This window comes from Carassius gibelio, chromosome A6, assembly GCF_023724105.1.
Source record: "Carassius gibelio isolate Cgi1373 ecotype wild population from Czech Republic chromosome A6, carGib1.2-hapl.c, whole genome shotgun sequence".
Taxonomy (NCBI): Eukaryota; Metazoa; Chordata; class Actinopteri; order Cypriniformes; family Cyprinidae; genus Carassius; species Carassius gibelio.
Window position 1 is genome coordinate 3,260,234 of NC_068376.1, and position 144,179 is coordinate 3,404,412.

Sequence of the window (144,179 nt, forward strand, 5' to 3'; positions counted from 1 at the left end):
TTTCTTTGGGATTGTTTTTTGACTACTACAGGAAAACCATTTAAATGACCTAAAATGTCCAGGTTTTGTCCTTGTTTTCCAATTAGCGTTCTCTCCACAGTCCTCCTCATACATTACATGTGTGGTTTTATCTGCATTAATTTAACTGTTCTCTAGATCCCGCCGATTATGCACAATTCCTGCACGCTATTGGTCAAACTTTTCACTCAAAACCTTCAGCAAGTATAAAAACAATGGGAAAACAAAGCCAAAACATGGACATTTTAAGCTATTTAGAAACCCTGGAAAAATTTGAAGTATTGTCACCCTAGAAGAAACAAAGCATATTCAGAAGATGCAATAAATGTATGATAATATTTAATTTGTCACAGTTTGAAAGCTCTATAAGGAAAAGTTTGCACTCTGTTTCTCGACAAAGCAGCATAAGTGAACAGAAACACATCGATTATAGCTGAGGAAAAGAAACTTGTGATGTTGCACACGTATGTGAAAACACTTTCTTCAGCCGTACGGTGGCCTGAGGGCGCCATTTGAGATTGAGTGTCATTCCACAAGAAAAGCTCGGAGGAGATGAGAAGCGTGGAAAACAGTTTACCTGAGACTCCCAGCTGTGTGTGTGTGTGTGTGTGTGGTGTAACATAACAATACGCAAAAACATGTTACAGTATATGTGTGCATTGATGAGTCTAGGTTCATACACATAATATTTGAATATCTCAGTAATAATTGAGCATTTCGCCTCAGCATGTCTGGATTCATCTGGCTGTCTCGTGGTCCTGATTGAACCGCCTCAGGACTGTTAAACACAGAAACCAGATCTCTGTTATATGCTTCTGTTGCTTTTGACAGTTATTTGAGGATCAGCTCCGCACCTCCGGGTGTAAACCAATGCCGTTCTCAGCTCTGAATCCCAGAGAAATCAGTCACCTCGCCCTGAAATACTCCTCGGAAGAGCAGCTGCGAGGTATGGAAGATCGTTAAAAACACACGGACAGTGATTGGTGTTAAACGTGTGTGATGCTGCTCCGTGCTCGTCTTTCTGTCTCTTGTATGACAGAGACGAATGGCTCGGATGGTTTGTTTGTGGGGGAGTGAGTGTGTGTTTGGAGAAGACTGAAGTGATGTCTTGGCAAGCAGGAGATAAGTGTTAATAAGCAACCAAAGCTAGTGTGTGTGTCATTCAGAACGATGAAAATATAGCCTATAAACATTTGGACATCTTAGAAGTCTCTTTTGCTCCCCAATGCTGCATTTATGCACTCAAAAATACAGTAAAAACACTTATGTCACATGATCTTCCAAAAATTTGATGAGCTTTTACCAGTTTCCTCTAAATACTGTATAGAGTTTGATTGGACACCCAATCTTTTTCAAACACTAATTCAGGAAAGAATCAATGAGTGAGTCATTGAATCTCTCACTCAACCTAGTGATTCAAAAATGCTTGAAAGTCTACTTAGACAGGAAGAAACCAGATATAAAGCAACAACGTTTTATGTGTCATTTAGGGCTCAGTAAATCTGAAAAAGCTGACGGAAGTGAAAAACGCTCAATATTACGACAGTCCAGGATGAATAGAAACATGTCCCAAACCTTGTCAAATTCAGTGATTAGAAGCCAAATGATGTCCTGAGATGGATGAGCTCCATGATGTTCCCTCAGCTGTGTGCTCGTTCTCGTGATGCTAAACATCTGTGGATTTGTGTGTTGAAGTGGCACAAACAAACAAGTAGCTGCAGATTTTACAAAGCTGCAAAAAAAATGGTGGCAAAAAACATTTTGTGCATAATTTACATCCTTCAGTTTGTGGGATTTCATAGTTTTGGTATAATACTTTTATTCTAAAATAAGAAAAATAGTCTGCTGCTGTACATTTGGACCCTTTATTTGTCCAGGGTCACAAACAAACACACATAAACACTTTGCACACTTGTCAACGTGAGCTGAAGATGCTAAGCAATGTCGAACTGATCGCAGAGCAACTGCAAACATCATTTAGGAGATCTGATCCTAAAAACAACCTCAAGTTCAAATGTGTTCAGACAATCAACCATCAAATCAAATCCTAAATGAAAAACCTTTTACCAAAAACACTGCTGTTATTGAAGGTAAAAGGTCATATTTCACTCAGATAAATTAAGATCAGAGTCATGTTATATTGAATCATCTTAGCTTTTTTTAAATGTAGCTTTCCAATGTTCATCTGTAGGAACTGACCTCCTGGTTTGATTCCTGATATTAGTCTCTGTATATGGACAGGATTTGACTGAGGCCTGTGCATTTCTACATTGTGTAATTCACAGATCACGTTATAAACGTCCAGTTATTATTGAAACCACAAAATCCGCTTTGCTTGGCACAGTTTCAGTATTCAATTATGCAAGTTGGCATTTTATGGCTTGAGAGAGGTTAAGGAATTGTGATTGTCATTGCTGTGATCAGCTATTCCTGCTTTCAGATCTTCTTTAACAACATGTACTTTTTTATTTCAGCTTTCTATATGAGCCATCAATTGTCAATGGACTAGTCTGAACAGGACTTGATTGAACACAAAATTATAAGCACCAGAGAATAGCAAAATATCTAAGTGAATCATCAGCAGAACCACTGAACGTGTCCTCCTTTTGCATGACTTTAGCTGGTTTTAATTGGCCTTCAAATCAGAAAAAGATCTTTTAATCAGTGAAAATGAGACGGGATCTGAGGGAAAAAGCTCAGAAATGTTCATTTGTTTCAAAGCATCAGCTGTCTTCTGTTCTGCTGTCATGGTCTGGCGTACTAGAAGAGGGATTCAAATTAAGTTAAAATGGTGTCATATTCAATAATGAGGACTGATTCATCCAATTAGAATGAATTCATAATGTTTCTCAAGTGCTAGTAATTGTTTCACTTTGGGTTTATGGACGTAAAGACTTCATGTGAACAAAAACTGTGGCTTTACACAGGAAAAAACTAAACTCAATGGGAAAACCCATCTTCTGCTTGACAACATTGTGGCATGGCATGGGACACAACAGCAGTCATTCTGAGAAACCAGTCGTTTAAAGGAAAAGCAAAACTCATTCTCCTTCCAGATATCGTTAATATAAGACTCCACCATCAAAATACTAACCATAAACAATACAACTGTAGATATGTTACTCAAGAATACAAGAGTTTGAAACAAAACCTCACACTATGACTCCAAAAATAGACTTAGGATGAACTTAATATGGACAGCTGTGATCCGAATCCCTGTAACCCGAGAGGAGGATGTTGTCTCCTCAGCTGAGATGATGGAATTAGATGTGATTATAGAGTCTCAAAGGAAGCATCATAGATTTACCTTCAGTGACTGAGGTTTTGTCTCAGACAACATAACAGCGATTCAGCAAGAACTGCATGTGTATGGAAATTTATAAGGTCTTTTATAAGGTATAAGGCAATTATATGGTTAAACAAGTGCCTTGGACACTTTAACAAGCTCAGCTCCAGCCATAACGCAAAGACCGTAAACCTTAAATTGTCCAAGGTCAGAGCCAAAATAGTCAATTCAAATTCCAGTGAGACAAAGAGGCCGAATGTAATCTGAAACCAAGAACGCAAGCACAACTACACTCAAACCAGAAAAGAAGGCTTCATATTGCAGTGCTTCCATGACTTCACGGTGCATAAGAGACAAATGCAAAGTATTTAACAGGTGAAATCACAAGAAACAGGTGTGTGGAAAACAGAAGAAACATTTTCATGTTTGTAGATCAGTGGATAAACACAAGGATCAGCAGTTAAAGGTCCAGTGTGACTGGTTGGTCAAGTGGGAATGTTTTTGTTGCTTTGAATACGATGGGTTTTGAGTTGCATTCCATGCTATTATACCCTTTTTATTTTAATTAACCAAAATCGCCCTGTATGTGAGTCTATGTATATCTGGAATTAGCATTTTGTTTGTGAACAGATAGAATGCATAGGCCTTAATATAAAACAATACAGGCCTATATTATAGCATGAATCTGAGTGCTGTGTGAGAAAACACTGCTATTGCTGTCTGCAATGAACACTCGGCACAACATTAATTCCAGTGCTGGATGACCAGTCACTGAATCAAAAACTAGAAGAACTGAAGATGCTTTCTCTGTATTAGATTTATCCCTGCCTTGAGCGGTTTCAGAGTGGTGGGGGAAAAAATCAGCCATTGCAACTAAATGACGCTTGTGCCTCCGGTGGTGTGTGGATGTCTATATGACACCTGTGCAGAAAACAAAGTTGTTAATCTCCTTATGTCTGCAGTCTTTAAGTTGTGGAATGTGGTGGATGGTTGTACTGACATGGTCTGGTGTGTGTGTGTGTGTGTGTGTTTTAATAGCTTGTCTAATCTCATCCCAGCAGGGTTTCCAATCCTTGCCATGTGGCTGTGCCTCTAACAGGATTCAGAAGAACAGAGGGTCAACACTTTATTGGGTGATGACCAGTCAGTGAGTGCATGCATGCTCAGGTAAATTATAGTACAGAATAACTTCTTGGTGCAGTTATGTTGCACTTGTTGTCAAGTGACCCGAATAAATAAATTCACACAGTATATTAATGTTGTTTTATTACATGATTATCAAATATGAGCACCATTAACAGAGCCAGATGCTATCCAGATCTGTCCTGTAAACTAAGACATGTCATCAAGTGATTTAGTACAAACACTTTGATGTGGTTTGGCGTGAGTCCTTTTTATATTTTCTTTTTGAAAAGACATGAAAGAAAGACATTAATCATATGAAATGCAATATCAGAGTATCTATCAAGATCTGGCTTTGTTGCAGCTCTAGCCTTTTGTAGTATAATGATTTGTTTGTTTTCTGTGAATTGTTTATATTGACAAATACTTATATTTCCATGTTTGCTTGCATTCACACAATGTTTGTGATGTCGATGTGCATGCGTGCATGTGAGTGATGTCGCCACCAGCGGATCAATCGACTCTGTGGCCTGAGAGAGCTTTTGTTCTGTATTACAGTAATCACATGCTCACACAAACACCCAAGTCTGTACTTAACTCCATTACATTATCGTTATAGGGATCATTTCACAGATGTTTCATGCACAAGTGAGTGAGTTTCCTGTGGTTTTATGCCACTGATAATACAAATGGATCCGATTGATTGCTGATTGAAAACAAAAATGCTATGGCTCTGAATTTTTGAGAAATGTAACTTATAATAATTATTCTGTGTTGTCTTATACTGTGTTGTGTTTAATGTCGGGATCAATTCTCTACAATTTCCTCCAAAGTGCAAACTGATTTGGCCATTAAACTTCAGCTTTACAGGGTTTATAGTGTCATGGCTTTACACGCCGCGAGGTGGCGCTCTCGAGCAGCGTCCGGGCACGCCTCGCACCTCGCGCGTGATTGATCGTTTCCAGCCCAGCCAGTCCTCGCGCTGTTCAAACCGAGGCTGCTCGCGTTGGGAACACCGACACGCATTCCACTCGCGCCACGGAACGGGATATTTCGGCGAGTTTGGGAATTTAACTATGACTAGGACATGCCATCCAAGGATCATTCGAACGTGTAAGTGCTATAAACGAATTACGTGGACTGTCTACGTTAACATAGATAGAAATGTGAATAGAAATCTTAATGGCAGTAGTTTTGTAAAGCAGGATTGTGTATCCCAGTGCTGCGTTGAAACGAGATTCGTGTAGTGTGTAATTTAAACACTGCTTTGGTGTTCAAGTGTGGAAACCAGCATTTGGCTTTTACACTACCCGAGAACCACGGATTATTCCTTACGAAACTTTAAGAACCTAGCTTTCGGATTTTGAGTATTGATCACATTTGGATATTGTGTAGTGTATATAGCTACGCTTAGATCTCTGGTTTACTGGAACCGGGTTAGTTAGTTGGGAATGTGTTTTCACACAGTCCTTTTACAAAAACGTATCCTGGAATGAAAGACTTGGAAACTGTTACCGATTACATTTCCTTGAGCTCGGCTGAATTGGCAGCGCTATAACGTATCGGTTTGGTTTACTTGATCCGGTTTGTATGCTTTCCAAACAAGTTAAACAAACCCGTGTAGTGGTAGACCGTGTTGTGTCAAAATTTCGATTCCAGAGAACAACAACAAGCGGGATGGTGAGGGATTGTTCTGGTAGGGTTAGGTTAGTGAGAAGAAGAAGAAACTGACTTTCCATTTGCGTTTTGAGCAATTCGCACGTAAATAGAGACCTGGACGTTTCACTCCGAATTGAAAATGGTATCGGAAGTATGTGTTGTTAAAGGGGTTATTTTTAAACTAACGTCACCCCTCCTGTTTCTCCATCCATCTCTCTAAAAGACAACATCATCTGAGAGGACGACATGTTGCTTTTGGTCAAAATCGATAGGCTCTAATTGATTTATAAATTATTAGTCACGGTGTGTAGTGTTAAAAGGGCGTTAACGGCAGAACTGGTTATGGAAGCGGTGCATCTGAAGGTTCTGCCGGTCCGTGGGTGTGTATAAGCACCTACATAGGCTACTATTCATTTAGTTGGTCTTTAATGGATCTGTGATCCTGTGCAGAGCATGAAAACCATATAAACCATTTGCTAGAAGTTGACAGACGTGTTCTGCCCCAACATGACCATTGAGCTCGCGCAGGCTTTTTAATGATCTTTGACAGGTGGGTTTTGGTTACTGATGGTCCTTCAGCGTTTAAGAAATAGACCCTAGTAAAACGATTGGTCTCGACATCTCAGACGACTATTCATGGTCCCTGTCTTTCCCATTGTTATCACGACGTGACGGACATTCAGATGGAAATTGGGAATGTGTTTCCTCAGGCGTGAGAGAATCGTTTGTTTAGACTCCAACGGGGATAATCTCACGGGTTGCCGGTGAAAAACGACTTCGGGCCCTGTGGGTCAGTTTCAGAGTTAGAGACATCTCCCTCTTTTGGACGTGTGCAGCCTATTATAAATATATTTCACGTCTGTGTAACGTTAGCCAAACCACTGAACGGTAAAGTTGACTTTATTACCTCACAATTAAGAGTCCTGGATCCTTGTGTGTCAAACAATTTCGATTCGTCAAAGAACTTTTAAGCTTGCTATAATTTCGATTCCTTAAATGTTTAATAAGGACTTTTTTTAAACGTACTATCACGTTGAAACCCTGTTTGTTAGCATTTATCATAACAAGATGGAGTTTGAGGTCTCTTAGACCCAACACAGGCTAACTTGATGTAGTGTCGAGCAAACTTTACCTCAGAATTAAGACCCGTGACCCTACGAAGTGTGTTTTTACCGTGAAAATCCGTAATCGAGATTGGTGCCGGGAGCGTTGTTGATGTGTGGAGTTTGAAATGTGAACTAGCCCGCGTGCTGCTGTAGAGCGGCGGATGTGCGCATGCGCGCAGGCTTACTCACTGGTGCGACTGGTTTTACTCGGACTCACAGCCAAACTAATGACCAAGATTAGCTTCTTTACCAAAATAATTTATCTCGGATAGACAAAAATGATTGGAAATAAATTGCATGAGCGGGAGAAATAATCACGGAGCGAAAGATACAAGCGCAGCAGTAATGGGCACAATAGGAGATAATTAGGCTATTGTTTTTTTTTTTATATAGATTATTATGAGTGGAGTTGTAAGTGAATTTGGACAAATTAAATATTAATAATCGTGCATGGAAGATAGATAAAATCCTGGCAAAATTGCTGCTATAATATGTATTGCAGGTTACTGTACTGTACTATTGTCCATGGTATGTACATGGATAATACAGTGCTACTTGTCGAAAGTCTCATGGCTGGACCATGGTATTTTTGGTTTGTTAGTGTCTGGTGTTTAACTTTGAGAGTGTCCTCTTTGTATATTTTGAGCTCTTCGTGTGTTGTCCTCGTCCCAGGCTGCAGCATGAGAGCTCATAATTGTGGCCTATAGCTCACCCTCTGTTTGACTTCTATTTATAATCTCTCTCTGCATTCTCTGCCATTCTCTCTCTCTGTCCCTCACTCTGTACTGGGTAAATGCTTGTGTGCCGCTCTGAAATCCATAACACAAGGGTTTCAAGCCCCATAACCCGACTGAAAGCAGTCTCTTGGGCTCCTTATGATCTATTGGTCTCTTACATTTTAAGTTGTGTTAGTGAGTTATGAAAATATCGTCTGTGATCAGAAGATGTTACTCCAGAGACATATCACAGCTCTCAAGCAAATCAAAGTGAACTATAGCCGTTAAATTACAGGCCATGGACACTATTATGAGCTCTGCACATCAACAAACAGTTAGTGAAGTAGACAGTTCACATATTTAAAAACAACAACAACATATTTAAGTGTTGGTTTCTCTAGCTGCATTTTTAAAATTAGCATATTGTGATTAAGCTGTTAACCTGGTAAAACCAACTCAGAAACTTAGAAATGCAGGACGACTTATTCCTTTAAAAAACAAACTGATTTTACATACATGTAAGGTGATCTGTTTTTCCTCATTCATATCACATTCTCTTTCTCTCTCTCGCTCTCATTTTCTTACTTGTCCTAAGGCCAGTGGTGATAGTAAAAAGCATTTAAAAGGCCTGGCTGTTACTCTGTTTGTTAAAGAGAAAGCAGCAAGAGGTCTTCACACACAGACACTGTTAACTCTTTCCAACCTTCAGACAGTCACTGCACAGTTTGACCTGCTATGACATCACATGACACTTTCTCTTGCATCCATACTAGTGATATACCGATAAATTGGACGATTTGCCCATTTCTAGACCTTCAACATGATAACTTGAGCTGATAAGATAATAACTTTACCCACTTGGCTTTATCCACTATACTTGTTGTTAATGGATACTGGCCAATTCTGTATTTCAAATATTTTAATGAATTTTGAGTGCATGCATGTTTTATCCTGTTGCAATAATTTGTGTTTGTGGCTTACATCACATACATAGGCCTATTGCCTTTTAATTTGACATTGGCCACCTCATTATGTAGTATTTATCAAACCACATTGGTCAACCACAAGTCAACACATCATACTGGAGACTGATATCATGCTTCAGAATGCAGACATGCTCCACAAACTTCAGTAAGACAGCAGTCATAAACATTCATTTTGACCTTTGCAGTTTAGCATTCGGCCTGTTTTTGTATTTTACGCATACCTTTTGTGTTCTGTTGGTATGTGGCTTTTCTTTTGAAGTGCATTGGTGTTACTTTTTAAAGAGCTTTAAATCAAGAATGTCACAGCGCTGAAGTTCAGTAGCCATGACCAAATCTGATCCAGAGCGAGAAAAGCAAGCATTTAAATGTGTCTTTAATTAGAAAATTTTATCACCTTTGGTAAAACTCAGCAATGGAAACTAGTTTTCGGTGGGATGTGGTTTTTCTTTGGATGGCATGTGAACACGTTGAGTTGGTGGTTATACATTATTAATATCCAGCTTTTCCAGGTTTTATTTTCATTTGCTAGACTTAACTTTTTCAAAGGGCCTCCCTTCTCTCTCTCTCTCTCTCTCTCTCTCATGTGTGACATCTGTTATGTGGAATGAGTTTTTCTCAGGAATGGCTAACAAAACCATCCTGATTATACTTGAATGTATATAGATGATGTGAACACATCTGTTGCTTCATACAGAAGCTTGTTGCCCTTTGCACATTTAAAGAGACTCACAGTTTTGTGTTTGTAATGTTGTGGACTTAGTTGCACAGTTTGCTCAGCTAATCGTAGAGTAGGTGCGTCAGTGTCCAGATCATCCTTCTGTAATTCTCTTCTTGCACAATCTTATGCTATTCAAGAGTTGATCCTTAAAGTCCATGTAAACCAATATTAAATGTGACTCCAGTGTATTATCGAGACATGATTTCAAGCCCACTCAAAAAAGTCCTAAAAGTTTTAATGGTTTAACTCCACAATTCAGTACTGCATTGTTCACAGTATTTGTAACAAATACACACGACAGTATTATGTTTTCAGCAATACTTTTCTAACATTTATAATGTGTAATCTGAATTGCCTTTATGCAGACCAGTTTCAGAAGAATTATATGATATGCATTGTGTCGGTTTTGCACGGAAAATAAAAAAATACAGTTTGAACTGTCGTTAGCGTGATGTGGGAAGCAGCTAGCTGCCACTTTCCCACTGCTTAACCTCCTCTCATGCTCTTTTTTTTGCAATTTCATTGGCTGATTGCTGCTGTCTTGCTTGTGTTTGATAGTGTGCACATCTGTAGCAATGAGCTGGCTGCAATTTGGGGTTTTTGTTGCAGACTTAAAACTGAAGTGTGTGACTTTGCCACTAAATGAAATTGCTAAATAATGACTGTTTCAAACACAGTCTCACTGCAAACTCACGGCGTTGGTTGAGTCAGGCTGGATGGGCGTCTCAAACACATTGATGGCGCCACAGTGTTTACGCTTTTTCAGTGAAAACAAATCAAATCGTTTACTTCAAATTGTCTCTCTTAAGTTGAACATTTTACACACTTCAGCTTTAAAACATGAAAGGGCTTTTGTTGTATGGCGTTGGCTAGTCTTTACAGCTTCGTGTGAAGCACATGCTGTCTTAAACGAATACCTTTTGGTCTCAAGTGTGTTTGAACGGCACAAATGACACGAGTCTGTCCTGTCAGAGAATGACGAGTGAGCAGAATCTGATCTTCGGGTGTGAATCTGGAGCACGGCGTGGGCTCATGTCGGTGTTGTTTAGACAGAAGCTGAAGTATTGTAGAGGAGTTTACGGTTGTGTGAGTCATGGAGATAGTATGTGACTCAGACAGGAAATGGTCATACATCTATACGGCTGATACTACATGTTTTTCTCTCTCTCTGTCAACTTGACTTCTCCCATCACTCCCACTCGCTCTGCTTTTTCTCCCCTTTCCTCTGGGTGTTTTCTTCTACGCTCCTTGCATTGCTCATCTCCTGTGTTTGTCAGTGTTTGGATGTGTTTCTGGTAAATGGATGTGGTCCAGCCCCGAACTGAGATTTGTTTTCCTGTGAATGCAGTCAGTGGCTAAAGCAGCATTCAGGAGGACTGGCATCTACTCCGTGTTTTCTGATTGTTTTTACAGTGCAGTGCTTTTTCTAGATCAGGGCAGGGGTTCCCAGCCACGTTCCTGGAGATTTCGTAGATCTTAGCTTATGCATCTTATGCTTGTGAGTGAAAAATGCTTCTTGTTGTTGTGGTTGATAATTTTGGTAAGGTTCACTGAAAAACTCAGATCGATGAGGCCTACGACCAGTCAGTTTCAAAACCTGTGCTAACTGAAAGCAAGCAAGCTGCCAAAACACTGAATCTGGTATTTGGCAATGATATAGCATATTGAGACAATTACAAGCAATTGTTTTATTGGTTATTTTAGACCAGACACTCCAAAAATGTGCAGGAAAAATCCTAAAAAAGTGAAAAAAAAAAAAATCCATATTGTTTTGGGAAGTTGTGTGAGCAAATTCAGTGAGTTTTAATCTGATGTGATGACATTAACTAGCATTTTCGGGGGAAAAAGACAATCCTCTCTTAATAAAAAAATGACATGAGTGTTAAAGATGCTTCAGGGTAAATTCAGGGTCTTGGAGCAGAACCAGTTGAAAACCGCTGCACTAAAAGCACTTTCAGATTCACAGTCGCAGCTCTGTTATCATCTGTGGTTTCACACAGCGATGCTGCATTGCATTCTCTGCATGTTGCACACACACGCACACACACACACACACACACACACACACACACACACACACATTTCTCTTCCGTTAGTATTGTGTGCTTTTCTCCTCCTGCAGTTAACTGCACAGCCGTTTAAATAATTCAGCATCTTAAGCTCAGCTTGTAAATAATGCGAGCCCACATATAGCACTGCAGCAAACTCCATTTAATTAAATACAACTCAGTGCATTCATAATTTCCAAAAGCCTCTTTAATGCAAATGTTTCAGTTGTAAATGACACATGTACACACACCATAGTTTTAATTATAACGTGCTCTAGTGACAGCTAATGAGATTTATTTCCTTCAGTGAGTTATGGCATTGCTCAAACAGTGTTCTTCCCATGAGCCAATGCGTCTATGTTTGTCTTGCACTAAGTAGTTGTATATCTAGTGCTGTTTTATTACAGGGCTTGCACTATATTCGGATTCCCCTTTGTTTCAGCAATTAATTCAGTCCCGACCGCTCTGCAGTAACTCACCCGCAAATGTAAATTCTGTCGTCTTTTAGTCATTCGCCATTTTGTTTTCTTTTTCCAAGAAATACAAAAGGAGATTTTAGGCAGATTGTTTGAGCTTCTGTTATTCCTACGAGGAAAGTTTGCAGCCGAGCGCCAAAAAACATCATTACAGTAGCACATATTATACTGTACTATATGTTTTTTGCCTTAAACCTGCAAATGCATAAAATATTAACACAATTCCACTATTGCTTCCTTGCATGCATGTGACAGTGAGGCCTGAAAGGAGCACTAAGGATTATATATGCATGCAAATTAGTGCATTAAGGTTTGCATAAGGTTTTGTCTGTAGTTTGGTCTAGTGTGTTTGTGTATGCGACGCTTTCTCTGTATTTGTTTAGAGGTTAACTGTTAACAGCTCTGTTCGTCGCAGAAATAACATTCCAAATGGCAAATGCATGGAGAGATTAGATGAAATATGGTATTTTATATGGCGGCATAAGGCTGTTGTGTGCGTTGATTGTGTAATCTGTAAATTCTTTACCGTGTTAATGTTGTCATTTCACACTTCACTGCATCTTTTAAGGAGCCTGATTTCACATCACTAACATTCCAGCGGCGTGAGATGATGAAACAGCTGTTTGCGTGTTATTACAGCATAATGTTTTCATTTCAGATCGCGGTTATGGTGTGTAAAGATATATATATATATATATATAAAAAACATGGAATAAGACCTACACTTGGACAACCCTAACAATTGCCTGCTTTATAAATGAAAGGTTGTGTATTGCATTTGATTAATTTTCTTTTTATGTGGAACTTGATAGGCATAATCCGACTGGTACGGTTACGCAAATTAGTAAATCTGATATCAATGCGAAAATGGTGCTATGTGACGCATCAAGACTAGCCTAAATATTCGTAATCAATAAATCTGTCGAAACACCCACTTGTGGTCCATTTTAAAGTTACCCTCGTAAAAAGAGAGGTTTTATTGACTTCATTGGTTCTTTTTACTTCTGTGGAAACTTTACATTCCACAAAAGGGTCTTTATAGTGTTAAAAGGTTCTTAATTATTAATATTCGTCATGCTAAGATTTTTTTCTTTTTTAAAGGGATAGTTCACCCAAAAATTACTATAGTCATTTACGTACCCTCAATAAACCAAACATTTGGTCATCTTATGTGTTCAACAGAGGAAATACATTTTGGGAACACCATGAGGGTTGGTAAATTACATTATTTATTTATTTATTTGGGGGGGTGAACTGTCCTTTTAATAACTGTTCTCTAAATGTTTTTTGGAAGACCCAAACCACCTTTTCAAATCTTTATTTATTTAAAAAAAAAAAATTAATGCATGCTCTTGGATTTTTACCATTTTTGCCCAATATATATCATGCATTAAACCGTGCTCTCCACAGGTTTACACACATCTACATCACACATAGCATCACGCCACAGTGTGTTTCCATGGCTCTGCTCAGAGATGTGTGAGTGTCCATCAGGAATGCGGTGTCACCACATGAACACGCCGCCCCTGACCCCTTCAACAGCCCAGCATTCATCCATCTCCCTGCCTCTCATTCTCTCGCTCTTACTCTTTGTCTTCGCTGCTTTTGTGTTTGCTAAAGGCCCAGAGAGTCACTGGTGATGAGGCAGCGGAGCACGGTTTCTCTCTCGGGGTCGAATGTTAATCCCACGCGAGCCGCTGATGCAAATGAACGGAGGTCGAACAACAACAACGACAACGGTGTTAATTTGTTAGCTGTATGAGAGGCTGTTCATCTTGTCAAAGAAATTCATGGAAATGTATCGGTTATTATGGTTTTTGTAAGAAGTGGGATGTTGGTGCATAGTTGCTCATCGCATTTGAAATACATATCCGTTTTTTTAGATGCACAGTTTTGGTTTAAAACAGTTGGGAGAAGTTTTATTTTAAACGCTTTAATCAGGACACGTGTGTTGTGTAAGATGTGTATGTCTAAGATTTTACATCCCACCTTTATTGTGATTGAAAACATCCTTTAGCATTTCTTTGGGTTATTAAAAGGCTGTGATATTAATAGCGTAAATATTTCCCATCCAAACAACCTTGGTTTGTCAGCAGAAAAGTTGATTCAGAAGTGCAGGAAGTAAATACAATTGAAACAACAACAACAACAAAAAAGGATTATGACGACAGACTTTCCTATCTTTAGGGTGAAATGCACTGAATCATTCACAATAATACTAGAAACATCTAGCCTATTAAAAGAAGAAACATTAGTGGATTTATTACATGGGAGAGTTGATGTAAATGCATTTTTATAATGTGTATATAAAAGACTTTTTAAACTGCTCTAGACACGCAGGTCACGACGGTAGCGCTCTCATGAAGTGTGTGTTGTAGAAATAGATGATAACAGTGGATTTGATTGGTCACGGTTGAGTTGTGTGCTCTCCCGATCACTGAGTCATCACATTTCATTCAGCATATCACACATAAAGAATGTGATTTAGTGAATGAGAGGTTCAGGAAGTTTTTCCACCCTGTTGTTTTCTCTCACTCTGGTCCTGGAGCGTTTCTCACGGCCGGGGAATGTGGTACACCTGGTCGGATGATCTGATGTGGGCTTGTCCGCCTGGTTACTCCCTCCGGCTCTCATCGGACGGGTTTCTGGCTGGCGTTTGGCTCGGTTTGGTTTGATTCTCCCGGGGCGCTTGGCTCGGCGAGTGGATGAACGGGTCGTGCCAGCCAGACGGAAACAAAGAAGCAGGCCAGATCTGTCAGTCACTGGCGGCTGCTCTACAAACACACACACACACACACACACCCACAGAAACACGGCCGTGTGGAGAGCTGCATGGGAAACTGCTCCAGCTGCCGTTCTGCTGGGTGTTTCCATAGAGTCAGAGCAGCTTATTAATGATTCTGCAGTTTCGTAGTAGTCCGAATAGTGTTTAAAGATGATGTGCACAAGTGAAACTTCATTTTCAGTTTGTTTTAAATATAGTTAGAATATGGAGGAAAAAACAACTTGGTATTATTCAGAGACTCAAGTTGCAATTTGGTGCAGATGCCGATATTTATATGGACAAGAAGTGATGCAATTCTGATGCTTTTAATGTAAAGCAATGAGATCTTTATAACAGTACAGCAGATACTCACATAAAATACGTCTTTGTTAGATTATAATAAATGCTTAGTTTGATTAAAACATACAATGCAATGCAATGATGATCGAGAGATGAATTAATAAACGTTCCTCAAAAGCCTGATGATCTTGTTTGAGACACACTAGGATAATCAAGTAAAACTAAACCGCTTCAGTCCGGTAAGCGTTTATATGAAAAGTTATTCTTACTCTGATAACACAAGGCTTGGAGGAGATTGCATGCAACAGGTTTTTCTGCAAACCTTTGAACAAGACGTTTGCATATCAAATATGATGCAGCAGGTTTTACGGGGTTAACTGTGCTTGTATAGCTGCATCTCTTTTTCCCAGGGTTGTGCTAATGCAGTTTCTTTGTATTGGTTGCATGAGTTTTTTATGATCGCAGTGTGCAGCCAATCACACCACAACCGGCCTGATTTCACCGCTGGGGGTTTCGATGAGAAATCAGCGTCTTGATTGCGCTGGCGTCACACAGATGATTGCAGGAGACACCGAGAGCGTCCTGTGCACACGTCATACCCGGGACGCTTTCCTTCTGTCTGTGCTTCTAGAGGAAGCTACAGAATAAATGCATCTGATTGAATAATATCAGCACGGAGGAGAGGAAAAGCTCCAAATCCTCAAAAGACATTCCGATACAAACGACCAAGTGGAGAACCGTGTTCAACAAAAATGTTATATGCATGATCCAATCAAATTCTGATGGATGAAAGAAATCAAGTCCGGCTCTGTTGTTTCTTGCTCTTTCTTGAGGTTAAATGAGTTGAATGTCATTTCGTGTTGTGTTTGTATGTGGTGTCAGATCTAAGGTGAGTTTGTTTCGTAGCACTAGAGCATTTATTTGATTGTCGTCGTGGTGAGATCAGATTTGATGTGTCTGATGTGGACAAATACAGTGTGTTTTAGAGACTAGTTAAGACAATTATTGAACTGAAGTCGAGCTCTTGTCAGTAGTGGTTATAAGATTACTATACACTGCTCAGAGTATATGTTATACTGCCTTAATCAGCATGTAGCCTCAAGTTATTCTCTTGGAGATGATCTTCAGACAGAAATCATTCTGATACGCTGATTTGCTGCTCAAGAAACTTTTCTGATTATTATCAATGTTGAAAACATTATAAACGTCTTTACTGTCAGTTCTGCATCCTTCTGAATAATAAAGTTTAATAATGACAGCTTATGTCATTACGTACTACGTTTTTGTACAAGAAAATAAAGCTTTTTTCAAAAATGATAGCTGTATATACTGGGGGAAAATATTGTTTCCTGAAATCGCTTTAATGTAGTTAGTGAGATTTTGTTAGGTTATGCATAGTTAACTTTTTTTTTTTTTTTTTTTTTGCATGGCCTGTGGTTTGAAAAAACACCGTCCTCACGATTAAATCTCTCTCATCTTCAGTGTATCCCCGAGCCCTGTGTGTTTGCACATGTTACCTGTATCTTATGTAAATATTGAGAACTGAGAGGTTCGAACCACACACTGATGTGATGCATGCAAATAAAAACTGCTCAAACTCTCAAGGTGAAAGTGTGTGTGTGTGTGTGTGTGTTGTAGCGGTGAAGTCGAGCTGGTCTGTCCGGTTGAGTCACTGTTAGAGGTTTCTTGAGCGGTTAGGTTATTATGACAGATGCTACTTTTGTTTCTCTGTGCTGTGGTTTGAAGTTTGTTTGAAACCTCATGGATCTGTGGCACACACACACTCGTTCTCATGGCCATGCTGTCTATGGAAGTCAATGGCTACCAGCAACTATTTGGTTACAAACATTCTTCAAAATATCTTCTGCGTTCAACAGAAGAAAGAAACTCATTCAGGTTTGAAACAACTTGAGGGTGAGTGAATGATGACCGTTTTTGGGTGAACTATCCCTTTAATGCTGCAGTGCATTTTCATACACGTTTGGAGCATGTTCTTCAAGAGAACTGTGAGGGACTGTGTGTTCATAATAACAGCAATTTAATATCTTGTAAACGTCTCGATCTTCATTTTCCTCAATTAAAGTCGTAAGCGTCTAATTGTGTGACATCATCACCTTTCCCTGAAGTTGCAGTCAGCACCTGTTTTATACAGAACACACACTCACCATCTCTCTCTCGCTCTCTTTCTGTGTGCAATGGCGCAAATCTGCAATTCAATTTGCAACAGTTTAATTTGTGTTTAAGATGCAAATGTAGCCTTTCCGATAATGAGAATGCTAAACAGAGAGAAAGTGTGCTCACACACTCATTCATTAGCTCACAGTGTCAGCACACACACACACACACACACACACACTCATGCACGAAAATTAGACGCAGAATAGAATTATCTATCTGTAAAGGTCACAAAACGAGAGTAGAGGTGGGAAGAAAATAAATGGGATGGAGAATTTCACTCTTTGACTGTTTTAAAGACCACTAATCCTAAGAGACCGACAAGATACGCAACCGAAAGAGAGACGGGAAACAAAATAGGAAATAAATGAACGTGTGTCTATTGCATTTTATATAAAGCGATATTTTATATACAATATAAATAAAATATTACAAATACAAAAAGTTAAGAAAAATTAAACTTTTTTTTTTTTTTTCAATTTCAGTGTGCATTTAAAATACATGCACTGTAAGTAATTTAATCAAATTAAGCTTGAAATCACAAATATGACTTATTTTTAAGGCTTTGTAAACTAATAATAGCAGTAAAGTATAAAATAGTGTACTGTTATTCTTTTTTAATAGTTATATAGTATTAATAGTATAGTTAAAATTGAATATATACTAACATGTATTTTCTGTGAAATTTTAAATAATTAAAAATATATTAAATATAATATATATAAAAAAAAATATATAAAAGATAATCATTTTAAGTTTTGCTTTATAAATTTAAGTGAATGCTTAAAACACATACAATAAATCATTTAATCACACAATTATTTATTTATGTCTTCCTTTAAGGCTTTGTAAGCTATTATTGCAGCATAGTGTAACTAGGACTATGCATCCTTTTTTTATAGTTATATTGATTTGTAGTACAGTTATATGCTTGTTTTCTAGTAGATTAAGCATTGCACACGCAGAGATTGCAGAGGTTTTTCACCTGTTCATCATGCATCTGATTTCATTTGGAGAGCACATGTAATGCACTACTGCACCAGGAAAAAAAACAATCCATCCGCTTCTGAAATTCACTTAATTTGCATAACACCATGTGACTGGAATTTAAAGAGCACCCTAATAACTCATTGCAAAACATGGCAGTGGATGTGATGTAATAAAGGCGATAGACAGGTGAGCGAATGCAGCATTGAGCCTGTTTTACTACTTTGTCATTCATTCCCTGTGTGTCATGAATATTCATGCATGCAAATGTTCATGCGTGTGTTATTAACATCATGTAATGACTGTGAGATCGACTGCTCAGATGTGCGTCTCCTCTCAGATCACACCTCGGTCTCGTTCTGCTGTTGTGGGAGATGACACTGTCTGATTTAAAGAGCGTGCACAGTTTTATCTTGTTTTATCTGTACTGTACTGAATCTTATGCTTTACTGACCTGAAAGACAGACATGTTGCTGCTTCACTCGTTTTCTTCGGTTCTTCTCGTTTCCTCTGGAATGTTAACTGGCTGAACCCTCACAAGTCGTCGGTGCAGGGGATTCTGGGTAATGGTCTCGTAATCCCAATAGCTAGGTGATGTAATGGAAGGGTTTTGGTCATCTTGGTCTGTTTTGAAGTAACTTGAGACAAAACGTTCAGGTTTTCTCCTTCATGGTCTCCAGTTGGATGATTTTAATGAGTGAGAGCACATCTCTACATGCTTTCGATTCACACTCCTAGACGAATCACTCTGCTGTGAAGGATTGGCATGAAGTCACAGTATTAAATAAAGGCTGAGGGATGTTCAAGAGACACGCTTTCATAGCTTCATGTCTGTTGAGCAAAACAGTCCGAGGTTGAAGGTCATACTTAATATACTTTATATTAATGATATAAATACTTAAGCGCTTTCCACTACCATGAATCACTGCAAATGACATAATAAAAGTCCTATGCTCTCAAATTACTTCTGTTTTTGTATATTCATATATTTTGCAGTTGCAACACATGGAAATATAATGTATAAATATATTAAAATAAAACTGATATAATATGAATTTTCATTGTCATTCACAGTGCATCATGGGATTGTAGTTTTTTCACTAATTAAGGCCTTTAAATTCACAGTTTTGTTATTTTCTCAGATTTTTTAATTTATTTATTTTTTGGCTGTTTCCTTTGCAGAGTCTGTAATGTTGTGGCTTATAACTTTCGAAATACTTTTTTATTTGTGATCCTTACATTCATTTTTACTTTATTTATGCATTTAGCAGACACTTTTATCCAAAGCGACTTAGTGCATTCAGGCTTACTTTTTTTACCTACTTGCATTACATTTTTACATTTTTCATTTTTACATGCAATCACAAAATGTTGCTACTTTGTTGCTGTTTCTATGGTATTCTGACTGGTTTCAGTCTCATTCAAACATTGTTAGATCAGATAATGGGCTCCTATAATCATTTTTATTCTAAATGTGTGGTAGATGTCATGAGTGCAGTGAACTGGACAGGTTTCCGGAAGCTCAAAGCTGCATGCAGGGGCAGGGCTGGCGATCAGGGTGTGTGTGATGGGGGTTTAACTCCTCTATGGTGTGTAAAGAGGGTTAAACGATGGGGGAAGTGTAAACAACATCTGTTTAGCCCCCCACCTTCCTTCAGTTCCTGACTAAGTACTGGTAATACTACAGTAAAACAGTGTCACATGCTTTTAGATTCTAAATCTACATTCATTGTTTGAAGAAAATAATTTTTTGATTTGTTTTAGTGTAATACTTTGGGGTATTATTGTGTAAATGTTATGCATACAGATAATAAATGTTGGATGCATGGATATATTCACCCCCCCCCCCCCTCTTCAGTGTCGTATCTGTACTGCTGGATAAACACATCAGTTCAGTTTTGCATGCGTTCGTTTGTCTGCAGCTTTATTGACTGTTTAATTAGTGGGATAATGAGCTGTGAAATGACCGTGCCATCGCTGACTGGGCCACTTCCTGTGCACTCATGTTTTCCTTCCTGTCCAGTTTAAAAGTTCAGTTCAAATATCAGTACATAAGAAGTTAAAAGTGATTCGCCCAAATATTATATATTAGAAGCGATTTAAAATTTCATCAGAAATCAGAAAGTGCCTTCCAGTTCAAATAATCTTATCTTTGAATAAACCTTGTGTAAAAGTGTCTTAAGGCATTTAAAAATTAGTCAATATTGCTGTAGCTATAAACGTTAAACCGTTTTCGCTCAAAAATAGAAAGTATATTTCACAAGCAACCAGCAAAGCATTCAATTAAATGTGAAATTTTGACATAATAGTATTTTCAGGTGAAATACTCAAAAGCATTTTTACAGTGTGGAAAGTCTTGTCGAGCACATTGCATTGTGGGATTGAGTATCTGTAATTGTTTTTGCAGCACATCATTTGAGTGGGCATATTGTGCACATAATGCTTATTGTACTTTCTTTTAAAAAAAGTATGCCATAGTTTGCCATACAGTTTCTGTTTTTTCAGTATATTGCTTTTGTGTGTGCGTTTTAATCCAGTGCTGTTTGGGAGTGTATTCTGTGTGTATTTGCGCTCCATCTGAGAGGCGGGTGCTGTAATTGATATGCCACAAGTAATAAATCAGCCGGCCGCCTGCCACCACTCGCTATTGTCTGAGGAGATGGGTTTAGAGGTCTGTCCGCAGTGTGTGGACGTGAATTTATGCTGTTTTCTGAAGCAGAGGAGCTGTGAGACGACTCGCAGAGTAACGTGTCCTCGGGCTGCTCTGGGAAAAATAGAGAATGAATTGACTTCCATATTAACTGTGTCTCATGTTCCTTACGCTGAGATATACTCCAGCGCTTGTTTCGTTGGTGTGAGGTGGTTTCTAAGGATGAATCTCACAAAACCTGTCAGGAACGTTTCTTGCTCGAAGCATTTTTTGCTTAAAGATAATAATGTTTTTAAAACTATTGCAGGCATTGTATTGCATTTCCTTGATACTGTGGTTGTTTTAAATAACAATTGAATATGATTTAAAAAAAGTGTGATGTGTTTGCACAGTAGTCTGTCTGTGGTTTGAGGAAGTGTGTGAGTGGCTCATTTGACAGAAGTAGAATCTGATGCCAGTGATAATATTGAGATGGACTGAGATGCGTGACATAAATAACAACACCTTAGATAACTGCAGATTGCATGGACATATATATATAATATTCAGCGGCTGTTTCACTCATTTGGCGCTTGTGGATTCATTGATTGGTGTCATTTAAGCAGTTTCTGATCGTCTGAAGAGCAGGTACTCATGAGAAATTGGCAAATCTAAAAGTGGAAGATGAGAACACAAGATGAAAGAAAGCCTTCAGGGATGTTAGACAAGAGTTTCTTTCATCTCTTGATGAGATTGATAATTCTGCTCAGTTGTCAGTACTTTCTGAGGCGTTTAGGGAGACATTCTTTCATTTATATTTTCACATTCATTCGTTTCAATGCTCTTATCTCTAAACTCGCTACAGATACTTGTGTGTTGACCGTTTTAACAGTTTCACTGCCATGTAGCTTTTGGAGGACACCCTTTTCACTCAAAATACTCACATTTCACTGCTGGTTATACATATACTCTATATAATCGTGTATGTGATGAATAAAAAATCTTGAAGGGCACATAGTGTACTTTGGTTTGTTATATATGGTCGACTCTCGTACAGGTTTCTGTCTTAATCATTCTTTATTTTGTGCACATGCATACACAAATATTACATGTGTTAATGCAACAGGCATAAAAAATAGCCTAATTTGATACCATAGTAAAGTGATGGTAATGGCATGGTACTGAATGGTTAAATTAATGTACTTTTGTAGTATTGCAAATAATACCACGGTACTACCATGGCATGGGTTACACTGGCAATGTTTGTAAGGGTTCCCATACTATATGGAAAAATAACACCACAATTCAAAGTTTCTATATAAAATATGAAAACAGCTTATCTCTGAAATGGAATGGTTTTAGTCGGTCGGTCCTCTGCTGATAGACAGAGGAATATTTTCCCTTTTCCGGTCTATTTTCACGCATGTTACTGGAGCTCTATGGAATGACGCTACTTCCCATCATCCCGTCCTTGGGGAATGATCGACAGATAAGAAGGGCCTCAATCACCCGAACAGGAAAAAAGCAATGGAGATAAGAAATGGGCAAAGAAAAGGAGAGAGAAAGGAAAACATTCTTCCTATTTTCCCTCTGCTCTATCTCCCCTTTTTATTTCTTTTATCTTTAATCGTTTTCGCTTGCCTCTGGCTCTCTCCTGTTGCTGAGATTTTCCTGTTTTTGTAGTTCTGGCACCCATTTTTTTCCCAGTGGAAATGGTGAAGGTGAACGTGTTTTTACCAACAATTAAGTAGATAGTAATTTTTATCAGGTGATTTATCCAAAACAACTACAGGTATATTTCCTTCTTGAGCAACATGAGGTTAGGTTTCAACCATAGACTGTATAACATGGGCGCAGTGTCTGTGATGTCATCCGTAGTTTTCTGAAGAGCATTTTTAAAGCCCAAAGTGGGTGGAGCTGGTTGCTGAAACCACGCCCACCCAGCTCTATGGGATGCTCCCCTTTGGAGCCAGCATCTAGTGGCCAGTGGATAAATAGCAGATTAAGTCACTTCCGTGTTGGTTTCAAGTGAGAGAATAAAAGGTTGCCACTTGGTTTCAAAGCCGCCCTTTTGAGTCACCAGTAGGGCTGTGCGATTAATCAAAATCGAAATAAAATCGCGATATGAGTGTGCGCAATTTCTAAATCACTTTATAGCACAGTTTTCCGCAGCCCCGGCCTCCCGCGGTATGTTATCTGAACCAATCAGGATGCAGCGCACCTAAGTGGAGCGCGAGAACAGAGCAGACTGGGCATATGCCTATCTCCATGTTCACACACACTGTCTGTGATGCGTAGCCTTTTTTTTTCCCGGGCCCATGTTAACAGAACAGAACGTTTACACTGCACGCGGTAAAAGATGAGAACAGAAAAGGTTATAAATAGAAAGGTGCGAAAAGATTTAATATCTTGCGCATGAGCACAGAGAGAGTTGTGAGTGCACAGGACACCGGTTGAGTGAGAGGAGACACATTGTAAGGCAGCGTGTATCTGAGCCTTATACAGTCTATGATCTGAGCACGCGCGTCTGGTTTTGTTAACAGAGCAAAGGAAATCTCTCCCCTGTGTGCGAGCGGATAGATTCACGCTCGGGCATGATTTTAATGTGCTTTCGCCTTACAAAAATGCGCTCTCATGGCTGCTTCTGAACCGCGTACACGTAAATTACTGTATACGCACTGCAGATGTACGTGTGAACCTTGTGCAATAAATATATTGGGGAAAACATAACACCTGAGGCACCGCTACAGTGAGCTTTATGACCAATGCATGGCAAAAAAAAAAAAAAAAACATGCTTGGACACGGGTTTTATTTTATTTTTTTTTATAAAAAAATTTACAGACATACGTCTAGATTTTGTTTGACATCTTTACTTAGTGCTTATTTTGACTTAAGTCTTTGTTTCAAATTTATACTGAATGCATTTATGACTCTAAAGCATGCCTGTGTGTGCCAAAAATGTGATTAAAATCGAAATCGCAAAATTGATCAAAAAATCATGATAGGTTTTTATTGTCCATATCGCACAGCCTTAGTCACCAGTCCAGATTTTTATTTACTGTAGTATTAGTTCTGGGTTTGTTGATATGTTGACTTTAAATGGCAAATCACATCAAATCTTAATACATTTTTGAGTAACCCTGAAGACCTTGATTAGCTTGTGCAGTTATCTTTTGATTAGGTCAGTAGCCATCCAGAGGCAGATTTGAGGAACCTTGGTCTAAACTTATTGCCCAGTTACTATTAATAATTTATATTTTGAGCACAGTTTACTGGATTGTCACCACTTTGGATTATTAAGCCTAACCATGGTGTAAAGCTATAAATTATTCTTCATAATGCATTGTTGTGGAACTCTTCTTGGCTTTATAGTGCAATCTGTGTTCTCAGGCCCGTGAATTTGAAAATGACAAGAGATATAAATCATTTCAAGATGACTGAAACGGCACAATATCATTTTCTGTTTCATTTTCTGAAACGGAACAATATCATTTTCTTGCCCCTGTAAAGTTCAGAACAACTTCAAGCGTTTCAGACCTTAAAGACTTACTTTAGGCTTGCTCATTTCAGGGCTCTTTTAAAGGTGCACTGTTATGTACTTGCATACTTCATCTACACAAAGCTGCTGTCAGATGCTTTGTGATGATGGATGACTTATGCCCATATTGAAGCAGGACTAACTCTATAGCTGCGGTCTTGCTTAGTGAAGAGTTTGTACACAATGTGTCTCCAATCCATCTTCACCCTCAGAGCTATCAGTCTAAGTAATTAAAAGCTGACACGGTTCACCTCATTTGACCACACGATTCTAAATGATTTGTGGCAAAATGAAAGATATCGTCTTAACTCTCTTTCCTCACTGTTTGACTTTGATAAATGATGCATAATGAATTGGATATGTTCCATTTGCACTCATAATATGTTTTTTGCCCTGCAGGAGCCCAGGACGAGGAATTGAGGTGGATGTTAAAGTGGATGACTATTGTGTGAGAAAGCAAGGAACCGTTCAATCAATAAAGCCTGTGTTGAGTCCCTTTCTTGTTTGCTGAGTTCGTTTAAAAGTCCCTGATTGAAGACGAAGTGTGGACCACCATATTCTTCACTTGCAAGGACCAGGGCAGATATGTGGCCTCAGCAGGGGCCACAATGCTTTATTAGCCCAAGGACTGTGGTGCTCTTTGGGCTGCTGTCTATCTGCACATTCCCCCACCTTTCTGGAGGATCCCAAGATCCATTTAGGTCCTTCTTGCCTCCCGACTTGGGTCTAACGCATTTAGCCATCCATAACAAGACAGGGGATGTGTACGTTGGTGCGGAAAACTGGATCTACAAGCTTTCTAGCAACTTGACCAAGTTGAGGAGTCATATGACAGGTCCTGTAAAGGACAACGAGAAATGCTATCCACCCCCAGATGTACAGGTATGCCCCCATGACCTTGCCCCAAACAGTAATGTGAACAAGCTGCTGCTTATAGACTATGCCCAAAACCGACTCATTGCTTGTGGAAGCACCTCGCAAGGCATCTGTCAGTTTCTACGACTGGATGATCTTTTCAAGCTTGGCGAGCCACACCACCGTAAGGAACACTACCTCTCTAGCGTAGTCGAGTCGGGAACCATGTCTGGGGTCATCATCTCTGAGGGTCAAATCAGCAAGCTTTTCATTGGAACTCCAATCGATGGAAAATCAGAGTACTTCCCAACTCTTTCGAGCCGTAAGTTGATGGCCAATGAGGAGGATGCGGACATGTTTAGCTTTGTCCACCAGGACGAGTTTGTCTCCTCCCAGCTGAAGATACCTTCGGATACGCTGTCCAAATTCCCGACATTTGACATCTACTACATATACAGCTTTCGCAGTGAACAGTTTGTGTACTACTTGACCTTGCAGTTGGATACCCAACTAACTTCTCCTGATGCCAGTGGGGAACAGTTTTTCACCTCTAAGATTGTCCGACTCTGTATCGATGATCCCAGGTTCTACTCCTACGTTGAGTTCCCAATCGGATGCACCAAAGATGGCGTAGAGTACCGACTGATCCAGGACGCCTACTTGGCCAAACCCGGAAGGCAACTTGCAAACTCTTTGGGCATATCCGAGCAAGAGGACATATTGTTTACAGTCTTCTCCCAAGGCCAGAAGAACCGGGCCAAACCCCCAAAAGAGTCAGCACTTTGTTTGTTCACATTAACTAGAATAAAGGAGAAGATAAAGGAAAGGATTCAGTCGTGCTATAGAGGAGAAGGCAGGCTGTCTTTGCCCTGGCTACTCAACAAGGAGCTACCATGCATTAACTCGGTAAGTCCACTCTCTGATAGCAGGCCATTAAGACACACTGCATGGCTACATTGATTGATTTTTAGGGTTGGATGAATAGGGGTGCATCAGTAATGTCCCCTGCCAGAGTTCAACTTCTGTTATCTTGGAGCAAAGGGTGATTGGGATTAGAGTGGAGTGGAGTTAAGTTGTAGATCAGACTAGGGTTGTGAGGGTGGGACAGCTGGGAGTGTTAAGGAGTGGCTTAGTAAAGTCCACTAGATGAGTCTCTATTCATTCTGTTGGGGACCGCAAATTTGAGGGCGGCCCTCATTAAGACTACTTACAACTATTGTCAAGAACCTGAAGACCTAGATGATTACCTTATGTCTAACTGTGTCTAATAGTCTAACGTTATTTAAATTGTTGTAGAATATAAATATCACAAGCACTCTTCCTGTCACCCACCTCCTGTTTCTTTTTGCGTCCATTCTCTCTCGTTGTCTTTCTCCCAAGTGCTTCCATTATTCAGTCAGACAGGAACATCATTAGGGGAGTTGAGTAAATTTCATGAGTTACTCTCTCGCTCATGCTTTCTAATTCGTTTAGCAAGGCTTGATCCCATCTTCTCTGCCATCAGAGTCCGTTGGGACCAGGGCTTGCTTTTCGTCCTCTAGTTCGCTTGCTCTTAATCTATCTCTCCTCATTCGTCTCTGTTCGTCTCACTCGCTCTGTCTTTATTGGGGCTTTCAGTGGCAAAGAATGGCTTTCATTTAACCAAGCACTCAGAGATTAAGATCCCCATTTTTATTTTTCTGACTCATTCCAAATTGGTTCGATCTTTGGTCTTTCTTTATATTCAGAGTCTATCAATAGAGCTCTAAGCGAGTGGAATAATAGAGAATGAAATACCCTTTTTTGAAGCAAAACAGATGAATGTGTGATGCCTAAATACTTAGGCTCTTCACACTGTGCTTACTACTGGCTTAGTGCATTTTTAAATCCTTGCTTATGGACATTTTTAATCCTGGTTATCCCTGGTCTTTACACAAGTTTCCCCAAATTCCAGTCCAAAAATTCTACAGTTTAAAATCATTAAGGAAGATCCTTAATGAGGGTTGACTAGTCATCCAAATAACTAGTCAATTAGTGATTCGGTGGCAATTATAATGCTGCTTTTAAATTGAGGTTTATTTCACAATTGTAGCAGGGACAATTCTTGAATTGTTACATAAAAACAACTCAACAAAACTTATTTAGCCTTGAATGGTTGAATGCAGAGTTAGTTTCATCCTGTGAGTCAAAATGCTCAGGTTTCATTGAAGTTCATCCAAGATTCACATGGAAACGTGTTATGCTAGATACTTGGAGCCTTTGTCATTTCAACTTCAAAAAGCACTTTAAGATTTTTTTCAGAGGTTATGCTAGTTTTGAATAACTGTTAGAAAAGGTTTCTTATTGTTGCAGTTTATATTGAAATCAAAGTGTCTGCCATGGTGTAATAGATAAATCATGTTTAAAAATATTGTTTCATTTTCTGTAATCTTTATCAGATTCAAATTCGCTTAATTTTTCAAACCACAACACAAACATTTTGACACATTGTTTGGCTTCGTAATAAGCATTAAAGGAATAGTTCACAAATAAAATCTAAATTCTCACATTTATTGACCTGAAGATGCATGTCAAATGAGTTTGCAGTGACATAATGGTGAGTAAATGATTACACTTTTTAGTTTTCAAACTATTCCTTTTGATTATCCTTGTTAAATTTAGCGGTGGTTGTTGTTGTTGGCGTGCTGCTTGACGTCAGTGATTAAGCACACCGCTAATTAACTTCTTTAGTGCTGCATGTCTGACAGAAGCGCCCCACCTGTAACAGGTTCTTACTCACAAGGATATAAATGAGCCGTTTAAATCGCATCCAAAACTGAATCCTGAAAATCTGGTGCTGCTTAAATGATTAATGTCGATCAGGCAGCATGCTTATTATAACTTGTTTAATGCAAGAAATCTAAACACAGTTCATACAGTCATGTGTCTCTCTCCATCTCGCTCTCCCTGTGGAATGTGGTGTGTTTGGTTTCGCCTCTGCCCTGGGCAGACACATAATCATCAGTCTGAAAACATCTCGCACACACACTCACGAACGTCTATTGTTGTGTGGTTATGTGTGTGTTGGTATGTCCTTCTGCAACCTGTTTAGTCCTGCATTCGTTTTCACTTCACTAGTAAAGTGTGAATGTGTGTTTGTGTGTGTGAGAGAATGTAATTACTTTAGCACACACACTTTTGAGTGAATGCAATGCTCATCTTGTCTGTGTGACCCATGAGGATTGAGAGAATACTGCATCACATCAGACATCTGTCGAGTATGAAATAGGAGTGGGACCGGAGCTCAGATCCAAAATTCATCATAGGTGCTCACTACTTTATATCTTTACAAAAAGGCAATCCTGAAATGCATTGCATCATGCTTAGTGGGGGAAAAAAACTGGGATTTTACAGGGATTGCATTTATGCTCATAGACAAAAGTCTGACTAGACAAGATATTTAAATAAGCTCGGCGCATGATGGCATAAAGATGTTGAATTAAATTGCGTCTGATGTTTTCAAAATGATAATTCCCCCAGCCGAGCTTTGAGTGTGTGTATGAGTGTCTTACTGCTTGACATCAGGTTTTTTTTAAGCTCACAGGAGAAAAAGCGAATTTGCTAAGTGAATTGATGCTCATCTGACTGCTTCCTTTTTCTTTTCTTCTCTTTTCTTTCTTATTGCTGTGAGCTAGAGACTCTTCTGGATGGATTAAGACACAAAGAAAAACAAAGAGTAAAGGGGAGGTGAAGAGAGAAAGACAGAGAGAAAGAAAGGTTATTGATGTATGCCTGGGCGGTTTTAGAGGACACACACACTTACACACACACAGGTTTATTTAACCTTCTGAATGATCACATACCACAGACTGTTGTTTATATATAAAGCAAAGACTAACCTAAACTCTGATCCTAAAAGAAAATTTCAAAACCCTTAGTTTGACTCGTTTTTTTACCTTTTAGGATTGTCACTATTGGGAGGTCTTGTCAGATTTAGCACAGTTCAGGAGTTTTCTTTTCCAAGGTACAGCTGTAAAGTGTGGCTAGCTGGCCAAAAATATTTTGCCCTTTTAAACTTTTTTCTTAACTTAAGTGATGTTGATCAAAAGTCTTTCAAAATATGTGGTGGATAATGAGTGGAATTTTGTGATTGGACGGCATTCATGTTCTGTTCTTTCACTGGAGTTGGGCACTGATGCCATCAGCGAGTAACTTCCTGTACACTGGCAAGAAAACCGAACGGGATTCTGGAAGTAAACAATCCATTGAGAATCTCTGTGTATATAAATTTAAATAAATAAATAAATACATTTATGCATTTAGCAACTTTTATCCAAAGCGACTTACAGTGCATTCAGGCTATCAATTTTTACATATCATGTGTTCCTGGGGAATCGAACCCCCAACCTTGCGCTTGCTTGCTTGCTAGCACAGTGCTCTACCAGTTGAGCTACAGGAACATTATATTGATAATGATTTATAATGAGCTGTCAGGTGAAGTAATAAATGCTTCTGTAGACCCCCCCCCCCCCAAAAAAAAATAACGGATATGATCAGTAAGTCGTGGCAACTTAGGGTTCACATTTCTTTATCTAGTCAAAATGAGCAATTTCAACCTTTTTTTTTTCTAAGATATTACAATTCAAACGAGTCAGTTTAATAAAAGGTAAAAATACTTCTATATCCAAGTTGATAATACTTAAGAACTTAAGTTCTACGCATTTGTTCAAATGTTTCAGGTCAGTACTTTTATTCAACAAGGAGATTTTAAGTTGATAAAAAGTAAATACTTTTTTGTAAATACAAAAAAAAATGACTGTAAATACATTTCTAATGTTACAAAATATGTTTCAAACAAATGCTGTTCTGTTCATTTTCAAAGTTATTTTGAACTTTCTATTCATCAAAGAATCCTGGAAAATAAAATGTATTACAGTTTCCGCAAAAATGTGCAGCAGCACAACTGTTTTAAACATTGATAATAATCAGAAATGTTTCTTGAGCAGTAAATCATCATATTTTCATGATTTCTGAAGATGATGTGACACTGAAGACTGGAGGAATGATGCTAAAAATGTAGCTTTGATCACAGGTATAAATTAAATTTTAGGAGATATTCACCTAGAAAACAGCTGTTTTAAGTTATAATAATATTACACATTTTTTGTACTGTATTTGTAATTAAATGCCTTGGAGAGCAGAAAAAGACTTCTTTCAAAAACATAAAATCTTATACATCACTTATCTAACAGATGTCCTCACATCCCCTTTCCAGAGTTTCCTGCAATACAGTGACCTTGCGTTTCCGTTTTGTCATCCATGTCAAAAATAACCATACAGCTGTCTACCGCTGATAGTTTTTAGGAAAACCCACCCTGACAGTCCGTCTGACCAAGCCACTGATCTTTAGGAGCAGTCTCTTTTCTAACTCTGCCTCTGTTTGTCTCTTCCAGCCTCTCCAGATCGATGATAAATTCTGCGGGCAGGATTTTAACCAGCCTCTAGGGGGCACCAGCACCATCGAGGGCATCCCGCTCTTCATAGACAAAGACGACGGAATGACTTCGGTAGCTGCTTACGATTACCGCGGAAACACGGTGGTTTTTGCAGGAACACGCAACGGCCGGTTGAAGAAGGTAAGTGTCGTAGAGTCGCACATTTTATGTTTCTCTGATACTTTGCATGCATTATTGGTATATTGCAGGGTTTTATTTTATTTTTATTTTTTTATTAGAAACCTCTTTGTTTGTTTGACTTAGCAGATTATTAAAAGCTATAGTTGAAGAGGTTTAAAAAGCAAATTTTTTTAAATATATATATATTTGTTATGTTGGGAATTGTTGGGTTATGAGAAGTTGAAACCATCAACCTATCAGTTAAACTGACAAATCTGTTAAAGGAAACCTCAAAATGAATGCCGTTTAGTTTCTTAGTGCATGTCTGACTTATTTCCACATTATTCCAAAAAGAGTATTGGTTTCATTTTTCATTCCAATGAAGTTGCTCTGCTTCTTCAGAATTAATGGAAACCATCAACCAACTAGTTAAAGTGTCAAAATAGTTTCCTAATGCATGTTCTTAATGTGCTTATATTCTGAAAGATTTATCAAATTGCTCTGCTTCTGAAACAGCTTTCCTATTCATCTGATATCACTTAGCAGTGAACTGTTGGTTAAAGTCAACAATGGCAAATGCTATTTTAACGTTGCCTTTAAAACTAAAGCTCGTCATTATCCATTGAAGAATGCTGATTGGATTCAGCTGTTGTGTTTGGGACTGTAAGTAGATATTAAATGGTGTAGATGTTTACTGCAGACATTTGGAGATGATTGAGACGTTGCGTTATGGTTTTCAATGTTTAAAGTTGATAGCCTTCTTTGTTATGACACAGACATTGCATTGTTGCATTGTGGAAAGTGGTTTTCAGATCTCACATTATGTTTTCTTGTTCCCGTATTGTGGTAGACCGATATATCAGTGATATTAGACATTTGGCGTCTTGTGATTATCAGCATTGTCTGATAATATGGTATACATTTCAAAACAGCTGGAGACATTTCTATAGTGTTTTAGATGCTAGAGGACCTGTGTGCATTGGCTCGGGTTTTCAAATATTAGTTTGGCATCATGGCTCATTTTTGTGGTTTTCAGGTGTGAAATGTGCTGCATGCATCAAGTGTGTGTGTGTGTGTGTGTGTGTGTGTGTGTGTGTGTGTGTGTCGGAGGCTCGCAGAAGTGGAAGGACTCAATAAAGCATCACATGATGGATTCACTGAGATGTGAAATGGAGGACAGACTCTGTCCATCCCTGAGAGATGGACTGAAGATGAGAATGAAATATCCAGCAGCTTAATGTTATGTATGACAGTCAGCCACAGAAAAACTCTTCTTTCACTGTGTCTTCAGTCACACAAACAATCTTTCACTTTTGTTGTTTTCAGGTTCGTCTGTTTGAAGTATTTAGGACGCTTTTCACATTTATGATTTTGGTGTGAACACAAATCAGTTTTGCATCAGAGTTTGCTTTAATTGGTTGGCATGAAAGTGGTTTTCAGATCTTGAGCATTTTCACAATCCCTTATGCTTCTAAATTTTCAATGCTGAAGTAATCCATTTATTGTAAATGTGCCGTATTTCAGATTCGAACACTGCTGAAGAACTAGAGGAATAACGGTGTAGTAAATCATAAAACTATTTGCAATACAAACAAGAGTGCTTACATGCTGCATATAACAGGCTACTTTTGTAGAGCCAAAATAACTGGAAGAAAACTTCAAGATGCTTGTACTCCTCGTACAATAAAATAAATAGTTGACCGATATATCGGCCGATAATTGGCATTTTTTTAATCGTTTATTATTATTATTTTTTGTCTTCAATTGGATTCATTTAAAAAAAAAAGTAAATATTATGTAAATGAAATAAACATTTATTTGCAGCAACTGTTAATCTTTAATGATATCATATATCGGCTATTCAGAAAACCTATATCGGTTGACCACTACACTTATATATACTCTTAACTGCTTGTTTTCTTACACATTGCCTTCGGAAATCGCCTCATATTTGTTGCATCTCTTGCAATTCATCCAGGATACTTTTTTTTTTTCTTGGCCTTTTGAAATAAGAGTTTAGTTTACTTTTAAGTGGTCAACAGGATCTTACTGTAGTTCCAACCATGCATAAAGTGACAAGATATTAAATGCAATTTCTTCCTCCTTGAGAGATTCTTTACGTATGGACAAGTCATTTCTTTAACTCCACATAATTGAAAATGAAACATCAACATTTGGTAAAATAATTTTAGTTTTAGCTGGTGGTTGCTGGCGAGTGTGAGGCGATGCTGAAGCTGGATTAGTCCCGCTGGGCACGAGGAACTCGTCTTGAGCTCATCCCGTCTGGGTTTAATGCGCTAGACGATGCATTCTGGTCAAATCGACAACAGATGGACGAGCCAACTGAGCCGAGCACACAGTAAAGTCGGCCAGCCCCCCTCACCCCCTTCGGTTTACTAATGTTGTTAATTATGGCTCCATACAAACTGCTGCGGATTCCTCCTTTGAGCTTTTCTGGTCTTGACTCTTGAGTGTCAGTAGCAGGTGTTTGTGTCTCCTTTTTTACCACACACCCTGATTTCAGTGTCAACTGTAAAGTAAAACGGATACAAGCAATGATTTTGATGCATATTGTGTCATCAGACGCTAATCCTGAGGGTTGACTTGAGCTTTGCTGTTTTTAGAAGGTAAACTCCCTGTAAGCTTAGGATTGATCTACTGACCCACTGACCTCTTGAACTCCATGACCTCAACAGATGACAGTTTATAGAGTCACTTGATCTCTCTCTCTCTCTCTCTCTCTCTCTCGCTCTCTCTCAATCACTCTTTCTAATAATATTTTATTTTATACGTAACATCTACATATAGTCATTAAAACTGTGTCAGAGAAAAAACTAAAAAATCTAATTCATTTATTTAAATTTAAGATTTAATTAATTATTGGCTTTTATCCCACAGACCCACTGCAGTTCTTGCATTAAGCTCAGTTTGGGGAAACGCTGGATTAATGTTATTTTTAATTCATTTTTTGATGATATAAACAATTAATTTAACTTCTTTCTCTTTGCTTTTTTATATCAATATAGTACGTTTAATGGCAAGTTTAAAACAAGTTAGATAAAACGTAATCTAAAAAGTAGTCAGAATATGTCAGTTAAATACATTTAACACTTAATGCTGAAGTTGAGTTTTTACTCCATGCATGAATGATTCCTTACATTTTTTTAAAACTTTTGTTCAGCTGTAGCTCAAACAGTAGAGCATGCCGCTTGCAACACCAAGGTCATGGGTTCAATTCCCAGGGAATGCATAAACTGGATAAAAGCATCCTCCAAATGCATAAAAGAAAGTGTAAAATGCATCAAAATGAAATGACTGGGTACTAGTAATAGTGACACTTGACTTAATAAAAGAGTAAAAACAGACAATTATAATAAAAGAGAGATGAGTGATGCATTCTGGGAATACACTGGGTTGTTGGATCAAAGCTCACGCACACAGAGGAATGCTGTATCATCGCTTCTCTTACATGCAGTTCAAAGTGTTGGCTGTGATTGGAGCTGCGGAGGTTAATTACACACGTGTGTGTGCACATAGCGGCGCTGCTGGGTCTTGTGTGTTGTGCTGAGCTCGACATGTCTGTAATTAGCAGCTCCGCATGAGATCTGCCTGAGAACACACACACACACACACACTGATTCACTCTGGTGCGCTTGCCTTTGAATGATTATTGATTATAACTCTGATTCATCCGTGTAGATTAGACGGTGACAGATTATTACAGATGGCACTGTGTACGGTTCGACAGTCAGCATCTGTTCGTCTGCTGTTCTGCAGTGTGTTGTGGATGGTGTGTGTGTGTGTTGGGCGTTTGGTTTCATTTGTGATACACTACCATTCTAGTCAGAAAGATTTTTTATTTTGAAGAAATGTATACTTTAATTCAGTAAGGATGCATTCAGTTCATCAAAAGTGACGGTCAAATCAAGACATTTATAATGTTACATCATATTTCAGATTCAAATAAATGCTGTTCTTTTTGAACTTTTTTGTTCATCTGTGAATCCTGAAAAATAAAGTGCATCACTGTTTCCACAAAAATATTGCTCCGCACAACTGTTTTCAACATTGATAATAATCAGAAATGTTTCTCGAGCAGTAAATCGTCATATTGTTTCATGATTTCTGAAGATCATGTGACTCTGAAGACTGGAGGAATGATGCTGAAAATACAGAAATAAGTTAGTTTTACAGATATTCACATAAGTTATTTAAACATTGTGTAATATTACTGCTTTTACTGTATTTTTGGCTAGCAGTAGAGAATTACAGGTTTATGTAACATTTAAGCAACGCTTACTTTAACTCTAAAACATAATTGTAGTGAATTAAATATATATATATATATATATATATATATATATATTTTTTTTTTTTTTTTTGACTAATTGATGTTTCAAATGTCATAAGTTGAAATGTCAGTGTGATTTGAATGGCTTTTATCTGACTAATATTGTAAAAGATTTAAGCCATGATGACCTGTGATAGAAGCACGGTGTTCTTTGAGTATCTAATTGAAACTCTGAAGAGAAATGGTATGGTTTTTATTCCTCTTAGCATTAAATGACCAGGAGTATTCAGTTTCAGTATTGATTGAGTATCGTAAGTGCAAGTTCACCAAAATAATACTTAAGTGTAGTAATGAAGTACAATTACTGCAGTACTGGATCTCTGACAGCTGTCAGGTTCATTGTGCTCTGCCGATTATGTTTCGTGATGTAGGATGTAAATTCAATTACAGTCTTTTCATTCATTCACAGCATCATCTCCTCCAGTACTGATGGTGTTCATGCACACACACACACACACACACACACACACACACACACACACACACACACACACACACACACACACACACACACACACACACACACACACACACACACACTCGATCAGTGTAGTTTGTTGTGACTCCATTCATGTGATGCTGATTGTAATTATAGGGCTATGTTTAAGCTGTTTTTTGTGTTATTTTAGCATTATTTATATCCCATTATTTATATACTATTTATTAATATATTGAATTAGTTTTTTAATTTTAAATTTTTATTTAAATTTGTCATTTTATGTGCTTTTGTAATTTATTTTAATTCAGCTTTAGTGATGTTAGTACTTTAGTGCAACTTTCTTATTTAAAGTCTAATTTATTATTTAATTTATTACTTGGGTACGTTCTAATTTTCTCAAGTTTTTTTATTAGATAATTTTCAATTGATTTTACTATATTTAAATTAAGAAAAACAATATTTTAATATTTTAGTTAACAATAAAATGAGCAGGAACATATTTTGTTCATTACACACACACACACACACACGCACATACATTCAGACATGAGATGAGCACAAAGACACATCTCTCAGTGTGTGTGTGTGTGTGTGTGTGTGTGTGTGTGTGTGTGTGTTGGGGTGTTTCAGTTTTGGAATCAAACAGGATGAGAGTCAGACTAACCACACACACTTTCCACTTTGACTTTTAAATCTATTCAGTAGTTCTGTGTGTGGTCAGAGACTGAGACCGGACAGGACAGCTGAGTTATGGAGAGAGAAAGCTTGTCATCTTTTCAGATGTGCTGAAATATTAATGAGATGCTGCTCTGAGGGATGGCCTCTGAGAACTTTAACAACACACACACATCCCATAGGTGTAATGGTTTTTATTCTGTAGAAACTGTATATTCTATGTCCCTTTACCAACCCTACACCTAACCCTAACCCTCACAGGAAACTTTGTGCATTTTTACTTTCTCAAAAAAACTCACTCTGTAAAAAACTGTATGATTTATAAGCTTTTTAAAAAATGGGGACATGGGTTATGTCCTCATAGGTCACCCTCTTCCTGATATGACACAAAAACAAGAGCACACACACACACACACACACTCTCAGATGAAGCTTGAGGTGTTTTTGTGCTGTAGGTGAGAAATCTAACAATAACTGCAGCTTGTGTGACTTCCTGTCTGAGTAGATCACATGATCTTCAGCAGTGAGACATGTTCTTTAATCTGAGGTTTGTTCACCGATGGTTTTGGAGGTGTGTAAAGCCAATATAAAATCAAAATAGACTTTTTTTGCTTTCTTAATTCATGTTGCTGCTATTATTGTGATTTATTCATCCATTACGTTATTATAAACAAAATGTTACGTTTTTTTTTAAGTTTTTTATTGCACTATTTTTTATTTCATGCACAAAATCATGGATTCCTTGTCGGCTGATCTCCTTTGAATTTAAGTCCACACTGGGATTCATATTTGTCAGTAACTAATAGTAGTTAATTTATTAACATTCTTATATTTTCACATGACATACAGGTAATCCAGTCAAATATTTAATTCATAAATTTTTATTTGGACTTTTCTGTTTGTTGTTTCTTTTGTAATTTTTGATTTTAATTTTACATTTATTTTGATTTAATTAAATTACTAGATTTCCATCAACTTACAAACATTTGCATGTTTGTGGTTTTCCGATGTTGGTTAATAATCACATGATGTTCAGGTAAACAAATATAATGTTTTGTTGTTTTTTTAAATAAGGCAATATATTTTACATTCTTATTTTAAAATTATTCATTTGTATAATTTATCTATTTTTCATGAACGCAAAAACCCCTGCAGTTAATAAATAATAAATGCATTAATAAATAATGTTTTTACACCGCTCTCTGTAATACTTGATTCTGATTGGTCCGCTTCAGCAGTTAAATACTTCTCAATAATGACCCATGTTCAGAGCTATTTCTGAATAGTTTCCCATGCAACTTTGTATAACGTGAATGCACATGCAGGAAACTGATGTGCTCGGGTTTTGTGCAAGTAAAATAATAAAATAATGTCACATCCACATATTTATTCATATCTTTTTTTTCTGGCAGCACTATAACATTTAAACTTGTGTTCTTTGTGTCGAGTCAAAATGTCCATCTTTGCATCTTCACACATCTGTACATCAGGTGTTTCTGTGTTTCTTCATCATTGTGTTTCTATGATAGCCTTCTTCAGTTGTGTTCAGTCTCTTCAGGTGAAAACACACACACACACACACAGAAACACACCTGTCTCGGTTTAATAGTGCACTCTTCATGTAAAGATTTTGCCAGCTGTTCTGACATTAATCTGTGTGTGTGTGTGTGTGTGTGTGTTATGGTGTTTCTCTGAGGTGTGTGTTATTGTAATAGTGTCAGAATGAAGCGATGCAGTGACTGCATCTTTACCAGCTAGTTCATTAGCTGTGTGTGTGTGTGTGTGTGTGTGTGTGTGTGTGTGTGTGGAAACTGTGGTTTAGTAGGAAAATGCCGCAGCAGCAAAGCGGCTTTGTTTTTGACGGTGTGTGTGTGTGTGTGTCTCATGGGGCAGATATCGCTGCAGTCACACTCAGTTCTGTCTGAACACAGATGCTTGTTAAAGAGTTGTTTTATATGTGAAGCTCATGTGAATGATAACACACTGAACTGACTGAGATCATAATGAATGCATCTCGTCCTGCAAAGGGTTTACGTTTCAGGATTAACCTTCATTAAATATTAATGCATGAGTGTGTGTGTGTGTGTGTGTGTGTTACTGAGCTCCACCTCAGACCAATCAATATCTGAACCACAGTCTCAGGTTCACTTTCCAGTCTTTATATCTGTGTGCTTCTACCATGATCAATAGGTGCTACACAACATTTCACTTTTAGAAGTGGCACTGAAACACCTCAGTGTTTAGTAGATCATCTGTTGCTATGCATGTGTTATAATGTGTAGTTATTCTGTGGGATTCCCAGGGTACTGTGGATGGTTGTTGTTGATATAGCTGATATTTTCTGGATTGTATTAATATATGAGCTCCAACAGCTTCAAACGCACCTGATGATATTTTCGAGTCAGGATGAAAAGTGTTGAGGATGTGGAGCTGCTGGTTCAGATGAAGCGCTCTCATGAAGTCCATTGAGAGTCTCTCTGTGTTTGAGAGCGCTGTACATCACGTGAAGGACTGTAGAAGCACTCGACGTGTTCAAACATTGTGCGTGGGGCTCATTTCTCTGGCGTGAGTGTTCAGGAGGAGCCATTCTCTGAATGTTAAATCCATAGTTTGATTCGAGAGCCGCTTCTTCACTGGGAGCCCAACAGAGCCGTACATCACGGCCAAAAGAGCCATCTGACTGAGCGCAGCGGTCGAGGCCACCCGAGAAGAGTTCAGTCAGGGAGAAAAGAGGATTTACTCTGTGTGTGTGTGTGTGTGTGTGTGTGTGTGTGTGTCTCGTTTGGGCCTGATTGTTCATCTCGCCATGTCTGAGGAGTGACAGATCCACTGTGTGCCAGCGCTAACTTCACTGATGTTTAAAGTGAAGATTTATACCAAAAGTTTGCAGGTACATCTTGAGAAAGGTTGTTTTAGTTGCTGTATTTGACGAAGGTGTAAATAAATGCAGTGTTGAGGAGAAAAACGCAGTGCTGCAATCAGTCGCTGGTGTCTGGGTGGGTTTGTATTTCTCCGAGGATGCCAAGAGTAATAGAGAAGAACAGTAATTTGATGTGGAGTTTTTACAGCAGCTGTTTAAGGGGAAAAACACAGATGTTTTGATTTGGATGTGATTGAAACCGTGAAGATAGATTTGAAATAATAAAATTACTAAAACTAAAGCTGAAATGAAACTAAATGGAAGCTACATAGAAAAGCTATTTTGTACCACAAATGCAATTTGTGTGTATGGCAAAAACAACAAAATGACTAAAATGTAAAATGAAATTAAAATAAAAGTGGCAATAAATACTACAATGGTATATGAACAGTAGAATAACACTGGTTTAGTCCCATCAAAATAGATTACTTTCCCTCTTATTATTACTCATATATATAGGAAAAACAAGACATTTTGAGGAAACTTCTCACAGTTCTTGTTCACACAGTGTGTGTGTGTGTGTGTGTGTGTGTGTGTTAGAGAGACGGGTCCCTCAAACACACTCTTGACTTCTGTCATAATTACTGTGTGTGTGTGTGTGTGTGGCTCTCTTGGTAGCGTGCGTGTATTGTTTAGTTGGCTAATAACTGCAGATGGAGTGTGTGTGTGTGTGTGTGTGTGTGTGTGTGTGTGTGTGTGTGCCAGATTTTCAATTGCTCTGCTCTTAGCTGAAAAGGCTTGTAATAGTTTGTGGCCCTCCATCAGTTGAGGTCAAACCCTCAGCGGCGTCGAACACGTGTGTGATTGCTCTGTAGCACACTACAGCACAGCGAATGTAATAAGGATGTCAAATAACAGTCACATGACCTCTTCCTGCTGAATGTCAACATGGAGTCAAAACTGACCCTATAATCCTTGTTTTTCTTTATTTCTACTGAAGAGCAATGTGTAGAGACACTTTTCACCTTCCAATCAGTTCCTGGTGGATAAAATCAAATCACGCTCTGCTGAGGGACGTGGACACATGTTGAGACAAATGCATATGTAAATGAAGCTAAATGAAATCAGCTAGTGGTTTTAGACACTTGACGCCACATTTGACAAAATGTGCTTTTTTAATACAGCTTTGCTGTGTTTGTTTGTAGCGTTGTATAATATGACCCAAATGTTTGTGATTTATATATCAATATGACTTTCGAATATTTTAATTTTAATTTTAATTTTTTATTTTTTATAGTAAAATGTAATAATCATTATATTAATATAGATTATTAAATATTATTTTGTGAAATATAATTACTAAATACAAATATTAAGCTAAATATTTACATTGTAATATTGAACATGTAATATAATTTTTCTCTAAAATAAAAAATAAATATAACTAGAAAAAAACTGTAAAAAAAACCCAAATATTATTAACTATTATTTTATTATGGTTATAATTACTGAATAAAAGTATTAAGCATAATATGTATTTCCATTGTAATATTTCACTGTAAAATTAAAATAAATATAATAAGAAAAATAAAATTAAACAAGCTTCGAGCTGATGTAATCACTGGATCATGATCTGCTCGTGTGTAACTGAACACAGTGCCACACTTCACTATGAAACACACACAGCTATATATATATATTTTTAATTAAACAAATCGCAGCCTTTTCAATTTAATAAATATACTAAGCCATATTGTTATCAGTTTTATTTTGATTAATCGAGCAGTCTCACAAATGCATATGTTTGGTTGGGTTCATTCTGTGTTTAGAGACAGTAACGGTGTCCCAGATCTCTCTCTCTCTCTCTCTGTCTCTCTCTGTCTCTCTCTCTCTCTCTCTCTCTCTCTTTCTCTCTCTCTCTGTCTCTCTCTCTCTCTCTCTCTCTCTCTCTCTCTCTCTCTCTCTCTCTCTCTCTATGTCTGTCTGGAACAATGCTCTCCTGATGCCTCGTGTCTCTCCGGAGAGCAGAGTTCACCAGCAGACTAAACTACAGAGAGCCGGCGGAAAACAAGCGTTTCTGTTGTTCATGAAGCAGACAGGGTTGAGAGGGCCTGTAAACACCCCGAGGAGAGAGACCTCGTCCTCGTCCTCATCCTTGTCCTCATCCTCGTCCTCCTGTGCTGGATTCATGCGTTTGTCTGAGCGTTTCTCTCCCGGAGGAGCACTGAGATCCAATGAACGAGAGGAGATGAGCTGCTACAACATGCTAACAGACATCTCACGACACGTAGATGAGGACGTCTCGCTTTGTGTGTGTCTGTATTGTCTCTGTGTAATGAAGGGAGGCATGTCATCTGCTCTGCTGTAGAGAGAGTGTGTGTGTGTGTGTGTGTGTGTGTGTGTGTGTGTGTGTGGGATGGAGGAGTGTATACATACAACCATCTGCTCTCAAACTGCACAAGCACACATGCTATAAAGGACATGTGGGACTACGGATGCTGTACTTTTTTTTAATACAGGGATTTCCAAACCTTTTTGTTTTAGAGAAATAGTTCACCCAAAAACTATTCTTTGTAAACACGCCATTGTTATTATTTTTTATTATGATTACTGATTTTAATATGGTTACTAAAAAAAACAAAAAAAAATTACACTTGCAAATTCTCTGTAAAATAATATTTTTTTTTAATAAAAGGCAAGTTTATTTATAAAACATGTTTCATGCAAAATAATAATTCAAAGTGATTTACATAAAAATAATTAACCGATGCATAAAAAAAATAAAAGGAAAAATAAATAAAAACCAATTCAAGTTTTAAAGTATGTTTGAAAATATAATAACAATACTACTTTTATATCACAGTACAGCTGTTTTTACCGCACTAATACTTTTCTCTTTTGATGAAATCAGACGGTTTATAAGTGTGTGGAAATAAAATCAAAACTCTCATGTTGTTAGCTTTAAACATGACAAAAAGATGCATCACCATTGAAGCATCGCTACAGTTGTTCACATGACTCATCTGAATTATACTCCAAGTCTTGTGTGCTCGTGTGATGCTTTATGCGAGGAACCAAACCCAGTTTATTCATTATTCACACACTTCTGGACTGCTGTTATGTTTACTGCTTCATGAGTGAAAGATGACAGGATTTCATTTTTGGGTGAACCATCTTTTTTAGTCTTCTGCATGCTGCTGATGCCAAAAATAAGCATGTCCTCATTTGGGCTGTTAATTAGCTAATAGAAACTGTTGCCAGGAGACGGATGTCTTATTAGGAAAGCGCTCTGAATCCCCAGAGGACACAAGATAACACTCGGGTCTGTATTGTATCATATTTACAGTGTGTATATATATCTGCGTGTGTTACCAATGCACTACTGTTGTCTGAGTAATCAATGATTAGTGTGTGTGTTTGTGTGTGTGTGTGTGGTTCAGTAATTGCAGTGTCACTCATCAGTATTTCTGCTGTGTAATTGTCTCGTGTATTATCTGTGATCTCCAGCTAATCGTTTTGATCGATCTGTTCATCGGCCCTGTTTTGACCTTTATTTATATGCATTTATACCGCACAGATTTGTGTAAAAGCAGCTCCGCAGGAAACATAGTTTGTCAGTAATGCGATATGACAATAACAGACAGTGATTTTTCAGCTGAAGTCGGTTCATTGATGATTCGGTGATGTCATCGTCCAGCTCAGTTCAGTTTCAACAGTGTGTGTGTGTGTGTGTGTGTGTGTGTGTGTGTGTGTGTGTGCAGTCAAGCCAACAATGTTTCCTGAAATGAAGCGTCCCCGACTGAGCAAGACAAAGGAGACCGTGGCAAGGAACCAAAACTCCATCAGTGACAGAAATGGAGAGGAAACCTTGAGAGAAACCAGACTCAGTCGGGGGCCAGTTCTCCTCTGGACGGACCAAACCAGCACGATGTGGTTTAATCCCAGTCTGTTCTGCAGCGAGCAGCGCTTAACCATTCAGGAGGGGTTACCATAGCAACCTGTTGGCTCAGACACACACACACACACACACACACACACACTTGCAGTACGTAGCATCTCAAAAACAGTGAGACACGAGAGAGATCACTGTATGTTCCCTACATAGACAGCAACTGAGGTAACTAGCGATTATTTTTATGATGCATCGATTAATCTAACGATTAATTTTTTCAGACCGATTAGATTTCGATTATCTCCCCATTAATTGACTACTAACAATTTATACATGTTGATTTACATATCTGAACGATAATAGATAATTCTATTCTACATCACTCACCGATCAAATAAGGCTTTGACAGCTGTTAAAAAAATAGATCAATGCAGAAAAACCCCTGGATTGGTTATATAACATTGGACAGAATATTGATCCGGCCATCGCGTATATTCAGCGCACATAAAGTAAACGTTTTGCAAACGTTTTTTAGAGAGATAAAAACAGCTCGACGAATCGATGCGCTTATTTTGTGTCGACGTATTTTTTGCGTCGACGTCATCGATGACCTCGACGCGTTGTCCCAGCCCTAATCAGGAGCACATCACTAACGCTTAAAAATGCTGCCTATGTAGGGAGCAAATGCTCCATCAATATTGGTATGATTTAAAATAATTGATTTTCCATTTTTCCAACATTAAAATATTATTTTTCATTTTTTTTTTTTTTTTTTTTTTACAATTTTATGCAGAGCAAATGTGTATGACTTGCCAATTAGGACTTTTAACAGCTCTGTTATATTCTATTCATTCTATTCTATTTTGTTTTATTTTATTTCATTTTTGCAGATCAAATGGCTACATGTGCATGATTTGCCAGTAATGCCCATTATTTACTGTAAGTTCTTAAATTAATTTGACTATAACCGCACTTTTAATTGTATTTTATTGATGAGGATCCTGAGCTGTAAATGTTTTGATGTATTTGAGCTGTTTGTGATGCTGCGGAGCAGAGATTTGAGGAATGCTGAAAGAGGACATGTGCTGAACACTTGTGGAAGTGAATTAACATCTTCCTGTATGTTATGAGCCACTGCTGCTCCTTCCTGTCCCCGTGTGTGTGTGTGTGTGTGTGTGATGTCCTTGCCTCCGAATCCTTTGATCAGATCTCTGCCATCACTTTAACGGCGTTTTATGTGCCAGTGGTTTTCTCTGGAAAACACTCCTTTTCCCAGAACATGAAAGTTCCCATGATTCATTTCTATTGTTTCGATCCGTTCCTCAAGGAAGAGCGGTTTATACACATCACCTCTCTTACAGAACTGTGCTGTTGTGATGGTATCAGATGGTGATCATTTAGTTGCGTCTCTGCTCTTATTTTATAGCCACTTTGTTTACATTCAGTTTCCACATTTTTTAAAGAAGAGCATTGCACATTCATTTAATTTTGTCTTATTAAAAGATCATTTTATTTTAATTTAATTCAAATTTGATTATTTCCTAATTAAGCCATGACATTAATGTAGTACCATCTTAATTGCACATGTAATTTTTGCAAGATTTTAAAATGTTGAGACGGTACTAACCAAGTTTTTAACTTGTTAGATTTGACTCCGATCAGCTGTCTCTTGGCTTCAGAATATATTTTTCATCTAATTAGTGATAAATGAAGCTGTAAGACACAGTGAATGAACCTCTCTGCCTTCATCGAAATGCCGTTCACTTCTCTTTTGACCCCAAGAAACTTCCTTCCAGACACCCCTAGAGCGCTGTTAATTACTCTCTCTCTCTCTCTCTCTCTCTCTCTTTCTCTGTCTCTTTCTCTCTCACACACACACACACACGTGTGGATCGATACACACTTCACTCTTAATTGGCGGTGCTGACGTTGGCTTGTGGTCGCTCTGATGAACCTCTAAACACTCGCTGTGAGTTCAGTCACTGTTCATCGGATTCACTTTCGACACTTGTGCTGCATCCAGGGGTCGATGCCCCTGCTGTTACCGTGGCAACAGGCCAGACCGCAGCTGCAGCATCTGTTTCCCACCTGGTTGCCTGGCGACCACCCAGCTGTCAACACACAGCTGCCACATGCCACAGCTGAGTGTGTGTGTGTGTGTGTGTGTGTGTGTCCTGTTGCTCCACACGTTACTGTAAACTCAGTGTTACTGAGAATTGTGAATTCACTAGTCATTTAGAAATATATATTTATGTGTGTGTAATATGTGTGTGTGTGTGTGTTTGTGTATAAATATATATTAAAAGTTATTTTCTGTGGCCGTGCTGGAGCATTTCCTGAGCGTCAACCACATCAACCCTGAGTGAACCGCATTATGAAAGCAGCTTCACAAGACTGATGATGAGCTCAGATGACAGAGAGAGAAATAAATTCAGTGCTTCTTTTCCAACATGCGCTCGTTCACCGCTGTATTATTTAACTCATGCTAAGTTACGTCTTTATTGGGATCTTGGCGGATTATCTGTGTGACTCCGACTTCACGAGAATAACGATGAGCATAGACAACAGAGAGAGATAATTAAATTCAGCGCTTTTATTTCCAACATGCACTCATTCATGGCTACGTATTAATTCAAGCAAAGTAACGTCTTTGTTGGGACAGGACTTGATGGATTATTTAACATGACTCCGTGAGTTGGTCTCTATTTCTTAGAGCCAAGCTGCATAAACTACATATCAAGCATTTATGTAATGCATCTAATTTATGCATAACTGGCTGTTATTTTAGATAAAGTTTACTAACTACAGCAGATCAAGTACCTGCATGCTGCTGTTGCCGTCTCCGTCTTACCACAAGATGACGGCGTTTATCGGTGAATCCGATATTACAAAACCGATATCCAATTATGATAAAATGCTTAAATATTGGGGAAAATATCGGTAAATTGATATATTTGTTGATCTCTTTTAAAGCCTCCTGATCATTTCAGATGTTGTGTGGATGTGTGTGGGTGTATGCTTTAGTGATTTCAGGGGACAGGAAGTGGAATATGTCATCGTTTAATTACGCCTGGCTTCCTTAAACACTCATTTTAGGCATCGTTGCTTTGGTAATCACCCACGTCTCCCGGAGGAAGACCAGTCCTCTAGTGACTGCAGATTACACTCAGACACACACACAAAGTGTAGTGGTGTAAACACACAATCATGTGTATGTGTGGACCAACAGTTCACACTATATTTAACGCCACTTTCACATAACGCTCACGTCTTTACATCTACACACACTCTCTCTTCCTGTGTTTGTGTTATTTGTGTCTCTGGTATGTGTGTGTGTGTTGTGTGTGTTTATCATGCAGAGGCACAAGACGATGTGGCCTTGTGCATGTGTTTTGGTTTCTCTATCGGTTTGATTAATATTTTGTGAGAGTTTGTGTGCAGCTGAATGTGTGTTATACTTATTAATGCATGTTTAAAGGCAAAAGCATGAAGTCTGGAGTCACCACAAAACATGAAACCGCATCAGCAAGTATCACCGTCCGTGTGAGATCACAGCCGTTAGTATCAGCACATCAGAACCAGTCAAAACCACACCAGAACCAGTTTAAGCCTGAGGTCTGGTGCACTTCTCATGCTTTTATAGCCAAGAGTTTCCCTTTTAAGAGCAGACTGTCTGACCCACAGTTCACCATTTCATGCGACGCTTAGAGCTGTGTTTGTCTGAAGTAGGTCAAGTCTCATGCAGTGTTTATGTTTGTTATCTTCACCCGGTTCAGACTGACACAAAAGGGCCACATCTGCAGAAAAACGGCAAATTGAGCACTTTCGGGTTGAACCCTAAATCACGTAAACCTGGTGTCTAAACACACGACACAGACTCTGCATCTAACAGCATTCATTTAGTACTAGTGATATACGGTTACAGTTTTTGTTAATATTTTATATTCAATTTTAATTATATATTGCATTATAATTTAATGCATTTTCAAATTTTCATTTAAATTAACTTTTGTTTGGCATTTTTGCAATTTAATTTTTAGTCATTTTAGTACTTCAACTTAATTTAAAATGAGAAGTGTTTTCTTTTGCATCTACCAATAAGGTTATTTTAATATTTTTTTTCATTTAATGTTTATTCTCTATCATGAAGTGAAAATGATTTTTATGATTCTAGTTATAGTTGATGATGATAACCCTGTCGTGTTCCCTTGAGTGCACGTCTAGAGCAGATACTGGTGTGTTTCTCATCCGGACTTGTGTTTATTTGACTTCCTGTAGTTCTGGGAAGCACAGATCCGTCAGTGTCACATCTGTGAAAGTGAGCATCATCTGGAAACCATCAGATTCTGATTTATGCATATAAACACATGAAACATGTCACACAGCAGAGTCACATGCATTTGAAATTATAAATATTGCAGGTTTATCTTATCTAGTTTTTGGGACGTATTGTGAACGTGTAAACAAACAAAGTTAGATCTTCCAGAGGAAAGCACATATATTCATTAGACATCTCAGCAACTTTCCTAACAGGACTTGATGGCATTTTTTGGTTTTAAAGAAATCTTGAATTATTGATTAAATCACACATTTTTAATGTATTTGATTAGATTTTGTTTAATGCAACTAATAGTTGCCAAGGTAGCATTTCTCAGTTTAACTTATACTAAAAATTTTATACTCAAGACCCTAACCCATGTACTAAAAAAAAAAAAAACATTTATAAATAAAAATAAATAATTAAATAAGTAAAAACTATATAGATGTATTTAAAAATGAAAATACTGAAACTTTTACTAAAATGAAAAATATGTTTTAGTAAAATAAAAAGAAATAAAAAAAACTATATAGACATTTAAAGAATAAAAAATAAATAAAAAATAATTAAAAATATATAGATTTAAAGAAAAACATTTTTACTAAAATGAAAATGGAAAATACAAAAATAAAAACATTCAGAAAACTATATAGACATTTAAAGAAAAACGAGCGATGCTTTTTCTGAAATGAAAACCGAAAATATACAAATTATAACAAAAAACTATATAAAAAAATCTGATATGTTACTAAAATTAAAATGAAAAAAAAAAAAAAAAACTAAATTAAAAACAAATTATTTAACGTCAAGTGAAAAAACAACCAAAAATATATTTTTTACAAATTAAAATAAAATTGGAAAATCTAAAAATAAAAATTATGAAATATTATGAAAAATATTATGAAACTTTTACTAAAATGAAAATGGAAAATATAAAAATAAAACCAAATTCAAAATATGAATAAAAACGGCTATAGTATGTCAACGATACTAAAATAACACTGGTGTGTTGCAGCATGATGCCAGGCGGCTTGATTTAATATCTTCCCTTCATTGGCTCTGTAATGGCAATAAAACTGGATTGGATGTGTGTATTGCTCATTCATGTATGCTCAGTGTGTGTAAGTGATTTGAGATGAAATGTTGCTATATTAACAGACTCTACAGATACTCTCTCCTCATATCCTGTTAGCTGAAGCGCAGAAGCGTGTGTTCGCAGGAGAGCGATCACCTCGTCACCGTCAGAGACGCCGCTCGGTTAATGCTGCATGTTTACTGAGAGCAATAGAAGAGATGGATGTGTTCAACATGCACGGCCAGATCAGATTTACATTAGTAATATATACTTCCCCCGGGTCTCATTACATTCATACACTCATATATGCACACTGTATCTGAATGAGAAGTCTGTCATCATTCACTTGTGTTTCGAGTGTTTCTAATGTAGATTACAAATAGAGATGTTTGTTGTGAATAACTGAAATCTGTGCTTTAATGTATACTACAGTTCTAAAGTGTGGTATTTTTTCTTTTAAAAGTCTCTTCTGCTCACCAGGGCTGAATGTATTTGAGCAAAAATGCATAGAAAATTGTGAAATATTATTACAATTTCAAACGGCTGTTTTCTGTGTGAATCTGTTTTAAAGGGACACTAAGTAGGAATTACTCCCATCTAGTGGTGAAATTGTATTTTGCATTCAAACTATTTTTGCTCTCCAGCGCCTCGCTTTTTCAAATGCGCGTTGCATCTACGGTAGGCGATATGTACCAAAAAGCTTTGACAGGATGTCTTCTAATAGCACTTCGTCGAGTTTTCCTTCAGGTGAACAGGTGTGTTATTTCAAACAAACTGCAACATGACAACTAACAAACGAATGTTACAGTATGAATTACTGACTGTGGTAAACATGAAATATTGTAATTAGTAGTTATGTCTTCTTTGTTCGTTATATTTTCTGAATTATATGCATTGTTAGATATAAAAAAATATTGTAATATAGATTGTAACACTGACTTACCTGTCGAGAAGAAAACTGGCCACTTCAGCATCTCTTTTGAAATCTTTATCCAGCATTAGCTCTTTCCACCTAGAAAAAGCTTCCCCGACATTAACTCTTGTTTTCTGTAATCTACGGTCACGTTTCCTTTTACGTTCTATTTTTGACTGTTTTGGCGACGATGTTTTCTTCTCCTGTGGCGCGGCATATGTATGGTCCATAATAAGAATGCAATCCAGACTTTTAAACTTGCCGGTGCAGTTTCAAGCGCCTCTCACTGCTCTGCACCTGCGTTTCTGGCTCTGACCGAAAACGCGCTGTGGAAACGCGTTGGCTTAGTACTTTTTGTCCCTCTCTGCTATTATAGTTTTGCAAGATGGCGGAACTACATGGAAGCCTCCGTCGACCTACCCGTCCCATGTATATAAAGATAATAAATTCTTCATTTACGAGGATTAGTTTAAACATTGGCATAGGTATTTGTACACCATTGAGGGCATATTTATGAATAAAAATATTGATTTTAGATAATAAAATACCTAAAAAGTTACTTATTGTCCCTTTAAAGTATAATTTATTTCTGTGATGCTCCGCTGTATTTTCAGCATCATTCCTCCAGTCTTCAGTGTCACATGATCTTCAGAAATCAGAATAATATACTGATTTGCTGCTTAAGAAACATTTCTGATTATTATCAATGTTGAAAACAGTTGTGCTGCATGTGATGAATACAAACTGTGAAGAATAGAAAGTTGCTAATTGGTTCGTTAGCACAGAGTTTGCCTGAATCATAATGATTAATAATGAGAATTCTTTGGCATTTGATGGAGAGCCGGTGATTCCAGATGACCTTTGTGAAGACGTTTGTTTTGAAGTCCTCATGTAAAGCGAGGTGTGTTTCTAAGAGGATTGTGTGTGATTGGTGCAGTAAGCCTGTATGAATGTGCTGTAATACTTCATTGTATGATTCAATTAGCGGCTAATGCATCTAATCCTCCTGTAGTGCTACGGAGAGATGGATTTGATCCGCTCGTGATTCTCTCCTGAGAGACGCAGACTCAGATGATTAGCGTGCGTTTGTTGTCCTGACGCTCTGATGTCATTACTGTAATGATGCTAGTGTTTTCACATGATCCAAGCGTTTGGTCTGGTGTTATGGGATATTAATGAGATGTTAATGATCTTGCTGTGGCTTGTGTTTTGTCAGATTCTGGTTAATTCGGTGAGTCCGTCGCGGCCGGCGCTGCTGTACGAGAGCGTCCCGGTGAGCGAGGGCAGTCCGGTGCTGCGGGACACACTCTTCAGCCCAGACCTGCAGTTCATCTACACACTCACCGACAGACAGGTGAGCACACTGGCTGTTACAACACCAAAAATTATGATTTACAACAATGTATTGCAATTGATGGGGAAAATGTAAAAAAAAAAAAAAAAACCTTAACCTAAAAATAAGATGCATGATTGTTATGCATAACCCATTGTTTCCAACCCATGGTTGTGCTGCACGAAGGGTTTGCAAAAGCTCATCATGCAACCAGAAGTTTTCATGCAACTATTTCACATCAGTGCACACTGAGCAATGATCATGTTCGACAGATGCATCCTGGTGTCACTTAGTGACATTATGTATTTTTATTAATTAAATGCTTTTGTGGGAATCATTTCTCAAATTATGATTTTCTATTAGTTTTAACTGAGCATAACCATGATAAGACATGTTATCGGTTGCTTGCTTTTTTGCTATTTATGCAACTTCTTTCACAGTGAAATCAAGATATCTTTATTCTTAATAAAAGACTTTCTGCTGTATATATATATATATATATATATATATATATATATATATATATATATATATATATATATATATATATATATATATATATATATATAGTTTACACCGGATATACTGTGTTTTTTTTTTTTTTTTGTGTGTATATAAGATGATAGAATTTATATTGTCTTAGCAGATGTTGATTTTGTTTCTATGTTTGTCTCACATTCTGTGAAGTAGTGCTGTCAAATGATTAATCGTGATTATTCGCGTCCAAAATAAAAGTATTTGTTAGCATAAATTATGTGAGTGTTCTGTGTGTATTTATTATATATAAATGCACACACATACAGTATATCTTTTGAAAGTTTTTACATGTCTATAGGCTATCTATATTCATATAATTTATATTATAAATATATTTAATATATAAAAATGACATATTTTTTTAAATGTATACATGCATGTGTGTGTATTTATTTATTTATTTATTTATATATATATATTTATATATATATATATATATATATATATATATATATATATATATATATATATATATATATATATATATATATATATATATATATAAATATACACAGAAAACACATGTTATGCAAACAAAAACTTTTATTTTGGATGCAATTAGTCACAATTAATCGTTTGACAGCACTATTTTTAAAATTTTTATTTTTAAAACGGACTCTGAATTCTGATTGGCTGAGCCACACATACACATTTGCACATCCCCACTTCTGACCAATCATGTGAGTTTGGGGCGGGGCTATCAGTTTAACTGACCAATGAGAGATGGAGGGAGTTTGAAAACTCATTCCTGCTCTTCTGTTGGGTGATGCTAGTAAAGCAGAAATATCACACTCCCACCTTAAATGACTTTTTTAATGATTTTGACATTTTATGTGGTGTTTAAAACCATGATAATGGTGTCTCCCGTGAGAAGAAAATTACCTGTCTCTTTGTTTTCTGTCAGTTTCTATTTTTCCAGTTTCTATTTTTCCAGTTTCTATGCTTTTCTTCACAGGATAATGAAAACGGTGGGCGGAGTTTGAGGCGGCACTCTGCAAAAATTATATTTAAAGCCCTGACAGATAATTTAACTTGACCTCTTGTTCTCCAGTGCTTAATTAAAAAGTGTTTGATCGCCTGTTTCCCGGGCTGAAACCAGATAATAGACACATCTGGATGACACTCGAACAGTTATACAACACTATAAACTCCCTCCTCAGTCACAGCTGCGTAAACCAAGAGGGAAAAACTAACTGTCATCATGGCGATGACATCACAGCTCATTAACATTTGACCGCCTACATTTGCATATCAGAATCTTGAGCGAATTCTAAATGGACGTGAGCTTCCCTGTGCCCTACTCACTGATGAAAATGATTTTGTATTACATTAAAATAAAGACAAATTCAATTAGACGTTTGTATGTGAAGTGGCACGTCAAAACGGCTGTGTGGAAATATGCATGTGGCTGGCGAATCAGATCAGAGTTATTTGCATATAGAAGTCTTAAAGATGCAGTGTAAAAAAGACCTTGTCGGACATTATAAACGGGGAATGAAATAAATGCTAATAGTGTAGATGGGGGCTCTTAATCGGATGATTGTCTTGTATGAAAGAGTTGTGGTTTAATACAGAGGAGCTGTGATGGAGGTTATCACATGGACACACAGGAGTGTGTGTGTGTGTGTGTGTAAGCTTGTGTGTTTTAAAGTCTTAACCTTTTTGTTCTGTCTAATCAAGTCATTGATCATCTGGAGTAAAGTTAATCCCATAATCCTTCATATCAGCAGCGAGTGAATCATCCAGTCTTACTGCAATTAAGAACTTCAGAAGTGTGTGTGTGTGTGTGTGTGTGTGTGTGTGGTTCAGTATTGATCGTGTGTGTGTGTGTGTGTGTGTAGAGTCTGTATTAAAAGCCTCTTGATTGGTTGAGATGTTTTTACTAAAACACACCGACAGTAATGGAAGAGAGAGAGGAGGTTTTCTCTTATTTCTGCTTTAGGAGCAGTTCACACAGAACACGATCTTCTAGTATGTACACACACCAGATGGACTTAGCTTTCACACTAAAAAAATCTTTAAGATGTATGCAATGACTCCTCAAAGTATCTGAAATGCAGGTAAATTCCTTTGTGACGGAACAAACTTCTCCTCCCATAAAGCATTGCGAATTGTAGTTGAATATAAAGTGCTAATACGATGTAACACTATTGATTTTATAGTCATTTTCGATAGATAATAAATATTTGTATTAATATCTATTGCAAAATATACACTGTTTAAAAGTTTGGGATTGGTAAGAGTATTTATTTATTATGTCTCTTCTTGTGGGTGGGTGGGTTTCATGTTACACATGACATCACACACGCATCATCATCGTGTCTCATCTTTGATTGACAGGTGAAGCCTGAGGCTCGGAGTTCTTCCTCATCTCTCAGAATGTGTGTGTTTGTGTTTTACACACTCTATCATCACCTGTTGAAGTGTGTGTCATTTTTCTTGAATTCATTTTGTCTGTTTTAGCTGCAGGCTGCAGAGTAACACGCTGAATATCAGATGAACGGCGCTGGCGGCTGCTCACGAGTCTGTGTGTGTGTGTGTGTGTGTGTGTGTGTGTGTTACATGATGAGTTTCACCATGTTTGAAAATGACAAATTAATTTTGAATGTCTGTCAAACGGTGCGCCTTTATTGCATGTTGATTTTCTTTGCCCTTTTATGCTTTGTTTTTCTCACACACACACACACACACACACACACACACACACACACCTGACCCTGTCATCCTCACCATCTGTTCTTCCTCTCCATTGGTTTTCATCCCTCCATCACTGTTTCTCACTCTGTAAACTGTGTGTGTGTGTGTGTGTGTGTGTTAGGTTGGATTTATAGGCTGGTATTTCCCATCATGCACTCTGAGTTTATATTTGCCTTCAGATGTAACGTGAGACAGTTATTATCATCTGACACACACTCACTGATGAACTTTGTCTCTGTCAGTTGTTTTTCTCTCATACACACTTCATACTTTCAGTTGTTCATTTTCTTTCTCACTTCACTTTTGTGTATTCCTTCATACTTCCACTCATTCTCTTCATTTTTCATACTTTGTTCACACTTGTTCATGTTTTTGTACTTAAATTTTTTCACTCTTTTTTTTTTTTAAATACATTTTAGTTGTTTCTTTTATTTTTTTGTATTGATTTCTGTATACACTTCTGGAAACTTTATTTTGTTCATATATTCTTCTTTATGCTTTTTGTTCATTGTACTTCCATTCATTCTTTTTTTTGTTCTATTTCATACTTTGTTTTCGTTCACACATTTTTGTACTTTCATAGTTTAATTTAACTTATTTCACTCTTTTCAATTTTTTTTCATTCTACTTATTCAAATGTTTTTGTTAATTGTTGCATTTTCTTAGTTTAACCTCTTTATTTCACTCTTTCTTTACTATTTATCTTTCTTTTTTCTAGCATTAAACTTTTTTTCTCTTGTGTCCTACCCTCTTTCCTTCCATCCTTCCATCTCTCTCCTCTGCTTGCTCTTCCTCCTCTCACGCGCACACACACACACACACACACACACACACACACACTTGTTGTTCTGTTTTCAGCAGGAGAGCTTCAGGGTTCCTGTCAATCAAACACTGATCTCTGTGGCATCTGTCAAATGGTTCAGGATGTGTGAAGCAGATTTTGTTCTTTCTCTATGCACACACACACACACGTACACACAGTGTGTGACTGCAGTGTTTCTCTGTGTGTGTGTGTGTGTGTGCAGGTGACGCGTGTGCCGGTGGAGCGCTGCTCTCAGTACAGCAGCTGCTCTGAATGTCTGAGCTCCAGAGACCCTCACTGCGGCTGGTGTGTCCTCCACAACATGTAAGCACACACACACACACACTCAACACACGTCACAGTGGTACAAATATCTACATAGATGCATTTCCTTTCACCAGTCTGAAGTTTACATGTAATTTGACAGACTTGAATAAGTAGACTTTAACTCTTCATTTGTCACCCGGGGCTTGTTTTCCGAGCGTCTGTGTTTTTGCATGTGGTTAACCGTGTGTTTGCACATCGGCCGATCAAACTCTTCCTCAGGCTGCAGAATAAAGACACTGTTGAAGCATTCATTCTGATTCACAGAGACGGGTCGCTGAGGCTCTGATCTCACTCACGAGAGAAACATTAGCAGGATTTCAGCCCAGACCGAGAACTGAACTGTGCTTAAAAGATCATTAAAAGACAAAAAAGACTTCCATCCATAGGCACCGAGATATTCAACATATTCACTATTATACGAAACCTATATAAATGCAATCCCAAGCCTCAAGCATCAAGATGTGTTACATTCCAGTTTCATTATTTTCATGACAATTATGCAAACTATGGTGAATCCCAAATTCTCATGATCAAAATGCAACATCTCAGTTTGTTATATTATTATATTCGATTATTTATTTAGTTTTTTTGCAAAACATAAAAAAAAAACTAGGTCGAAACAAAAAAGAATCTAAATTATTCAAATGATCTAAATGAATGAAGTAATCGAAATAATTCACTTGTGACCCTGCAGCACAAAAGCAGTCTTAAGTCTCTGGGGTATGTTTGTAGAAATAGCCAAAAATGCATTGTATGTGTCAAAATAATAGATTTTTCTTTTACGCCAAGAATCATTAGGATATTAACTAAAGATTATGTTCCATGAAGATATTTTGAACGTTTTCTAACATAAATATATCAAAACTTAATTTTTGATTAGTAATATGCATTGCTAAGAACTTCATTTGGAGATGATTTTCTCAGTATTTTGATGTTTTTGCACTCTCAGACTCCAGATAGTTGTATCTCAGCCAAATATTGTCCTCATAACAAACCAAACATCAATGAATAGATTATTTATCCGGCTTTTAGATGATGTATAACACTCAATTTTGAACATATTATAATCAATATGTCAAAAAATTTGTTGTCTTTTGTTTGGTAAGTACTCAGGTTCATATCTCAGGTTCATATGCTTTTTTGCTTAAAGTTTTCCATTTTTATTTATGATTCATCAGGGAGCTGCTTGAAACTCTGTATTGAAGAATGTTTCTGGAGAAAACGAATGTTTAAGTGAAGTCCTTCACACAGGCTTCCTCCCAGTGTTGATAACATCAGTTTATTAAGACTCTGAACGGCTCGAGGATGGACCTTTGATAGAAATGTAAGTCTGTTCTCTCTGTGTCCTCAGTTGTTCTCGCCGCGATCGCTGTGAGAGAGCCGACGAGCCGCAGAGATTCGCCTCCAGAGAGGAACAGTGTGTGGAGCTCACGGTCCAGCCCAACAACATCTCCGTCACCATGGCCCAAGTCCAGGTGTGTGTGTGTGTGTGTGTGTGTGTGTGTGTGCGCACTATATGGAGCGCTCGCAGACTCACAGCAATATGGAGCAGCAGATGTCATGTAGAGTGTATTTTAAAAACAAGCAGATGAATTATGGGGACGTGGGCCAAGCGTTTTGACTTTGTCTGTGTTCTCCATCGATCTGCCAGCTGGTCCTGCAGGCCCGCAACGTCCCGGATCTTTCCGCAGGGGTGAACTGTTCCTTCGAGGATTACACCGAGAGCGAAGCAACAATACACGGATCACGGATCTTCTGCCTCTCGCCGTCAGCCAAAGAGCTGGTCCCCATCACACGCCAGCAGAGTCAGTGAATCTTAAAGTCTTGAAGAACATCAGTGATCCAGCGCTTGACTGCTTATGTTATATTATACAACACCTTCAGTCTGTTCCACAGATACACTCAGTGGTTTTGTTTTCAGATCATCATTATAACTGTCCTGTAGGGTCTGAGGGATTATTGTGTCCCAAACAGGATTGAGGATTGAGAAGACGCTCTTAATAAGATCAGGTTGCATTAACGAAAAATATTGAAACTAAAAATACTTAATAGTTTTGAAAATAATGTGCATTCAGTCACTGAACACGACGATTTTGACCCTGCATAATTAAAATGCCGTTTGCAATTGTTTTTCATGATTTTTAATTGTCTGAGCAAAAAAAAAATTTTTGTAAAAAAAAAAAAAAAAAGGAAGGAATCATAATAATTGCTTCATTTCAGAGTCTCAAATCTTAGTATGTTAATACAAACACAATATCCTGAAGGTGCCTGGGTAGTGAACAGCAGGGATATTATAGTAAACTTAAACAAAAACCATAAAAGAGCATTTGTCTTATTTGTAATAAAACATTAAATAAAATAAAATCTTGTAAAATAAAACTATATATAAAGTAAAACTATATATAAATCAGTTTTCTGATGCTCTGTGTCCAGTACTTTCCCTTCATCAGTGAAGTACATGCTTATAGTAGAAGCTTATGAATTAGGATGGAGCTGTAGACTTGATTAAACGCTGTAAGTGTTTAGATAGCAGCTTATATCAGCTTTTTCTGCCGTTCTTCATCCAGAAGCAGAGATCTTACTAACCTCTTTTCTCTTTTATTTGTCCCTCTGAAGAAGACACTCATGTGGTGAAGCTGTATCTGAAATCGAGGGAAACGGGGCAGAAGTTCGCCAGTGTGGATTTCACCTTCTACAACTGCAGCATCCACAGATCGTGAGTCTCTCTCTCTCTCTCTCTCTCTCTCTCTCTCTCTCTCTCTCTCTCTCTCTGTGCTCTTCTCGTTTTACCCACAAGCCCCTCACCACTCGGGGGTCATATTTCTGTCGTGCTGATTGACAGTAATTCTCTTGAAAACAGACTGCGGTTCGAGTCCTGCAGATAGTGGGACCCCCAGCTGAACGTCTCAATGAGTTTGTGTGTCATGTGCGCTTCTAAGACGCTCCAGATGGGTCCAGACTCTTTTGGGAGGTCGGTGTGTAGTGTCTTATTGCAGGACAGATGAGCCCAAAGCTGTCTCCTGAGATAGAATACACACACACACACTTCTGAGTAACCGCATCTCAGATACACAATACCTTCACATACACACACACACACACACACACAATCAGCAGTGAGCTTTAAAACTAGGTCACACAGCTCTTTTCTGATAAGACCAGCTTGTGTACTTGAAAAATACACTCTGCATATGAGTATTATCATAATTGGATAATAGTATGCTTTTTTTATTCAGTGCGTCCACATCTCTAAAAGCACAACTGCAATTTAGAGGACTGTATTTGGATAATAAAGTGTTAGTGTGGACTTTGTTGAAGCTGTAGATGATGAAGAGAATTATGTGTGACTTTCACGAAACCGGTCAAGAATATTTCCAGGTCATATTTCCTCTTAAATTTTTTTATTAATTTCTATTTATTTTAATATTTATTTTCTGATATTTTATTCATATATTTAATTTATATTAATATTTATTATTTATTTTTTTCTAATTGAAAAACCTATTTTTATTATATTTTCATAATTTAAAATATAACCTTACCTCAATTTATCGTTCATCACATACAGCTTTTTCTTTAGAATAATATAGATATTTTTTATTATCTATTTTTTATCTATCTATTTTTTATTCTTTATTTATTAATGCAAAAATCTTATTTTCATCTTTATTGCAAATAAGTGATTTAACTCAATGTATGACAGACACTAGTTTTTGTACTACCTCCTTTTTTTAGCAGATTTAAATGACAAAAAAAAAGGAAAATCATTGTTACTTAATGACAGTTGAGAATCATAATCATGAACCAGGAAAATAAAATAAAAGAATGGGGAAAACAAAGTGCTTAATTTTCATAAAAAATAAATAAATCACAGTGCAAAACATCTTAATGGTTTTGAAAGCATGCTTATTTTTTTTTTTACAGTTCCCTTTCTTTTTGAGGAGAAATATGACCTGGCAGCTTTTTTGTGAGATTCATCCAAATGGAGTTTGCCCATGATGAGGGCTATCAGAGGTGTTCGGTGTCCGTTTTGCAGGAGGCTTTAGAACAGCCCAGCATCTTAATGAATGTGAGTGAAGGAAATGACCGTCCCGATGAGAGAGCGAGTGTAAGATTTCCCCTCCTCCAGCGTGTGTGGGGGTTTATGCTGATCGCTGATCAGGGGACGCCCTGAAATCATCGCCCGAGCTCAGCGTGAGGGGCTTAAACCAGAGACCCCTTCAATCAGCCCCACTCCAGACGGGATGGGGATTAAACCCTCTCTTGGGATTTGTGCAAGGGTCAGGGAGAAAAATAAGGTCACATTTATTATCTCCTCACCACTTATTTTAAGAAAGCTCTGCTTTGAGTGAACCAGATTGCATGGTTTAAACTGAATTGGTAATGGGCTGGGGTTAAACATGGAGGAGAAAGATAATGGGGAAAAAGAGTTAGAAATAAACTTGATACTTCATACAGGATAGACAGAACATTTTATAAAATGAGCTGCATGAAAATGAACCAGTGGTGGATGGACGTACGATTTTATGTTTTTATGAAAATTTTCCACTGGAAATGTTTTTGACAGGCATGATTGACTTAAAATACTTTTTTCTCACAATTTTTACTTTATATCTCATAATTCTAGCTTTGTCTCACAACTACAAGTTTATATAAATTATAAGTTTATATCTTATAATTTTTACTTTTTTGCAATTATGAGTTTATACCATAATTCTCACTTTTTTCTCACAATTGTGAGTTTATCTCATAATTCTCACTTTTGTGAGTTTATATCTCATAATTCTCACTTTTCTCACTTTTGAGTTTATACCTCATAATTCTCACTTTTCTCACTATTGTGAGTTTATATCTCATAATTCAGACTTTCTCACAACTGCAAGGTTTATATCTCATAATTCTCACTTTTGTGAGTTTATATCTCATAATTCTCACTTTTGAGAGTTTATATCTCATAATTCTCACTTTTCTCACTATTGTGAGTTTATATCTCATAATTCTCACTTTTCTCACTATTGTGAGTTTATATCTCATAATTCTCATTTTTCTCACTTTTGAGAGTTTATATCTCATAATTCTCACTTTTGAGAGTTTATATCTCATAATTCTCACTTTTCTCACAATTGTGAGTTTATATCTCATAATTCAGACTTTCCCACAACTACAAGGTTTATATCTTATAATTCTCACTGTTGTGAGTTTATATCTCATAATTCTCACTTTTCTCACTTTTGAGAGTTTATATCTCATAATTCTCACTTTTCTCACTTTTGAGAGTTTATATCTCATAATTCTCACTTTTCTCACAATTGTGTTTATATCTCATAATTCAGACTTTCTCACAACTGCAAGGTTTATATCTCATAATTCTCACTTTTGTGAGTTTATATCTCATAATTCTCACTTTTGTGAGTTTATATCTCATAATTCTCACTTTTCTCACTTTTGAGAGTTTGTATCTCATAATTCTCACTTTTCTCACTTTTGAGAGTTTATATCTCATAATTCTCACTTTTCTCACTATTGTGAGTTTATATCTCATAATTCTCACTTTTCTCACTTTTGAGAGTTTATATCTCATAATTCTCACTTTTCTCACTTTTGAGAGTTTATATCTCATAATTCTCACTTTTCTCACTCTTGAGAGTTTGTATCTCATAATTCTTACTTTTTTCTCACAATTGTGAGTTTATATCTCATAATTCAGACTTTCTCACAACTGCAAGGTTTATATCTCATAATTCTCACTTTTCTTACTGTTGTGAGTTTATATCTCATAATTCTCACTTTTGAGAGTTTATCTCATAATTCTCACTTTTCTCACTCTTGAGAGTTTGTATCTCATAATTCTCACTTTTTTCTCACAATTGTGAGTTTATATCTCATAATTCTCACTTTTGAGAGTTTATCTCATAATTCTCACTTTTCTCACTTTTGAGAGTTTATATCTCATAATTCTCACTTTTGAGAGTTTATCTCATAATTCTCACTTTTCTCACTCTTGAGAGTTTGTATCTCATAATTCTCACTTTTTTCTCACAATTGTGAGTTTATATCTCATAATTCAGACTTTCTCACAACTGCAAGGTTTATATCTCATAATTCTCACTTTTGTGAGTTTATATCTCATAATTCTCACTTTTGAGAGTTTGTATCTCATAATTCTCACTTTTGTGAGTTTATATCTTAGAATTCTCACTTTTTTCTCACTAATGCGAGTTTATATCTCATAATTCAGACTTTCTCACAACTGCAAGGTTTATATCTCATAATTCTCACTTTTGAGAGTTTGTATCTCATAATTCTCACTTTTGTGAGTTTATATCTTAGAATTCTCACTTTTTTCTCACTAATGCGAGTTTATATCTCATAATTCAGACTTTCCCACAACTACAAGGTTTATATCTTATAATTCTCACTGTTGTGAGTTTATATCTCATAATTCTCACTTTTCTCACTTTTGAGAGTTTATATCTCATAATTCTCACTTTTCTCACTTTTGAGAGTTTATATCTCATAATTCTCACTTTTCTCACTCTTTAGAGTTTGTATCTAATAATTCTCACTATTGAGAGTTTGTATCTCATAATTCTCACTATTGTGAGTTTATATCTTAGAATTCTCACTTTTTTCTCACTATTGCGAGTTTATATCTCGCTTTTTTCTCAATTGTGAATTTTTATATCTCACAGTCCTGACTTTCTCACAGTTGTTTAAATCTCGCAGTTGTGAAATTATTCTCAGAATTGTGAGTTTATATATCATAATTCTGAATAAATTCTCAATTCTGAAAAAAGTCTGAATTGTAAGATACAAAGTCACTTTTTTTTAGCTTTTTTACAGTACAATTTAGTTTTAGTTTTAGTGCAAGGGAAAAACTAATTTCTTTTAAAGTCTAATCCACAACCAGCACACAACAGTACATCATGATGAACCTGAACGTCTGTCTCTCATGGACTTTTTTTATTCTTTTATCCTGACTAAGGAGTATTGCACTGTGACTTTTTCAGAGAGTCAGTCTGTACTGTCTTTATCTATGTATGTTCTTGCATATCTCAGGCATGTTGTTGTGTTTCACCTGCATCCATTTGTTCTCCATCACGGCCACCCTTTGGATTTATTCCTGCTGATTAGCAGATTATGTGTCTCTGGAGACGCAGCATTAACAAACTGACAAATGGTGCCTCGATGGGGGATCATTACCTACACAAACAAACACACACACACACACACACACACACACACACACACTCCACCACATGTGCTTGTGCTTCCTCACGGGACTCAGAGATGCAACAATTATGCAGCAGAATCCTTTAGCGCTGCTGAATAAAATACTCACAGTGCTTATAAAATTAGACGGCGTGCTGAATGATTTAGTGAGATTTTATAAACTAAAATTGTCCTGTAAATATTTTCTTTTTATTGAATGTAAAGAATATAAATATGACATAATAAATGTTATGCATTTTTTAAAGTATTATGTTATTATATATATATATATATATATATATATATATATATATATATATATATATATATATATATATATAAAATTACAATTGTATATATATTCTACTTTATCTGATAACAATCAAATCCTGTTAAATGTTAAAAACTATTTTATTTTATGTAAAAAAAAAATATATATATTTATGTACCAGATTTCATTAGGCAATGATTTCTCAACTCTGATTGGACAGCTGCTCTCAACGCAACAGCCGATTGGTCAATTACACCCGGTGCTTGAAACCATTATGAGGTCAGAGCTCTTTGTCCTAAAGCATCAATTAATGTCACTGAGTGAACAATTTGCTGGACTTAATGCTGAATAATTGAAAAAAATGACTTTGTTTAGCGGTCCGAAGCGTCCGATGCTTTCAGAGAGTGTCTGTGAGACGCTGCGATCGATTAAAAATGAGCCAGTTCACTAATACTTGTTTGGGTATTTTGAGTTTCTGTCTGTATGTACGGTTCCAGATCAGTCATCTAAAATATTGTGTTTTAGTTAAGAAGACCGCTGCAAATAGTGCACTATTTTTTGGCACATATTTCAGCCTTCTCTCTCTTTTCTTATCTACTCCGCTCATGTTTTAATGGAAAGTCCTCGTGTCTTTTTGATCTCTCTTTTTTTTAAACCGGAGACACCTACTAAAGTGGATCTTTGTGAGGGAATGAGAGATTATTTCTCAGTCTTTGAAGGGCTGAATGAGAGCGTGTGAGGTCAGAGGTGTTTTCTGACTCTGTTATGTGTGGCCTTGATTCTGTGTCTCATCTGTATTTTTCTGTGTCTGTCCAGGTGCTTGTCCTGTGTGAACGGCTCGTTCCCGTGTCACTGGTGTAAATACAGACACTTGTGCACACAGAACGCCAACGACTGCTCCTTCCAGGAGGGACGCGTCAACATGTCAGAGGTAAGAAACATCCTCAAATTAATACACACTGCTTTATTTGAAAGAGGTCTCTTTTTTGCTCACCAATGCATTTATGTGATCAAACATACAGTAAGAAATTGTGAAATATTATTACAATTGAAAATAACTGTTTGCTGTGTGAATATCTGTTAAATTGTAATTTATTTCTGTGATCAAAGCTGATTTTTTTTCAGTGTCGCATGATCTTCAGAAATCATTCTGATATGATGATTTACTGAAACATTTCTGACTATTATCAATGTTGAAAACAGTTGTGCTGCTGAATATCTTTGTGGAAACCGATACATACACCGATACAAGGAAAAGCATTTATTTGAAAAAATCTTTTGTAACATTATAAATGTCTTTACTGGCACTTTTTATCAGTGTGTCCTTGATGAATACAAATATTAATTTCTTTCAAAAAAAAAAAAAAAAAAAAAAAAATATATATATATATATATATATATATATATATATATATATATATATATATAATCTTTGAATTTTTTTAATATACATATGTATTTTTATATTTTTATTAAGGTTTATTTTAGTTGTTTTTCAGTATCTGTTTTATTTTTAAGTTAAGCTAAATTAAAATGAGAATTGTTGCCTTCAGCTAACTGAAAGTGTTTTTTATTAATATTGTTTTTTTTTTTTTGTTTTTTTTTTACTATATTTCGTTTAACATTAATTTTATAGTAACAAAAAGTTTTTTTTTTGTTTTTTTAAGGTTTGTTAACTATAATAACCCAAATGTCCCGTTTACTGTAAAGCATGCTGTGCTATGTAAATGATTCAATTCATCCAATCCGATCTGATGGATAAAATCAAGTCCCCGCCCGTTTTCTCCTCCTTTAATATCCAGTTTGAGTGCATCACATCACAAGGGTCACACAGTGCCAGTGTAATGTGTCCTGATTGGCTGACATTGATTTGTTCTCACTTTCACTGAGTTGACACTGGAAACCTGATGCATCTCGCCGTGTTTATCTCTCGTGTGATCGCTCACACATCCTCCTCCTCAGATTTTCACTCTTGAGAAACTCGATCTGTTGCACTGTTGCGAGTGAGAGGAGTGAGATAAGACGAGAGAGTCGGGTCATCGACGCTCACTCATTGGCTGAGTGTGAGTCCGCTGGGAATCTCCCATAATTCAGTGTTTTAAAAGCCTGTAGGAGAGCAGATGAAACGCGCTGGTTTCCTCTAATAGACTCCAGATGTGTGCGAGGGAGAAAGTGTGAGCCGAATGAGGGGCGTGTGGGAAGGTTCTGGCACTAACGTGGGAGATTACATTATAGATGTGATGCCATGTATTTCACCAGAAGCAGGGAAGAGCTGGAAAATAAAGTACGGGCCTCAGGAAGGAAGGGCGTTTGCGTGTGGAAGCGTGTCTGTGAACCGTGCGAACCGTCCACTGACAGCTTGTGAACATCAGACGAGTCTAAAGAGGCTCTGGAAGGTTCCTCAGCCGATCAGACGGAGTGATTTTATACATATAATAGACCACATTTGAGTCAGAGTTCATGCAGGTTCGTCAGAATAAATATTTTCCTGAAATCTGTTCACTTCCTGTCAATGAAGCATCACTTACTGGCTTTGAAATTATAATAATAATAAAAAAACTTCCTGTGAGATACTTTACCACAGTTTTAATAACACTAGGCAGAGGTTTTATTTAAAAAAAAAAATTATTAATGATTTTAAAATGATCTCACCAGGAAGAAATGAAAGTGGGAAGTGAAACGTTTAGTCATGGGGAAATTTGTTCTGGGGAAATTTGAAAATGATGATTTCTTAGATTCGATGTCATGGAAATGTCAGAATGTTTTGCAAACATTCGTTTTCACTATAACTCAGCTCTAAAATAATTTATTTGGCTTGTGCAAATATATTTGTAATAATTTATAAGAAATCCTAGTGTTAGTTCATTTCATGCAATCTACTGTAATATAATTAATTAGTTGTGATTTGCACTTCTGTTCACCAAGGCTGCATTTATTTAATCAAAATACAGTAAAAAAAAAAGTGAAATATTTTTACAATTTAAAACAGCTGTTTTCTGTGTGAATCTGTGTTAAAGTGTAATGTATTTCTGTGATGCTCCGCTGTATTTTCAGCATCATTCCTCCAGTCTTCAGTGTCACATGATCTTCAGAAATCATTCTGAGATGAGAATTTACTGCTCAAGAAATATTTCCAAAAACAGTTTTTGTGGAAACAGTGATGCATTTTATTTTCAGGATTCACAAAAGAACAGCATTTATTTAAAGTAGAAATCTTTTGTAACATTACAAATGACTTTACTGTCAATTTGGATCCATTCAATGCATCCTTGATGAATAAAAGTATTAATTTCTTAAAAACGTTTGAACAGTATCTTAAACGGTTAAATCAGAATGCACAGCCACTGTAGTTTTTAATGTAATGTGGTTTAATGTAAATCATGTTAACAGTTGTTATTGTGTCTCTGGTGATTTTATGTACCTTCACTCATGCATTGGTCTTCTGCGCTCCTCTGAAGGTCTGTGCCGAGTGTTTGTTCACCAGTGGAGTATAACAGAAAGAGATAGTGATGTGTCTGTTAGAGGCTCTGAGATGGAAAAGACTTGAATCAGTGCGCTTCATCTCTAACACATGATTTGCTCTTACGCTGTCTGTTCTTTCACTGTTCGTGTCCCGACGTGCCGATATTCCTCCTGTAGGATTCCTCCTCATCTTCCCGACTCTCTTGTGAGACGGCGAGTGACAGCCGGTTAAAGTCAGCGTTCTCCAGCAGGAGTTTTATCACATGACTACAGCAATAATTACAGCGCCTGCATTCCAGAGGGACCTTGAGAACGGGTCACATGACCTTTAGCATCACCTCTGACCCCATTACCCACAATTCTCTGCTCCAGCATGCTGATATTCAAACATGTCTGGTTTTTTTGTTTTTTTTCTTCTCTCTGCTGTGTTCCTTTATTCTCAGTTCTTATCTGCCACCGTTTCATCTTTCCATTCTCTCTCTCTCTCTCTCTCTCTCTCTCTCTCTCTCTCTCTCTCTGTGTAATATTCATCTCTGGGATGCATTGGGCAGCTGAAGCACAGATCTAATCCACTTTGAATAATTAAACCAGAGGAGGAGAAGAGAAAGAGAAATGACTTTATCAGAGTGATTACTTCCTGTCCTCTCTTGTCTTCTCTCTCTCTCTTTCTCTCTTTCTTTGTTCTTGTCCGACACCTTTTCACCAGCATGCATTCTCTCACGCTTCCATCGCTTTCACGTTTATATGCATCACTTGTTATTTTTAGCGTGTCAGAGGGTAGCTGTGCTCCCTATGCTGGTGTGCTGCCTACCTAGACAGTATTTTTAGGGCTCATTGGCATCCTGAATATAGGCAGCAGCTCTGTGCTGTCTCGTTAGATAACTCGTTTCTGTTGAATTCTATAGCGGGGTCTCACTGTATCCTTCAAAAGACCCCTAAAAAGACATTCCCAGAATGACCATGACTCATGGAAAATAGTTGGAATCAGTATTATTCTAGTATTATTTATTATCTACGATTGTTTTGAATTAGCTTTTATATTTTTAACATTTTATTTGTTCGTTTTCATAATTTTGGTTTAATTTGTCATTTATATTATTATTTTTTTATATTTCTATTTAGCTTTAGTTTATTTTTATTTCAGTTTTAGAACTTATTTTATTTCAGTTACTTGCCAAGGCAACATTTCTAATTTTTAGGTATTTCATGTGATATTTATTTTATTATTTATTTACTATTATATTATTTTTTCTTTTTTTAAATGACCTTTTATTTTTATATTTTTATATATTCATTTTTAATTTGTTTACTTTTTAATCTTGTTTTGTGAATTTGTCTTTTTTTATATATTTCTATTAAGCTTTAATTTATTATTTCCATTTTAATATAACTTAATTTAATTTCCATTAACTGTCAAGGCAACATTTCTAATTTTCATGTTTCATGTTTTCATGTCATATTTATATTTTATATTAGATTTATTTCAATTACCAAAAATTATTTTAATGGTTTTAGTTAACATTAACAACGCTGATTGATATTGATAAAATAAATAAGTTGTAATGGTACATTTTTGACTCTGCAATTAATTTATTTAAAAAAAAGTTTATTGTTGATGAAGAATTATGAAGAATGACCGTACATATTACAGTAACTATTACTCATTTAAGTGAATTTTGAGACGAGAGGCCTGTGTGACAACTGCATTTGTGAATGTCTTTTCTGTGCCACTGCAAGTAAAACAAAATACTCAAAACATAAGTTCGTTTTCTTGAATTAACACTTTAAACCTTCTTGTCTTAGTTATTTTAAAAAGAGAGAACTAAAGGAGTTCCCCGTTGCATCCATTTATTTCTTCACTGAGCAAACTCACATTTCCAAACTTGTAGACTTAAGTTCCCAAAGGAGCCTGAAAGCAGCACAAATCATCCAAGATAGCAGACAGAGCCTAGAGAAATATTGACTTTCTTCATTTAATATGAAAAAGCAGTTCAGTTGCACCAAATGATTGTGTGTTGTGTGTATTTATGCTTCAATTATCCACTTTTTTTCAGCATAGCAACATGTTGATTTGTTAGTAGAGTCGTGTGTTCACTAGTTCAGTCAGGATGCAGTGTTTGAAGGCTGTTCCCTATGTAGACAGCACTGGTGACTCACTAGGGAACAGATCCTTGACTATAGAGTGTGTGTCGATGGGTGATCACACACTGAAGAGTCTGACATCTAAACGACGTTTGCTTTCCGTTCAATTTAACAGGGAGATATTTAAATGAGGCCATTTAAATTAAATAGATTAAATGTAAACATTTAAATTAGTTCAGCACACACTGACTTGAGATGATCAGTGGCTTTCTGATGGGCTTCTGGAAGTGTTACGGCTCGTTTGCCGTTTATTGCACAATCTGTTTTCTTCAGTGTTGAAAGTGGATTTTATGGCTCTTGTGCTTCGGATCAAATATTAATGTTTTTAATGGTGGGATATATGATATTTTGGGAGCAGGTTTGGCATAGTTAAAGTAAAGCCAGTAGTCTTTGAGCTGCTTCTGCTGCAGTGTTAATACAGTACTTGTGTCACCAAGGCTGCATTTATTTGATCAAAAACTAGTTAAAGTAGTACTTATTAATAGCAAATACAGTAAAAATTTTGAAATGTTATTACAAATCAATATAGGTATTTTCTGTGTGAATATATATTCAAATGTAATTTATTTCTGTGATACAGAGCTGAATTTTCAGCATCATTTCTCCAGTCTTCAGTGTTATTCTAATATACTGATTCGCTAGTCATGAAACATTTCTGATTATCATCAATGTTGAAAACAGTTGATGCATGGAAACCGTGATGCATTTTATTTTTCAGGATTCACGGATGAATAGAAAGTTCAAAAGAAAAGCATTAGTTTGAAAATCACATCTTAACTGTCCCTTTTGATTGATTTAATGCATCCTTGATGAATAAAATATTAAGTTTCTTCTTAAAGCGATCTTACTGACCCCAAACGTTTGAATGGTACTTTATGCCTTTATTATTTTCTTTTACTAAAGGATCTTCAGTTTGGCTGACCATGATGAACGTTGTTTGGCCGTAAAGCTCAAGGTTTCTAAAAATCCTGGCGGAGCATTTCGAACACTTACTCAGCAAACATGCTTCCTCATTGCTCGTCTACTTCTGTAGATCGCTGTGGTTCACAGACTTGTGGGCGGCTGACCGGACACTGCTGTGGTCATGCTTTACACTAAATAAGCAAGAGACAGGAAACCAGCGCTGTTACCAAAAATACAGTCAGATTACAGATCAAATCAGAGTAACATCAGAAGAATCTCCTTGGGTTTGACACCTGGAGGAATCCAGTGATGTCTGCTCTTGGTCTCATCCTCACATCACATCATTTAGCATGAGATCTTATTCTTTCTCTCTCTCTCGCTCTCTCTCAGTTCTCTGAATGTCTTCCCATCAGTAACACTGTTTTTATGGTGTTCATACATGAATGGTTTCATCTGAGCGTTACTGTGGCTGTGGAGTGTGTTTTTCCATCTTTAGTGTTTGTTGATGGGCAGCGCTCCTGTGTGTGTCCAGCTCACACTCTTCAAAGGTTTGGCATCAGAAAGATTAGAAAAAAATAAAATAAAAAAATTATCGATTAAAAACTCAATACATTGATTAAAACTGACAGTAAAGTCATTTATAATGTTACAGAAGATTAAACAATTAATTTTATATGAATAAATACATATTTTATTTATAATAATTTTTGTTAATTATCCATATAAATATACATTTGTGTGTGTGTGTGTGTGTGTGTGTATATATATATATATATATATATATATATATTAGTGCTGTCAAAATTAGAGCGTTAACGCATTCGATTAATTTGAAATATTTAACGCGTTAAAAAAAAATAACGCAATTAACGCGGTTGCAGTTTTTTTTTTATTTCCAGTTGTGGCCTATGTGTGTTCAACGTGCAAAGAAATAAGGATAAGACCAAGGAAGGACTTTTAGACGGAAAGTTTCAGTATAAAACTCTGCCGGATTACTCTTCAGTCTGCCACAAGAAACATTACTCTTCATTTAGTCTGCCACAAGAAACAGCAACATTAAAATCATGAACTCAAATGTCATTGTTAAAAAAAAAAAAAAAAAAAAAACAATGACTGTAACAGTGCGTAAATCAGACCTTTCTGTAACGCTAACGTTAATAAGCTTAAACGAAAATAACGAAATAATTGTGTAGCGGAGTATTTTTTGTACACAGTGCCGCGAACTGTCAATCACTCCTGTGCGCGTGCATCACTCCTCGCAGCTGCAGCAACTTGCGCTCTCTCTCTTCATCAAGCTTTAAAACAAAAAGGGGACAAAAAGATCATATTGTCTTTGTGCATAGGCTTTAGATTAATTAGATAAATGAATATCTAAATTTGTGCCTTGCCGTCTACGGTATTTGTTTAGAACTTAGAAAAAAGATGCTGCAGGCAATGAGCATCCAGCGGGGGCTGCAGGACGACTCAACCTCCGCAGACAGTTTTTAATGTTTATCAGACAATAAATACTCAAGATTTTGCTTTAGTATAACTCACAACGAGTTTCACACACCTTCTCCGGCCACGTTGAGTTGTTGACACTTAACAGTGGGAAAAGCGACACATGCGCTATTCACTTGTATAACTTAAGGGTGAATGGGTAATGTAGTTTCTGCTCTGGGTGGGATGAATTAGGAAGCTTGCATTGTGAAGGGCGCTCTGAAAATCGGCAGTGCAGGTAAAAGATTAAAACCTCTATTAAAACAGATATCCAAATGAGCGTACCGGTACGCTACAAGCACGTTCTGGGCACACGGAGAGGTGGCGGTACGCTCAAGAGCTATATTTGGAAGTGGCGGTACTGAGTACCTGTGCTTACTGGCCCACTTAAAGCACTGGCAATGACTATACTTTGGAATTTTTTTGCAGTCCACTTAGAATTCAACATGGAAATCATTTTTGTTTTTTATTGGCATTGATTGTTTTGAAATTCAAATGGTACTTACATGCCTGTGTTTTTATTTCTGTAATAAATATGGCTTTCAAGCCAACAGTTAATTTGGAGGATATTGATGGTTTATTGCAGGTATGTTGTTTACATGAGAAAATCTGTGTTACAAGTTAAACAAAAATTCCAATAAACAATCATATTTTGAATTTAAATAGTTTCTTTGTCTTGAGTTAACATTAATTATTTACATTTTACATTTACATATCCAAAAAGTTTCAGTCTTTTAATTGCGATTAATCGCAATTAATTGTAAAAAATTGTGTGATTAATTAGTTAATTTTTTTTAATCGATTGACAGCACTAATATATATATATATATATATATATATATATATATATATATATATATATATATATATATATATATATATATATATATATATATATATATATATATATAATTACTTTTTTATACTTATTCATATTTATTAATGTCATGAATAATTCAATATTTTCTTTTATTAAATTTATCAAAAGTAACCGTAAAAACATTTATAATTTTTTCCTATTTCATATAAATTATATTATTTTGAACTTTCTATTCATCAAATGTTAACTTAAAATTTAGTAATGTTTATAAATACAGTCAAGTGATTATATAGCAGTATATATGTTTCATATTTATATGAATACATGCAATATACTATATATATTTATTCATCAAGGATGCATTAATTCAATCAAAAGGGACAGTTAAGACATGATTTCTATTTCAAACAAATGCTTTTCTTTTGAACTTTCTATTCATCTGTGAAACCTGAAAAATAAAATGTATCACCGTTTCCACAAAAATATGTTTTCAACATTGATAATAATTAGAAATGTTTGTTGAGCATCGTTGGTGAGCAGAAGAGACTTCTTTCAGAATCATTAAAATCTCTTTTGAACATCCAGTAATGGTTTTAGACCTTAACTCATGTTTTATCCCTCAAGTGTACACACACACACACACACACACACACACACACACACAGAGACGGAGCAGTGAGGTATTCTGGGATATTCTCCAGATAATGTCAGCGTCCAGCTCGTTTCTCGTTGCTCCACATGTTTCCCATCAGGCTTGTTTGACCCGATGTTAAACATGTCAGCTGTAGACGAGCGATCTCTCGATGTCCTTCCTGTGTTCTGTTGTTTCAGTAAGAATCCTGTCTCTTTCCAGAAGTGTTTGAGTCCGCTGGTGATAACAGATGTCTGTCTGTCTTTCTCAGGACTGTCCTCAGATTCTGCCGTCCACTCAGATCTACATCCCGGTCGGCGTCCCGAAGCCCATCACGCTGTCGGCTCGTAACCTTCCCCAGCCTCAGTCCGGTCAGAGGAACTACGAGTGCATCTTCCACATCCAGGGCGAGACGCAGAGCGTGACGGCGCTGCGCTTCAACAGCTCCAGCATCCAGTGCCAGAGAACCACCGTGAGTTACACACCACCACCACCATCATCATCATCATCATCATCATCTTCATCCAGACAGAAGCACACGGTTTCGGGTTTGGGGTCAGTAGATTCGATCGGGAAGTACAAACTCTTTTTACTAAGGATTCATTGACTTGATCAAAAGTGACAGTAAAAGACATTTACAATGCTAAAAAAACTTCTATTTCAAATAAATGCTGTTCTTTTGAACTTTCTGTTCACCTGTGAACCCTAAAAGTTAACATTTATCACAGTTTCCACAGAAATATTGTGCAGCACAGCTGTTTTCAACATTGATAATAATCAGAAATATTTATTGAGCAGCAAATCAGTATATTAATCAGATCATGTGACACTTATGTAAGTCAATTTCTGCCACATAAAAAAAAAAAAATCATAATTTTGAAAAAAAAAAAAAAAATCTAAATTATGCCACAAAAATATAAAAATGCACTTTTTCATAATTTAGATTTTTATCACATAACCATGATATAGTGTATCATAATTTTGACTAAATTATCATAATTAGGACATTTAATCTTATAGTTATGATTTACCGAAGCATGTTTTTTACTTCATTTTATGCCGCAGAAATAATCGTCCACAGATGACTGGAGTAACAATTCTAGATATTCAGCTTTGCATCACAAGAATACATTACATTTTTACAATATATTCACATAGAAAAAAAAATATTTTAAATAGAAATATTTCCCAATAATAATAATTATTATTTTTTATCAAGTAAAAGCAGCGTTGGTGAGCAGAAAAGACCTTAAAATTTTTTAAAAAAGACGATTTAAAAAATCGTAGGTTTATGCATCAGGATGTTTTGAAAGACTGCATAATGTCCTTTCTATCGCCTCTTGTGGCAGTGCTGATGATGCAAATGTTAATTGTAGTCCAAAACTTTTTTTTAGATGTCATGTGGCATCAACATGTGTTTGCATTCATGCACTTGCATACAGTCACTTAATAATGATGATGTATGATATAATCTACACTTTCATATCAGCAGTGCTGCATTGATTCAGCATGTTATTTTCAGATGAAATTGAATCCCACCATATATCAGATGTCACACATGTACACACACACACACTCCTGATAACACGTGCAGATCAATGCAATGATAATCTCTGGTTAATCCACGTCCTCAGCATGTGCATGTGTGTGATGGGGGTTATTTATCAGGAGTGCATAGATTATAATGAACTAGTGTTACTCCTACACACTGTTGCAAAGATACTTAATAACCAGCGCATTGATCTAATCAGAAGAGCAGCAGATGAGAACAGTATTTCTATCCAGACACACACACACACACACACACACACACACAGTGTCGTATTGTTTAGTTGAAGCAGCACAGATGGTGGAGGATTCGTCCTGCTGTCTGTTAGTGGAAAGCAGTTTGTGTGTGTCCAGATGGGTGTGTGTTTCTGGACTCCCGCTCTTCTCGTTGTCTCAGTTTTGGCTGTGTGTTTCTCTCTGGACGGTTGGGTTGTGTTGTGTTCTTGTGGTTTCCATCTGAAGGCCCTTCTTGCTCTCTAGTGGTCAGAACCGACCCAAAAACTGCATCAGACACAAACACAGTCCTTCCTCGTGGCGTCTGAACGCTGTGATCGTGAGCTGGCGCTCGGATGCTTGGGAAAACCACAGCTGGCAGGAAGTGAGAGGGGCTCATGGGAAATGTGGTTTGAAGGGCTGTCAAGCCAGATGATGACAAATAGGTTTCTGAGATGAGCAATACACACTTGTTTTCAAAATCATGAAAAAATATACCAATTTAAAACAGCTGTTTTCTATGTGAATATATATATATATATATATATAGTCAAATATAATTTATTTCTGTGATGCTCCGCTGTATTTTCAGCATCATTCCTCCAGTCTTCAGTGTCACATGATCTTCAGAAATCAGAATAATATGATGATTTACTGCTCAAGAAACAATTCTGATTATTATCAATGTTGTAAACTGTGATGCTTTTTATTTTTCAGGATTCTTCAAAGTTCAAAAGAACAGAATTATTCAATAGAAAATATTTATAAGTCCTTATTGACTATTTTTGCTGAATAAAACTAGTTATTGTTTTGAAAAATCTTGACCCTGACCCTATTTGGAACATACCTTTATAATAATAATTTTTTATTAATATATTTAAATTTAAATGTAAATTTCTGTATGATAATTATTTTCTCTAATATTTCCTATCAAAATATTTTCTTAATTACAATAGTAATATAACCTCTGGGTTGGATTTACAGATATTATAAAAAAATAGTAATAATAATGAAATGCATGAGTTAACAGTGTCTCTGTGGCTGCATTACACTTGCTCGGTGCTGAAGACACGACTGATGTTCAGTATCAGCACAGACTGGCACTGGCTTTAATTCATCTTCCTTTATGAAGCGCTTTCAGTCTGTGTGTGTGTGTGTGTTTGTGTGTGTGTGTGTGTGTGTGTGTGAGAGAGGTGCAGCAGAGTTCTGATGAGAACCAATTAGAGGAGACACAGATAAAAAATGATGATTAATTACAGTGTGATAGCGACACCGCAGTAATAGATACTACAGTAAAGAAAAATGAAGCAAGAGAGAATGAGGAGAGAGAGAGAGAGAGAGAGAGAGAGAGAGAGAGAGAGAGAGAGAGAGAGAGAGAGAGAGAGAGAGAGAGAGAGAGAGAGAGAGAGAGAGAGAGAGAGAGAGAGAGAGAGAGAGAGAGAGAGAGAGAGAGAGAGAGAGAGAGAGAGAGAGAGACTGTAGCCAGCGGCCGTTCAGGAACAGCAGAGGCTTTAGAAACTCACTGCACCTGATCCTGTGTGTGTGTGTGTGTGTGTGTGTGTGTGTGTGAGGTGTAGCAGATATAGAACTGCTTTAAATCATTTATCACTTAGGAGAAATAAAGTTTACAATTGAATGTGAAGGGACTTGAGAGTAATATTATTTTAGTGATAGTTCTTGTATGAAGAGGAGTCAGAATGATGCATTATTATCTCACTCTTAAGTGAAAATCAAAGAGACATGATTTTACCACAGTTCAGCTCACCACAGCAGAATCAAAGTATTTAATTAATTGCATCATTCTATACATGATTGCTTTTTATCTGTATATATATATCTCACATTTGAATGAACAGCAGATAAATTAGTCTGAATGACGTGAGTTTGATATGAGCGCACACTTGTTTTTTTATATTGATTTGCTTTGGGACAATTGAGACTTTTCTGGAGCAGCAAAGGTCCCAGTTCAGGACACAATAGTCCGGCTCAGAGGAAGGACCAGCTCATTAAACCATCAGCTGAATCACTAAATCAACATCCTTCAGCGTCCCTCACATGCGTCCCACTGCCAAAAACACATGATTACTGCTGTGATTGTGTGCAGATCAGATCAACAACACAAAACAAAGAAACTATGACAAGGATTATTATAGGTTTGAAAGGTTCACTACTTTGTATTGTTTCTTTTTTGGAGTTTGCTTTTTAAGTTCAATCTCAGTTTATTTAGTTTCAGTTCATAAACTTTATTATAAGTTTTAGTTTTATGGGACAGGATGTAATATATATATATATATATCTCAGATAAGCACATCTTGTTTAATTGCATCGATTTTTGTCTTTAATGCTTGCATTTATGCCTTATATCTATTTTGAGCAAGCTTGTTTTTATTCACTTATCAATTTATTTCTTCATGCATTAATACATTTATGTATTTATGTTTGCATTTATTCACTTATTTATTCACATATTTGTTTATGGATATTTGCATTCATGATCTTATTTTTGATTTGTTTAAGCTTGCTTGGTTTTACTCATTCGTGCATTCGTTTATTCATTCATGCCATTAATGCATTTGTTTTTGCATGCTTGCATATATTCACTTATGTATTTATTCGTTTATGAATGCTTGCATTTATGCACCTAAATATTTATTTTTGCATGCTTGCTTTTATTAACTTATTTATTCATTCATGCATGTTTGCATTCATGCATTTACTTATTTATGCATGCTTGCTTTTAATCACTTGTTTATGCATTTATTGATGCATGCGTTTATTGTTTAGCAGCCTCCCAATGTATTTTTCTCTTCTGGTTTTCATCTTTGTAATGGTTTTGGTTAATGATGATAATCTTGATGAGATGCAGAAATAGGAAGCATGTGTTCTCCAGTGTGTGGCTGTGCTCTTTATATAGAACGTATATTAGTAAATTAAATCAAACTCTTTCAGTTATTATCGTTTGATGCAGCTGCTGATCTTACACACTTAAACACATTGTGCTCGTCAGGCTTGCCGTGTCATCTCTCGTTTATTTAATTAGACGAGCGCTCGTCTTCCCACGCCGGTGAGAGGTTAACCGGCTGCTCAAAAGCGTCAGTCTCTCGCCAAAAAAAAATCAATCTAACGTCTGCAGCCTGCGTGGGGAATGAATTACCATCACATACATGTAAGACAGAGCAGCGCTCGTGTTCAGACCATAAATCATTTTTCACTTCCCAGCTAATGAGAGATCAAATCGTTAGTGTCTAGTTAATTATCCGTGGCTCATGAGCGCGAATGCAAATAATGAATGACAGATGAGTGTGTGTTTCATCCTATGGAAAGCATCACTGTTATCATCGCTTATATGCAAGTTAGTGATTTGTGGTATATTTACAGACCAGAATCTCACAGAGGGTGGGTGAGACAGTAACACACACACACACACACACACATGAATATTCCTCCTCTCCTGTAGTTTTTTCATCCGTGACGCAGGTCTGGGACATTGAGACTTCAGCACAGCCAACAAACCTTCTCCTGATTTATTAAATCTATTAAAGAAGTATTTCATCTGTTTAAATGCATTAAGTGCAGGGTAGATTTCTTATGAAGTGCAGTCCTTTACAGATTCCAAAATACATGGCAGAAATTGTGGTTAGTGGTGTAATCCATCACAGTACATATTTTAGGTAATATAATCAGACTACTTTTAGATTACTTTTGACCTCAAGCGTTTATCGGTGTTTAGAATCGTTCAGAACGGTGAACGTGCAAATGCATTTCTTAATTATTGATGTGCTACCTTAAAATCTCAGGAACACTTAGAGTAGATATATAAGAGAAAAAAAAATTTAATCAGTTTGCATGGCCGTGCGTTATATGTAAATAGGATTTCATGTGAATTTGTGCATATGGTAATACACGGTTAACTAACCCACAGAGTGTTAAAAAAATGGAGGAAATCAATACATTATGAATATTTTATTGCTGTTGTCTGAATAGCCATGTACTAAAAAAAGTAGTTAAATACCTAAGTTTTGGGATCTGATGATGTACATGTAATCAGTTATCACACAGCATTAGTTTAACTAAATGTGTTAATGCAAATATTGATTCATGATCTATCATATTTACTTTTGACATCATTACGGATATAAAGTGAGTAACAAATGGTGTATTATTGTATTTTGAAAAAGCACAGCCACACACAGCTGAATCCTCTAGTGTTAGGAGAAGATTGCAGTGATGGTAAAGGAGAGCAGATGTTTGTCTTGGGAAGACGTCCGCTGCAGAACAGACTCACTGAAACTTTAATGAGAGTGAAGGGCGAATGAAAGGACGTGTGTTTTTGGGTTGACCCGTTGTTTTATGAACCCTTGTTAGTGAGCGTCCTTCACTGTGTGCAGTGTACATGCAGCATCCCAGCTCTTGAATACATAATATCATCAAATAAAAGAGTATCTCTTCACGGTCACCTGCAGAGATGCTTTCCATGTTAAAGTAACCGTCTAGCAGCGTGTTAGTGAGTCGAACACAACTGGAATCTAGTTAAATCCGTTCATGTGTTGGATGCTGTTCATCCTCATTTGTTGTGTTGCAGTATAACTACGAAGGAAGTGACATCAGCGATCTTCCCGTCGATCTGTCTGTGGTGTGGAACGGCAACTTCATCATCGACAACCCTCACAACATCCAAGGTAACCATGGCGACCACTGCGGCGCACTGTAGCCGGTAGCCTAGCAACCGCCCCAGGATGCTGCAGCGGAGAGACGCAGCATTCATAAATGTTTTAAAGCATCGTTCGCTTCTGTGAACAGTTTGTGAGCAGGAAAGGCAGATGCAGTGCTGTAATGAATGATTCCTGTCCTTCGGTTTGCAGGCGTGTTGTTGCTCAGGATTCATAATGCTGGCATCATTCTGAACTCATGCTGTCATCCCTTCACAGTCAGATGTGGGATATTTCTACTTCGTATCTCTCCTGACCAGTTTAGGCTTAGAAAAGAGTGTAGAGAGAAGAAGCTTGTCACTTTAATTGATAGAGATGTCTGGGGTTTTCAATCTTTTATATGCCTCTGAAAACAAAATATGATCATCTTTGTGCAAAGCACCCATAAATCTTCAATTTAAAGGCCAACAATATTGTCTCTTTTATAAAGACCCAAATTATACTATAAAATATGTTTAGGTTCTGTTCATTTGTTTTTACATTTGATTTACTCATTTTAGGACTTTAATGTTAAATGCTTCTTTATTTTAATCTTTATTTGTTATTTATTTTTTATCTTTTTTTCTTGCTTATTTATTTTAATATAATATTTTTTTATTCGTTTATTTATTCATTTACTTATTTATATATTTAATCTAATTTTAATTGATATATTAATTTCTTTAAAGCAAATATTTATTTATCTGCTTGCTTGTTTTAATCTATTATTATTTTATTTATTTCTAAAAATCTGTCTTTGTATTTTTATCTATATTTATATTACTCTAGTTTTTTCTAATATTATTTATTATCCTTGGAATGTATTTATGTATGTATTTGGAATCCGTTCGACTGTGTGTCACTGAAGATCTGAGTGTCCTGTTGAACGGGGTTCAGCCTGAGTTTTAGATGATCTCTCTTGGTCTCCGCAGCGCACCTGTACAAGTGTTCTGCGCTGCGGGAGAGCTGTGGTTTGTGTCTGAAGGCCGACCCCAGCTTCGAGTGCGGCTGGTGTGTTCAGGACAGGAAGTGCTCTCTGAAGCAGGAGTGTGCTCCGGAGGAACAGACCTGGATGCACACGAGCGCCGGGAACAGCCGCTGCACGCACCCGCGCATCACCAGAGTGAGTGACTGCACACCACAGCTCAAAGAGGAACTCCAAACACCTTTAAGAAGAGTTTTAATTTGATGTTGTCTACAGTTGATTTCCTTTTTCAGTTTTTACTTGTTTCTATAAATAAACGCTAAATTATAACTTTGATTTCAAGCTTGTACAGAGACCTACTTATACATCTATTGTCAACAAAACAGAAGTTTTAAGCTCTCCTTGTGGTTTCCACCATAAAAGCTAATAAATTATTATTATTGATTCATTTTTAATTTATAGTACACCATTAGTATTACAATACTGTTTTTTTAATGTAAATATTTGTATTCTTTTGAATAGTAGTAAATATTTTTTAGTAGTAATATTTAAATTGTATTTTATTACAATTTTAAAAATTAAATAAAAAATGATTATTGCAATAGTAATGTTTATTCAAATTATTTATTAATTTAATTTAATATTTATTATTATTATTATTATTATTATTATTTAGTCATATTTAATGGAGGGAAAACTGGTTTTTCTTCTTTCCACATGACAAACTCTTGATATCATGTCAGGTTTTGTCAGTTTTTTGTTCCTCTCTCTCTTCTGCGCTGTTACATTGAGTTCTAAGTTCGGAATATTAACTTTTAAAACATTGTACTAAATTTACATTTAAATTCATGCTAAATTTACATCCCCTCGTGTTAATTAAACTCCCTCTTTGTTCTCCTCGTTCGATGTCTCTCCGTGCGGCGCCGCTGTCGTCTTTTACTCATTAGATTAGGAGGTAATTTAATTTGGAGAAGAATGAATTTATCACATTGATTATTAGCACACCGAGAGCCATCTGTTCAGAAGATGTTCACCTTTTCTCTGTTCCTCTGCTTTACTCTCTCTCTAGATGTGCTTTTCTATTTTCATTCATCTATCTGTAAAAATATGTGAATGTTAAATGAAAGCAGTTCCTCTGAAACCAGTTACACGCTCCTGTTTGCTTCTGTGCTTCGGTCTCGATGGCCGCGGATGCTCTCGCTTCTGATGCTTTCCTTCATTTCTATGTCTCTGTAAATTGTTTTCGAGGTATAGTTCATGCAAAAACGTGTAATTCCTGTATCTGTGGTGGTCTAGTTGTCTCCTGAGACCGGCCCGAGGCAGGGAGGAACCAGACTGACCATCAGTGGAGAGAATCTGGGCCTTCAGTTCAGAGACATCCAGAACGGAGTGAGGATCGGGAAAGTGTCCTGTCAGCCCATCGAGGAGGAATACATCAGCGCTGAGCAGTGAGTCTCTCACACAGTTACCTCTGAAGGACTTTAGAAGCATGAATAATGAATAAAAAGTTATTCATAATTATTTACATATTTTATTTACATTTCTATTTTTAAGTCTAATATTTATTAATTATTTTTATTTTGTTTCAGTCTAACTTAAATTATTTTTTATGTTTTTATTTTTTATTTATTTACCTTAAATGTAATTCTTTTTTTTTAAACACTTTTTCCATGGACCCTAGGTTGAACTGCCTTGGACTGTGAAATATATTTTTATTTACACACACACACACACACACACACACACACACACACACACACACACACACATTTGACATTTGAAATAAATTAGTCTGTGTGTAATGAATACATAAACCAGTTTCACTTTTTGAATGGAATTAGTGAAATCAACTTTTTGATGATATTCTAATTATATGACCAGCACCTGTATGTCAAATAACAAATAGTCTAAAAATGAATTTACTCGTAAAATCTAGATTTATTCGGATAAAATATCGTACAGTTTATGGTTTTGTGGTTTATCTGTCTAGGTCATCAGTGCATCTTTAACTCTGTGACAGTAAATCACTGTTTCTCATTTCCTACTGTTTCAATGATGCGTGAAGCTCTTCATCCATTCTGAGTCTCTCTCTCTCTCTCTCTCTCTCTCAGGATCGTGTGTCGATTGGCCGATGCCACAGGTTACCGTGTGCAGGAGGCTCAGGTGGAGGTGTGTGTGCGAGACTGTCTGCCGGAGTACAGGGCCGTGTCTCCAAAAGCCTTCACGTTTGTGGTGAGTGTCACTGTCAAACAGTGTGATCTGTGATGTCATCTCTGTGTGACGTCATTATAAACTGTGTGTGTGTCCAGTCTCCGTACTTCACACGCGTGCTGCCGTCATACGGACCCATTTCCGGAGGAACCAGGATCACTATTCAGGGCAGCCATCTGAACTCGGGCAGCGCCGTCTCCATCAAGATCGGACTCAACACCTGCCGCTTTGAGAGGTGAGCACTCGCAGAGAAGATACTGTTAATTCAATCAGTCAACACTGGAGCTTCTTCAAAACTAATAAAGGCAGAGGGAGGCTTTAACCTGCAGGGTTTTGTTCTTCTAGATGCATCCCTCAGTGCAGTTAATGTTCATTCAATCGAAAGCTATTAAAAGTTATTTTTGGTCATTTAAGTTAAGCTGAAGTTAAATAAAATAGTCAAACATAAACTTAATTTTTTTTTTTTTTTTTAAATGTTGCCTCGACAAATAATTGAAATCAAATAAGTTTAATTACTTGATTGCTAAAACTTGAATCTTGAAATAAAATTTTATTTAAAGCTAAATAGGAATAAACAAAATATATAAAACAACAAAAGCAAATAACAAAATCACTAAATCCTGAACAAACATTAAAATAAAAGACGAAAATGAAAATGAAAACAAATTCAAAATATCAATAAATAGTAAATAGTAGTATATAAACAATGCTCAATTATACTTATTTCTCTGATAAAAAAAGCACAACAGCACTGCCATGTTTGTGGTTTGAATATATTATAATACAAATACCATATTTCATCATTCAACAATTAAATGTAGCACAAAGTGAAAAAATTAACCCCCGATTTTCTGTGTTGTCATCAGGTGTTCAGAGTGAGTGATTTCTTTTAGTTATCAGGTCTGAAAGCAAACAGAAATTATTGGTGTGTGTGTGTGTGTGTGTGTGTGTGTGTGTGAGTCACTAATATGACGACAGTGCTGTCAAAATATGTGCAGAATTCAGCAGGTTTCACCACTGCATGTTGAGAACACGGTTGCCCAGGCAACACAGCAAGTGTTGAAGGACACACACACACACACACACACACACACACACACACACACACGCATGTCTGATCAAACATGGGAACAAACCTTAAGACTGAATCTCGTATCTGTCACATGACTAACCGTGCCGTCAGGCGTCATGTATTGGTTTGATCAGATGAAAGTCTGTCAGTCTTTAGTTTGAAATAACTAAATTGTCCTTCTCTCTGGTTGGTTTGTCAATGGCAGATGAAATAAAATAAAATTGCGACATCTTTGAAATGCAATAAATTACCATCATATTTATTATATTACTCACAGTTTAAATTTAGCTGTCAATCATTTTCCTCTCTCTCTGATTGGTCGATTAAAATTATTGATAACCAATAAAAAGCCCATATATTTGCATAAAATACTTATAAATAAAAGTTTAAATAAATGAATGAAAATAAAATCACTTTTTTTAAATTAAATGAATTAGCACAGTATTTACTGCATTACATTTGTTAACAAAAAATAAAATAACAAACAAAAGTCCTTCTCTCTGATGGGTTTGTAAATAGCTGATAAAAGCAATATATTCTGGTTTTCCATGATTTGAGGTTGTGTGTGTGTGTGTGTGTGTGTGTGTGTGTGTGTGTGTGTGTGTGTGTGTGTGTGTGTGTGTGTGTGTGTGTGTGTGTGTTCAGGCGAAGCGCCCGTGAGATCGTGTGTGTGACTCCGGCTGGTTTGGGAACAGGAGGGACCCCGGTGATGGTGGACATCAACGCAGCCGAGCTCAGAAACCCAGAGGTGAAGTTCAACTACACGGAGGACCCCAGCATCCTGAAGATCGAGCCGGACTGGAGCATCGCCAGGTCAGACTCGTGACCACACTGTGAGAGTGTTTCTCTGTGATGATCTGGAGGTTTGAGTAACACCACGGCCCGCAGACACAGAGAAACACTGCGAACAGACTCACACTGACGTCTACAGCGTTTCACATCCTCAGGGAGAGAGATGACGAGAGAGAGAGAGCGGGTTAATACTCCAGTTTGCTTTTATGCTGGAAATCATAGAAATTAGTTTACAACACTGCTCTTAGAATAACTGCTCTTTTATCTTCACATGTCTAATGTGTTGCTTTTCTTGCATTATAAATAAATGTGAGATTGTTTTAAGCATCTTAACAAAGGTATTTACATTGCACATTTTAATGGTATTTCTATGGTATTTTAAACTACCAAAAGTCAAACGTTTGGGGTCAGTAAGAAAAAAAAAAGTTTATTTTTCTCACTGAGGCTGCATTTATTTGATCAAAAATACAGTAAAAACTGTAAAATTGTGAAATATTATTACTATTTAAAATATCTGTTTTTATGTGTGAAGATCTGTTCATATGTAATTTATTTCTGTGATGCTCCGCTGTATTTTCAGCATCATTCCTCCAGTCTTCAGTGTCACATGATCTTCAGAAATCATTCTGAGATGATGATTTACTGCTCAAGAAACATTGCACAATATTTTTACTGTTACGGTCAATTAAATGTGTCCATTTTGAAGTAAAGTATTAATTTCTTTAAAAAGGAAAAAAAGGACTAATCTGTTAAATGGTGATATACTTTGTTTAATATGACATTCTCTACCTTGAACAGATTGGTGCGCACTGTTAGTGCAGTAAAAGTGTTCAAGTTGTGATTCAGCCGAAGTGGTTAAAGCAGCTTCAGAAGGAAATCTAAATGATGTGTGAGGTGTCCATGTCTTGTTGAGGTTTACACTATTGTCTTTCTCTCTGTTAGTGGAGGAACCCCGTTAACGGCGATCGGCAGCAACCTGGCCACCGTCAGAGAGCCCAAAATGAGAGCCAAGTACGGCAGCGTCAGTTCAGTCCATGTGAGTCTCTACATACTGACACTTATCAACACATTACTGCTTCCTTTCCTTTCCCTATAGCCATACCCAATAGTTTACCCACTAAAGAGATGATTTTCAGTATCTCTACCAAAATATTAAGCAGCTTCAACATATTTAATAATCAGAAAAGTTTCTTGAGCAGTAAAATCAGCATTTCTGAAGGTCATGTGACACTGAAGACTGGTGGAATGATGCTGAAAATGCAGCTTTGATTACAGAAATAAATTACATTTGAAAAGATATTCATATAGAAAACAATTATTTTAAACAGTAAAAATATTTCACAATTTTACAGATTTTTCTGTATTTTTGAACGAATAAATGCAGTCTTGGTGAGCAGAAGAGACTTCCAAACCCGAACGCTGCAGTCTAGACTAGTTTTATGGTGTTTTTGTGTTCACTCTGAGCTCTAAAGCAGCAGGAACAGACAAACCAGTGTTTAACTGAAGACCAGTGTTCCTGCACATGTTTGTCTTCATGTATGTGTGACACTGAATCACATTTTCACAGTTTAGCCTTTAAAATGTCAACGGCTGACGGGATATATAACAGAAAATGGCTCTATAAAGGCCTGAGAAAGTCTCCCAGGGCTGACATGACCTTTTCTTCTCCTTGACCTCGCTCTCGCTGCTGTTTTCTTCCTCTGTGCTTCTCTGTTAGTGTCTTCAGTGATGTGTGATGTGTGCTGTCTCTCACAGAACTGCACTGTGCAGAGTAACACGGTGATGGTGTGTCTGGTGCCGTCCGTGGCGGGCTCCGAGAGGGGTTTCTCAGAGGCGGGCAGCGGGCCGGATGAGATCGGCTTCATCATGGATAACGTTCAGACTCTGCTGGTGGTGAACGAGACCTTCAGCTTCTATCCAGACCCTGTGTTTGAACCCTTCAGCCCATCCATGCTGGAGCTCAAACCAGGATCTCCTCTCATCCTGAAGGTGAGGAGATCACATTGCACTCGTTGGAGACATTCTGTATTTTTTTAGCATAATAGACCCCTTAGAGCAACACTGCAACTATAAGGTCACCTGTATCTGTTACTGCATTTAAACACAGTTTTTACAGTGCTTGAGAATAGCAGCACTGGAGTGATATTTCTCACATATAATAGTACCACAGTTATTATAGATAACTAAAACCATTATGCAAAATGCTAAAACTTGAAAAATAAGTTATGAACTGAAGTGCAATAAAACAGTTTTGTTTGATAGATGCAATTTCATCATTTTCATCTAGTTTAACAGTACAAAAATTACTGAAACTAAAGCTGAAATTAAAATGCAGCTGAATAGTAAGAAAAAAATCTGTAACACTTTACTTAAAGCTTTTATGTATAATGCATTAAGGGTTATTAATGGGTGTAATGGATTATCATATTGTGCATTGAAATTCCTTTTATCTTGTCGTAAATAATTATAACTGAATCTGAAATGCATAATGTAACAAACAAATGTTATAATGTATTAACTGCGGTTACAATTATTCATGAGATTGTACAATGCATTATAAGATGTATTACAAGGAATAATTAATGCATTAAAACTACTTTTATGATGCTTTATACATAAAGGCTTTAAGTAAAGTGTTGCCGTAAAATCCAATAAAAATGACAAAAACATAAAAATTGTTTCAACTTTAGCTAAAATTAAAATGGAAATGGAAAATACAAAAAAATAAAAATTCCAACACAAGTGTAGAAGACATCTCGAAGCATTACATTTTCACCCGTAATTCATCCAGCATCCTTTGTGCTGCAGAAATGAAAGACTGTTCTAATCATGAAGTGTTATTACTTTTCTAAGCAAACACATTTCCACTGAAACTTGAAGGAGGGTCCTGAGCCATTTCTAGTGATCCGAATATCGTGTGAAACTCAAGAGTGAACTATTTAGACTTGAGCCAGTAAGAAACTGAAGTGTTTCAGGAAATATATAGATCTAGTTAATTAAAATGCTCGTGTTTCACTCATGCGAATAATTTCAGAAAAATGGCATGCATCAGATTATCTGCAATTCATTTTCCCTTGCAAATGCTTCTGGGTAATGTGCAGTATGAGCTGAGTCTACATGTTAAATGGAGCCCTTCAGTAACACACGGCTCTAAATGAAGCATGCAAATATTTATGCATGGTTCTGCCTCCAGGTTTTTCCTTCCCATAAGCCCCTTGGGCAGAGAGAAAGTGTGCTTGAGCAAACACATTGTATGCTCAGACTGGAGAATATGTATAAGAGTTTAACCAGTCTGTATAAAGTACAGTATAACATTTTATAGTATGTATTAATAATGTGTTTGTTTCAGGGCAAGAATCTGATTCCTTCGGCTGCTGGTAACTACAGGTTAAACTACACGGTTCTGATCGGTGACAAGCCGTGTGTGTTAACCGTGTCCGAGGCCCAGCTGATGTGTGATTCGCCAGACATCTCCGGACAACATAAAGTCACAGTAAGTGTGTCATGCAATGATTCCCTTCTCCTCTTCTGATCTCTTTCCCACGACTATCACACCGTCTCATCCTATGCCTCTTTCTCTCCTCCGAGTGCATTGTTCTGCGTTTCAGCCATGTTTCTCAGCATCAGATTACCGCTGCGAGTTTCTGTCTGTCGTGGCTCTCTGGGGTTTTGTGTTGTATTCATTTACAGTAGTTTGTAAAGAATCTGAGACGTAGATCTGTATTTACATGCAGTCGGTTTCATCTTTAAATAGCTGGCTTTATTTGCCGCACATGCACGTTCAATTATAATTTATATGGGCGAATTATTAAATGTTTTTTCCCAAGCCGTCTGCTCTGTTTCTGTGTGAGACGCGCCTGAAGGGGGAACGTTAGCGACCTATATATCACGACCCATATTGAAGCTGTGTGACAGCGAGACACTGCGGTTTAGCTCACAATATAAAACCTCACACTCGCCTGTTTTGACCCTCTCCTTAAACCAGTGTACAAACCCTCAAGCTTTGTTTCAAAACTGCATGAATGTTTTTCTTCTGCTGAACACAAAATGAAGATATTTGCTGGTCCCCATCGTATCCCCAACGCTGTCCCTTTAAGACCTTCTAAAGTTGCAGGTTTGTGGGATAGATTGTTACTGTAGTAAAACGGTTTTAGGAGCTCATTTTAAACCTTTCATATTTTCTCATGAAGTCCACTTCTAGTTATAGTCTATTTATAGTTTGTTTTTTTGTGTGCATATCCCACCACCTCTGACAATTAAACAGGATGGTGTTTCATTAGAGAACTTTCCTGTTTTTTCAAATAGTAGCTCTTTTGACACCTGTCAATCATTGTGTGATATGATGTGTGATGCTGTGTGTGTGTGTGTGTGTGTGTGTGCAGATCCTGGCCGGAGGTTTCCGATACTCTCCAGGAACTCTGCAGATCTACTCGGACAGTCTGCTGACGCTCCCCGCCATCATCGGGATCGGAGGAGGAGGAGGTCTTCTCCTGCTCGTCATCATCATCATCCTCATCGCTTACAAGCGTAAATCCCGTGACGCGGACCGGACGCTCAAGCGGCTGCAGCTGCAGATGCACAATCTGGAGTCCAGAGTCGCTCTGGAGTGTAAAGAGGGTAAGACAGCCGTCATGACATCACTGCATACACCAGCGAGCTGATGCTTGCACCTTCTTTCATGATTTCACATGCTGTTTCAGCTGCTCTTGCTTTCTTTTGATTTTCTTTTACACTTCTGTTTCACTCCTTTCTTTTTCTTTTGCACTTTTCACACTTCATTTTGCACTCTTTTGTGCCTTTTGTGCTTTCTTTTACAATTTTTGATTCCTTTGAAACCTTTGATTCTTTCTTTCAATTTGTTTTCAACTCTTGCACTTTTTTGCGCTTTATGTACCTTCTTCCATGCTCTTTAGCACTTTCTGCAGCATGCTTTGTTTTCTTTTTCTATCAGACATTTGCACTTTTTTTGCATTTTTCTTATACAGGTGCTGGTCATATAATTAGAATATCATCAAAAACTTGTATATTATATTCATTCATTACACAGAGACTGATATATTTCTAATTTGTATTTATTTTAATTTTGATTATTATAACTGTCCATTAAGATTCAGTGTCTCAGAAAATTAGAATATTGTGAAAAGGTTCAATATTGAAGACACCTGGTGCCACACTGTAATCAGCTAATTAACTCTAAACACCTGGAAAGTCCTTTAAATGGTCTCTCAGTCTAGTTCTGTAGGATACACAATCATGGGGAAGACTGCTGACTTGACAGTTGTTCAAAAGACAACCATTGACACCTTGCACAAGGCGGGCAAGACACAAAAGGTGATTGCAAAAGAGGCTGGCTGTTCACAGAGCTCTGTGTCCAAGCACATTAATAGAGAGGAGAAGGGAAGGAAAAGATGTGTGGAAAAAAGTGTACAAGCAATAGGGATAACCGCTCCCTGGAGAGGATTGTGAAACAAAACCCATTCAAAAATGTGGGGGAGATTCACAAAGAGTGGACTTCAGCTGGAGTCAGTGCTTCAAGAATCACTACACACAGACGTATGCAAGACATGGGTTTCAGCTTCGCATTCCTTGTGTCAAGACACTCTTGAACAACAGACAGCGTCAGAAGAGTCTCGCTTCAAAAAGGACTGGACTGCTGCTGAGTGGTCCAAAGTTATCTTCTCTGATGAAAGTAAATGTAGCATTTCCTTTGGATATCAGGGTCCCAGAGTCTGGAGGATGAGAGGAGAGGCACACAATCCACGTTGCTTGAGGTCCAGTGTAAAGTTTCCACAGTCAGTGATTGTTTTCTGATGATATGGCAGACCCAAGAATGCAGAAGAGCTGAAGGCCACTATCAGAGTAACCTGGTCTCTCATAACACCTGAGCAGTGCCACAGACTGATCGACTCCATGCCTCGCCACATTGCTGCAGTCATTCAGACAAAAGGAGCCACAACTAAGTACTGAGCTGTACATGCTCATACTTTCAGTTGGCCAAGATAAAGCTCTTAATTTATATTCTAATTTTCTGAGATACTGAATTTGGGATTTTCCTTAGTTGTCAGTTATAATCATCAAAAGTAAAAGAAATAAACTTTTGAAACATATCAGTCTGTGTGTAATGAATGAATATAATATACAAGTTTCACTTTTGAATGGAATTAGTGAAATAAATCAACTTTTTGATGATATTCTAATTATATGACCAGCACCTGTACTCTCTTTTGGACTTTGATTTTCACTTTTGCACTCTTTATTTTTTTATTCACGCTTTCTTTCCTCCTTTTTTGCTTCCCTTCTATGGAGCCAGAAGAGTCTCAATAAAGATAAATGCACACACTACATTCACATATGCACACACAGGATTCATAGATGCACACACATGATTCATAAATACACACACAAGATGCACAAATGCGCACAAAATTCACAGATGCACACACAAAATTTAAAAAGCACAGAAGATTCACAAATGCATACAAAATTCAGAAATGCACACAAAAATCAGAAATACACACACAATTCAGAAATGCAAACAACATTTACAAATGCACTCAAGATTCACAAATGCACAGAACAAGATTCAGAAATGTATTTCTGATGCACACACACATATATCTTGATTTACAAACTGCTTGCGGTCTGTGAACTTCACTGCATTTGTGTGTGAATTTTGAGACTCCCCTGACTTGGCTCGACACACAAATGCTTTTTTTTAAACAGGGAATGATCTGCAACCAATCAGATATCTCCCTTCTTTTAGCCAATCACAAGAATGCACCCCACGTGAGGGATTGTTTACTTATAAGCCAATCACATGAACGTGTTCACACAGCAATTGTATTAAATCTTATGAAAATACAGATGTTTAGATTACAATTCAGGTTTATTTTTTATTATTTTTTACAAAATATACATTTAAAAATGTCTCAATACATATAGCCCAGTGACTGCAGAAAAAAAGTTAACCATGGATTCATAAATTTGCAATAGGCAATTATTTCATTTTATTGAAATATTTTAATGAAAGTAAAAAAAAAAAAAATGTTTAAACCTTTTTGAATATTTAAATATATCTAAATATTCTTTTGGATGCAATATAGAAGTCACTTTAATTATAATATTCAGTCCCTACATGAAGAGAGAGTCAGTGGTCCGCTGCGAGAGGAAAGTGGCTCTCTGGCTGCGAAAAGTGGGTCTCCGGCTGTCGTTCGCTTAGGAAAGTGAGTTGATCGCTGCGTGAGGAAAGTGAATCGTTCCCTCAACTTCGCTGCTTGAGGAAAGTGAATCGTTCGCTGAGGAAAGTGAGTCGCTCGCTGGGTGAGGAAAGTGAGTCGTTCGCTGCGTGACTCGTGAGGAAAGTGAATCGTTCGCTGAGGAAAGTGAGTCGTTCGCTGCGTGACTCGTGAGGAAAGTGAATCGTTCGCTGCGTGACTCGTGAGCAAAGTGAATCGTTCGCTGAGGAAAGTGAGTCGTTCGCTGCGTGGCTCGTGAGGAAAGTGAGTCGTTCGCTGAGTGACTCGTGAGGAAAGTGAGTCGTTCGCTGCGCAAAGTGAGTCGCCGGCTGCGTGAGGTAAGTGAGTCGTTGGCTGATTGGCTTATAAGTAAACAGTCCCCCACGTGGGGTGCATTCTTGTGATTGGCTAAAACAAGGGAGATATCTGATTGGTTGCAGATCATTCCCTGTTTAAAAAAAGATATATGTGTGGTGCATCAGAAATACATTTGTGAATCTTGAGTGCATTTGTAAATGTTGTTTGCATTTCTAAATTGTGTGTGTATTTCTGAATTTTGTGTGCATTTCTGAATTTTGTATGCATTTGTGAATCTTCTGTGCTTTTTAAATTTTGTGTGTGCATTTGTGAATTTTGTGCGCATTTGTGTATCCTGTGTGTGTATTTATGAATTATGTGTGTGCATGTATGAATCCTATGTGTGCATATGTGACTGTAGTGTGTGCATTTATCTTTATTGAGACTCTTCTGGCTCCATACCTTCGCTCTTTTCACATTTTTATACTTTCATGTTGTCTTTTGTATTTTTGATCCTTTATGTACCTTCTTTTACTTCCTTTTTCTTTTTTTGCTCTTTATCATTTTCATGCTTTCATGCTTATTGTTCCTTTCTTTCTTTCTTTCTTTTTTATTTGTGCATTCATTTACACTGTTCTTTTCGGTGGTTCTTTGTCCAACCCTTTGTTCTCTCTCTTTAATTTGTTTATTCTCTCCATCTCATTACTCTCCTTCAATCTTTTTCAATGGTTCACAATTGGTTTTCCTGGTTTAATTTTATCTTCGGTTTGCTCGTCGCGTCTCTCTCTCTTTCTCTCTCTCTGATTGGCTCTGTTGTCTCTGGTCTCCTGTTAGTGATGACCTCACATCATTTATCATACACACGCGCAGCGAGCGGCCGTCTCATTCCCGCCACGGTCACAAGGGTGAGACGAGCCGCCCATTATCAGTCTCTGTCAGGCCCGAGGTGATGACCTTGTCTGTCTCCAGACACGGAGCGAGGGATGAGGACAGGGAAGAGAGGATAAAAGAGATGGATAGTAGGAGGTGAGAGTGACAGGTCACTGATAAGTGATGAGGCGTCCTCCAGGATGAATAAAAAGAGGCAATAAATAAGCACAACATCCAGATTGATTAGGTGAGTGGCAGCAGTAGCAGTCTGGATCAGAAGGGAGACATTTCTGATATTCACCATAGATTCATAAGAGGAGCCAAATCTCAAATCAGAAAGCTTCAGTCTGATTGGTCAGCTTTATGCAGTTTCCAGAAGTCAGTGCAAGAAAAAAAGATGCCTTTATCTTAGAAAACGGGTCGCCAATGTTGATATAAAACCAATATATGTGATATAGGACTTTAATATAATTCTAGCAAATTGAGCATGCTTCAAATAGACATGTTTTACATGATATAGATTATATATATATAGCTTATTTTAGTGTTTTCCTTTCTGTTAGTAATAATAGAAAAGCAAACGGTAAAGTAATTTTCCTTATACTGTTTGTTTACCAGTCCTGTCGTATATATATATGATTATAAAACTAATGAAGACGGAGAATTTCATGCGTCTCTGCTCAGGCGCTGCTGAAAATAAAAGACTTGCTTCCAATTCTTTATCAGTCAACTAGAAAAACACTTCAGAACAGGGAACACATATTCACTATTAGCTGAGATTATTCTTTCAATGAACTTCTGATTTGCTGTTTAGGTATGGGGTAGATTTAGGGATTTACTATATGGTCTTTTTCCCCTTTGTTTCCAGCGTTTGCGGAGCTGCAGACTGATATCCATGAGCTGACTCAGGATCTGGATGGAGCTGGAATCCCGTTCCTGGATTACTGTACGTACGCCATGAGAGTGCTTTTCCCAGGAATAGAGGACCATCCGGTGCTGAAGGAGATGGAGGTACGAGCCGTGACGGATTTAACCTTTGGGCTGAACCGGACGAGATGATTGACGTGTTTCTCCGTCTCTCTCTCTCAGGTCCCAGCGAACATGGAGAAGGCTCTGACTCTGTTCGGCCAGCTCTTGAATAAGAAGCACTTTCTGCTGACGTTCATCCGGACGCTAGAGGCCCAGCGCTCGTTCTCCATGCGCGACCGCGGGAACGTGGCGTCCCTCATCATGAGCGCCCTGCAGGGTGAGATGGAGTACGCCACCGGTGTCCTGAAACAGCTCCTGTCTGACCTCATCGACAAGAACCTGGAGAGCAAGAACCACCCCAAACTCCTGCTGCGAAGGTACGCCGTGTTTACGATTTTGTTAAATTTAAGAGACTCAATGTTGTCTGTTTTTGCTCCGTTTTGCAAGTTAAAATAGTTCTAGTTAAATCCGCAGCAGAACTGTTTTGCATCTCAGAGTAACACAGCAGTGTTTTGTTGCTTAAGGTATTCGCTGTTTGAACAAATCAAGTGAGTCAGTGATTCAGTGAAGAGGGTCACTCCCTGCGTTCCATTCGGAAGGGCTCATCCCTATGTACTAATCCGTTCAAAGGGTTTACCCTTCGGCGTGAGAGCTATGAAGGTTTGAAAGGTATAGGGGACCAAACAACCGTTTCTTGAACTGTCCTTCTTCATCATGCAAAGAATATGTGTAGGGGATCATGGAGCCCGAAGTGTCCATCCGTTGTATCTTTCGAAATACATCATTCTGAAGTGCCCTTTGAAGTGGCCAGTTTTGAGCACTTTGGTTTGGAAGGACTCTTCAATATGGCGGCCATGATTGTTTTCACTCTGAAGTCCCCTTTGGAAGACGATGTATCCTGTTTGGAACGCTCCGATTAGCTCCGTTTCTGTATGTATTAGCTTTTTGAACGAAACGAGTGAGTAAGTGATTCAGTGACTCATTCGTGAAGAGTCACTAGCTTAGTTTTCTGAATGAATCAGCTGTTTGAACGAAACGAGTGATTAAGTGATTCAGTGACTCATTCGTGAAGAGTCACTAGCTTAGTTTCTGAATGAATCAGCTTTTTGAACGAAACGAGTGAGTAAGTGATTCAGTGACTCATTCGTAAAGAGTCACTAGCTTAGTTTTCTGAATGAATCAGCTGTTTGAACGAAACGAGTGAGTAAGTGATTCAGTGACTCATTCGTAAAGAGTCACTAGCTTAGTTTCTGAATGAATCAGCTGTTTGAACGAATCAAGTGAGTAAATGATTCAGTGACTCATTCGTAAAGAGAGTCACTAGCTTTGTTTCTGAATGAATCAGCTGTTTTAACGAATCGAGTGAGTCAGTGATTCAGTTAATAATTCGTAAAGAGAATCACTAGCTTCGTTTCTGAATGAATCAGTTCTTTTAACGAATCGAGTGAGTCAGTGATTCAGTGACTCATTTATAAAAAGAGTCACTAACTTTGTTTCAGAATAAATCAGCTGTTTGAACGAATCAAGTGAATCAATGATCTGATTTGCCTCCAACTATTGGCAGTTTTAGTTTCATATTGAGAGTATCATTTCTTATTTTAAAAGAATATTTCTTATATCAAAATCAATTAAAAAATCTAAAAATTTTTATCGTATGCAATGTTGATTAAAATATTTTTTCTAAAGCTATTTTTTATAGCATCTATTCAATGATTTTCTCATTTAACACAATAATGACACAATAGATGTGCAATTAATTTGCATTTAATTAGATTAATCAGCACATCACGTAATTAATTCAATTAAGAATGTCATCGCTTGACAGCCTCTTGCTTTTTGAAAACTGTATCAAGATTAAGTGTAGTATTGTACTTAAAATAAGAAAAAACATCTGCCAATGGGGTCAAAAAATGTACTTGATTCAAGAGAAAACTAGTTTGGCAGAAACTCACCATACATTTGTCAGAAAACAAGATTTAATATCTTATGCAATTTTGCCTCTTAAGTAGGCCTAAATATATCTCAGTTGAAGAATGTTTAGATATTTGTGATGGAAAACATGACAATTATTAAGTTAGGGAATCATAATTTATCTGCAGTTTAACAGTTCCCACAATGCACATGGTGCACGGTGTTAATGGACATGATGAAAAGGATGAGCATGAGTTTGACTTCTAGGGGTCACATTTGCTCTCCCATCATGGTTCTGTGTTCTGTCAGATGGTGTTACACACCTGAGCACACACTCGTTCCCTGCGGAGCGCTGTGGGAGATGAAGCTCCTGGAGGAGACGAGGAGGAGCCGAGGTGGTGACTTTCCTCCAGAACATGCTTCTGTAATCTCTCGTCTCCCACTCGTCAGTCTTGATCAGAATCACAGAAAACTAATCAGGCCTTTAGCATTTGAGTGTTTCCTCTACAGTTCAGGCTTTGGCTTTATTTACAGCGAAAGTACAAAATCACATCCTCAGATCTGTTGGATAATAGTCTAATAATAATAATCTAATAATAGCATGTTAGGCCACATTGTCCATTCTACTCCAAAATTAAAAGGATAAATACATTTGCATATACTATTGTTAGGACCATTAAGACTCGTTCTAATTATGACATCATTTGCATAAAAATTAAGTATTTTTCCTACTTAATACAGTAGACATGGCTGTATTAAAGTGGTTGTTTAATCAATGAATATACAAAAATATGCTGATTCCTATTCTGAGGTATCTGTACCACTACAGTAATGAGAAATGGTTTAATTGTGATGAAAATAATTTCACTGTAATATTTGTCAGTGGTCCTTAATAGGCTTAATTTTCTTTAAACAGTGTATATATATATACATTTATCTAAATATTATAGCATATTACCCGAAACCATTATTTATTTATATATATAATTATATATATAATTTTTTTTGTAATGTTTCTGCCCTTACACTTTTAATTATTTATTTGTTTGCCTTAATTTATTATTATTGCTACATTTCTTTTCCCCCCCTTTATTTATTATTTTGTTAATGTATTTATTTACCAATATATATTTAGTATTATTTCTCTTGGTGGTATTTATTTACCCTAACTTGTTTATTATCATTATTAATATAACACATGACCAGACGTGATTTTGTGTGTGTGTCTGTGTGTCTGTGTGTGTGTGTGTGTGTGTGTGTCTGTGTTTTTGTGTGTGTGTGTGTGTGTGTGTGTGTGTGTGTGTGTGTGTGTTTCATTCCTAAGTCTCTAAAAGGACAGTTTTTATTCTGTCTGTTATAAGTCGACTGCACTGATCTCTCGTCTAGTTTGGCTTCAGAGTACATTCTTCTTCTGTTCCTCTCTCAAACATGACAGACGTCACCTGAAGATCAAATAAACGTGAGCAGTCAATTCTCAATCTTTCACTCCTCCAGTGATGTCTCCAGCACAATAATCTCAGTTATTTTTAATAACTCCTCGCAGTGTGTGGTTCACGTCGAGCTCTTCTGCTTTTCCTCTGTCTCGGCGTCAGAACGAGTGAATAATTCAGCAGAGATGGTAAAAACAAACAAACTTCACCAGATTCCTCGCCTACGCCTCCTCTCGCACGCCGTGAGCAGATTAGCACTAATAAGGTCCGTTAATTACCAGGCCGTGTAATTAGCCTCATTCCCAGGGACTGCGCCAGGTTTCTCTTTAATGACAGAAGATATGGAATATTTTTAATTGGTGTTTTCTTAATAAAGTTTAGTTTGCTTTGCTTTGCGTGTGTGCTTTGAGGGTTTGAAGGAATAATTCAGCCGGGCACTTTGATGTCAAATGGGAGTTTAATTCAACATCCCGCTGAAAGATGTTGGTTATGGGAATGTCTGTTTGGGAGATTGGGGAGTGAAGACGCCTTCAAAGCATCTCTCTCTGGACTCCGGTACACAAGTAAATAAATCCTTGACATTTATTTTTTACTGTTTCCTCCTCAGGACCGAATCTGTGGCTGAGAAGATGTTAACAAACTGGTTTACTTTCCTCCTCTACAAGTTTCTGAAGGTGAGTGGAAGGAACTGGATAAATGTGTTTCCTTACTGTATGCTAACAAAACATAGGTTTGCTGGTCTTCCTCTGGTCTGGTTTACTGGTTTCACAGAGGTTTTGTCACATGTTCTGTTTATATTTTGGTTGACACAATAATATTTATGTACAATTATGTACTGATTTCTGAAGAACACTGAAGACTGGAGGAATGATGCTGAAAATACAGCGGAGCATCACAGAAATAAATTACATTTTACAATCTATTCACACAGAAAACAGTATAATATACTTTTAATAATATTTCACAGTTTTTGTGGTTTTTACTGTATTTTTTGTATCAAATAAATCCATCCTTAGTGAGCAGAAGATATTTTTTTCAAAAACATTTAAAAGTCTTACAGACCCCAAACTTTTGTTTGTTTGGAAATGTGGATAAATTGTAGTCTTTTTGATTTTGATATTTGCATCAACTGTTAAAACGAAAAACCATTACAGTAAAATTAACTAAAACAGATGAGTATGACAACAAAATATTGAACAAATGAAAAGGAAATTTTCTTCAACAGACAAAAACGTTGACTTAACCATAACTGAAGCCAGTGAGCCACTTCAGGCGGGTTTAAGATGTGTTTTTCAACAGGATCATGATGAATTAAAGGTGAATTAATAAAAGCGATTGCTTGTTGATTGCGTGTTTGAAGTCCAGACACACTCTCTGTGTGTGATCATGTTGCTGTTGTATTATTATTTCACCTTGAGTTAGTTTGTGATTCAGATACAAGATAGACAGATGTACGTTACCGTTCCCTCAGGGGAAGTTCATTATCACGATCTTTAAGAACCTGCATTAATATAAATCGCATCCATAAACACACTGGAGTGTGTGTGTGTGTGTCGTCTCCTGCTGCTCATTAACAGCTGTGTGTTTAATTATCCCCTGTGCTAATGAGCCCAGCGTGGCAGGGCCGGCATATGGATGGGCCGCTACGGATCCCAGTGAGGGACATGAGAGACAACAAACATCCAGCAGGAGTCGCACGCAGCTGTTTGTCATTGTGTTTTCACCTGAGAGCACGAGCGCCGCTGATTAAAGTTGTCTTATACAGTTTAATTACTTTGGGTAATTAGCCTTGAGCCTTAAAGAAGCGGCTTTTGCGATGCATTTAACTTTAATAATGTCACATATTGTGAAGTTGGTTCCTGAACACACCCCCCTTGTGCCATTGGTCAGTTAAACCAATAGCCCCGCCCACAAACACTAGCCATTGGTTGGATCAGCTGTGCTGATGTTTTGAAAACGGCATTACATTTGTATTTATTTTTGTCTGCATGTGGAGCTGAGACACGAGGATATTTTAACCACTATACAAACACAAAATTTGGTTTCACGGTTTTAAAGCCGAGTGCACTGATATTGTGGTGTTTTGTGCTCTCATTTGGGCACATTTGCTTCAGACAACAGAGAGACACTCTCAGGAGACAGACGGGACTGATAGAAGGACGATGATGATCACATTAGTGAGACGGAGACCAGAAGAGCAGCAGTTGTGAATGATGAAAGCCAGAGAATGTGTGTAGGAGGAAGAGTCTGAGCCAAACGCGGAGAGGAGGCGTGTGATTGGCTGTTTGACACACATCATGCTCTGAAGTGTTTCTCCAGCTCTCTCCTCCACAGCCATTAGCCTTGTGTTAACCCTTCATCGCTCGTCTGTTCACACGGCCCACAGCTCATTTCCACGTCTAAACAGCTGCTTTTATACGGCTGACGCTCCTGGGAGGCGAAGGAGTTCTGTGTTTTGTCTTATTTATTTTTGTAGGAGTTGCACGTTAGATCTTCAGGATATTACAGAAGCAATAAACTCCTCTCTAAACTTTGAATTGATTTTCTGCTGTGGTTTACATCGTAACTGACCAGAAAGGTACTGTCTGTTTTGGTAGAAAAAGTTTTTAACAGACTAATAAGTTGTAAGGTTATTTTTTAGCAACAACAACAAAATAATTAAATTGTAATTAATAAAATAAAAATGTAATATTAGTTAAATAATACTTTTAATAATTTATTAATTTCTCATTTAATTTATTTTAAATACGTCAACTTAAGTAAATGAAATTAAATTGAAATAGTCTCGCAGAAACAATGAATCCTGCACAGTGCTATAGCTTGCAATTAATTTTTAATACATCAGACATTGTTTACTAAATAATAATAAAAAAAAAAAAAAAAAATATATATATATATATATATATATATATATATATATATATATATATATATATATATATATATATATATATATTTTTTTTTTTTTTTTTTTTGTTTGTTTGTGATGGGTGAAAGAGAAAGTGAAGTGGCTGGAGTAGATGTACAACCCATCAGAAATAAAAATGGGGCATGACGTCGCTAACAGTCTGTGACTTGTCTGTTCTGCACTCATCTCATGGTCACATGAGGTGGTTTTAAAAGCGGTGGAGTGCTGTGAAATGTGCAGAATGAAAGCGAGAGCGACGAGTAAAAATATATCCACAAGCGTCAATCATCAGCAAAGTGGAGAAAATGACCACAATTGGCAGAATTGGAAGAATAGGTGCTGCAGACACCGTTATCCAACTTCCTCAATCACGGTATGGGTACACTTCAGTTATAACGGCCCCCAGGACCACAGGGTTGGTGTCTTTTGGGACACCTCCCCAGATTGAGTTTGAGAGTCATAGGCCACACCTAAACATTTAATTAGCTCAAACATGTCAAATGGGTTTAGAAATCAATTATTTCAAATAAAGAAATAATTCAGGACTTCCAACAAACCCCTAATATCATGCAAGTTGTGATGTATTTGAAAGCCCTTAAAGGGATAGTTCATCCCAAAATGAAAATTGACATCTTTTAAGTCGTTCGAAACAGTTGCTGGTAACCATTGAGTTTCATAGTATTTTTTTCCATACTGTGGAAGTCAAAGGGAACCAGAAACTGTCTGATTACCCACAGTTTTCAGAATATCTTATATGTTTAACAGAAGAAAGAAACTACGGTAAATGATGACCGAATTTTTATTTTTGTTTGAACTATCCCTTTAACTACAGAAGAGTTCAGTAGGAAAAAGCTGTTGTTTCAAATGATTCAGAATAAAAGGTTTGATACCATTTCAGGCACATACAGTAGTTATTTTCACATAAATTAACACTTATTATAATACGACCTTCAGTTCTCACAAAATATAAAAATCGCATGCCATGTAAATCCCACGATGATCAGCCGTACGCTCTTGATATCTCTGCCGTGTGAAACTCAAAGTGCTGCCTTCCAGGGATGAAATGGAGAAAATGAAGGATTCATTTACCTTATACAGCCCTGATTTAGGAACAAAAACATGAACTGGCTTGTCACAGCTCCTCCTAGAGTCAGACGTGTGTGTGTGCATGAGTTATGGGTGTGGATTTGGGGCTGTTTTAGGACATGAATATTTTCTGTGATGATATAAATATGCATGTGTTTGCATTAAGTGTGTTCACGTGTTATTCTGAGGTCTAATCTCACTCTTTTATCTGTCCTGTGTGTGTGTGTGTGTTCAGGAGTGTGCAGGCGAGCCTCTCTTCATGCTGTATTGTGCTATAAAGCAGCAGATGGAAAAAGGGCCGATAGACGCCATCACCGGAGAGGCCAGATACTCGCTCAGCGAAGACAAACTCATCCGACAACAGATCGACTACAAAACAGTGGTCAGTTCTGACTCGAAACCAGTTAGAAAGGGTTTTGAATGAGTCAGAAACACATATCTATTGTATTGCATCTTGTTATAGTTTTCTGTATTGCATGCAAGCCCATTTCCACCACTGTATATATATATATATATTTTTTACTTTTTTTCTTGCAATTGTGAATTTATATCACGCAACTGATTTTTTTATTATAAAGTCCAATTCTCAGAAAAAAAAAAAAAATTCTAGGAAAATACTTATAAAAAAAAAAAAAAAAAAAAAAAAAAAAAAAAAATGTTTTTATATCTTGCAATTCCAAATTGTAGGGAAAAAAAAAAATCAATTTGAGTTTAATTCAGTGGTGAAACCGGGCTTCCATGGTATAGTGGTTACTAGTGTTAAAAACAGATATTTCATTCTGCTCTATTTGAAAAGGTTTATTGTATACGTTTTGTTTTCTGTAGACAGACTGTATGTGATTCATGTAAGTGGGAAGGTTTTCTAATAATCTTCAATGTGTTTCTGCTCCGCAGACGCTGAACTGCATTAACCCAGAGATTGAGAACGCAGCCGAGGTCAGCGTTAAGTGCCTGAACTGCGACACCATCACGCAGGTCAAAGAGAAGCTGCTGGACGCCGTCTTCAAAGGCACTCCGTACTCACAGCGGCCCAAAGTGGGAGACATGGACCTCGGTATGAACATGATGAATGCTGGAAAACCAAGCTGTGGTTTATTGTGGTCACAGTGTGGTCTAGATGCACGACCTTAACCCCACCAGCTGGGAATCACCACAAATAAGCAGCTACAAACATATTTTCCAGTCGCTGGATTGTAACCCCATGGCTGATTTTGGTGTGTGTGTGTGTTCTCTGCTCAGAGTGGCGTCAGGGTCGTATGGCTCGAATCATTCTCCAGGACGAGGACGTCACCACGAAGATCGACAACGACTGGAAGCGTCTCAACACGCTGGCACACTATCAGGTAACCGCAGCATCCTCCGCCTGGTTACTATGGCAACCCCTCTACACCCCGCTGCCCAGTAACCATGGCAACCCCTCATCAAGTTACTAGGTAACAGTTGAAACATTTTAACACACAGCGCACAAGCAGGTAACTATAGGAACCACAAAAGCTAGACTGGTGAGGTGCATTGAAACAGAATGATTGATATTTATATTTTTATATTATTGCTGACACTACTGAAAGAAGTCTGTTTTCAAATTAGTTTTTTAGATTTTTTTTTTATATATAAATGTAACATTTAAAGAATTGTATATTTTCCTGTTTACAAAATTTTAATAAAAAAAAATAGATTTCTATATGTTCATATTCATTTTTACAAAATTGCAGTTTTAACAATTTATTTAGAATTTATGGCAGATGACTGAAGTTATAAGTATATATTTACTATTTTTTTGTATAAAAATTGTAATTTTACAAAATAGAATTGTACTTTTTTGTATTTACAAACTTAGTTTTATATTTACAATTAACGGCTGATAACTGATTATCAGAATTGTAATTCTGAGCTTGCAAAAAGCTCTACAAATTAGAATCTAGAATTTTGCATGTTTGTCTTTAAAAAATGTACAGGTTAACCGTGAAGAATTTTAAATTTTCATGTTTACAAAATTTTCGTTTCATAAAATTGATTTGTACATCATGTCATGACAAATTTATAGTTTTACAATATAGAATTAATTTAGAATTAATAGCTGGTAACTGAGATCATGACTTAAATTATAACTTAAAGCTATAGAATTTGAGAATCTGGAATTTTACGATTATCCTTACATTGAAGATTTTTTAAATTTTTTCATGTTTACAAAGTTCTTTACAATACAGAATATTTTACATTATAGAATTGAACCAATATCCAAACAGTAATTTTACAAGATAGATTTTTACCTGTTTGTCTTTACAAAATTAGAATTTTATATCATATAATTTTCTGTTTTCAGTAGCTTGACTTGATTGGTGCCCGTAATAAAAATGCTGGGATTGTCTCCTGTATTTGTGTCAGTAATAGACACTGTCTGTACCAATCTGTCTGTTGTCTAGGTAACAGACGGGTCAGCGATCGCATTGGTTCCCAAGCAGAACTCCGCCTACAACATCTCCAACTCCTCAACGTTCACCAAATCCCTCAGCAGATACGGTGAGAGAGAGAGAGAGAGAGAGAGAGAGAGAGAGATGGAGAGAGAGAGAGAGAGATGGGGCGAGAGAGAGATCAGTGCTTCTCTAGCACTAGAGGAATACAAGCATGCAGTATAAAATCAGAGCATGAAATACTGTATCCCATAATGCAGTGGATCATACTTGACCTTCTATTGCTAGAATATATATATATATATATATGTGTGTGTGTGTGAGTGTGTGTGTGTTCAGTTAAGCACATCATCTTTTTAAAATGTTAGTATTTTTACTACTCAGACTTATTTATTACAGTTAGTTTCCAAGTCAACATTTCATTGCCAGTGTAACAAACTGGAATTAATCTGCATACATTTAAATGTTTGAAAGAGTGTACACCGAAATGAATACAAATGGTAAAAAAATAAAATAAAATAATAATAATAGAAGGTAGTGTACAGAATACACCATGCAGTATGCAGTAATCATTACCATAGTAGTCTGTTTTATTCCAAACATAGCCTTTCTGTCTTTTTCCGTCTGTTTCTCTTTGGCGTGTGTTGAACTCAGCGGTCGAGAACTTCAGACAGAAGGGAAATGGTTATGAAATCCTAAATCTGTGTTTGTGAGTCAGGAAGGAAGAGAGAGAAAAGATATCCTCATGTTTTTTTATCACTAGATGATATAATCACTAGATTTTGGACTATGTTACTCCCCTTAAATGTGACTCTTAATTATAATCTTTCTCCAATCCTCATGCATTTCCCCCCAAATTCTCATGAAGTTATAATGAAAGTTATTTCTGTCTGAACCCTGAATGTATTCTAGAGTTATCTGAAACACATTTTAGTAACCCGTCGTGTTTGTGTGCACAGAGAGCATGCTGAGGACGGCCAGCAGTCCGGACAGCCTTCGCTCGCGGACGCCCATGATCACGCCAGACCTGGAGAGCGGCACCAAACTCTGGCACCTGGTGAAGAACCACGACCATCCGGACCAGAGGGAGGGCGACCGCGGCAGCAAGATGGTCTCTGAGATCTACCTGACGCGTCTGCTGGCCACCAAGGTGAGGAGAGAGACGCCTGCTATCAAAGCTGTTCAGAATAATAGATAGCATCATTTAAAAATCACGGAGTCAGAGGCGGAGTCAGAGTCAGACGCATTGCATTGTGGGATACTTTGTATTGCTTTCATTATCATATATCATTTACACACTAATATAGTACTTATTCATATTTTTTATTTGTTTAATTTTTATATTTTCAGATGTTATATATATATATAATCTGTTTATTATTATTATTATCATTTAAAGTTTTAGTCATTTTTAATGTGGTTTTGCACAAAAGTTTTTATTATTTCTCATTTTATTATTTTATACATTAAAGCTGCATTTCTAAAAATACACATTTTTAAGTTTCAGTATTTTTAGTACTCTGACTTAAAATTTATTTTGTTTAGTTAAAAATGCAATATGTATTATTTCCATTAATTAATTTATTATTATATATTTTTTTCATTTAATATTTATTTGCTTTTTTGGCTTTATTTCACTGAACAAACGCTATTTTTGGTAACACTTGATCTAAAGGTATCCGTGTTACACATGTTGCATGTACTTACTATTATAACAAAAAATTAATTATGCAAACCAAAATTCAAACCCTAATCCTAACCCCCTAACCATATAGTAAGTACATCTAGTTAATTAATATTACTCAGTACTTATATGTATAATTACACAGCAACAACGCCAACTTAAAATAAAGCGTAACCCAATTTTTAATAATAGTTTTATATTTATACTAATATTTGTATCAACGCCGTCACACAGTTTTTGCTCCATTGTCCTGATGTATTTCTCAGGCAGAAGTGTTTAGGATGAGGACAGTGAAATCTGTGGCTAATGTTCTCCGTCTTGACAAACACTAATTGGCTCACTTTTGAAGCACGTGTCTGATTTTCTTCGCTGATGTCATCAGACAGTTAGTGTTGACCTTTAGACAGTTAGTGTGTGAATGACTAGTTGCTCATTAACATTTACCAGTGCTCCCACTCTCATGGAGAACTGTATCTTAATTAGACCAGTGACCTTTGCTTATTGAGCGGTTTGGGAAAAACGGTCTCTTTATCCGTCCTGTGCTCCGTCTCCGTCTGACACGACACAGATATCTGGACTCAAACCTGCTGCATTTCTCTGCAAATATATAATGTTCATGTGAAGAACACGTGCATCTGCTCCAGTCACTGTCTGTTCACCGGAGACATTTAAAATACACGAACGTCACTGCGTTATGTAACGGAGTCGCATCATGAGCATCATACTCTGCAAAAAACACGTCTAGTTTCCTGGACAAACATCTAAACATCATTGAATCAAGACTAAAGCAAAACCACATTAGAGATTATATTCTACCTCTCGCTTTCTGAGAAATGAATCAAAATTTAGTGAGTTTAGGTTCATCATTTCTGATATTTTTACATGACAGTATCTCATGTGACTGCTTCCAAAGTAAATGTATCTTAATTTAAGATTGAGATATTTGTTCTGGAGAATGAGACATAAATACTTAACAAGTGTATATTTACAGTATATTCAACAATGTTTTTGCTTGTAATATAAAATTGCGTTGTGGACGTTGCAATGATTTTGCAATAAGTTTCTAAAAGAAAAAGGTTTTGCATGAAGAGATGTTTGAATAGCATCTCTGATTTATACTTTAGTCACATTAGTTGAGCCGGTACAGTAAGTTTCATAAATGTTTGCATGAATCTGTTCATCGCTCAGAATCATTCATCTATGGCATAAAAAAAAAATCTGTGACTTTTCATTTATTATATATAAAAAAAAAAAATGCTGTGAATATTTCTGTGTATCACTATGTCTTGTTATAATAGTGCAGTGATTAAACATTATGCCTCAGTTTATTTGCAGTGTAAAAAACATTGCCTTGATTACCGTCTCTCACAGGGGACACTGCAGAAGTTTGTAGACGACCTGTTTGAGACCATCTTCAGTACGGCCCACCGGGGCAGCGCTCTTCCTCTGGCCATCAAATACATGTTTGACTTCTTAGACGAGCAGGCGGACAGACACATGATATCAGACCCTGACGTCAGACACACGTGGAAGAGCAACTGGTGAGTCTGTGTGTCTCGATGAGGAGCTACATCTCTCCATCTCTTGGTGTTTGAACGCCGTTCCTCTTTGTCTGCAGCTTGCCGTTGAGGTTCTGGGTGAACGTGATCAAGAACCCGCAGTTTGTGTTCGACATTCACAAGAACAGCATTACAGACGCGTGTCTCTCCGTCGTGGCTCAGACCTTCATGGACTCCTGCTCCACGTCAGAACACAAGCTGGGCAAAGACTCGCCCTCCAACAAGCTGCTGTACGCTAAAGACATCCCCAACTACAAGAACTGGGTGGAGAGGTACTGTACATTTCATTGCACGGGATATTTTAGTTTATACTTTAAAAACTGCATGCTGCTAGCTGCGTCTACAATGTCGGATGCTATATCTCATCCTCATAACATATATTTGCAATGCATTGTGGATGATTTTGCACTTTTTATCTGAGCTGTCTTTAGACTAGTTTTGCATTAAAGACATCTTAATAGTGTCTAATTTGAAAAATTTATTAAATTTGATTAGACATTTAAATAGTTTGCATGTTGAATATCATTAAAATGTTGACTAAATATGTAGATGTAGTTGTTTTACAGTTTTGTTTGAAGGTTTGGGGTTGGTTCTGCTCACAAAGACTGCAGTTATATAATAATAATAATAATAATAATAATAATAATAAATCTGAAATATTACAAATTAAAATAGCTGTTCTATGTGAAATTCTGTTAAAGTGTAATTAATTTCTGTTAGTATTTCCAGCATCATTCCTCCAGTCTTCAGTGTCACATGATCTTCAGAAATCATGAAAATATGATGATTTACTGCTCAAGAAACATTTCTGATTATTATCAATGTTGAACACAGTCGTGCTGCACAATATTTCTGTGATGCATTTTATTTTTCAGGATTCTCAGATGAATAGAAAGTTCAAAAGAACAGTATTTATTTGAAATGGAAATCTTTTGTAGCATTATTCATGTATTTACTGGCACTTTTGAATTTAATTAAAACAAAAAACAATCATACTGACCCCAAACTTAAAAAAAAGTTAATTCAGAAACCATTGTTTTTGGTGCTAGAGACCACTATAATTGAACATATAAGAAATCGAATGCTATAAAGTGTAGAATATGAAATCTTCAGTGTAAAGGACGTCTGGATTGACCTGTTTGATCTGCTGTGTGTGTGTTGTGCAGGTATTACTCCGATATCTCGCGGATGCCTGCGATCAGTGATCAGGACATGAGCGCGTATCTGGCCGAACAGTCGCGTCTGCATTTAAAACAGTTCAACAGTATGAGCGCGCTGCACGAGATCTTCTCCTACATCACCAAATACAAGGACGAGGTGAGAAGCGAACACAGCTCAGGCGTCAGGACGCTCTCCGTCTGATGTGTCTCTGAATTCAGTGTTTTCTCGTTGTGTGTAGATCCTGTCGGCGCTGGAGAGAGATGAACAGTCGCGTCGACAGAGACTGAGGGCTAAACTGGAGCAGGTGATCGACACCATGGCTCTCTCCAGCTGATCGGGACTGGACACCTCCGTGTGTGTGTGTGTGTGTTTTTACACCAGGACAGATTCACAACGCTGAATGTAGGTGGTGTAGATTTTGCGTTGTTGGACAAAGACGCTCTTTCCTGCTTTGAAGAGACAATGAGGACGTATGGGACCTCTGATGAAGTCATGTGACCATGTCACGAGCCAATGATCGCGACGGATCAAAGGACACTCGAATCTGATTGTGTTTACTATGTTTATTATTTTGTACATATGTTATCGACGCTCCGCTTTCTCTGCCACTTGTGTTTCTGCTGAATTTGCACAGTTTACAGAATCAACGAGCAACTGCCTCCATCCCGTGCACACCACGTCCCGTTTCAGGTCAGGAAACGCAACGGTGCGCTTTATTTAACCTTGACGAAGGTGAATTTGACATTACACAAATGACAAAAAGAAGGAAAACATAACTAAAAATATTGTCCTGTGCCATGTTTTATTTGAATGTTGTTTGATGCTAAAATAAAAAGGGTTTGTGAAGTAGGAATGTGCTCTGAATGAAAAATAAAATGATGACAGGAGAAATATTTCATCCAAAAATGATACTTTTTTAAATTTTGACTGAACTGTTTCTTTAAAGCAAAGCTTTAATCACGGATTCATCAGATGCTCCTCTTGATTTTAGCTGAATCAGCTCAGTCATTAAACGCGTTCATCCTCCTCGTCTTTCAGCAGAAATCACTAGGTTTAGTAAGACTGAGCTGAAATAAATGATTGAAAAGGAGGCCGAGTGAATAGTTTCAGATGCATGAGTCAGTGTTTGTGCGGCGTGTCGATACGATCGTTCATCAGGCCTTCAGCCTCCGTGATCAGAAAAGAGAACTGGTCTTTTGTTTTTAATGAGATGGGCCTGATTGATTCAGACTCCATCGCTCGGCTTTCATTGATCACTTTAAGAGGAGACATCTCGTTTGTCAAACTCTGTTGTTTCCTCTTGAACATGAGATTCATCATTTATGAGCCAATGTTTCAGTGCTTCATAAAGTGGTACGAGATGTTTAATCGATCTTCCATGTTCTCAATGAGTCTCTTCTGAAGTTTTTGGCCAGTTTCTCACATCAGATTTAACTCGAAGAGCTCGTGAGATCAACATGTCGCTTAGATTTGAGTAAAAAATGAACAAATTAAATTTTAGCTGGTTTACCTTTAGCATTATTTAGCAAAATTGCAGTGTTTTTCTTCCAGGAAAACCAGTCCAAAAACATTGAAGATCTTGTTATAAGCTACAACAAAAATTGCTAAATAAAAGCTATTAACTGTTTTGTAAAGTAATGAAATGGATCTATTTTAATTGGAAATACGCCAGCAGATGTAAACCAAACTCATCAGGCCTTTTCCCGGGGTTTCTACGGCTTATTTTACCAAAATATCAAATTAAAGTCAAGTTCATATTAAGAATGATAACTATATTAGCATCCAATAATATTGCATAATTTAAACGTGCACTTCTATGATGTTTTGTTTATAAAATTGCAATGCACACTTTAAATGGGAAGACTTTGACTTGCTGTACGTTTTTATTGTTCATCAGCTATAAAGATACATTTGAATTTGAAAGTGATTCCAAATATGGAATGGTTAAAGTTATCATTCTTGGTGTGAACCGGTTTAATGGTTTTACTGTAACTAAAGTAACCAGCTCTACTGTCAGGTGACATCATCATGGTCCTCAGTGACATCATTCACTTTCAAACACAGACAAAAAGAAGAAAAACAGACTTTATATTGACACTGAAGTTTCAACTTTGCCGGTTTGGCTTTCTTCCTGCTCGACTGGTTTGTTTTGACAGATCTACATAATCTTCATGCAATAACCTTGTGCTGTCAGCGGGTTGGTGCATATCAATTCTGTATCGGTTGATTTAGACTGATGGAGGTGGTGTTGGTGTTTTCGGTCAGTTTTAATGCAGTGGACAGCCTGTTGATCTTCTAATCAGTCTGATTTGACGTCACATGCTTTAAAATGAGTTAGAAACATCTCAGGATCTTCCTTTTCTCACTTGAGTTTGTCTCTCGACCAGAGACTGGACTCACTGGTGAGGTTCTGGACATTTGGGTTGTGCTTCTTCCCAGGACTCGCAATGTTTACACCCAACTTTAAAATCACTTGTACAAAAGAGAAGTTGTGATTTAATTTATTTTTTATTTTGATCCTGTTGTCGTGTTTCTTAGATTGAAATGTGTCTAAACTGGTGCTTTTGGAGTGTTCTCTGCTTTCCTTTCGTACATTGCTATAATATCTTCTACAGTTTTCATGAATCTGCTCTTTAGCTCCAGATGTCTGTGAAGGTCCGCGTTGATGACACGCAGTAATACTGAGGCACGGATGCGAAAGCTATCATGTCTAACCTCATCCCTCTTTTTCTTTTTCTTTCCTGTAATTTCTGAAAAGTAATAATGAAGTATCTGTCCTTCAGACCAGAAAAAAAAGCAGAGATGAAGGAAGACAGTTGTTGTTGGAACTAAAATAACAAAAGACATTTGAACAATTATGATTGAGGACTCAGACTGTCACCGCTATCTATTCATATGTAAATGTTTTTTTCTTCTTCTCAGATTTACTACTTGTAAATAAGTATCAAGGAGAAATTAAACATGCTTTTGCTAAAACCTCTCTGGTGATCTTCATTCATTCAGTTTTCAAATATCTAAAATCACAGCAGAAATCCTGCTAATCCTTATGTAAAATTGTTTCAAGGTAAATCCAAAACTTATCCTCCTACATTTGCACTGAGTTCATCACAAATTCTCCTAATATTTTTGAGTGCTGATAAAATTGCTTAAAAAAATAAAATTCATTCGTTTGTAATTTGAATTGATTGGCTGACACTTCAAGGGGGTCATGGCGAAGGGGTCAAAGTTTAAATTATTAGCATTTGGCACAGTACAACCAATGCTGGGAGTGAAAATTGGAAATCAATGTTGTTGAATCGCAGATAGCAAAAAAAAAATTAAGATTGAAATATGAGATTTTATGAACAATAAAATTGACCATACAAAACCGTCTGCTGTCACAGATGTCAGTTGAAGGTCTAAATTAGATATTTAAAAGTCTCCGGCACCAGCTCTTCTCTCGATCTCATATTTTGAGGCATTTCAAAGATGGCCACCGAGTGATATGCCTTGCATGAAAGGGACTTTGGCGACTCACCGGTGCTTTGAAAACTCACACATTCTGCATCGTTAATCATGTGAGTGCACCCTATTTAACAACTTAAATTTGGATCAGTTGCACATTTTTAATTGGAATATAGCCCAACATTCACAAAGCTTCCTACTAAACAGTCTTTTTACATGTATTACATTGAGCTAGCTTTTAGACGTGACTTATTTCTGGTCTTGTGTGGGTGTAAGTGTGAAAAGCATGTTAGAACGAAGTTCTGTTGATTACAGAATTGCAGGTTTTGTGCCTGTCCCTCCATCAGCTCCAGCGGGACACAGGACTCGTCCCGTCCGTCTCTGCTGCTCAGGTGAGGAGATCTCACAGGTGAGTGTGTGTCTGATGGAAACAGACCCCAGGAGCTCCAGTCATGTGCCAGGCGGCTCTGTGGGGTTCAGTAGCACCTGTTCTCCCTCACCTTGAGCCCGTCGAGAATGATTCAGCTCTCCCTCAGAGACACTGTTCACTTTAGGGCCAGTGGAGCTTGGCACCAGTTAGTAAGTGTGCTTTTTTAAAACAAAAACAAAAAGACAGTCTGCATTTACTAACTTGATTCAAAAAGCAATATTTGATTGGATTTTGTTTTGCATCCTAGCGGACTTCTAAACTGAGCTGCATGTGAGGTGAAGCTGATGTGGGCTCGCAGAGGTATAAATGTGGCATCACTCTGATTTACACGCAGCCTGATCCCGCCTGGACCAAGAGAGCACCACAGTCGGGCCGTATGCTCTTAGATTTTATCCGGTATGTTAATCACGACGTCGCGTCTCTGGCTTAAGAAGCATCTTATGGCGATTTAGTCAGAGACACTCACCGACTCTGTTCAGATTGGAAAACTAGCATACTGCTTACTGAGGACTACAATTTATATTTTATGACAATTCGTTTTTTTGCTGCTAAGTGAGATATGCATGTTCAGTGCACAGTTCAGTGGTATGCAACATTGCTTGTGAGTGGTGTAAAGGTATCAACCTGGAAATATTAATGAGAGTTAATGTTTTAACTTTAGAATTCTGATGAAATAGTGAAAAATAGTGCATTACATAGATTTTTTTTATCTTAATGCAAGCAAGAAAATATATCTATTTTGAAGAGCGCTTCCAAAAACAGTAGCTAATGTTTTAACAGATACCGTATTTTGGTTTTCACCATGATTATCTTTTAATTTTGTAAATTGATGTTATTTTCATAGTTTTCATCCTTAAACATGTCTGTGGCTTCTTTTCTAAAATCCTTACATACTGTTTGATTGCTGAACCTAAACTATGAAATATGAAAATAAATAAATAAATAAATAAATAAACTGCAACTACTAAAAGCCTTGCTCAAACTAAATTGAGATGTGAAGTACATTTAAAATGGCCTTCAAATAACAAATTTGAAAATATAAAACTGCCATAAGCTTGATTAAAACGGTTTACCATGGTAAGTTTTGTCTAACGCCATCGCTGTGCACCAAACAGCTGAACAAAAAGAGTGCGTTTTTCTGCTCTCTTGGAGTCACTGAAGACGGATTCAGAGAAAAGCTGGTGGCAAAACTGGACTGTATCATGAATAATTCTGTTCACTTTGTCTTTGAGCTGTTTTAGCCACCGGCATCTTCCAGCACAATGTTTTAAGTCGTGCTGCCAGGAATCTTTGCTGCCTGCTGGAACGTCTTCTCTTTCTTCTACCTCCGAGTTTGCCTGCATGAGATGGCTGGCTGATACCCGAGCCAAGAAGAATGACATTGCACAAGGACACATCATCTTATTCATGGACCCTGTGGCATTATCATTCATATTACACACTCTTTCTGTTTTAACTGTGCTGTGTGCATGTGTACTACATCACTTTGTGCTTAGTTTGGTGGTGGTCATTACTCTAAATTCATCTGTCTACACAGATTTCATTCAAAACATTAGAATCTTTTTATCAGTGCAAAGTTGAAGAGAGGAGCTTTTAATTTAATTTGGACAAATATAAGTCTGTGATGTACGCTCTTGAGAGGAAATTAATGTATTTGACTTAAATAAAGGCAGCATGCATTGCGTTTTTCCACATTTTCTGCTCTTGATTTCTCTCTGCCTTTTCTCTTCCATTTCCCTCGCTTCGACAGCTATCTTACGATGTCATTTCCTTTTCCTCCAATCAGGTCAAGCCCCAGAGGAACAGCGTGTCTTTCTGATGGTAGCAGTTAAACCTCTCGTCTGCACTGAAGGATGGATTAAATTTTGTACATTTAAATTGAGTAAAATGAAGTGTATCATCATGGGGCAAATTAAATTTGAAAATCCAACAAACACAAGTCAAGTAGAAAACAAATTTCCAAAGAAATCAAACACTGATGTTACTGACATACACATGCCCTGCCTTTATTGCATGTTTCAATGTATTTTTTTCATTATTTCACTTAACTTAGTAGTACAGTAGATGATTTCCACCACAGCTTAGCATGTTTTAATCTGTTATGCAGGGTTTCCCCAAAACAGTGAAGAAAAAAAACAGATGAAACCTTACAGTAAGTGATTTTTAGCCATTTTGTAAATTTTAACAATATGCTCTTTTCCCAGTGCCATCCAAACTTGAACGCCCAAATTGGATTGAAATGTTTCCAACTGGCTAGAAAAGGAGGGCAGGCCCTTTTACTCTTGTGCTGTTTATTGCATACAAAGAGATTTCTCTGGATACATTTTCAGCGATTTCTTCCAAAGAACAAGGCCACTTAACATCAGTCCGGTTCTTTCATCAGGTTAGACTGAAATTTGTTTATTAGCACAAGCATTTTGTTCTTGTTGTCTCTGGTGGTTTCTCAGCCTCCAGCATCTGAAGGTGTGCTGCTGTCCAGGGTGCTGAAGGTCTTTCCACCAACCCAATCCCTCTCTAACTCTAGGCATTAAACTGATCTCTGTGGACTCTTGACAAGCGTATTCATCTCTCAGAAATGATTTGTATCACCGTAAGTTGGTGCCAAGAATCTTCAACACCAACTTAGTGGTATTCATGATGGTCTTGGAGTGCAGCGAATCATCCTGGATTGGTCTTGTTCTCTTGCATCATTTGCTCATGTTTGATGCTGTTAGTGGTTAGCTCTTTCTCAACAGCAGTTTTATTAACCTGGTACTGTGGTAATGTGACTTTATTTCCAGGGGGCCTGGTGCACTTTGACTCCTTGAAGTTATGTTAAGCTAGCCAATCAGATATAAACTATTTCATTTTTGTGACATATGCATCAGAGAAGTGAACAGGCTGTGGGTGGTTCATGGTCCCAAGGTTCTAGATAGGTCTCAAGTGCATAATGATATTTTAGTGGTTTTCCTCCATAGCATCCCTGTATTGCCCTCTCCTGAGTTGCACAACCTCTCAAAGCTGGACTTGCCAAAATCCAGTGCTGGGAAGCAAGCACATTTTCAACACCAATATCAATTGTCCATTCCCATTGGATGAGCTACACTCGTACAAGCTCATAGAGCCCTGCGAGTGATTCCCTGGATGAAGATGGCAGGTTGTGTTCACCTGACCCTGTGTTGACTGGTTTCCTTCCGTTCTGCTGAACCTCCTTTACCTTGTCAAGCATTAAATCTTAAACTCTTCAACCTACCGCCTGTCTATGTATGAGGAATTTTTAAGATGCTCTCCTGACAATAAGTAAAGTTGCAAAAGGTAGAAACCGTCTAAGATGGTTGGAAAATCCAATTTTCATTTTTGCATTTGAAAAAGCGGCATTAAGTTTTTTCAGTATCCGTTGTGTAACTGAAAATAGTTCCGTTGGCAAAACACATTGAAATCATTTGAATCTCCTGGGTCCCTGTGTAGTGCTATTTGTATGATGCACTATTTTGAACGAGCTGCTGTTTGTGGATTGCCAAATCAGTGTTTTAAGACAGTCATGATGCTGCCTTAAAAAGTAGCTTCATGTGTAGGTCACCAGGCTTTGGAGCAGAGCCATTGTTGAGCTGTTTCAGATGACCTGCAGATAAGCTCACTGCACACTTGGCAACATTACAGATGAGAAACAAGCTCTGTGTGTATGTAATTAATTATGAAAGGGCAGACAGGCCAAGAATCACATATCTGACAGAGTCAGAAGGCCTGATAAGGCCAGATCTGTTTTATTATCCCATGTACTTTATTCTGGTTCAACACAAGAGTCCAGTCTTTCAATGCAGTGTTTTTACCTTGTCTTTCAAGTGAGAGGAATAAACTGGAAGTGATATAATTTGTGTTTAACAACTCCTCATTGCAATGGACTGCAAGAAGTTACAATAATTTTACACAACATCAAATTAATAATCAATTGAACTATTTTTGAATTGATAACCGGACACCACTCGGTTCATTATGATTGCAATGCTTTTATTTTGAGGAAAATAGTAGGAAGTATCCAGTATACGGTGTGCAGTACTGAGTACGCAGATTCCTCACACAGTCCCATTGTCTCTTGTTTTCCTCAGGCCATGTGTCTTATTAATGATGGGGGTGGAAAGAAGCCACACTTTTCATTAACCTTGAGGATTCATAATTCACAAGCCCATGTTCTTCCTGCCTATGTTTAATGTTCTTCTCTGCCAGCTGTCACAGATACTGATGACTTCCTGTGACTGTTGCTTCTTAAAGTAGCCGGTCAGTGTTGACATGACGTCATTTCTCCCACAGCTCCTGCGTGTTTAGTCACATGGCGTTAATGACTGCCATTGAGATGAATGGGATTGATAATGGTTCCTTTCCAGGTATTCCAGGACTTGTGGATCTCACTTGAGGACTGTGGGTAATGTAGCTCATCTTCGGCCTGTGTTAAAGGGTTTATACATTATCCCTAAAAATCAGTTTCTCTATGGAGAAGATGAATAGCATGTCTTCCAGACCCGAACTCTACTGTTGCTCTCTGACACTGTAGAGAAAGTTTGTCACAGAAACTGTGATAATAGATGAGGAGGATCTCACTGTACTCTGTATGAACCTGAAAACACTTTATTCAACACTCAGATCCTTGAGTTTTTCATCGTATAACATTAATCACTGTTGACTCATGAAACTTTCAAAGCAGCGTCACACAGAGCTTTCTGGAGGTCACTCTAAAGAGCATTGAACTTGAGAAAGAGATGGACAGCATGCACAGAAAACTAATCTCGTTAGAAAGTTGGCAATGTCTATAAAAAAGGTACTGGAATTGGAATTGAAGCTTTAAATTATTAATAAAGCCACACTTAGTCATTTTTCTTTTCAACAAATGGTTTGTGAAAGGAGGTGCTTAATCTTGCACTTTTGTTCATCCAGTTTAGGAGGTGAAACCATAAATTTTATGAGGTTTCTGCAGCACTGTTAACAAACGTGTGCACATGTATGAACAGTTTGAAATGTTTGAATGTATTTTCTGGCAATAAGCATAACTGAATGGCTAACAAAGTTTACAGTTAGACTAATTTCAGCTGTAAGGAAACCTAGTTTTAGACCAAACATTGGTTTTGCAATTAATTGCATATCATTTGAACTAAATTGTGATGCTTTTGACATGCTGTGATTCTCATGAAGAATACGTCGAATAGGCGACTCTTTCTTTATGCCCCTCGTGCCAAAGTTTCATGAGAATATTTTGTTTTTATTTTTTATAAATCTGGATATATAGTTTACTTTTTGGGTTTTCATGAGCTGTATGCCAAAATCATCTGTATTAAAACAATAAAAGACCTGAAATATTTCAGTTGGTGTGCAATGAATCTAAAATATATGAAAGTTTAATTTTTATCATTACATTATGGAAAATTATGAACTTTTATCACAATATGCTAATTTTTCGAGAAGGTTCATTTAACCTTTATTGGTTTTACATAAGATCTGTGCTTTCTTTGCCTTAACGGGACACTCATTTGTACCCCACTGATGTAAAGTGCCTCTGTGTTTTCCTTTATCCGTTCTGAATTTTCTTTAACCATATTTTGCATTTTTTTCTCCTCCTCTCTCATGGAGAATAACACACTTCAGTAGTCCTTGAGAAAGCTGTCAGACTCCACCCTGGTGCTGCGTGCTTCTGATTTAAAGCGAGAGAGAGATGCAGAGGACAATGCAGGAGAAATGGTAACGGTCTCCATGGTAACATGTTTCTGTACTGTATATACAGTGTTTTAAATGAACGCAGCAAGAGCGTTTATTCTGTATTATGATCATGATGTCGAAAATAAGAGAAATTTGAATGCATTTGGATTTGAATCACACAGTAGTTTGTGTTTGTTCATGTCCATGCGGATATGGATATTAATGTTGTTGTGTGTGTTGACATGTTTTGGTCGCAGGTGTTCAGAGGAACAGTAGCAGGTGTGGATTGGACCTGTTTTTCTCCTGGTCTCATCTCCGATCCTCCTCCATCTTTCAGACGGTTGAATGTTGGTTCACATGTGAGCGTCTCTCTGATTCTCTCGCTGTGTTCCTCCTGCTGTCACATCGAACAGACACAGCAGGTCCCTCGCGCCCCGTTTCTCTGGGTTTGCTCCACAGATGTTTCTGGGTCAATAACCTGACCATGTTTAACATGACCGTACACTCACTTTCATCACGTGTTACCATAGAAACACACCCTCCTGTCTGTGTTAATTCATCATGGATCACATGCCCGCCTTTCTGTCTGTTCATCTTAATGTAATAGTAATTTAGGAACAAGCTGACTCAATGACTACACTGAAAATGACTCAATGACTGTTTTGATTTTGACTAGTTTTTTTTATTAAAATATTGAAGATATTAAGGTTGAGATATTATATGTGTTCTGAATCTTGTCTTTTAACAGCTGAGTTGTTCACATTAACATTATATATCATTAAGAGTGATATATATATATATCACTTTAAAGTTGGATCTTTTAAAACATTAGCAAACAAATTCTGTTATACATTGTTTTATTTTTTAGTTCTGTAGCTTTTTTTGTGTTTCAGTTGTATTATAGTTTTTCTTTAAATGTATACATGGCAGATATTGTCTTATGATTTATTTAATCATTCTGTTTTTTCTGCTGAGAATGATTTGATGTACTCCTAATAACACACTTTAGTCTTTCTCTGCATCCCTCTAAACTCACTCACAGGGAGCATCTAATGTGCTTCATCTGTTTTATCAAAGAAACATTTTTTTATTGAATTTGGCTTCTTATAAAGACCTGTTTCTTTCCTGAAACTCTTCTTCCCCAGAGGCTCAATCGTGTGTTTGCTAGACCTGGAAGATAATTACAGGTTAAACCATAAGAAGGAATATTCCACAGATGTTCTTTTAGGCCATTCAGTATGAGCTTTATTCAGCTTCAGAGTTAGTTCAGAGCAGACAATGAAAATAAATGGTTTCTGACTCTGCCACGCTCCAGAGAGGACAAAAAGAGAGCGCTGTATCTTAGTTTATTTTATTCAAGCACTGTATTCTAGATCTTATAACATTATACCATAATGTTGCGAGACACAAGAACCAATGGTGTTCAGCACAAAACCACTGTATGGCTTCAGAAGATAAGTTGGAATATAGTGTTGGAGTAAGCTGTATCTCCAATTTTAGGATGCTTTACAGGATTCCTGTGCAGTTTGGAAAAGGATGGAATTTGATTAGAGTAATTTCCAGGTCTGGAAAAGTATTAAGAAAAAGAAAGCAGAGTATGGAAAAACATTAGCATTTTCAGACCTTTGCATCTATTTAGGTTTCAATAATAGAAAATTAAGAATTTAATGAAAATACATTTATTTTATATATTTTAGTTTTCAGCTGTGTGTTTAATGCTTCTTTAGTGATTTAGTGAAACACAACTGAATGAATTCAATGTGCTCTTTTTCATTATGCAAAAAAATGCAGGGTTTAGGTTTCTTCTCTCAGTAATGTCATCACTGTTTTACAGAGCCTCGAAAACAATCTTTGCAAAGATAAAAAAAATATAGTCTGTTGTGCGCATAAGAAACCATTAAACCACAGAACCTTAAACTTGGCAAATAAGACAATGCACACAGCCGTATTGTGGCCATGTTGTGTATCGCCACAGAGGATGCATTCAATTGGAAATTAGGCCTTGATATTACAGGTACTACACTAAGGAAAGCCAAATTTTGAGCAAATAGATCTATATTAATTCATGTGCAATTATGCTCTAATTTTCTTCATAGTAAGATGGCAGTGACCCACAAAGTAATTCACTTATAGCATATACAAAACTACAAATTGAAACAAATTCCTATGTGAATAGTTTCTCAAGGGCACAAAAACACTATTTTTTTTTTTTTTTTTTTGCATGCAAAATTTTTTCTTCTTCTTTTTTTAGGGCCTATTGGGAAAACCAATTAATAATAAAATAAAATAAAAATATTTACAGATGACTAAACCAAAAATAAAGCTGAAAATAATGCTCTATAAACCATTCATATTAAATATAGTCTGAAAATCTACTGAGAGGTTTGGAAATCTGAGTCTGGAGAAGTATGGAAACTTGAGTTGGAAAATGTGTAGGAACCCTGCTTTTATTGTGCATTTTTGATAGCGTCTGTCCACATTCACTGTCCGTTCATGGAAAAGAGCAGCATGAACCTGCTATTAAACATCTCTTTTGTGTTCCACCCTAGAAAGAAAATCTTACGGGTTTGTACCGACATGAAGGAAAGTAATGAGAGTTTTCTTTTTTGGGGGTTGAACTAACCTTTTGAATACGATGGAAAAACTATTTTCATACCTGCAGAATAACTCATGCCACAGTCGATAATAGAGCTTAAATAATAGATCACAAGCCAAATATCTATAATGTATGATGAGCGCTAATGACTGAGCTTCATGAGGCACTTTGTCATGACGTTCACTGAGACAAAAACTGCAGTGTGAAGCATAATGCATCTAGCTAGTGGTTTCTGTTCATTATCAGCCGTGCGACATCCTGGACATATGATCGAGCTGAATATGATTCAGCATTCACTGAAAATACAGCTGAAAGTAATCAGATGATATTTGGCTATTTTGAAATTATTGTCAATACTTTACATTGATAATTTATTCTCAAAAATTGTAAACAGTGTTTGTTATACGTAAGCTGGATTTCAGAAAAAAAATTAATAAGAAAATTTATCTTGCCTGAAAATTGCTACAAATTTGATTTAACAGCATTTTATCAGTCATTCTGCTCTCTAGACATAGATATTTGCATAAACTGTAATGAAGGTCCATCATTCGTCAGATGATTTAAAGACGATTTTGAAAATGTCCCAAATTGGATGGAAAAACAAACACAAGTCTCATATTCAACAAGATCCAATCTGTGCCAGATACAAAATCATAATTGGCTGACAGTATAAATGCTGCCCAAGTTTCCTGAGCTATATACAGTAAGCACAACCTCAGAGCAATAAAGTTTTCCTCTGGGATTACATATATTTATAAGTCTGAATTGAACTAACCTCTTTAAATTAGCATTCTCTGATTACTGCCAGCTTTGGTACAATACTTCATTATCACTCAGGTCATATTTGCACCTTTTGGCCTTGAAATATATTTAGTAGCATCCAGACCAAATATGAATTTAATTAGAGTAAGATGTGCTAATATTGATATACTGTATCATACTGACTAAATGCTGACTTCTTTGCCGGGCTTGGAACTCATTGCCTCATTTAGCATTTGACATTTTTGCACTTTTTCTAGACATTTGTCAATTAAGAATATTTTAGTTGACATTAAACTCAAACCTGAATACTTAATATCCAAAGATATTTAAACCACTATTGCATTAAAACTCGCTCAAAATGTCTCATGTAGTCGGACTTCTAATGATCTGAATTAAGTCCACGTTGGAGTTTATTCAGGCCAAGACTGTCTGTTCAGCAAGAAATGAATCCAGTCATAGCTTCAGATTTTATGTGCCATTTAGAGGCAGGTTTATTTAAAGTACATCATGTTGTTTTAAATCATGAAACAATGGTAGAGAAAATACTGAAAATGTATAGACTGTGGTCAGGATTTAAATCTATCCAAAAGTACTGTACTTATTTCAAGTCAGAAAAGAGGATTTTGTTTCCTGGCAGCTTGTGTGCATTTGATCCTGGAAGCTGCATAAATCCAGCCAATCAGATGGGAGCTTGCCAGATCAAGTAAGTACTTTTCTTTTAATTTTTTATGCAGTATGCATCAGATGGTCAGTAAACAGACAGTGAACTTTGCATCGGACACAGGCAATAAGACACTTTATAGATGTTATATATTGTGTCTGTGGAGGGATTCTGGTAAAGTGGGGGAAATGAGGATGAAGTGTTATTGACACAGTAGTATTATCTTGTGTTTGAAGTTCTCACATGCACTCAGATTCCCATTCATAGACAACCAAACAGTTGCTGAGTCACTAGATAGATCCAGTGTATTAAATGAACAAATGTTTTCTTTTAGCATTTGCAATTACTGTTCAATCTGAACGGTCATAAAAATAATGAACTCTTAAAATTTTCCATTTCTGAATTTGGCAGCAGCTTTGGTTTTCTGTTAGACCTTGTCATGCATTCATCTGAATTGTTTCAAAAATGCTTTGTTTAAACATCAGAAAAACAAAGACGAGGATAAAAGGCAAAGGCCGAGCTTGATGTTCAAGACAAGCATGCACAAATACTTTTTTTCTGTTGTTATATATATATATATATATATATATATATATATATATATATATATATATATATATATATATATATATATATATATATATATATATACATATATATATACAGAAAAATCCATTTTGTGCACATAAATACATATCACTCTCTCACTTACACAACTTTCGTAAACACACACTTGCAGACAAGATGTAGAGCAGAGGTTTCTAGTTCTCAAGGTGTTCCACTCTGAGCACATCAAAACACATAATGAAAGGAGACAGATTGAGGTCATTTTGACTCTCTCTTTGTTTTAAAGGGTTTGAAGGAAAGAAATAGACACACTGAAGCATGAAAAAAATCTGTATGACTAACAGAAAGAGAGTGACGAGATTTGTGTTTCTGGGATGTGTTTGTGTGCGTCTTGGCAGTGAATGTGTTCTTGCGTTCACTGGGGAGAACATGCAAACACACTTAGATCTGTTATAACACACATTTTATGTTATTATTCATCTTTTTTCCTCCTCATGCCAAAAGAAGAAAAATCAAGCATAACACTTTTCTATTCTGTCACACGTTTTGGAAAAATGTCCACATATTTCTCACAGTATCCAGTGTTGTTCTCTGAAGGCACACACTGGAGAAAATCTTATTTGATTTGACATACGCATAGATCGATTACAAAACTATACAGGTATTCAAGGGCAGGCTCTAAGATGGTTTAGATCCTACCTGTCTGATCGCTACCATTTTGTTTACTTAAATGGGGAGTCATCTCATTTATCATCAGTAAAATATGGAGTGCCACAAGGATCCGTCCTAGGTCCCCTTCTATTTTCAATATACATGTTGCCCCTTGGTAATATTATTAGAAAATATGGAATTAGCTTTCACTAAAGTCACGCGCACTGTGGACCCTCCCAGAGGAGCATTTTCTACCAACGCGCTCTTTAAATAACAATAAAAAAAATATGACTTTAGACTTTAGACCAGGTTTGTGTTACATTTTGAATTATGAATAATTACTTTCAACAAAGAAACAGTGCTTAGGATATTGTAGGAAATATCTCAAGGACATCTAGACAGGCTTCAAAAGCCATCCAGATGAAGACATCTCAGTAAACAAGATATTTTGCACAAATAAATAGAAGCTTTATCTCCATATATTGTCTGAGTTTGCAGCATTTCTGTAAGTCATGTTTAATCTTCTACTTTTCACTTGATCAAGTGCAACCTCCAGCTCTCTCTATTTTTCTTCTGCAGCTGCCTCTCTCTCTCTCTCTTTCTTTCTCTCTGTTTGTGTCACATTCGATCTGTTTCCACAGATGGAGGGGTTTGGGGTCCAGACTGCTGCTTTACTCAGTCGGTTAACATCGACTGTTCCTCCCTGACAGCCTGTCAATACTCACCAATTTACAAGCACATTAAAAATCGACCCCAGATAAAAGACAATTTCTGCTTTTTTGCTAGAACTACATTTGAGCAGAGAAAGAAACAGAAAAAGAGGCGAAACAACTTGAGGGAAACATTTATGCATTTGGCAGACTCTTTAATTCAAAGTATCTGACTGCATTCAAAGTACACATTTTCTCAGTTATGGCTTGCTCTGGGAATTAAAAGCATGACCTTCGCTAGCGCAAAGCAATTTTTGAGCTTCAGGAAAGTAGGATTTTAAGGCATCACAGTTGTAATGGTGATAAGTGCACTGCGTAATTTGCAATTATGCATTATTAATTCAGTAATAAAAATATTTACCCAAAATATATTTATAGTTGTTGGAATGCACATATCACGGTTATTATATTTAACCAAAACTGTAAAGAACTTTGGTTAAACTTTATTTTAAGGTGTCCTTGTTACAGTGTAATTATGCATTTAAGAATTTAGCAATATTACTTAACTACGTGTACTTACTATAAGACTGTGATTAGGGTTTGGCTTAGGGTTACTTGCATGTAATTCTGCATAATTAATTGTTATTATAATAGTAAGTACATATAATGTGTAACAAGGACATCATAAAATAAAGTGTTACCAGAACTTTTAACAACCTAAAATAAAATAAAATATAATATAATAAATATATAAAATATAAATACTGTAAGTCCTTATCTTTTTTTAGCTAGTTGCCAAGGAATTGTTTCTCATTTCCGTTTAGTTTAACTTGATGAAAATAAATAAAACTAAAACTGAAATAAGTTATTAAAATGTAATTACGTTAAAAAAAACTAATTAAAATTAGAGAAACACAAATATTTAACTGTAATTAAATTGAAAAAAAAAAACTAAAAATGTAAATATTCAAAATATTAAAACAATTTATAACATAATCTCAGTTATAATAAAATAACACTGGTATTTATACAATTCTCTTAATTTACTTATAAATGACTTCATTTCATGTTTATTTCAGCAAGTGCCATATAGTTATCTTCTGTTATCAGTGGATTTATTTATTCATTTATTCATTGTAATGTTAAAAATTATTTTAGATAAAATGACTTCTGGTTCATATGTAACATAAATGGTTGGTCAAGTTGAGTGCATTGCACTATGCTCTGGTTGTGTACTGTATATTTTGGCAATGTAGTAAGTAGGTCATTCGGGCATTTCATGTAGAAAATCATCATGCTGTGCACTCTATACATAATGCATGCTTCAAAAATTAAGAGTCAAGTAAATCTCAAGACCTCCGAATACGCAGCTGACACCTTCATAAGTGGCCTTCAGGATGCCTGAGAGGAAATCAGTGCTTTGTGTGACCTCAATATTGCCTTTAGAAGGAGATGAGAGAATGTTCTGTGATTATTTATTGATTTGAATTTATATAATGAATTTTATATCTATATCAATATGTTTATAATTATTAATTCATTTACAACCATGTTAATTAATTATGCATGCATCATGAGGGAAGGGTCTTGTCGTTAGGGGGGACGTTTTTGAACGGCTTTGCAACGATCAGATGTGTTGGGGGTTGAGGAGTCTCTAAAGTCTGCGTGTTTGATGATTAATTTATGGCTCTTGAACCCTTGAGACCTCAGAGCAGCCGAGTCTCAGTCAAATAAAGAACAGCCCAGAAAGATGGAATTCTCCTCAAGAAAGAACAAACAGCAGCAGGACTGTGGCACGAGTCTCTGTGTCGGTGGATTTTCATGATGCATGATGGGAAAGCCATATTTTGCAAAAACCTCTCTCACTTTATGCATTTTTATTTATTTATTTATAGTTCTTTTTCTACAGATTTCTTCAGATCTTTGCCACATTTGTCTCGGATCATCTTCTGTGCTGGCCAAAAGCTATTAAAAGCTTTTCGATGTACCAAACCTTTTACATGTAATGCATCAATGAATTCAACCCGAAGACTCCAGACCAGATCTGAGGTTGCATTTCAGTAAGGCTTTGGTGCATTGATGCAAAATATCCTCTGAAAATGGCAAATCAATTTGGCACCACCTATTGGTCAAAAGTCATCAGCATTTGTACATCTGCTGGGATGCTTATTTTGGGATGTTCCATTAAATTTACTTGTAACATTTATGACACTAAATTGCTTTGCACTGTAATTGCTGTTATTGTTCTGATTAGTTCTGTCAGCCAGATCACTCTCATACTCTCATTCTGTCTCTCTCTATTTCTATCTGTGCATCATGTCCTGTGTCATACGGTACGTCCTGCAGATGTTTGTAGAAAGAGAGATAGAGTACATGGGTTGGTTATCTGTCAGTCAGTTGGTTATTGGAGCTGGTTTCATTCCTCTGATTCACCAGTTACAACTATTACATGTTTATGTGTAAGAATCCTCTTTGTTTTTCTGTTTGTTTGTTTGTTTTTTGCAGTGCATTTTAGAAAGAAAGCCATATGGCTTTGAAACAACACCAGAGTAAATTATGATTTTGGTTGGACTATTACCTGACAGCGAATGGATGGACCAGGTTTCTGATCATGGATGTGTGAATGTGGACGGTCATGTGTTGGTGTTCATCTGTGTGATGTCAGAAATCTGCAGAAGTTCAGAATGAGTCTTTTATGCAGTTTAGTTTCAACAAATGCCCCCCTTTTTTAATAGGAAGCTTAACTTTAATAGTAAGTTTCATAGTTCACTCAACTCTTTTATTTGAAAATGTGAAGGAAAAATTTACTCCTTGTGATATGAGCACTTTAAAGTTAAACAGCTATATATTATTACCTAAAATTGAGAAGAGCAATATCCTCAGTTACAGTATGCGTGCATGCACTGTATGGCTAAGTCTTTCTCTGTGTGTGTGTGTGTGTGAGAGAGAGAGAGAGTGTGTAAAGCAGGTTAATGCCTTCTGAGTGTGTGTGTTTGAAAGAGATAACTTTGACAGCTTAAGGTCATGTGGAAGGGCAGAGCACATCTGAAGATGAAGCGCCTTTGATCACATTACAAGGCAAAGAATATTCAGAGTCAGCTGTGTGTGTGCGTGCCTGCATGCATGTGTGTGTGTGTGTGTGTGTGCGTGCGTGCGTGCGTGTGTGTGTGCGTGTGTGCGTGTGTGTGAGGAAGCACTCTTGATCTGAATTCCAGGACATGTGAATTGCAACATAAACGTGTTTGGAAAATGTTTGTCACTTCCTCCTTCAGCATTTAACAAGCTGATTTAATGCTCAATAAAAAATTTTGTGTTTTTTAATCCATTATTAATGCATGACCTCCTATAATAAATAACTGAGCTCCAGTTATCAGCGTATTTGAATGATCCTGAATGATGTGTCCACCAGCTGCTGTACCACTGTGCATCTCTTCTTATGTTTGGACCACATTCGCCAGTTCTTGCTGTGAGATGTTACTTCTATCTTCCACCAAGACTCTTGCAACTTCTCGAACACGTCTGGGCGAGGACATTCGGCTGTCCATCCAGAAAGGTCTTTTTTTATAGTTTTTTTTTTTGATAGTTGATATTATGTCTGTATATCTATTCATTGGAGTACAGCAGTACACTTTGTTCAGCTGAACCAGAGCTCAGTGCCACTTCACTTTCAATTGCAGACCATACTGGAGTTCGTATGGATCATATCCCAGAGCCTGTCCCGGCCAAAAGCTCTTGTGTGAAAGTTTATTTCATTATTCTAGAATGAGATTAAAGGTTCAGTCCCTCTATAGATGGTAGAAGAGCGTATATGGTAATAACTCTTATGACTGAGATGGAATGAGAGCGGTGCAGTGAAATATTCCCCAGAGACTCAGAATGGATAAAACAATAATGCATTGAAAACTATTTATGATCTGGAGCTGATGGGACACTCCATGCAGGCCATAAACTAGACTTGCTCAATATATTCAGCACTTCATTCGAATGAGCAGCGATTTCTTACACCATTTACCTGACAGTATTTCAACTATGAACCTTCTTTATGTTCTCACTGTCTCTTGGATGTTGATAGTAAATGATAAAGCACAAACCCATTTCATCGAGATTATATATTGTTCTTTACACAAGCTTATCCAACAGTTTTATGGATTTCTGTTTTCCCCAGTGAACATCTTTCTGCTACAGACAGACACAAGATGTCCTTGTACCCCCAGTTATAATCTGTGTTTATCAAAATTTCAAGGAAATAATTGTGCAATTGCCTAATGATGCTGGAAAAGCATTTCTGTGTCTCTGAATGTAATGAAACATCAGCATGTTTTTGACCCAGGCCTGTTCTCTGAGATCTAGCTTTTAGATGATATGGATTTTGTATTTGATTTATAGAGTTATAGACTTGGATCGTGCTGGTGTATTTACATGTTTAATTCAGTGACTGGATCCATCATCATTATGTTGTCATTGATTATGTTGCTGTAACGCAAGCTGAGTACAAGGTTCTATACATGAGGTTTTTCTATTTGAGATCATGTACAAAAACAATGATTTCTGTGATTTTTTAAAAACATTTCAGACACTTGAAATGATAACAATTCTAGTTTTGCGAGATTAAAGGGTTAGTTCACCGAAAAACAAAAATGACGTCATTAATGACTCACCCTCATGTCATTCCAAACCTGTAAGACCTCCGTTTATCTTCTGAACACAGTTTAAGATATTTTAGATTTAGTCCGAGAGCTCTCAGTCCCTCCATTGAAGCTGTGTGTACGGTATACTGTCCATGTCCAGAAAGGTACGAAAAACATCATCAATGTGACATCAGAGGGTCAGTTAGAGTTTTTTGAAGCATCGAAAATACATTTTGGTCCAAAAATAGCAAAAATTGTGTTGAATAAAGTTAATATTTTCCCCTCAAGCTGCATCATTCAGTGTTGTTAATTACTATCTATTTATAGCCTGATTGTTGTTTAACTAAATTTAAAGTCTTGGTAGATTGTGGCTTGACAAACTACAGCTTCCACAAGTTTATCTGTAATCCGTTTTATGAGGCGTATCAGCCTGATTTCTTTCCTGCATTCTCTCTATTATCTCTTCAACAATCACACTCCTTTTCATTTAATATCTGCGTCTCTTTCTCTCTGTCTAGATGGAAAGGCTTTGGATGCACATTGAAGCATATCCATATGAAATTGAGTGAAGAAAGCTCAGGTCAAGAGCAGGAGAATCTGCGGCTCTCAGATATCTGTCCGCTGGAAATAGAGCTGAAATCCTAAGCCGCACATTTCAGTCTGATTATGTTTTCAGTGTGATCGTCACTGCCTGTTTGTCTAGATAAGAGTGATAATATTAAACTCTGTGACTCTTAAACTGTAACACTTTAGAATAGGTAACACCTATTAGTTGCTTATTTGCATGCATATTATTAGATTATAAGCCATGTATTATTGCTAACTAAGAACATATTAATGCCTTATTCTACTTGACCTTATTCTACATCCCTAATCTTACCCAATTCCTAAACCTAACAACTACCTAACTAACTGTTAATAAACAGCAATTTAAGAATTTATTGTGAGAAATTTCGTAGTTAATAGTTAACAAGTGTTACCTATCCTAAAGTGTTACCCTTAATTAGCTACAATTAGTCATATCACATGTGTAAGACTTAATTATTTAAATTAAGAGCATGATCTTCCTCAATCCTTAATTAATTTACATACAGTTCAACTAATCACATTAATATGGTGTATATTTCTCTGTTAACATCTAGATATTGAATGAGATTTTGGTTTGTTGCACGATTGTTCAAAATTATTATTATTATTTAATTAAATGAAAACCTTTTTTACATCAAAGGGGCAAAAAATACAAATTTATTGATGGCCGTAGAACAAAATGTTGAATTAAATCCAGTAATATTATATTATATTGTATTATTATTATTATTATTATTATTATTATTATAAACAATTTTAAGTTCACTTTTTTCTTAATTTCAATAAAAAGAAAAAAACTCAATCAATAAATACGATAAACAAAAGATAAATTAGAAATAAAGATATGTTTCTATGGTGTAATGTTCCCTATTTTTTCCTCATCTTGTGACATTGCATGGTGGATGAAATTAAAGGTCATCGTGGGCCAACGTTTTGAACAACTATAAATGTTTTAAGTCTATTTAAGTTTTTAATGTACTTACCTAAAACATGTAGATGCCAATAAATTACGCAGGAAGTGAGGGACAAAGATGCATAAGAACAGAGAGAGAGCAAGCACAAAATACAGGAAGTCTATTTCCATGGTTTTAAAATGTGATTATTATGATATTTTTTCGGTTCACTGGTTTGTGTGCGTGTTGATTCCTCTCAGTCATGTCCAGGTCTGTTCCCCAGTGTGCTTTTGCCAGTCTGTGTCTTCCCCAGAAGTGGGCATTAGTCCTCTAATTAAATTTGCCGCAGTAAATATAGTTTGCAGCAATGGCTTCAGTTGTTGTTACTTCCCTAAGTATTTTTTGTCTTTTGTTTGACAGTGGTTGTTAATACCAAGTTACCCTCAGCTTTACTCTACATAACTATGTTTTTTATTAATTATGCTCACTTTTATTAGAGTACATGCTCCAAAGATTTATTGGAAAATATTGCAGGTAAAGCCCAAAGTTCGATTCATTGCATGAACTGATAAAATGTGTAGTTTGAATGCAAATCAAGTCATTTTAGATAAAAGCATTTACCAAATGCATCAGTAAAATTTGAAATATAGTGCATTAATGATGAGAAAAGAAAAGCCGGATCACAGAATATCATAATTTTGTGCATGTTTAATTTGTATTGCTCTTTATGTAAATTGGGAGCCCATTGGTTTTGAGATGGTAATGCAATGCCGGGTTAATCTGGTGACATGTAGACATCCAGGTTACCGGGAAACTCCTGTCACCAGTGCAATCTTAACCCACACATACACAAGACGGTTTCTGCATTCAGGTTGCTGTAAGTTAGGAAATTCCTCTTTAACAGGAATGAACTCAGGAGAACGAACAGAGAGCTGATGTTAAATACACAATCAGTTAATACATTTGGCCAGCTCATCTGCAAGCTGTTTCCCCACTGGACCTGCACAAGCTGTTCCCACAGCAGCCAGAAGAGAGTAGTCCACCTGTTTTCAACACAAGACCTACAAGGGCCAGAGCTTCCACAAGTTTGATTGAGGTATAAGAATTAAGATATTTTTGGATAATTAGGTGTCTTGGTGTTAATTATTATGACTGTTTGAAACACATACGCTGTCATAAGTACAGTGTGCATGCTAATACACTCATGCACTCATGTTTTCATCTTGTGTGTGAGTCCAAATATGGATGTCAGAAAGATGCAAATCTACCATAAGGTCACATGGCTAATGTGCATTAATATGCATTTCCATCCATGCCATGTTTTCTGGAACAGGTGTTCAAACAGGCTGATGAATTGTGAGTTATTTGCCGGTCTCCATCCAGATTTTAATATGAAGTATGCTGGTATACAGCCATCTCAAATCTACCATTAACACCTTAATTTTTCTTTATCCGTACTGTCACTTATAAGAACATTTCCAAAACAAATTTTTGTTAATGAAACTCTTCATTCCCAGATAATTTTAAAAATAGTTTCAAAATGTTTTTAATTGCTGGTATTTGAGCCCATTGATTTGACTTCTTTTTTCCAGTTATTTTGCACACAAGCATTTGTCGTTTTGTGTTCCAAACATCTAACAGAAACTTAATCTGAGTGTTTCCATGTTAAAATAATAAGGAAATCAAATGAATGAAAGTTCATTGAACGCTTTTTGGATTTATTTAAAAATGCAACCTTTTTTTTTTTTTTTTTTTTTTTTTTTTTTTTTGATCTGTTAGTTTGGTTTTAATTTGATCACAGTTTCATTTCATGATGTTTGACTCCTGGAGAGAAAAAAATAAAAAAAAACGTTCTGCAGAGAAATGCCCACAGATCTTTGAAAATGTAAACTAGCAGGAAATTCATTACTTTGCTTCAGTTGTGCAGTCAGTGGAGAACACAAAACATTGCCAATTATTGCCATTATTCAAGGTACGTTAGTAAATATTATTATAAATATAGTAAATAATATTAAAAAAATATATTATGTTAGTAATTTTAAGTTACTAACCTATGTTTGAGTATCACATGTCCAGTAATCACAGCAGATTCATGAAGCAGGTCAAATAGATCTTAGTCACAGTAGACACCACATTGAATTTAACACAGATGAGGCTTTCTGTGACAAACTTAAAATGGCACTTTTGGTGGAGAGAAGAGTGCATAAGAAATTGTACTTAAGTAAAAGTATTGCTGCTTAAGGAATAATTTACTTGAGTACAAGTAAAAGTACTGAAAAATAATATGACTCAAGTAAGAGTAAAAAAGTAGTTTGCTGAAAAACTACTCAAGTTACTGCTTTACAAAGTACTTGAGTATATATATATATATATTTTTTTTTTTTCAAATTAGATGATGTGAGCATTATGGAGCAGGGTTAACCCTAATCTTAACATGTGCTTTACTGTCATTTTTAGTGAATTGTTGGCCTTCTGGAAGGTATGTTCATTTACTGTACATGAACTCAATACTTGGTAGGGGCTCCTTTTGCTTTAATTACTGCCTCAATTCGGCATGTCATGGAGGTGATCAGTTTGTGGCTCTGCTGAGGTGGTCTGGAAGCACAGGTTTCTTTGACAGTGGCCTTCAGCTCATCTGCATTGTTTGGTCTCTTGTTTCTCATCTTCCTCTTGACAATAGCCCAAAGATTCTCTCTGGGGTTCAGGTCTGGGGACCTGTCAAGCACACCAACACCATGGTCATTTAACCAAACTTTGGGTGCTTTTGGCAGTGTGGGCAAGTGTATCTTCAAAAAGCTGGTCAGCAGAAGGAAGCATGAAGTGCTATAAAAATTCTTGATAAACGGGTGCAGTGACTTTGGTTTTCAAAAAACACAATGGACCAACACCAGCAGATGACATTGCACCCCAAATCATCACAGACTCTGGAAACTTCACACTGGACTTCAAGCAACTTGAACTATGAGCTTCTCCTTCCTCCAGACTCTAGAACCATGGTTTCCAAATGAAATACAAAACCTGCTTTTGAAGTATGGGATCCCAAAACCTGGGCAACAGTCCAGTTCTTCTTCTCCTTAGCCCAGGTAAGACGCCTCTGATGTTGTCTGCGGTTCAGGAGTGGCTTGACAAGAGGAATACTGTAGCCAAATTCCTTGACATGTCTGTATGCATTGACCCCAGCATCAGTCCATTCCTTGTGAAGTTCACTCAAATTCTTGAATCAATTTTGCTTGACAATCCTCATAAGGCTGTGGTTCTCTCGGTTGGTTGTGCATCTTTTTCTTCCACACTTTTTCCTTCCACTCAACTTTCTGTTAACATGCTTGGATACAGCACTCTGTGAACAGCCAGCTTATTTGGCAATGAATGTTTGTGGCTTACCCTCCTTGTGAAGGGTGTCAATGATTGTCTTCTGGACAACTGTCAGATCAGCAGTCTTCCCCATGATTGTATAGCCGAGTGAACCAAACTGAGAGACCATTGTGAAGGCTCAGGAAACCTTTGCAGGTATTTTGAGTTGTTTAGCTGATTGGCATGTCACCATATTCTAATTTGTTGAGATGTTGTAATTTGGTGGGTTTTTTGTTAAATTTAAGCCAGAATCATCACAATTAAAAGAACCAAAGACTTAAACTACATTACTTCAGTCTGTGTGCACTGAATTTATTTAATACACAAGTTTCACAATTTGAGTCAAATTACTGAAATAAATGAACTTTTCCACGACATTCTAATTTATTGAGATGCACCTGTACGTGTTTTTTTAAGAAGGACAAAAGCAAAGAAGGGTAAGTGAAGGTTTAAAAGAAAAGAAAGGGTCTAAAACCTTCCATCCATGCTGTCTGATAGATCTGGAAATGGGTTTGTGTTTAACCATAAAGTCTAAAGCACACAAATTTGAATAACTGATGCTAATTTATATCCGTCTTTCTCTAATCATGATTAAAATGGAAAAATATGTAAGCTAAACAAATGTGACATTTGTCATCTAAAAATTATCTTCGTTTATGTCTAATAATCCAATATTGAAAATAACGGTCTTAATGTGATTAGTATGATCTATTCCGTATCATTAATATCAGTGGATAATGCTCTCCTATTTCCACTGGACTAATAAAGTATCTGAACTGGGTCATTAGGCAAGTAAGGATTCAGATGATAGCATTTTTAATTAAGAGATCATTTGAGGATACAATAAAAGCTAATAGTCCCTGTTTCTGGACAGAGGAATATTTCATTTTGACAATGATACGCTCATATCCACACAGACTGCCATTAATGACTTGAACAGAGATATATTTGGAAGTGAATCATTGTAATGTTTTCTCCAACGTTCACCAAAAAAAAAAAGAAAAAAAAAAAATGGGTTACTGCCCACATCAGGCTCATTTTACTTTTGTAAAGAAAACGTTATGCAGCATGTAGTCCACTGTCAATACTGAACCCATCTGAGAAAGAGATTTAGAGAGCGTAATTTACACATTGTCTGATATTTAAAAGAAAGATTATTACCTGTTTTCTAGTCTCAGGCACTGTGTGTGTTGTTGTAAGCATATGTTGTTTGCCTTGAGGCTTCTGTTTAAATCCAGACTGTTCTCTGAAAACTCTATTGTAAATGAAAATGGATTGCTAAATAGTACAGTCTAGAGAATTTATGTTAATCTACTGAATAATTCAAGGCAAAACACACTTGTGTCAGTTGTGACTAATAATAAAAAAAATAAAAAATAAATTGCGTACTCAAGCACAGCGTGCTGCTCAGGAATAAGTGCTGCAAACACAATTGATTGAATGATTATTGATTGATTGATTGTGTGATAACTTAACCCCATAAAGCCTGATGTATCATATTTCATACACACATTTCTAATGCCTCTAAATGATCAACATGAACATAACTTCATTGATAAACCTGTCACAATCTCCTCCATCTAATTTATACTTTAGACTTTTTCAGCAAGTGAAAGATCTTTTAGTGTAATTGTACAAACGTCCAGCTTCAGCTCGTGCTCGACCTGTCTTTCTGAAATCAGATCTTTACTGATTTTTATAAAGTAAACTTAAGAACAACTTTGATATTTTTAGTGTTGTTTCACAGTTAACACTTGATTAACTGAAGTAGCTTTGCTTTATTTAATTATCAAAAAAATATATGTATATTTGAACATCAGGCTTTTGATGATCTCAGACATCATTGTATTGCATTGCATTATATATAATCTTACAATGACATATTAAAGGGAGATTATATGGAGAGTGATGTTTCTGCTGTACTGTTATAAAGGTCTTATTAATTTACATTTACACTATCAGAACTTAAACTTAAGTTCAGCTTAATTTTTGTCTTAAAGGCGCAATACATAATTTTTCTGCTTTAAAAATAGCAGAAATCACTATATCTATGGTATATATATTTTTTATTTGTGTACTTACATTATCCCGACAGTTTCCACAAACTTTCAAATCTGGAGAAAATTATAGTTTAATTAGAAGACACGGCACGTTTCTTTATTTGCGTTTTGTCGCCCGTCTATGGCGTCACATAAACTTTGACTCCTCTAATTTATCTAACTTCCTGCGGAACCGCCAAATACAAAGGTGCACAGAAGCAAAGACGAGACGAAGAAGAAAAAGTAGTAGCCTTTATCGAGACTATTATATTTTATATTTATATTGTTTATATTCGTATTTAAACCTCAATCAATAACTTAGTTATGGATCATGATTATGCTTTGCCTTCACGTTCTGTGAAGCGCAAATGCACGGGTGAAATAAATGACCCGAGAAGGTTTTGGGACAAGATAAGAAACAAGACACGGGTAAATATTGGAGTTGCATTTCCAAGAGAGAGCTTCGTGACAAGCTGAAACTACAGAGAGATGCCGAACTCGCTTGCATCCATTCAGCTAACTGTATCTATCCGTATATTTTGTGAAACGATGATGTCTTGTGTAAAACGCAGACGGACTAGCTCTCATGTATAGTATAACATAAATCTACATTTGTTCTATATCTAGCTGGATAAAGTAGCTTCGAATGCTCGAGTTCACTATCTTGTTCGATATCATAGTATAAACGAAATTATTTTTTAACATGTATTACTACTAGCTAGATGGAATATTGATTTGATAGGGGTCTCATAATTCATATATCTCTCCATTCGAAAAGACGTGATTGTCAAAATACTAAGTTAGAATGATTGAGGGATGATAGGGAGCGACAACAACTCCCATGAGCCTACACTCTTTCCCGACATCTTCAAAGTACGTCTTATGTTATTATTTTGATTGAGTGACCCCTGGTGGCCAAAAATCCCATACTGTACATTTAAATATCAGCATCTGAACCCAATTATATATTTTCAGACAGTTTAGGTTTTTGAATGAAACTGAGCTGTTTTTCCTCTATGTTTTCACTTTATCATACTTTATGGACCATAAAAGCCTGATATATCAAATATGATACTCAAAAATATATATGCAATATACATGCACATAAAATATTTTGTTCAATAAAATATACAAATATTTTTTTTCTGTCTATTATTTTATACAGTATGTCAGTCTTAAACATTTTGATTTACACAAATTATGTAGAAAGATATTTCATTTATCATATACGAGCAATAAGACTGCAAGAATATGTTGTAACACCTTATCATAGAGTATGAAACTTTATTAATTCCCACATCAGATCTATTACTGATTCAGTGTGTTACACATTAATGACAGTAACATCTTGAAAAGCAAACAGAGTTGTAATCCCAGTCTCAGCTCTCCTGTGGATCCGCTCGGTTGCGGTGATGCTTTCATTTGATTGACAGCTGTCTGTTATCAGCGTGACCGGATCATCAGACGAGTCTGGGCATATGTTCATGATATCTCCAGCGTTCTTTATCTGACAGAACAGACCTACACCTGTCTGTCTTCACACACACACACACACACACACACACACACGTCCTGATAGCATCAACACACTGAGCTCCAAATCACTCAGGTGCAAAAGCTGTCACTGGCGTGGTTCACTTTTAAAAGGTACTATGTATGCCATTTAGTTACTAATATTTAAACTTTATTTAAGGGTAAATAAGCTACAAAAGTGTACATTCTGAAAGTGTGCCAGGCGGCAAAAACGTAAAGGTACCCAGAGACACCTTTTGCACCTTTATTTATCTATTTATCACGCGAGTAGCAGTACAATATGGCTGTATATAGGCAAGGCTGTTGGAAATCACATCATGCTGACATAAAGTTACATCACACTGCTACTCATGTGATATTGCGTTTATAAACAGTTTGACGGCACAAGTGTGTAGATACATAAGACACACCAACGGAGTGTCTTTAAAAACCCTCTTTTATGTAGAAATTCTTCCTTCTGTCATGGATTCAGATCTCAAATTGACAGTTTATTAGCTGAGCTCAGACCTCCGACTGAAAATGTCACTCTATAAATAGTAACAGAGGAACACTGAGTTGCATTGTATTACTGTATGTATTACTGTGCATACATGTATGTTTTTACTTCCAAATGTGTCCAGAGCAAGAGACTTCAGCTCAAAGATTTGATGTTGCACACAATTATTCCAGGTTTTTTCATTGTGATGCCATGCTCCTCTTTTGCATATTTACTGTATTTATTTAAATGCCACATCTATTATAGATGATCATTGCTCATTCTCTCTCAAGTCTGTCAGAGAGAAACTACTGCAAACTCCACGTAAACAACAGCAGATGTTTTGATGTGTGATGATGCCACTAGAAATAGAAAATATACTCTTTCTGTTTCTTTGCCATTCTATGGACTGGAGTAAAACAACAACAGCAGCACAACTCCTCAAAAAAACCTCCAGCATTCATTGTTGTTGTCTTAGTCTGTGCCTGTGATTCAAGGGAAACACAACTGCAAACTGTCACCCAGTGAATCCTCAATGGAGTCAGTTCTCTTTGAGGGTTTACTGGCTCTGGTGTGAGACTCTGAGAATGAGTTTGACTGGAGCATCAAATATGCAGCAGCTCTGAAGCGTCGATGAATATGTGTCCGCTTCACACCGAAACTTCTGTGACACACTTCACTGCCTCCAGTGCTGCTCTCCTGCTGCCCCCTTCCTGTCTTTTGTCACTTTTCACCTCTTTAAAATTTTCAATAGGTTTCTTTAAATAGGTTCTTGATTCATATTGGATTTATCTATTTTATTTCAGATACTGTAATCATTTGTTACATTAGAATAAAAAGTCGTTGTATAAACACTTATATTGGAAAATTATTATTAGAGCTCAAATAAAATCTATATAAAGGGCTCAAATGGATATTTTCTCTTTTTATATTTCCCTCTCAGTTCCATTAGAATTGTTTTTTACACCAAATATTTATTTATTTATTTCAAAAAGGACAGAAATAGCTCTCTTCAGGTAATATAGCTCTCTATTTGGATTTGTTTTGTTTTTTATAATTTGATGAAACTGACAAAAGTTCAGAAACTTCTACACAAAACATCATTTTTAAATGCAAAATAATAGTTAAATAACTTTTAATAATTTAATACATTTAATAAATTATTTTATCATAAAATAGACCATTGCACTATCAACAAAAATTGTTGATTTCTCACGCAATCGATAAACTGATAAAATATGTATCTGAATGCACTGTAAGTTGCTTTAGATAAGTTTCCACACATGCACATTTAACATGCTGAGGTCAATTTTGAATTTTCATCTTAGAATGTTTAAAATTATTTCACATTATATTTTCTTGATTGTATATAGTGTGAACTGTAAAGAATTCAATGAGTAATTTAATAATTTAATTATTCCTTTCTGAACATGAGTAATAACTTAGTAGCATGTATTTCCACATATGAAACTTATTTAATTTTATTTTGGCCATGGCAAAAAGTTTTGTATGTTATTGGTACTACTATTTTAAACCAATTTTATATATATTGGAATGATACTCTTCAAGTATAACTTTATATTCTAGAAGATATGCTACTATTTCTATAAATGCATACTTTTTTTTTACCACGTTTGCATTACAAAAGTGTTTAACACAAGATCATTAGACAGGAATAGGTTGATCTTTTCCATTACTCTCTTAAAAATAAAGGTGCTTCAAAAGGTTCTTCAAGCGATGCCATAGAAGAACCATTTTTGGTTCCACAAAGTACAATTGAGTCAAAGGTTCTTTAAAGAACCGTCTCTTTCTTACATTTTTATAATCCGAAGAACCTTCTTTCGCCACAAAGAACCTTTTGTGAAATAGGTTCTTTAGATGTGAGAATGGCACTAGCATCCCTCAAGTCATGGGTTCAATTCCTATGAAATGCATGAATTAAGAAAATTCATACCTTGATTGCAATGCAAGTGGCTTTGGATAAAAGCATCTGCATGCACAAAAAAAGCGAAATGATTTCTGTTAGCGTGTGGGATAAGATAAGGTTACAGTATTTATAATTAGCTGTATATAAAATATTTGGAGGTCTATAGAATGTCCCTATTTAGATCTTTGTATACGACTCTATTTTCAGTGCTTGGAATATTCTTCCTCTTGCCAGATCTGAGTTAATGAAATGACAAGTTAACTGGCTGAAAATGTTTGAAATTGTGGTGATATAAATTCAGACTGTAAACACATGAGGGAAATACGTACATTTGCATTTAATATTTTCTCTCTCAGGAAAACCGAGTACAACAGTCATTTACAGACTTGCAAATGTCCCATTCATTTTCTGCATACAGAAATAGATCTTTAACAGCAATATATAAACATCTACACACTTACCATGACTTACCATATATATATACAGTATATATATATATGTGTGTGTGTGTGTGTGTGTATACAATCAAATTTTTGTTTATTACCAGAATTATCAGTGAAAAACCACACTGGCTATAATTAGGTTATTGTTAGGTTATTGGAGCGCCTACTCCAATGATGCATTATGAATGATGACTTTAAAACTGTGGAGACCGCATACATCATCAAGCATGTCTCATTGCAGAAAAGTAACCATTATGTAATTACAGAAAATATTCCTTGTATAAAATATACCTTGTGTGGTGAAAATTACTGAAATGTCTTACTTTGCAATGTAACATTTAATTTTCTGAAATGAGGAAGCCTTAATGATGTTAGGGTTAGGAAACATCCAACTAATATGATGCAGCTTAAGTCTCTCTACCTGTTTTCAGTAAACTTATAACTGTTTTAGTACTTAATAAAAATGTTTCCCATATACAGTAAAACCTAATTTATTATAAGTAGTTTTATATTGTAAAAACATTTGTGATTCAGTTGCATAATTTGCAATATACATTAGCATTTAAAAGTTAGGTAATTTTGTTTTTGTAAGAATTCTCTTCTGCTCACCAAGGCTGCATTTATTTGATCAAAATACAGTAAAAACAGTAATATTGTGAAATATTGTTACAATTTAAAATAGCTGTATTCTGTGTGAATATCTGTTAAACTGGCATTTCTGTGATGCTCCGCTGTATTTTCAGCATCATTCCTCCGGTCTTCAGTGTCACATAATCTTCAGAAATCAGAATAATATGATGATTTACTGCTCAAGAAACAGTTCTGATTATTATCAATGTTGAAAACAGTTCTGCTGTTCAATATCTTTGTAGAAACCATGATGCATTTTTGTTTTAATGATTCACAAGGAAATTGACATTTTTTGTAACATTATATCATGAAATTTTGATCAATTTAATGCATCCTCACTGAATAAACTTAAAAAAAAAAAAAAAAAATAGATCAAAGCTTAGAACTCTTTACTGTAGAATTTTCCATAGAGAGAATCAACGAGGATAAAGTCACTTCTGGAAGGCCGTTGTAAAGGTTGGCGCTCACTGCTGCGCTCTGATGCTTCTGCTGCATTACAGTGAGGTTAAACCAATTAACGCCGGGCCATGACTAACAAGCTGTAAAAGGTCTTTAAGAACTCAAACACTCACACACACACAGATGGATGAACAGATCAACAGAGCTGGAGACAGAGTGAGCAAAGCAATCAGTTTAACACCAGCAATGTTCATCATGCATGTTGCTTTTTCAAGTCCGCCTACAGTAATGCTATGAAAAGACATGTCTGTGTTCCTCTCTCTTGGATGCTGGTTGATTAATGAGCTTTTTGTGCAGAATTAAATATATTTACAGAATTAAATATATGCATTGGTATCAGCAGGGAGCACAACGAGGAGCAGATTAGAATAATTAAACGCACACATGCAGTGTTGGCATGAAGAAACATGCTCAGACAGTCAGAGACACATGCATCAAAGGTTTTATATACATGTGCGATACTGAGGCATGTTCATACGTGTAAAGTGCACATTGATTTGGATGTCATAATGATCAAAGGCTTTCTGAATGACTTTGCTTGAACTTTTCTGGATGTGAGAAGCATGAGGTGTTTCTAACAAGATATCATCCAAAACATACATACATACATACATTCATTTGAATCTTCTTGGTATCCATTTCTCTATAAAATACTGCATGTAAAAAAATATTTGGTGTAGAAACAGCTTTCAATCAGAAATTTCTACTAATTTAAAAAAAAAACAATGACAAAGGAACATCAAGTAACACTGAATTAAATGAAATTTTAAAGTAGAATCTGCTTCAAGAATCTTTTATTGACTACTTAAAGAATATTTTTTATATACTAATACACTTAATAAAACAAAGATCATAAGACTTTCTTACAGTTGACTTAAAATACTGTTTCATTCTTTCTGCTTTAAAAATTCACATTCAATGTGTTATTTTATTTGTGTTCGATTTCTGAGGGAAAATATTTTCAAAGTAAATCTTACACCTTTTTTTTCATCGTATCTCTACAAGTTTAAATTCTAGGTGTATTTGCCTTTTGAAATGTGCAATTCATAATGCAACACAAGTCAAAGCTGCATTAGTGTTGCCACAAGAGAGATTATTAGCAGAATTTGTCTTCTGTAGTTAGTTTTCTCTTTTTGGTCATCTGTTGTCATAGCAGAGCATCAGGACAATAGTTAGGGTGAATAAAGTGTAGTTTGATTAAAGATGAATTAGTTCAAGCAAACTGGAAGATTTCTGATGCACAAGTAAATGCTCAGGTAATACTTGCTTTTTAAAACTATGAAATCACTTGCTTATTGAAATGTGAAAAGACAGTGTTTTTAAACATGCAGTCAGCCAGAACTGGTGTGTAAAATGAAGTCACAGCACCTTGAGCAAAGTGTAAGTTAACTGCAAAAGTCTCCTTCATCTCTCTCTCTCTCTCTCTCTCTCTCTCTCTCTCTCTATTTAAATATGGTTCTCAGTCTGGAAATTTCACACCAGCTTTAAGCTTGAATTTACTGAAACTGTTTAATTAGTTGAAAATCTTCTACAAAGTGCATTTCTTCTAAAATGTCTTTATCACACAATATAAAGAACTGTTGGTTTTATTGTTCTGCTTTTCTTGATCTGAGACAAAATAACTATTGATTTACAACTGCATTGCCTGTTTGTCTCTCTTCCATTAAAAGATTATTTCATTTTCCGCTTTATGCAAAGTCCATAAAGTAATATTTTGGGTTTTAGACAAAAGGATTTAGCTTTAAGTAGGAATCGATTAATAAAAACACTGTTCATATTTGAAATCGGAAAAAAATAAAACACACAGCTGACTTCTGTCACACTGAGTGAATTGAGCCAAAGTCTTCAATGAAACTTTCACATAGAGAGTAAATCATACATATATAATTATGTTAATTGTTATTAAAACATAAGTTTTGCAGGTCATGTGTGTGTGTGTATGTGTGTGTGTGTGTGTCTGTGTGAGAAAGAGCGAGAGAGAGAGAGAGAGAGAGAGAGAGAGAGAGACATGGTCACACAGTGGAGACAGCTGTCTTAAACATCTGTGGTTTGTGTACTGCAAACACATGCAAGCTTCATCACTGTGTCTGTCACGCAACTCCGTTCCCCTTTTTGGCCTTGAACTTATAAAAAACCTGAACTGATAGTAAAACAGAGGACACTATTAACTGTCTTAACATTTATTTTCAAAGATGAAGCTCGTGATTACGGAAGGTGCGGTGTTCAGCCAATCACATTGCACTGGGTCAGTTGGCCAATCAGAACTTGTCAGAAGGAGGGACTTTATAGAAAATGACACATTTGAGAGAGGTGGTGAATAGAGGACCTACAAAATTATTAAAAAAATAATGAGTTTTTTAACATTAAAGCATGTCTACATATTCTGTTACTCCAAATACACAACATAATAATTTCAGGTGATCTTATGTCATTACAAAGGATCAGCAGATCTATGTAATTTCTAAAATTTTCATGTCTGATCTCTCCTTGGGACAGTCACTGATAATCACATGAGCTGATGACAGATCTCTCATAATAGTGCTAGTCTTGAGTGAAATAAATTACATTATTGTTGGTTATTTCCAGCAAATAAATAAATAAATAAAATGATAATAATTGTGAAATGAGATTTTGGTCATATTGCTCACCCAAACTATGAATACATTTAAAAGATACATCATCAATTTGAATCACATTGAATGGAATTGTTTTGAATTAGCTGTCTACCCAAAGATTCATACTCTTCTTCAGATATGAAGATCCACATCTAAATGAAATTATGAGGTTTAAACTTGAAGACAATGATAGATTCAGCTGATTGTCAACATCTCTTAATATTTCTGCATCAGACACAAATGTGTTAAACCTCACATGACATCAAAAAATAAACAGGAATAGAAAACATAAATTAATGAAATAAAGATTGAGGGAGCAAACACATGTTTTAATTGTAATCTATATCTTCAATTGATTTGAAACATTAACTGCTGTTAGCATCTAAATGTACCTCATTCAGGCCCAAAGATTTAACAAGCTTTTGTTATGAGTCCTAATGTCACATACGTTTTTGTGGTTTATGTGTGTTTGCAGATTACAGTGGTGTGAGATGAGAGAAGAAGGTTGTCATTATCTGACTTCAGCTCTGCGTTCAAACCCTTCACATCTGAGAGAGCTGTATCTGGGCTATAATTACTCAAAAAAATCAGGACTCAAGATGCTCTCTGATATACTGAACGATCCAAACTACGCACTGAACAAACTCGAGTAAGATTCATTTTATCCTGTATGTATATGTCTTCCAGTCTAACCATCTACAGATATTCAGTGGAGTGAAATGTCATTTAGAAGAATCATGTGATAGGGCTTTAGGATATGGAGGAAAATATTAATTAATCTAGTTACTGTAAATATTAATCTCATTGAGTAGTCCTTCTTTAAAAGATATTTAACCCAAAAATCTAAATTCTGTTAACCCCCCCTAAATTTCTTTCTTTCTTTCTGCAGGACTTTCAGAATAATGACAGCTTAGCACCTATAAAGGGAAAAGACACGAAAGAGGGAAAGAGCACATTATTTACACAATTTACCATAGCAGTTTAATCAATGTCTAATGATATCACAACACACTAACAGATTCTCCCCTCGCTCCACGTCAGCATCATAGTGGATTTCAGAGGACGCTTCACTCTTTTCTGTCAATCCCAGACATGTCAGATACATTCATTAATGTGGATCAGATTCCTGCATTCACTGAACAGTTTGAGTTTATAGGTTTACTTCTGAGAGTTCAGGAAAGGGTTTGAACCTGTTTTCATTGCTGGTTATGGTTTAGTCATAGTTATTTAATCTTAAAGTGCTTTAAAATATCTCTGCGGAAAAATCTAAAAAATCTAAAAAAAAAAAATCTAAAAAATCAAAAAAAAAAAAAAATTGGATCATTTTTAGGTTAGTTCCATGAAAGCACTTTACAGGCACCTGAGGAGATCTTGTTCTGTAACTACTATTAAATGACCCATTAACCAGAATATCATCTGCGTTTAACCATAAAATCTAAAGCACACTCATTCAAGCACTATGATGTTAATTTATACAAGTCTCTCTCTAATAGTGATTAAAATGGAAAAATATTTAAGCTAAACAAATGTGACGTGTCATCTAAAAATTCTCTTCTTTGATGTCTAATAATTCAATATTGAAAATAACGGTCTTAATGTGATTAGTATGATCTATTCTGTATCATTAATATGAGTGGATAATGCTCTCCTATTTTGACTGGATTAATAAAGTATCTGAACTGGGTCATTAGGCAAGTAAGGATTCGGAATGCAGCAGTTTTAATTAAGAGATCATTTGAGGATACAATAAAAGTGTCACAAAACAGTGAATCTGAAGGAGGGGCAGTTTCAGCGAAGGTTATCTTTAATAACTCCACATAAGGTCATAGTAGACCGGACATTAAACTGAGCATTGTCATGTTGGAAAATACAAGGTCTTCCCTGAAAGAGACAACGTCTGGATGGGAGCATATGTTGTTCTAGAACTTGGATATACCTTTCAGCACTGATGGTGCAAAAACATTGCTGAAAAATGATTGATAGTTTAGACTTTTTCAGCTAGTCAACATCCAACTTCAGCTCGTGCTTCACCGGTCTTTCTGCTGTCAGATCTTTTCTGAACTTAGAAAATCAGTAAACTTAATAACAACTTTGATATTTTTACCAT

The 144,179-nt window shown here is 36.6% G+C and overlaps 1 protein-coding gene across 1 annotated transcript; it reads left to right on the forward strand.

Annotated features, from left to right (window-relative positions):
* The first annotated feature begins 5,340 nt into the window (after positions 1-5,340).
* LOC128015274 (plexin-A1) lies at positions 5,341-108,587 on the forward strand. Its single transcript, XM_052598977.1, has 32 exons — positions 5,341-5,539; positions 24,929-26,290; positions 30,796-30,978; positions 50,697-50,834; positions 55,073-55,173; positions 56,528-56,651; positions 56,828-56,981; positions 57,793-57,892; positions 63,476-63,590; positions 72,368-72,568; positions 78,440-78,536; positions 79,478-79,668; positions 80,767-80,918; positions 81,582-81,702; positions 81,780-81,916; positions 83,399-83,566; positions 84,488-84,581; positions 85,301-85,534; positions 86,895-87,038; positions 87,928-88,162; positions 92,816-92,958; positions 93,037-93,293; positions 96,865-96,931; positions 100,487-100,633; positions 101,146-101,305; positions 101,491-101,594; positions 102,675-102,771; positions 103,622-103,812; positions 105,718-105,887; positions 105,965-106,177; positions 107,072-107,222; positions 107,305-108,587. The coding sequence occupies exons 2-32, from the start codon at positions 25,115-25,117 to the stop codon at positions 107,398-107,400; spliced, it is 5,661 nt and encodes a 1,886-aa protein (XP_052454937.1). The 5' UTR covers positions 5,341-5,539; positions 24,929-25,114; the 3' UTR covers positions 107,401-108,587.
* Positions 108,588-144,179: the final 35,592 nt, after the last annotated feature.

Bases quoted from the DNA above. Each gene is read 5' to 3' on its own strand.
- LOC128015274 (XM_052598977.1), top strand. From the start codon at position 25,115: ATGTGGCCTCAGCAGGGGCCACAATGCTTTATTAGCCCAAGGACTGTG. The intron at 72,569-78,439 runs GTGAGTTACACA...GTTGTGTTGCAG, and splicing joins TCCAGTGCCAGAGAACCACC to TATAACTACGAAGGAAGTGA. The intron at 92,959-93,036 runs GTACGAGCCGTG...TCTCTCTCTCAG, and splicing joins CGGTGCTGAAGGAGATGGAG to GTCCCAGCGAACATGGAGAA.